This window comes from Hesperophylax consimilis, chromosome 12, assembly GCF_061612785.1.
Source record: "Hesperophylax consimilis isolate HC1 chromosome 12, BYU_Hcon_1.0, whole genome shotgun sequence".
Lineage (NCBI taxonomy): Eukaryota > Metazoa > Arthropoda > Insecta > Trichoptera > Limnephilidae > Hesperophylax > Hesperophylax consimilis.
In genome coordinates, this window is record NC_142847.1 from 11,425,539 (window position 1) to 11,547,397 (window position 121,859).

A 121,859-nucleotide genomic window follows, 5' to 3' on the forward strand; every position below is an offset into this window, starting at 1 on the left:
ATCTCTCCCGAAGTAAATATTTGTTTCTTGTAGTAATTATGTTGAAAAGAAGTAATTTCAACTTTCACGAAGTAGTTTCCATAATATGTAAATATTAAAAGTGCAGCGGCTTTGTATAGTATTTTTACAAAATTAATTAGTTGATTGAAGTAAATAGACTTATAAAATAGACGATTAAATAGAATGAACACTCGTTGTTTTTACACTTTTTATTGAGAATATTTGGACATTTGATTAATTTTAACAAAATCAAAAAACACACCTATTTTTACAAAATTACTACAAGCGTGCATAAAACCGTAATAACTCTTTGAAAGTTTATGATTTCAATGTACCACTGTGACTATTAAAATTTAAAGTACGTCCCACAAAACATTGAGAAATTTATTAAATTTATGTTAAAAATATTGTCATTTTGGAACAGAAAGCTTGGGAAATAAAATAGTTCCTATCTGAAAATACGTTACGGTAATGGCAACACTGGGAAAACAGCTTCATCATCTGAAACTTCAGTGCGGTAGAAATTTTCAATTGCGATCGTTCTAGAAGTGTTCTGTGCGTGTGAAAATTTGTGATTTACTGTGCAGTTGTCAAAAATATTGTTTCTTTTCGTGCTATTTGAGATACAATAAGGAATAGGAGTCCACCCAGTTTGTGTAACACATATTATGCCATTTAGGAGAACCGTAAGTATTGTTTGCTGTGTACAGTTGATCCATATTTCCTTAACTATTTTTATTTTTCGCTTATCAGTTTCTGAATTAACCCGTTTCTAACATTTGCCCATATTTAACCTTAACAACATAAGTAAATCCGCCTGACTATCGGTAATTAGTTAAATCTACGCTTCCGCTTGCGGGGAAAATGTGTATCTTTCACTTATTGTCGAAAATGTGCTCATAAATGTGTCTAATAATGTAATATCTACATGTTTCATAATGTCAAGATTTTCTTTTTAAATCTCATTGATCACCCGAGCCTCGAAGCTCTCCAAATAAAAAAGAGTTGCACATAAGCTGGAATTGGCAATGTTCCAATTTTTTAGAAATTCATCTCGCATCAGATTAATCTCTGTAAATGTTTCAAATGTGTTTGAATATGGACCGGAAGACTTCACATTATAAAGAATTGTCCATTTTCTCTCGAATGTATTTGAAAATTCCACCAGCTTTGCATTGTAAAATAATACTCCATTTTACCTGAATTTCCAACATTCATTGTACATTACTTATCATTGAAATAATGATTTGTTTCATCTGAACAACATTGTATTTGAAAGTGGAATTTTTTTTCAGTTCATTATACAATTATGTATTGAAAATATCTTTACTCCTGATGAATTGTTTATTTCATTAGAATGTCCCATGTATTGGATTGTAGAAGAGCATCCCCGACACTGTTCACATTTTAAGACTTGTCCATCTTTCGCAGGAAAGAGTGGGAAAGTACTTAACAGCGGAAACTTACCAATTCTGTTGAGTGCGTTTTTGAGTGTTGCCTGTTGTAACTGCCTGTCTGCAAGGTTAGTGTTATTTGTTTACAACCCGTATTGCACCGTTATCCACATTCATACATACATTACACATTATTATTTTTATTTATACCACATGTGTTTTTGACTGCCAACATTGTACCATTCCTTACATTATGAAATTGTACACATTCTATATTAGTTGCAGTATTTGTATCAGTATATTTATAATATACATTTCTCAAAGCAGAGAAAGGCCTAGAAAATTATATTTTAAGATCAGTTATGTAAAATATACTAGATAGTGCACTCTTGCCTTTGAGAAGTCTTTCAAATTTTGACCTCTGATGTAATTTTTGACAATATGAATGTAATCCTGTATCATAGTTGCCGTTTTGATGTCAATATAAATAAAATATAACAACTCACACAATAATAATAATATTCATAGTTTTACATCAGAACTGTACATTTTGTTCAGAGCGAATGAAATAGCCATTACAATTATTTGTTTGGATTTGTGTAATATGACTGGAAATTTTCTAGAACTCTAGGCTTTTCTATGTTTTTGTATTATGATATTATACTTGTATCTACACAACTTTTGATGTATGTTTTGATGCTGGTTGATCCTAGAGTTAATTAACCATAATACCATAAACCCTAATATAACTTGTGCCGGATCTACTTGTTACCAACCAACAAAGTTGTATTAACTTATCAATAGCATATGATTCTTGGAAGCAACTGAAATAGTACAATACTACTTGGGGTTACATTTTCTAAATGACCGTCTACACTCTACATAGTCAATCTTACTTGCACAAAGTCTAAATTGCAAAAGTAAGCATGTACGTTAAGATGGCAAAACGGTATGCTGCGCACATGTATATACTAACTAATTACTTGTTAATTTTGTTTGCAATCAATTTTGCACAATTTTTTTGTGAATGCAAGTCGCTGCGCGTAGACAGTCCTTAATTTACCTATGAACGAAATGTTCATGTAAAACTGGACTAATCTTTTTTTTTAAATAAGCACCATCTGTCTTACACTCTTATTTAATTCAATTCTTAACCTATATAAAAGGAAATATAGATTTACAAACGTATCTGTACAGTCAGGGACATGGCTGCTTTGAATATAAAAACATTAATTATATGAACGAAAAATAATGATATGGTTCTTTTGACTGCCTACAGATAATTTTGTTTTTGTATTGAATTTTTGTGTATATTTTTATCCCATAAAATATATTTATGTTATAATGCTGCTTACTATTACAGATTTGATGTGTTAATTTAGAAATAATAGCTTAAATTAGAACTAACCAATAGTAATGTAGATGGTTTGGTTCTGTAGTTTTAATAGAAAATGTGTATATATTTGGATGGGTGCTATTTTGCTTTTTCGATTAATTAATTATGTCTAAGGGTGTTTGTATTTCTTACATGTCGTTAAATACTGTTCCTACAGGAGAAGAAATTGGTTTTTACAGTTTTCTTATTTTTAACTAGCTGTACCCCGCAGATAGAGAAACAATTTTTGCTTGTTTCTCTATCTTCGTGTTGGTTTTACGTCAAACAGATGGCGCTGTTTTTAAAGTAAAGCATGTTTTTACCTGTCACAGGCGACATCTATATAATAAAGGTATATAAAACACGCACATTTTTGTTTATAGGTACCATTATAGATAATTAATCCACTGAGCAAAAAGATTTGAAAGAAAATTGATTTTGCCAGTTTGCAAAAAGCCTTTCAACTCCTATGACCCAAATAGGCTAATGAAACTGATTATCTGTTCAATAAAGTAATTGAAATTATGTCACACACTGTGATGGTGTATTGACATAATAATATGCAGTTTTCGTCTGTGAGATTCATTCATCTCCGTAGATACTCAGTCTTGATAGTGTTAATCACGATTATTTATCTTCATTGGTATAAAACGACTTGACCCTGACTCTAACCACTGGAAGTTCGATTATAATTTTACCTTCGTCTTCCCTATCTCCTCTTCCTCACCTCTCACTTCTGCCACACGACGTACATCAATTATTGTGGATCTCTTAGTCCCACTGGGTCTGGGCAGTTGAATCTTTTGGGGAGTATTAATATAAAAACCTATCATTATGTGCATCTGTGAGAAAAGAGTAAATGGAGATTACAACGGATCTATCAGCTGTATGCTTTGAATATAACCTTGCGAAACTGTTGCCTCGTTCAAGTTCCAAAGGTGTAAATACATTTGTATTAATATACGTTTATTATAAAATTCATGAAATCCAAATACTAAAGAAATAAACCAGAAGTATGTTGTGGGTAGTTCAGTTCACCCGAAGTAAGGGCGATTTTTCCTTAATTATCAAACAAATTTAAATTTATCAAACATTTTCAAGTATTGAAATTCTTGAACAAATAAACAATTTATTTTTATTTTACATTAACTCCACCCAGTAGGCCCCGAGGAAAGTAATTTCCCCCGGGACATAAGTCATCTTGGGGGATGCTGTGTTGAAAGGAAGGAATGAACCTGGGTTTTGAAGAGACCCATGTTGTAGAGGAAACACAGTCCTGGAGCACAGATTTAATGTAAATCGGTGACAGTTCAGTATAATAGATTACACTATCAGTACGGGTTGTTTCACAGAATTTGAACAATTTGTCAAATTTCAAAGTTGATTTTCAAGTTCTGTCACGATTTCAGTTTTGTGAAGCAACTGGCCAATAGTCATATAATAATAGAACTTGAATAAAACTTTCACAGAACTTATAAATCAACTTTGAAATTTGATGAATTTTTCAAATTCTGTGAAACAACCCGTCCTTAGAAATGATCTATTCACTGTTAATTTTTAAGTTTTTACAACTTCTATAGATGAGAGTTCTTCTGGTCTGCCAAGCACAGTCCATGTGGAAATAAAATAACTTCTATAGATGAGAGTGATTCTGGTCTGCCAAGCACAATCTATAAGGAAATGAAATAACTTCTACAGATGAGAGTGATTCTGGTCTGCCAAGCACAGTCTATATGGAAATATAATAACTTATATAGATGAGAGTTCTTCTGGTCTGCCAAGCACAGTCCATCCGGAAATAAAATAACTTTTATAGATGAGAGTGATTGTGGTCTGCCAAGCACAGTGTATATGGAAATAAAATAACTTCTATAGATGAGAGTGATTCTGGTCTGCAAAGCACAGTCTATATGGAAATAAAATAAACTTCTATAGATGAGAGTGATTCTGGTCTGCCAAGCACAGTCCATATGGAAAGAAAATAAAATATTGATTTTCTCTGTTATAAAACAGCATAATTCACAACATTTTCTAATTCGCTGCCAAATTATCCTTGGAACCAATTATTACCAACAAACAATATTAATTCAGTGAAACAATTCCTACGCTAAGAGTATTATTCTTGGAAGATATAAAACCTGGCGGTAGTTTCACAATCTGCAAACTTGTATTCTAGCTGCACTGCCGCTGAACTATTTATATAACACTGCACACTGCATTTTACACTGGACAGAATGACTGGACGTTAAAATGTTATTATTGTTGTGGTTCCTTGTTTATCCACAATGGATGTATTGCAGTGGGATATGGAACTGGCAGAGGAAATATGAAAGTAGATTGAAAGCTGTAGCTGTGAGATCCCTGAGACGTATGTGGTAAAACCGAAATTCAAAGAGTGCAAGGCTGATGTCTGTGTAATGAATAATATTAAGAAAGGGGCGCTTGAACGAAGACATGAGCGCCAGGAGAATAATATACCTTGGCAAATATTTTTCAAATGATAAATGTTGTTTCATGGAATTATTTAAAAATTTTCGGGAGTAATTTTTTTAATGCAAACTGAAAGCGCGGAATTCTTTCCTTCTAACACTGTTTAAATAAAATTTCTCACCTTAAGAGGAAGCTACAAGCCAAACATGTGTATATTCTTGTAATACCTTATATTGTAGGTAATAAATAGGCATTAAAATCGCTTGACAAACGGAGTCTACAAACGTTCGATTTCAAGCACAAAACTGGTTTTTATTTATTTGGTAATTTATTTTATAAGAAAGCAAAAAAGTTAATCAAGTGAAACTGTCACAGATAATCTTAGCTACAGTACTGTATTTTTTAAAAGTTGCTGTTTTACGCGTTCATACATTTCTATTGAAAAAATATTTTTTTTTTGTATTTTACATTTATACTTTTTATTGAGAAATTTTTTTATTTTCTAAAATTGTATTCATAATGTAGACCAATTTGTTGTAAAGATTAATCAAAATAGTGATATTGCATTAAGCTTCGCCTTAATACAAATGGAGATAGCATAACTTTTATGAGATCTTGTCAGTCAATATATCTCCTAAAACACTCTACGGTTGTTTGTGTTCTGAAAAAAATATCTCCCAAAATTGCCCAAGAGCTTAAAATAATAACACGACCTCTGTTGTTTTGTATTTGTGAAAATGCATTATAATAGTATATTGCGGTGCATCGGGTGTTTCGTGCAAATAGTTTGGCTAAGAACTCTAGTAGTTGGGCCGTAATTTACGGCCTGTCTGTGTTTACAGCGTTTTGAAATAAACCCACGTGTGAAAGTGTAGCCCTCGCTGGCCGATATTATATTAGCAATTCTCGGGAAACGCGACCATCAATTACTGGAAAATCGCGCCAGTGCTATTGCCGACTTGTGAATGTGCTAACTATTTCAAAGAATATTATTCTGATAATAGTGATTTAATAAATTACAAACAGACAATCGCACTTGTACTATTAACGGCCAAATTCGTATTTTTCTTCTTCTTTCGTATGGTGGGGGGAACATCTATGCCCCAAATTCGTATGAATATCGCATAAGAGTCCCAAGGGCTTCCTGCTAACTAACCGGTCCCACTGAGATTGTGGCATCCACAAATGTCGTGTGGCTGAATGGTGTTGGGAGGGGAAATAGATGCGGGAGAGGAAGATAGAGAAGTACCTACATGGCTAATCAGATCTGGTCACTAAACGCGGTTACAGCCATTTCAAGCAATAACTATCACGTACATGCATATTAGAACGTCAATGTTAATCGAAAAACGTACTTTCAACTAACTAAAAGGTAGGCAAACAAAATGAACCGCCACATAGCTCTTGTCTTGGCCTGCACTCCTCGCTTTATCCACATTCACACATCATCTCGTACAGACATGACCCAAGTTGAAAAAAAAGTTTTTACAGGAGGCACTGAAGGGAAAAAAAAATCCCCCAGGACCAGACTGTGTGAAGGGTCTTTTGAAGAGATGTGATGAACATAGTGGTAGATACTCTCAGTATCGCACTGGTGAATGACCGCTATTCACAACCGAAATGCTGCTTGTAATGGCTTTAGCCGTGTTTAGTTATCAGATCTGATTAGCCATGTAGGTACTTCCCTGCCTTCGTCTTCCAAATATTTAGTGAACCTGTTTCTTGAACAGACCCTTGCCAAGAAGGAGGGAGGAAACATTGTAACATGTTTCCACTCTCCTACTATAGGTTCATTCTTTCCTATCCTTAAATAGGTCGTCCACACACGGAGAAAACTGATCTTGTTAAAAAAAGTGATAGAATGCCAATTTACTGATAAAATATTAGTCATTCACAATATATATATAGAGAACATGTGTTCTATTCCTAATAAAGATGACGGAATGCGACAATATCAGTATGTCAATATCAATATTGGTATGAATGGTTCCGCCGTCCTCATAAAACATTCGCTTTTAACTGACACTTTGTTAGGAACTCTGTCAATTCATTCGTTGGCCTGAGGTCCTGTTTTTAACACTTTCAATACCAGAGTTCCTCCTGTGGAACATGAAGAAAAAAATAATATCTCTTGATTTTATGAAACAAATCGCCGCGTATTTTACGAATCGCTTGTGAAGGATATTCTGCATGGCATCTATTTTTCTGCTAGATTGTAACCTTTATTCCAGCGACAAATATTGTAAATTTAATGACAGATTCCGGTTTGGCTGTTTGGCTCGGACTGTGATCCATTATTATTTTGATGTTATCTTCATATTTATGCATTTTACACTGTAAATTAATATTTATTAAAATTAAACAAATTTGTAATTCAAATCAAAATGCGAATGGTGCAGAAGTCGGGGACACCCGAGGAAGACACGGCACGATCAAGTGAATCAGATAGTTGAGTCGGGCCATGTCAAGAGTCCGAATAATGGAAGAGTATGTATGAGACAATGTATGAATGTGAATGAGTCCGTCCTCTCTGCCTACCCCTGCGGAGAAACGGCGTGATGGTTAGTTGAACTTTTTTTCTTACTAGTAAAAAAATAACCCTTTGAGGCGTAAACATAATAAAATTCAAAATTAGTAAGCTAAAAAATATTTGGAAACAAAAGTGTGGTGCTGAAAGGGTTAACAGGAAAACGAATAATTTGATTTTTTAATAAATTAACGGTATTTTATATCAGTAAGTTTTCTCCGTACACAACTTACCCAAAGGTGATATAGATTTACTATCATCAATAATGGACGGGCTAGCTCCCATTTTGGCATCAATTTTAATACGTAGAGCTGGGTCCAGACATGTTCTTTTGTCCGTACCGTACCTCCGTTTCGTACCAGCGTCGCGATCCAAAAACTCTGGACGCATCATCTTTTGTCCGTACCGTACCTCCGTTTCGTATCCGCGTCGCGATCAAGAGCCCGTATCTCCGTAACGTCGCTGCGATCATCGCGTGTCCATTTCCTCCCACCATGTCGTCGACTGCGGAAGTGTTTGAGAATTTGACGATTGCTTGCGCGTCCTTCATTGTTATTCACAATAATATAACGAAAAAAAAAACAAAAAAGGCGACGTTGGTGGGAGTTAGAATTGTTCAAAAACAGAGAAAGATGTAAGACGCCGCGAACACGTCCAGACTGGCGCAGACCCGTACCGTATCGCCTTTGAACGGGCCGAAAAACCGACTCGCGATGGATCGGAGCGTACCTCTATCCGTATCGAGATGCCGTACCACCGTACCGTACCGAACGGGCGTCCAAACTAGCGTTCTTGATCGCGACGCTGGTACGAAACGGAGGTACGGTACGGACAAAAGAACATGTCTGGACCGAGCTTAGTGTGTGCGTGTTTTGTTGCAGCCAGTGGCCCGGGGTGTTATGCACTTTTTGTTCCACTAGCTTACGCCAATATTACGCTTATTTCTGCACGTATCTCGATCTTAAAATCAGTCATGGGCATGATCGTAACTTCTCGATCTTTCAAATCAGAAACATAATGATCATGTTATCAATTCAACACAGATACAACAAAAATATTTAGTTTTCCTTTGTTTTCGAGTTTAATGATTTTTATTATTATTTAAATGACTTTGCTAGTTGTTGATTTTTTTTTTAAATGTAAAATAATAATATAATGTTATATTGCGGATGTTTTGTTTTATTTTTATTTTTTAACGTTTGGTGATTATTTCTAAGTTCCAAATCATACGATGAAAATTACGTTGTGAGGTTTCAATAGTTTCGTGAACCTTAAAATTCTAGGCTGACAAAGCTGTACAAATTTCACGACGCCAAAGCTCACCTTTCTAGTTTTTGCTGCTTTATAGTTGAGATTTCATTCAAAATGAACCGGTTTACTTATTAAACACACTAATTTCTGCTGTCGGTGCATAGTGCTAAAAATTATCCAAGTTCAATGAATTTTTATTTTTCAAAATTGGAAAGTATAAATCGTCAGACGAGCAATAAAGTGGGTACAATATTTATTTATTAATCATTCTTTATTTGATATGTGTGTTTATTGTGTTTAAATGTTTGACAGATGCTTAGAGGAATTAATAGTAGGATACGTTACAGAGATAACGCGCATGGTTTCACTGAACTTGGTCCAGTGGAGATACTTTAGCGGCCCGTTCATAATAAGTGCTGTCAAATGTCATATAGGGTTTCCGGGGGTAAAATCCACTAACTTCGTGAGGGTGATTCGAGGTTTCAATAACTTTTATTTTATTCGCAAAGGATCTGATAATTTAATGTATCTAGCAGTGTTTATCTTTAACAAAACTGGTTAATGTAGTGTGTCTTTATCTATGTGCATTTATTAAGACTTATCTGAAAGAACATCTTTATTAAGTGCGCGTTTTCTCCAAAGACTTTCTTTTAACATCGCGTTTATATGTGAGTAATTTTAATTACTGTGACAATGTCTGGCTTAACAACGAAGAATGGGCAAGACATTCATTATGTTTACGGGCTACATGATGTAAATACACATGGAAAGTAGACATTTTGAAAATTCGTTTAATTAGTCAAAAGCAGTGGCATTAGTAAGTGATTAATAGTGAAATAATTTTATCGTTCAAAGTGTTACTACACCTTGTTAATTTTAGTACAGTTCTCCTTTGAATTTGGTTTAAAACATACGAATTGTAGCATAATTGTAAATTTAAAACACTGCCTAAAGTCATTGTTTACTTGCGGTTTCAATGGATACGGGCCGATCACAACGTTTCCACCTAGTTCTTGGCAAGCTCATAGCGAATTTATCTGGTAAGTTTGTCCTCACACTAAGGAATTTTAGTAGTATGTCTTTTTGTATGGGAAAAAAAGTTGAAATTTCGGTTAAAAAGTTATTTATCTATTTTATTCCTACCATCATGTAGAATCACCTCCCAAAGTTAGTGTACTTTACCCCCGGACACAATAGGTAAATTTCTTCTTTTGAAAGACTGGTGATCCCGAGGCAAATATTTGTTTATAAATACTTTCAGCTTTACAAATTCTACAATTATGTTATCCCGCGATTTTTCACGGGTTAGCGCTAGTACAATATAATATTATTGCTTTTGAAATTATCTAGTTTTAATATAATATATGGTATGCTTCATGACCCACCTCCTTTGTTTCAATTATCTATGGTCAGAATAATGTCGTGCTAACCTCAGCATCTCCAAGAACACAACTGAACCGTAACTACCAGCACCTTCAGACTTCTCTGCTTTGATTCATGTCATTGCTAAATGTTCCTTATAAGCAGCTTATTATTGCGGGGCAGTTGGACCTTATCCAACCCTTTGGAGTCATCAGAAGTCGCCACACGAAACTGCGCTCCTTCTGTGAAACATCTCTTGGCATCCGACTTTATGATTCATTGTTATCATCTCTAATGGACCTGTTAAATTTAAATGATGTTGCTATTTTAATTTGTCACGCTTTATCGGAACTGCGATTATTTGTTTCATCTCGTTGGTTATATTGAATTTGCTTCTGGTTAAACGTAAGGTCCGGTATAATCTACGCGTTCATAGATGGCGTTAATTTGATTATTTAATTAAAATACACTTTTTCAAGTTATGCTTTACAATATTAATGACATATTTGTGTGCGCCCCGCAACTTACTTACATATCACAAGAATAGATATATTTTTGGGCATAGAATAAAGAAGAAAACTAGAAATGCCTTCCATACACATTTGAACGTAAAGAAAAGTACCACTGACTTAGTACCTACATTTTGGTTCTAGAGCATTTTGCAAGCGATCTGTCTCTCTTACACTTGCCTTAAGGCGATGCCATACGTAGTAATGCAAAATCATGTGTTTTTGGTTTGAAAATTTGGTCGCCTAGAAATGTTTCAGATGCTTTAATTAAATACTGCGAGTAGAATACATCTTGGCCTTTGAAACAATTGAGTATTTTTTAGATAAGTCTTTTTATAAGCCCAGAAAAAAATAATGCAAAGGCCTATGAAAACTGCTTTAAAGTTCAAAATCTCCACTTACGAACCCATTTTCGGTTATGATTTTATTGTGTAATGTGGCAAATTAAGTTATTTATAAAATGATCGAAAAAAAATTCAATATTTATGCCTGAACATCCACAAAATAAAATAAAAGGCACTTTTTGGCCATGTTTTTTTCTTGCATAAATCAAAACAGGCGGATGGTGTTAAGCGGGAATTTAAACCTTATCGCCATCTACGTAAGGGTTGTTATTGATAGCGGCTCAATTTAAAATATTACACGTCGTAGTGCATCCCCTTAACAGTGTCGCAAGGTAGGGAACAGTCTTTGTTTTTGGTCGAACTGTAGTCGTTGGCTGACTGGTTGGTTGTGTTTCTTAGTTCGGGCAACTATTAATAGATGTCGGCACCTGTCGTGACCGACGCGGGTATTCCCCCTTAGTCTCATTGCCTCTGTCACACTCGCTGCAGTCAGGAAATAACAGAGATGCCATCACATCTAGATTTGCTAATTCAGAGATGAAGCTGTTCATTTGTTTCACTGGTTCCATGGCAACTCAGGACAATGACAATTCAACACAATTTTGAAGAGTCATGCAAACGGCATGTAAATCTAACGTAATCTATTTAAAGTTAAGTGCAACGTACGTTATAGTCTACGCGTTCGTATGTGGCGTTAATTGAATTATTTTATTGAAATAGACTTTTTTCAAGTTATTCTTTAAAATATTACCTACTTTATATTTTAAATAGTTAAAAGGCATACAAATACAATATAGTATCGGTGATTTAATCCAATATTGTATTTGTATGTCTCTCTTGAAAGAATAGAGTTTTTCTGTAAAGATTTTAAATACTATACCATTTTTGGTTTTTTTCTCAAAAACATTTTCCGTGATAGCTGTATTACCAGCCAATAACGTTTTCTACACCATAATGACGTTCGCCAGTTCGAACCGTTTCGGAATTTACTCTATACAGTTATTTTTATAATCAATGATTATGAATGAAAACACATTTTTATTAGAATTACCCACATATTGTTTTGCAATGATCGGAAAAATAAATTTGTGATTTTCCAAAATTTTTGTCGGTTAACAATAAGATGATCGAGCTCGGTTCGGTATGAAAACAAAAAACCCTATTTAAATATTAAGCACGATTTAAAAAAAAAACATGAAATCTTTTTAAATAATTTGTAAACCGCATTAATGACCCCTATGCGAGTATACGCTGTTGATTTATATGACTTAAACCATAATATTTTTCACTCAACTTCCTTGTCGTCTCTCAGTGTATGATGTAATTGTTTCATCTTCATTAATACGACGCTCCTTCATCGCCAGTATGTAGTAAATGCAAGTTAGTCTCTTGGTGTTGAGACCGAGATGAGTGCAGCGCGTTGCAGCCAGGAAGTGCACTTTAAACCCGGGTTCAATCGGTCGCAGTCGCCTGGAGATGCAAATAATAACACCGCATGACATAATATCCACCAGATGACCGCACCGCTGCGTTTGTTCAATGGATGCTGTGCCACCACTGAAGAAACGAATCCCTAGAAGTGTGCTATGGGCTTGTGTGTATGTCCAAATTAATTTAATTTTTTTATTACTTTCAATGAAATCGACCAAATAATTCTTGAGCAGATTTTTTTTAACATTTTCCACAACTTAACCGAGGAAAATAATTTCCCTTGTGGTCTATGTTATTATATGCAGTGAATGTGACAATGTAATTTAGTTAATTTTATTTTTTGGGGATGCTGTAATCGCTTGTGCGTCAGCCTTGCCTGTCGGCAAGGTAAAACCATGCTTTCTTTTGCGGTATTATTTACTTTAAAAAATGCTCTTAGCGTACTTGAAAAATCGTATTCGATTGTCAACAAAATAATCTTCCACGCTTCCTGGCGTTGCAAGTATTAAATCGTAAGTTGCAGTACTAATAATATTCGATTTTTTGTTGATTTTATCGAAACAAATACTTGACAAAACTTTTAACATTGGCGACCATAAACTAAATACGAATAATACGTCAATGTTGGCGACACAAAAAATGATCAAAAATACACGTTCACTTTTGTAAAAACAATGCAAGTTGCGAATTTATCATTTAGACAAACTATGCAGTCTACAAATAAAAGTCATGCAGCTACTAATCGTAATAGACAATTTAATTACTAACGGAGCGTTCCCTCATCGTCGATTCTATGATCTATGGCCCGGTATATCAGTTAGTCCGTATCCTCAGTACGACATTCCTCGCTCAAATTTAAGCGAGCTTAGTCTGCGACTCAAGCCTTGGTAAGCGGCAGAATAGTTTAATTTTTTAGACGCCGAGGAGCTAGCAGTCACATATCAAACTTGACGTTTACCCAAATAATTTCATACTCCCATCTCACCGAAATCTACGCAAATTGTCTAATTTTATCAGTATGGACTATTACATTCATCGAGAAATATCGATGTTATCTCAAATCTCTAAATCTTATAAAATAAAGTCGCTATCCGCGTCTGTCTGTTTGTTCGCTTAGTTCTTCTAAACTACGCAACGGATTTTGATAGTTTTTTTTTCACTATCATATTATATTTATAGAAAGTAGAGGAAAGTCGATGTTTTGTAATCAAGTCGTAAATAAAAAAAAATCGGGTGCTTCATTGCTAACGCTGGATAAACCTTATGAGATGTATCAAAATAATATACTACGGAATTGTGTATCTTAGAAAGGCCTACAGAAAAGTCCGCAATGACATATGTCTATCTCCTAAGAATAACTATCAGCAACGCTGGGTACACGTCAGATGGTTAATTGATAATCAATTAAAAATATAATAAAAACACATAAATTTGTTTTTGACCACTATTGTTTTATTTTCACTCTACCGGTTTCGGAAGAACCCTTCCTTCGTCAGGAGAATATTAGTCCTCCTCACTAGAGGGTCCTGTGCCGAGGCGGACTAAAATTATTTAAATATGGTTTATTTGTCTTCTATGTCGTTTTTAGTGTCTTCTATGTCGTTTTTAGTGTCTTCTATATCGTTTTTAGTGTTTTCATTAGGGTTTTTTCATTGACCTCTTTCAGCCATATTTTTATTAATGATTTGTATTCATTAGGATTTTTTTATTAGTTTTATGTCTTGGGGAAGGATGTTATGGAGTTTTGTTGCAAAGTGTATCCACATATCCATGTGTTTGGTCATTATGTAAGGTAACTCCACAATTCAATCAGTCAACCTGCTGTCCACTGCAGCGGAGCATTGTGTGATGAGTGTGAAGCAATTAACTCGCTCTTGAGTTACGTTCATCAGTCAAATACTTTTAATGCTATTTACATCATTATCCATAATGTTACATCTCGATATTATTTGTACAAGGTAAAACTGGACGTACCCGACAGACACCAGTTATTCCTGAGCTTATTTGGAGTAAAACATGTAAATGTCATTCTAGTCTCCAATGAAATTTATTTCTTTCACATGTCGCCACTGGTTACAACTGTAAAGCAGTCTAGTAAAGATCCGCCCCGACTTATTTTTTTCATGCCAATTACCATGTGTACTCGTATTATGGAAACTTTATCGGGACCCATATATCGTCGCTGTTAAATCAAACCGGCATATGTGCAAAAATGGAGCTTTTGAGTTATTGGTGTCAAAAAATTTTTTTTTTCCCTTCTATACTTATGTCGAACCGGCATGTCGTATAGTTGAATAAAAATCTGTCGGATGGCGTTGGGCCGGTATGCATTTACGCGGGAATCGCCACTTTTTTTAGCAGAAGACAGACCTATTCCGCAATACGCCAGTTGCTTCAAAACTTTCAAGGGGGAAATGCGTCCATCATGTAAGTAAAGTGAATTATCTCACAATAGTACATTTTTATTATTACCCAGATATGACTTATTGGCAGATAATCCGGTTTGCACTTAACAAAAGCGTTTATAGCAGCCTCAACTAAAACAAACCGGCATATATGCCAAAATGTCTGACCCGGGTAAAATTTCTCCCGGTTAAAAAAATAAATTAAAATAGGCAAATTTAATTAAAAAAACTTGAGCAAACTGAAAAATGCGAAACTGCGGTGAGGAATACGAGTCTAAAACCCGTGGAAGAGTGAACCAACACAGAGCTGACTGTCCAATAGACGTTGTCTTTTACAACTATAATTGTTGTGGACAACAAAAAAAATAACTTTATGATGGCAATGTACAAATATGCTGTTACAACATTAAAAAACATAAAATATATCACTCACAATTTTTTAGTAAAGGGCCACAACCAAAACAAGGTGGATTCGGCTCACTCAACCATTGAAAAATAAGTTAAAAGAGCACTCCGAAGCGGACCGATATACTTACCTTCCCAATACGCTATGGCCATGAAAACGGCAAAGAAAAGTGGCAAGCCTTACCTGGTTCATGAGTTGAGTCATGAGGACTTTTTGATATAAAAGCTCTGAAGGACCCCCAGGTAATTTTACCCATTTTGGACATTCGAATGTTTAAATTAATTAAAGACGACGGCAACTTTTACTTCAAAACATCCTACGGATCACATGCCTGGGAGGAGGCGAAGAAAAGGAATAAACGGGGCAATGGGAGCGTGAATCCTGTTCTGATGCAAGCTTATTCCAAGAGACCATTGATGAGAAGAAGAAAAATGGTATCCTAAAGTTAGTTACCGCCGGGATAATACCGTCAATTTATTCAGATTTCCATAAACGATTGGGAAACTTTGAATTTACCAGCAAAGGGAAGAGCAGTTTTATGTTAATTGTTTATAAAAAAATTGTGAAGTAATAAATTATTTATTCATTGACAATATTATCTTTTTTTTATACCTAAAACAGGTTCCTAAAGAAGAAGCCACTATGACACAAAAGCAAATATTACACTGATTTTAAAGCCATACTGGCATATCTGCATTTTACTCTTAATTTAAGCAATTTTCGATTTATTTTCAACCACTACTTCAATAAGCAGTATTCGTCTAAATTTTATTCATTCATAAGGTGGCTTTGAGGTGAACCAAACGGACGTTAAAAGGAAAATATCATATGCGAAATCTTTAAAGCGCTCTGGTTAAAAACTAGCATTTTGCAGATATGCCGGTTTGAGTTCACAGCGACGATATTATGAAATATCTTTGCTTTACATAATCATTATTTTCACACTTACGGTTTCATACAGATAGTTAGTTGCCATTACGTCGCTCTAGTTCGTTTTTGTCCCACAGACCAAAACGTAAATCGGGAGAAATAGGGCTTCAAAGTTTTTTTTACGAAAAACGCATATACAATGAAATTAGCTCATTCTAAGCTCACTAAAATAATTTAAAGTAATATAAATGATTGTTTTTGATTAAAATTCGTTCCAATTGTTTAAATTTACGCAGAAAACACGTTTTTAATTTGGATGTAGGACAAAGTGTCGGATGAACACGCTAGGAATGTTGTTTAATTTTGGTGGAATTAAGACAAACAGCGTCTTGAAAACACATTAAAAATATGTTTTAATTTTTTTTTCATTTGTATCGTAACAACTGCATACTTAACTCAATTTCTCCAAAAATGGTCTGTTGGACAAAAACGAACTAGAGCGACGATTAGAGAAGAACTAATATTTTGGGAAGGTACTAAGTCGTCAAAAACCTTGAACATGAACCATTGTCCACGTGAAAGCTTCTGGCATTTGCCGTCGCCGTTGCTTTCAGCAAAAATCTTCAGAATTTCACAAAAACAGACAATGCAACGGTAAGGTGTGACAAGATACCGCTTGGTACAAGCGTTCTTGACAGTGGTGAAACGCAAAAGACATATGTTTTGTTGAAATTGTCAACAACATTTTTTAGAAATCGTTGGCTGGTCTGTCGAGTACATCCTGTCCTGTCACGGCACTTGATTTTAGGATCTACCGCGCGCCTCAAGCATCTCATTTCTATCGTATTCAGTTTGTTTTCGTCTATCCACCACTTTCATGGTTTTCTGTCATGCATTAGTATTATACCTCCATTGTGAACTACTAGTCTTGCAGCGTGCATTCCTGCATTGTTTGTATTATCGGCATCCATCGTTCAGCCATCATGCGCAACTGAGAAGCTTATCAGGGCGGCAGCGTCACTAGGGTCAGTCAAACTATATCCTAATCGTAATTATTCATAGCTGAATTTGGGTGTAAGTCAGAAGAATTCTGAATTGGGCCGACTAGTTATCGGTACAGATCATTTTGTTCCTAGCTTGCCAATCGCATTGTTCCATTGATCGATTACCATGTTAACACGTTATTTATTGATTACTCTGGCCTTTCTAACCACTCCGGCTGTACCCACGCCAGTTTAGATCTCGAAGCCGTTACTTGACCGTTTCAACGATTTCTAAAAGTCAACAACGTTTGGATCATTGTCACTGCGAAACTAAATCCGACAACTTATCTCAGAACAATTTAAACAATTACCGAGCACTCAATTTAAATCGGTCATTACTTTCGATTTGTTCCTGAAGTCCCGGGAAGACCGGAAAACGCAATTAATTTAAGTAATTATTTTTATACTGAAATACCGGTTAGAGGATTGATATCGCCTCAACATTCATAAACACACTTCTGTACAAACTACACATCTGCTTTGATGATGTATACGGTAATAACGCTGACTCCATAAGGAGGAAGCGCATCGCGGCATAATAACCCGAAAAATAATCACAATATGTTAATTAGCTTTTTATTTAGAGAATACCATACCATAGTTGAAATGGTCTAAAATCTCTAATTTCTTTCCGGCTTCTGGTACAAGAAGTGACAGTTTTCTTACCAATTACCTAAAAAATAATAGTGTGTTTTCTAATTTTAATTTTATCCTTATCTTATAAGGTTTAGCCAGCGTTAGCAATGTAAGCGCCCGAAAATATTTTTTTACAAATTGATTACAAAAAAACGACTTTTCTCCTACTTTATACAAATATAATGTGCTTGCATTATATGTATAAACCTTCCGGGAGAAATTCTTTAAATGATGATGAAAACCCTATCAAAATCCGTTGCTTAGTTTAGAAGAACTAAGCGCACAAACGGACAGACGCGGATAGCGACGTTATTTTATACTATTTAGAGATGTAGCACATTTAAAATACCTCGGAAGCATTACGAAATTCCATGCTATATTCAACGCGTCATCGGGACTTGTAGGCAAATATTTAAATGCCTAAGGGTTAAAAGTGATTCACTCTCCGTGACTCAGTCTCATAGCCCTTCTCACGCAATTCATCATACCTCCCGCATTCCCTAGTCTGAGGTCTGAACCTCCTCAAGCTGGACTCGGGACCATCGACAACTGGATATTTACGAGCTCGGATTGCGGTCCCCTCGCCCTGCTCGGCTCTAACCAATTCGCCCTGCATTGTAGATTGCATTCGTCATCACGTCATCAGTTAACACCTAGGCATTTAATTTATGAAATACCAGGTCGTAAAGATAATAGATTCATTCCCATGAACGCGTTCAATTGATAACTGACATTTGATTTTGATTTAGTCCTGAAATTTGTGTTTGTATATATGTATGTATGTTCTCGTAAATTATCGAGGTACCCACCCCAAAAGATTTTTCTTCAATTTTCATCTTTTACCATCTGATGTTCAAAGTCGCTGAAGAGTTATACCTATAGAACCATATTACGGGCGTGTCCGTGTGCCTGAAGTGAGCTCAATATGTTAATTTTATTATGAAATTTATTTCATCCTTGGAGGGTTGTGTGGAGGGTTTTTTGAGGTGAGAAAGGAGTGAACATGGGTTTTGAAGAGACTTATGCTATAGGAGGGAGAAAACGACAGATGCTGCCAAATAGTTCCGCAGCCGAGCTGTTGAATCCGTGAAAGAATCGTGTAAAAAAGACTCTCATGTGACAAATGTCAACCGTATACAATTGTATTGGCACGCGTTTGGCGTATATCCCGACTATGCACCGGTGTTGAAGGGATCAATGACGCTAGTTTTTCGAAGCATCATCCATTGAAATACCGGTAGAACAAGAATGAATGCTGTGCCCTAAAGATTGCAATTCGATTGTTAAGATTGTTAGGCCTTCTAGGGATTTTCGTTTCAATATTTAAAGTATTTATTTATCTTGGTAAAGATATCCCCCAGCGAAAGAGACAATTTTTTGAGTTGTGCACGAATTGGTCGGTTTTATTATGTATTTATTTCAAACCTCTGCCAAAATATGTATAAAAAAATAGAATTGCGTGAAATTCCAACGTCGTCGTTATTTTAGATTTGTTTACAAAACATGTTATTCAGTGTTACCTTTGTACAATTCACGTGCAACGATTTTGCAATGTAACGATGGAAATTTTAGTGTTTTTTCATTCTTACACGTTTTCGCTGCTGTCGAGACCGTAATAAATGAAGCCAATGAAAGTCATACTTTTTCATTTATGAGTTAACTGTGCAATCTGTAAGTCATAGTTTTATTGTGCATTTACAAACTGGGCGAAAACGATGCGATGTAACTATTACTCTGAGAGGGATACGATTTAGCTGGTCGGATGTTGCCATATGTGGCACGAAGCCATTACTATGAGAAGGATACGATTTAGCTGGTCAAGAAGGATACTGCTACATGTGACACGTAGCTATTGCTATGAGAGGGATACGATTTAACTGATCAAGAAGGATACTGCTACATGTGACACGTAGCTATTGCTATGAGAGGGATACGATTTAACTGATCAAGAAGGATACTGCTACATGTGGCACGTAGCTATTGCTATGAGAGGGATACGATTTAACTGATCAAGAAGGATACTGCTACATGTGACACGTAGCTATTGCTATGAGAGGGATACGATTTAACTGATCAAGAAGGATACTGCTACATGTGGCACGTAGCTATTGCTATGAGAGGGATACGATTTAGCTGATCAAGAAGGATACTGCTACATGTGACACGTAGCTATTGCTATGAGAGGGATACGATTTAACTGATCAAGAAGGATACTGCTACATGTGGCACGTAGTTATTGCTATGAGAGGGATACGATTTAGCTGATCAAGAAGGATACTGCTACATGTGGCACGTAGCTATTGCTATGAGAGGGATACGATTTAACTGATCAAGAAGGATACTGCTACATGTGACACGTAGCTATTGCTATGAGAGGGATACGATTTAACTGATCAAGAAGGATACTGCTACATGTGGCACGTAGCTATTGCTATGAGAGGGATACGATTTAACTGACAAAAAATACTGCTGCACGTGGCATGAAGCTATTGCTCTGATATAAAATTTATTTTTAAATGTGTTAAGAAATAAGGCCGTTCCAATTTATATGGCTAAATACAATTTTGCTGCAATACCTCCTGAGAATACCACCCTGAGTAACCTCGTCTATCACATCCTGTGATCTAGGAGGTTTTGATACCACCATTTTTTTCTAGCCTAACCCCATGGTTCGCAAATTCTCACTACGGCGAGTAAGCGTTTAAAATTGAAAACGAAATATTTTGAACTTACATTTTCAATCAATGTATCTATTTTTTAATTCTAAAAATAATCTTCACATCCCAATCGAATCCTATGTGACCATTGTTTTCCCAGAATATACTGCAGAAAAAGCTTAAGAGACATTATATTATGTTACATAGGATAGTTCTGAATTTAAAAGCACTGGCTCAATACTATCCTAATTCCACAAAATCAGGTTAAAATAAATATATATTTTTTTTTAAATAACCACATACATAAATAAATAGTCCTTCAAACATTACGAATCCAAATTTTCAAAAGAAAACATTACTAAATAATTGAGAAAATCCAATTTCAAAACTTTAAATGCTTCCCCTGTAAAGCTTGCTTAAATGCTGTTAAGATAGTTTTGCATAAATTCAAAAAAATATTTATTGCACAAAAAGATAGATGAGGATAATATGGTACATGAACCGCGGATAAGTTCCATGCCGCTTATAGAAGATATACCCGATTATTTTCTGGATTGGTTCCAGCGTACATATAAATACGAATTTGCTTGGTGCGGAGTCCATACAGCACTAACGTACCCAAGCTTGCTTCTAATAATGCCATCTAACATGGCTATCATCGAATCGGGGACATTAAACTGGTCAGACGTTCTGATGATAAACCCCAAGATTTTGTAGCAAGCTGAACTGAGCCGTGATATGTGGTTTGAGGATGTAAATTTGGGATCAGAGACGTTACCAAGATCTTTAATGTTATTGACTCGGTATAATGTTTGCAGTCTTGGGGAACCTAAGAATCCTACGATTTTCAGGTTCATGGTTCATTTCAATTATGCAGGTATTCTTATTCTCATGTCTATCCTTATGTCGGTTTGTGGCATGTACCAAGGATGTAAACATCACTAATTGCATCCCGCACTGTTGCATTTGTTACTTCAGTGCAGTTAGTAATTATAATGATTGCTGTTTGTCTAAACAAGCATTGTCTGTCTGTCTCAGTAGAGCTGCAGACACTGCATGCTCCGCTGGGCAGTATCCACAGCTGTGTATATTGTATAGCACGTACATCCACCTCAATGATTGTTAATATTGTTACACGGTCCTCTGTATACAAAACGTGACAATGATTACATTTGAGTAATTATTATTTGTTATTGTACCTGCACATGTTACGCATTACTTTGAATTTCATTGTAGTACATGTCAGTTTATGTATTGTGTTTTTAATGCATTTTATGTCCCATTTTCTATGTAATTCCGCACAAGAATGCAAGTGTCTGGCGTCATGACATTCCCATTTGGGGAATGTTGCGAGTCTGGTGAAAGTGGGAAGGGTTTTGAAATCACGGTAATCCGGACTTATTTCTTTTGGTAAATGAACCAGCGAGTACTGCTGTGCTGGCAGTCTTGAACACTTGACCTTTGAATTGGCGCCGGTAAACTTGGCATTGCCCACGGGGACACTGCGACAGCATCTCTGATATCTCTCTTGTAACCAATAACCGCACTAGTGTCAGTCTGTAGATACTACGTGTGTTGTATCTGGCAGGGTCCGGCCAACAAACTAGTGTTTACACTGAACATCAAATTATCAATAACAATATGATTATTGTAGGGTTCACGCAACCGAAATGCCGTTAACCCTTTTCATAATGATCTAGTGTTTTAGGAATGGAAATGATTTGTAGTTAAAATATTACGGATTTCTAAATTAGTCGAATTAGTTAGTGATCGGTGTTTCCACGTCATTCTCCCAACTCCCCGATATATTTTCCCGATCCTCTCAACCTCGAAACTCTTAAACAACTTTCCACGCCCCCCAACGTCTTTCCGCGACCCCACCAACGACTTTCCACGACCCTCCCAACGACCTTCCACGATCCCCCTTTCCACGACGCCCTTACCTACTCCCCCCCAACAACCTTTCACGACCGCCCCAACGTCTTTAAACGACTTTCCAAGCCCCCAACGACTTTCCTCGACCCCACAAACGACTTTCCACGACCCCCCCAACGGCCTTCCACGATCACCCTTTCAACAACGCCCTAACGACTTCCCCCCCCAGCAACCTTTCACGACCTAACGTCTTTTAACGTCTTTCCACGACTTTCCGCGACCCCACTAACAAATTTCCACGACCCCCCCCCCAACTACCTTCCACGATCCACCTAACGACTTTCCACGCCCCGGAATAGATAATATAGGAATAATAGATAATAATAGGAATAGATAATAATAGCTTGTAATTATAAGAAGAAACTTGAGTGAAAAATATTATGGTTAAAAACATATATTCTTATAGATTAACAAACGCTGACTCTCTAAATATAAAAGTGTTATTATATATTAATTGTCTCCTATGTGGGGATATTATTTAAAAAAACAACGCGAAATTAATAATACATTTGACTTCAATTCAATTGCAATTCCTATTTCTCATTATTTGATCAGCGATAGTTGCGTCTATAATTTTGTGAAAAATATTTGAGTAATTTGGTAGATAGAATCCGACAGCAGTTACATCAGAATGATTACTCGATGGCATTATTACCGGTGGCTCGCTTCAACCCATTGCCTTCTATCCTCAGGCCTATTATCCCATCACCTGGGATTGAAATGGATTTACTAATTGAAATATGTAGTTGAAGTCTACCAGTGGCGTGTGGCGGTTGTAACTTTTACCGACCTCGGGCAGGCTTTTTATGACCTTGACCCAATTTGAAATGTGCAGGTGGGGAGTGATCTTTTCACTTATTATGTCATTATTTTTGTTGTTTTGATGCATCAATTTAAATTTCATTATTGCCTGTGACAGACGATTCTATATCTTCAAGGCATATTTCAGCATATCGTTGGCCCGCGCTCGCCAACATTCCCAATGGGAATGGCTAGCGATATGCTGAAATGGGCCAGGTAAATAACGCGAGTGCGTAAGCACCATTATTATTTTAGGGATTTATAGTTTAGAATTAGAAAATAGTTTCCATCAGGGCCTGTGCTATTTTTGGGGATGCTGTGTGCGGGGGATCTTCCTGCGGAAAGAAAATAATGAATCTGCGTTTTGAAGATACTCATGTTGTAGGAGCAGGAAACACACACCTAGCTATTCTGATCTGGTCACCAAACGCGGTTAGTGCAATTTCAAGCTATATTTCCATTCTGAATGGTCGGTTCATCAGGGCGACGCTGTGGGCATCTGTCACTTAGGGTTATGTTTTTTTAAGATATTACTTGATTTTTTTAATGTTTAGCTAATAAAAAAAACTTGAATATTTTTTATTTTTTATTTATTTATAAATTCACGCCCGGCTGGCCTTTATATGTTATTTTCTTATTTTTTTACAAAAAACATCTAAATAAACAACAAAATCAAAAAAAAACAAAATCAAAGTAAAATCAAAAAACAAAATCAAAAAGAAAATATGGTACATGTTAGATATAAAGTTGCTTTTTAATGTACATAATATAATAGTAAAGAGAGAAAAAAAATCAGAAATAATAGTATAGGTTCGTAATACATAATTATTTACAAGTGAACAGTGATAAGAATGTAAAAATACATGCAATCGCGCCTATGCGATAATAATATTACTGTCTGAGGTGTACCCGGCGTCCCTCGTATCTACGTTCTATAAATAATCTTTATAGAACGCTTTATCTATCCCTTTATCTACGTTCTATAAATATAATATGCATGTATTATAAATACAAACCTTCCGGAAAAAATTCTCTAAATGATAGTGAAAATCCTATCAAAATCCGTTGCGTAATTTATAAGAACTAAGCGCACAAACAGACAGACGCGGGCGGCGACTTTATTTTAGTAGTAGCTGAACTCCCAGGCGTTGCTCGGGCTTCTCACAGAGTTTTTCATAATTAGACTTAGACAGTGACCGTCCTCTTGTTTTGAAGGTCAAGTGTGAAAATTTTCATCAACTTTGGAATAAAACTGTAGATTTGTATACAAATCAAATCCAGGCCGCCCGTCCGCCGGCCGACCGTCCGCCACAAACGAACAATCAACTTTATATAATAGATAATAGAGAAGGAACATAAAAATATCATTCAGGTATTTCTTAAATACTACTAAAGTTATATTAAATGTAGGTATAAAGTATAATATAAGTATAAATTCAATACGTCCTAATACGCCGATATTTGTGGTGAATTTGTTTCCAAGTGTATAAAAGCCAGAAACAGGTGCATGTAAGTGGTAGTTAGTCCCGGAATTATTGTTGTAGAATAATATATTTTGTCTGGTTGCTCGATTTGGTATTTTAAATTCGAAGAGATGCATGAGTTAACAATAATTATTCGGAGTGAATAATTTCTTATATTAACTTATTTTATTTTATTAATACAAGACTTAGAGGGTACATATGGTTTTTGTGATATTTCACCCTCCATGCTAGGGATGACCCTGTATTATGGCGGGTGAATTTTACAGTTTGAACAGAATCTATACATTACTATGATATGAAAAAGAAAAATAGGAAAAATGATGAATAACTTAAGTAATATTCATTTTCTGATCATTTCATTTCATCATTTCTAAGTCAGCGTGTTCTATAATTTAAGTGTTTTTAGTGTTAATTTAAGGCGACGTCTAATTATAATGATTTGTTTTAAGAGCACTAGCAATGTTTATAAATTGCGTAATGATAGTCGTGGGGCAATATGCCAATCTATTTTACAACAGTATATGGCGTGCGGTACTGAAACTAGAATTATTTTATTATTTATGGTACGACCTAGCGATATGTATCCATAATCGACGTGTCCATTTCGAAATAATCGATCCATATTATTCATTCGAATGATTTTGCAGTCTTATAATAATATAAGTGTGATCTATATATCTATTTCAAAGAAACTGATGTTAAGATTCTTCGACTCCTAGGCCCCACACGAGTAGTTAGATTAATTCGGGCATACGGACACGCCCACAACACGCTTCTACCTGCCTATCTATTCGGTGATAATAATACAAACGAATGGATGATTAGAAAAAAAAATTGTTCGTTTAAATCTACTGGCTTTTTTCTTCAGTTTTCCTTGCGATACTGTTAAATCAGACGCATTGACTGCTGAGTGGCCGAGAGATCCAAAGCGCCGGGTTCGCATCCTAACGTCAAGGGTTCAATCCTCTGTTAGCAAAGTTTTCCATAATCGCGCAAGCATCGTTTTCTGCTTTTGATGATGGGGACACTATTGTCAGCTTGTTCGTAAAATATGTCTTCCTAAAAAAAAATGTCTTGTTAATGTGATTTTTTGACCTTACAAAGGATGGTCTGAAAAGTTTCCGACCTAACAATGTTCTTTCACGTTCTTTGGACATTTTCATAACCTCTGCTATCTCTCTCACTTTAATTCGGCGGTCGTCTAACACTATTTGGTGAAGTTTAGCAATGTTATCGTCAGTAGTTGCAGTTTTTGGACGTCCCGAACGTTCATCGTCTCCCAAGCTCTTACGGGCACGTTTTAATTCAGCTGCCCAAAATTACACTGTGGTAAAAAAACGGTGTGAGTCCCCATACACAGAGTCCAATTCATCTTTGATTTGCGTAGGCGTATTGCCTTTCAAAAACAAAAATTTAATAACAGCTCGATACTCATTTTTTTTCCATTTTCACAAAAACACACACATCGACTCACTCAAACGACTGTCAACTAAAAACTTTAGTGAGTAACTGTCAAAAGATGCACAACTACATTCACTAGCTTTTATTGACGAGTACCGCCATCTTTGCGTTGAGGTCCGAAACTTTTCAGACCACCATCGCATATACATAAATATTTATCGTGATTGTGGGATACTGCGATCATATTTCATACTTTTATTTATTTTATCATAATATGATGTCTGAAGTTTTTTCGTTCCTTGAGCCTTTTTTTGCCCACGTTTATTATTTTCTTTTTGTGTCGATAGTTAACGATACTACTAGAGCGATTGCAAATTATTTTTTTATATATATACCAAATAGGATGCATGCTGCGTATGTTACCGGAGTGGCAACTGACAAAATTGAATCAATCAAACGCGTCGTCTGTACGAAACACTCGTTGGTTCTTTCCTTTTCCGTAATTCGTGGTTCGATCGCGGTTTTTTTTTCTCCTGTTTGTACGCAGCCTAACTTGCGCAATGCGTGCGTTGCATTATTACAAATATTCTCATGATTCATAATGCATATTATGACCTTTAAATGCATCGTAAAATATTGTAATCTCAACAGTCGGAAGGGTTTTTCCTCCATTCGACAAATCATCACTTTCTCGTGGTACATAATACCTGTGAGTAATTATTTCATAATTTTTTGCGTACTCTGAATTTTTTATATTAAGGCGATGCACTACGCCGTGTAATATTTTAAATTGAGCCGCTATCAATAACAACCCTTACGTAGATGGCGATAAGGTTTAAATTCCCGCTTAACACCATCCGCCTGTTTTGATTTATGCAAGAAAAAAACATGGCCAAAAAGTGCCTTTTATTTTATTTTGTGGATGTTCAGGCATAAATATTTAATTTTTTTTCGATCATTTTATAAAAAACTTAATTTGTCACATTATACAATAAAATCATAACCGAAAATGGGTTCGTAAGTAGGAGATTTTGAACTTTAAAGCAGTTTTAGGCCTTACATTATTTTTTTCTGGGCTTATAAAAAGACTTATCTAAAAAATACTCGATCATTTCAAAGGCCAAGATGTATTCTACTCGCAGTATTTAATTAAAGCATCTGAAACATTTTTAGGCGACAAAATTTTCAAACCAAAAACACATGATTTTGCATTACTACGTATGGCATCGCCTTAATGATTTATTCTGTGATACATAATCCGTGACCCTAATTTTTAAGTTTTCCGAATTATGTTTTTTTATTTTATTTGTCGACAAAATTGTAGTTTGAATCTACCATTACTTTTATTTATTTATTATCTGGCTTCTGGCATATTAACCGTTATATTTCTTACAAACGCTGTCTGAAAGTCAAGGAATTCGCGTGTATTTCTGATACGCAGTAAAATCCAAATAAGTAGAATGTTGAATGTCTGAATTTATCCGAAAACTAAAAACTATTTTTATAAACATATAATATTTGAAGTATTAAAACTGAAATTACAAATAGCGAAAAAACACATATTTTACTAGACAAATGTATTATAAACATTATTGCAACCTTTTTTGTCGTTTCGTATAAAGTTAAATTAATAAAAAAATATAATTTTTTTTTCCTCAAATTGCGGTCTATGAAACCAAAGGTTTCCCTTGGGTTCCATAGAGGTATACTTTTTTTAATTCTTCTGTCATTAACTCCTGGATTTGAATATAAAGAGTTGTGTTTTCTCTTTCTAACACCGGTTAGTTCATATTTCTCACCATGACAGTAGGAGATGCAACGATTTGTATGAGCTGTTCCCAAAAGCGAACAAATTGATTCTGAGGGTAATAATAGCTGTTTGTTCGCAAAACCGAACCAATTTACTGTGCGGGTAATAATAGCTTTTTGATCGCAAAACCGAACAAATTGGCTCTGCGTGTACTAATAGCTGTTTGTTCGCAAAACCGAACAAATTGACTCTGCGTGTACTAATAGCTGTTTGTTCGCAAAACCGAACAAATTGACTCTGCGTGTAATAATAGCCGTTTGTTCGCAAAACCAAACCAATTTACTATGCGTGTAATAATTAAATAGCTGTTTGTTCGCAAAACCGAACAAATTGACTCTGCGTGTACTAATAGCTGTTTGTTCGCAAAACCGAACAAATTGACTGCTTGTAATAATAGTTGTTTGTTCGCAAAACCGAACAAACAGCTATTATTTTTTTATTAATATTTAACAAATTGCCTGAGGGGTTGAGGTTACGCTTGTCAATTGTTATCAGCAGCGTTTACAAAACATTTGGAAGGAAGAGATGCGTTTATATGATATATTTATTAACCGTATCACCCTGGTGCACGACCACTATTCAAAATCGAGACGTTTCTTGAAATAACAATAGTCACAATTGATGAACAGAACTGAATAGCTAGGTATTTTCCAACCTTTCTCACTCCCTTCTCCCTCACAACATACCCCAAATAATTGGGGATTCCATATTAATTTTTTTTAAATATTTTTCCGACTTCTGTTAAATCTTCTCCACAGGAAAAACTAAACCCGTCCACACACTTTTCCACAAATTATCATCTAGTCAATCCACATTATGTAAGTGTATTAAATAAGCATAATAAATACAAAACAATAAATGAAATAAAAGCCGAAGTTGAAGAAATTATTATCACAAATGCCAATTGTTTAAAAATTAAAATCAGTAAAGAAAAAGCTATATTAGCAATCTATCGATCGCCCTCAACAAGAAACATCGACCCATTCCTTAAATCCGTAGACGAGGAACTCTGCCTTCTTAAAGAAACGAAAAACATATTTATTATTGGAGATGTAAATATAAATATTTTAGAAAATGGACACCCTAAGCGAATTCAATATCTGCAGATGCTAGCATCCCATGGACTGGAAAGCTTAATAAATGTTCCTACTCGAAAAGTGGACAACAGTGAAAGTTGCATAGACCATATAATGAGTAAAACAAAAGACATTACTCAAACTGTTGTATTTAATTCAACTATAACCGATCATTATACAACTATGCTTTCAATAAAAATAAACAAGTCAAATAAAATGAAGAAAAAACCATTAACAACAGAAATCAACTGGAATATCATTAAACATAATCTACAATGTACCGATTGGAAAAAACTGCAAAGTATGAACAATACAAATGATGCATGGAATTATTTCATAGAACTTCTTCAGAATAATATACTATCTAATACCACAAAAATTACTAAGAAAATCTCACACAAAAATGTACATATTAAACCATGGATTACACAGAATGTTATAAACTGCATAAGAAAAAGAGACGAGTTACACAAGAAACTTAAAAAAATTCCATACGATATACAGATGTTAAGATACTACAAAAGATACAGAAACATTTGCAAAAAAGTTATTATGTATACAAAAGAAACCTACTATAAGAAAAAAATTGTAGATTGTAAACAAAATCCCAGGAAAATGTGGCAAATAATAAATGAAATAACCAGTTCTAAATCTGCCAACGTTACATCAATTGACGTGCTGAATATAAACAATGTTCCCAGGACATACGCTGATAATCCTGACCAAATACTTGAATACGTCAATAATTTTTTCATAAATATAGGATCAAATCTAGCAAAGCAAGTTACAAAATGTAACGAAGATGTACAAATAAACGAACCACCTGAGCAAGGAAATCAGCTCAATTTTAAACAAATTACAGCTGACGATATCAAAAACACAATTTCTTCTTTAAAATCAAATATTTCTTCGGGGGAGGACACAATCTCAACCAACGCAATAAAATATCTCTGTAAAGAACTTATCGAACCACTTACATACTTAGTCAACATGTCTATAACGAATAGCATATTCCCTACAGCCCTCAAAAAAGCGATTGTTATACCAATATTTAAACAAGGATGTAAAAATGACATAAACAATTACCGACCAATAAGCCTACTAAATGCATTTTCAAAAATATTGGAAAGAATACTAAAAAAACAACTCTTATCCTACTTAGAAGACAATAAAAAATTATCAAAAACTCAGTATGGATTTAGGGAGAACTTAAGTACTAGTGACGCCATAGAAAAAATTACCGATATGATCACTAAAAGTTTAGACAGTGGAGAAAAAACTTTGGCAATCTTCATAGACTTACAAAAGGCTTTTGACACAATAGATCACAAAATACTTTTTTCAAAACTTTCAAAAATTGGTATGTCATGTACAACACTAAACTTACTAAAAAGCTATATGACGGAGCGTACACAGAGCGTCCAAATTAACAAGAGAAAAAGCAAACCTCTCCTAATCAACCATGGAGTACCACAAGGAAGCGTACTAGGTCCGATATTATTTTTAATATACATTAATGATATCTGTAACCTAGAAACAAGAGGAAAAATCATTAGTTTTGCTGATGACACAGTAATTTTATTTAAAGAAAAAGATTGGACAAATACCTACAAAGAAGCTGAACACGGACTTGGTCTCCTGCAAAACTGGCTTAAAAGAAACTCCCTGACGCTTAATGTCAATAAAACAAAATATCTGACATTTTCTAAAACAGCCAGAGGGCAGCCGCCAGAGGACCTTAATCTCAAATTACATTCATGCCAAGGAATTTATCAAAAAAATCAAGGCTTATCATGCCTCTGTCCCACTATAGCACACTCCAAAAGCATCAAATATCTTGGAATTGAAATTGATGATAATCTCCGTTGGAACTCACATATAGATGTAATTACAAAAAAACTAACCAGGTACATATACTTCTTTAGAAACATTCGCAATATCCTCAATATAAACGATATTAAAAAAGTATACTATGCTTTGTGTCAATCACAAATAGAGTACGGAATAACTGGATGGGGGTCTGCCTTGAGCACTCACACAGAGCGGCTCAATATAGCACAAAAAGGAGTATTAAAGACTATACTGAAAGTTCCGCTTAGAACTCCGACAGAAGAAATATTCAAAAACTTCAATGTTTACAATGTACAGAAACTATATTCAAAAAATATTTTATTTAAACTGAAAAAAAACATATCCGAATACTCCACTGCCCAACATAAATACACAACCAGGGCAAAAAGCGAAAATATCCTGATTACTCCCAGTTTAAACACATCCTTTGGACAGAGAAATAATAAATTCCATGCTATAAAATTGTTCAATGCTCTACCAAATGAAACCAAAAAAATAAACGAAATGAGTATATTTAAAACAAAAGTCAAAACATGGCTTAGAGATCAAAGTAACAATCAACTTACAAACATTATGAAGACAATGTAAAGACAATTCAAAACTAAATACAAAAATTTAAGAAAAACTACAGGCCGCCTCAGAACAGGAAACCCTAGTGAGGAGGACTGTGAAAAAAATACAAAAAATATACTTATATTATACTTTAAACCTACATAATGTACAAATTTTGCTATTGATATTAATAAAAAAAAAAATAAAAATAAAAAATACAAGAACAACACGTCAACTCACCAGATATCAAATGGGAAAATAATTCACCGACTCCAAATATTTTCATATCAGAGGGTTCGGCTCGGTAGAACTTCCAACTGGACCTATAAATCCTACTGATCCCTCAATATAAATATTTAAAAAAATCTTTCGTAATCCCACATGTATTTAAACTGACTGATTTTTGCATTTTTATACATAAATTCTTTGACAGATCTAACACTCCTAAATTTTGAATGAGAGAGCTAGGTATAATGTCAGTAACCGAAATAACAAATGGTAATATTTTTATAGTCTGAGAATGCCAAATTCTATTAATCTCATTTCCTAAATCTGTGTATTTTGTTATTTTTTCAGAAACAGATTTTTGAATAGTAGAGTAATTTGGAATAGCTTCATCAATGATATAAGTTATTTTTTTAAATGTTGTTATATATATAAAACATAATATGGGGTACTATATTACGGCAGTCAATCAAGTTATGTTTAATTATTCAAACTTTGGTGAATCATTTTTAAACTTGATTGTGCCTAAATGTATACTCGGACGGCGTTAATATATGTTTAACATGAACATGATTGTGCCATTGTGTGTAAGTTCTTACTTCAACCCATCGATAATTAAAATATGTGCGTTTTAATAATAAATAATGCTTCATAAAACCGTAGTAGTGAAGTAAAGTTGTTTATTGTTGGTTGAATCATAACACCTCGCTTGTATGTAACGTGACACGTTCACAGTTCGGTATGTCGCGTGTATGCTTTACTTTTAGCTTAGAGTTACGTATCGCAATACATCTGTCAGTCAGGCATTCTGTTCCGAACACAATTAATACGTCATCACTGGTTTCACTGAACATAAAATCTCTAGAAGTGTGATGAAATGTTTGATTCGAAATAAAACTGATCTTGCCAGTTTTCATAAGATCTCTCGACGCCAAGACTCTCCGGATAGGCCAGTGATATTGATAAATCTATTCAAGTAATAATTTCGATATTTCAGTATGTTTGATCAATCTCAAGAAAGGAGAAATCGAGCTTTGTTCGGGCACACGGACACGACCACACTACAATTCTATCGGCTTATCTCTTCAGTAGCTGATTTTCTGTATTTTGTGGTAAATCCATCGACTAACAAAGGTAAATCATACTATTGCCACAGGAAGGTGTTTACAAACCTTTTTGAATTATGAACTTATGACGATATTACTAAAACTATGTGTGGATGTTATTTTCCCGTTGGAGTTAAATTGGAGTTAGAAACTACAGTTAAGGCATGCCGCTGATAGCGCCGTTGTAACCCCTCCCTCTTATAAATGAATATTTTAAAAGATATAGCAGAATCGTGTTGATAGACAAAAAATCAAGAGTGCAATTAATGCCTTTAATTATCCTGTACGCGTACACAAACCAATAATACCTAACGCTGAAAATACCTAACACAGCGCCCTTCAGATTTTTGCTAGCGCCAGGGCCCTCCCTTCATACGTGCATCGTCTCATACATAAGTACTCTTCTGTTATTCCGACTCTTGATACGACATTTCTCAAGTGTTTGATTCACTCAGTCGTGCCATGTCTTCCAAAAATATTGCTAAATCTATTTTTAACAACTAATTATTAAAATTAGTTTCTGAATGCTGGACTCTCACCTAGGTTATGCCGAGAGTATCTACACGAAGAAAAATTACTGATAAAAAATATTTATTATCCGTAACAGTGCATTGAAGGCCCTTAACGAATTCGGTTTCCTGATAAACTTTCAGTAAAATATCAATGTGTCGTCACGAAGTCGGAACACGTGTTCATAAAAAATCGTATTTCGTCACTATACAGGGTGTCGGGGGGTAAAGTGCGCTAACGTCGGGAGATGATTCTACATTATGGTAGAATTAAAAAAGGAATCCTGTCCCGCAGATTTGAAACTATCCAGAGATTTAATTTTAGTTATTCCTACATCAAAGAGACATAAACTGTAAGATATAAAGAGTTTCATCCAGAGTTGTTCTTGGTATAGGAGCATTATCATTATCAAGACAAACGCAGGTGTATGAACACGTGTTCCGATATTATTACGAATTTACTAAAATTTTATCAGGAAACGACCTGCAATCCTGTTATTAACCGGATTACCAATAATTTGAAGAGATTCTTAATAAATTGGCAATACTCATTTTCTCCGTGTAGGTATCACTTTTTTTTACTACACTCCCTGCTTTTCGTAAATGCACACGGCTAACCGGATAATAGAACTAAAAAATATATTTTTTAAAAGCTTTTCTTTGATAATATTACTTTTCAATGTTTAAAAAAAACAGTTTATTTATAAACAAGTTCTGCTGTGTAATTATTATTACGCGTGACAGCTGTTTCGCCTTCTGAAGGCGTTTCACAAATCATACTGAATCGGTTAGGTTGTTTACATTAAGCGGAAGCTACAAGCCAAAATGTGTATATTCTTGGTATACCTTATAACGTAGGTATTGAGGCATTAAAATCGCTTGACAAACGGAGTCTAGAAACGTCCGATTTCAAGCAAAAAACTGGTTTTTATTTATTTTGTAAATAATTTTATAAGAAAGCAAAAAAGTTAATCAAGTGAAACTGTCACAGATAATCTTAGCTATAAAACTGTATTTTTTATAGTTGTTTCCTTGATGGGTTCTAACATTTCTATTGAAAAAATATATTTTGTAGTAGTTGCATTTATATTTTTTTATTGAGTAATTTATTTTTTATATTAACTTTGAAATTTGATAAATAATTGTTGAAAATTCTGTGAAACACGAGCCAAAAATGTGTATATTCTTGGTATACCTTATATCGTAGGTAATAGGCATTAAAATCGCTTGACAAACGGAGTCTAGAAACGTCCGATTTCAGGCGAAAAACTGGTTTATACTTATTTTGTAAATAATTTTATAAGAAAGCAAAAAAGTTAATCAAGTAAAACTGTCATAGATAATCTTAGCTATAAAACTGTATTTTTTTAAAGTTGTTTCCTTAATGCGTTCTCACATTTCTATTGAAAAAATATTTTTTGTAGTAGTTTGCATTTATATTTTTTTATTGAGTAATTTATTTTTTTATTTGTATTCTACTCAAGCGAAGCGATAGGAAAACCTTCAATTTAACTAAAGCATATTTTTGGTTTTCATAATGTACAATGTACACCAATTCGTTATAAAGATTCATCAAAATAGTGATTTGGCATTAAGTATCGCCTTAAGGTTTAGTTAGTTTAGTTAACATTAGGTTGGTTTTTTGTTTGTTCTTTTTCTTCACTTTTGTTCTTTCATGTTTTGTTTTGGATTCATGAATATGAAGTATAGTAGGTTAGAGTAGCCGCTCGGTAGTGCCGACACTGCCGTCTGTAGTAGTTTGCGACACTAGAGGCCTTCGCTCGAGTCCCGGCGCGACCCGGCCTCTCCTTATACGGAATCCTCAACTGATATTGTCGGTGTGTTACGCTCCTTATCTCGTCAATAGGGTCGAGGACGCCGGCTGCGGCCGTATAACTTTGCAACTCGCGACTGCCGAGTGCTCGAGCCGTTTCATTACGGCCGTCGCACACACGAGTAACTCTATGAAGAAAGTTGGCCATAATTCGAAAACGTTTACTTTGTTAAAAACTTTAAAAAATTGTATATTCTGTAAGCTGCAGTTATCACATCACGTGGTGGCCATTTTAATAATTCCATCTCCCCTCCCTGACATACAAACGTACCGGCAAACGATCTCATCGCAGTCGTGTGAATCACATCGATTTGTTTTCGTCGCTTGTTATTTTTATTCATTAATTTTTGACAATGCTATCATTAGAGTTACAAAAAATCGTTTTTGGATATATATGTAGAAGGTATGCACTTTATTTAAGAATATTTATTTTTAATATTTTAAACTTAACACGTAAATGCATATGCTTTTACGTGTTAAAAAAAATAATTTGCGTAAGCATATCATTACATGCATTTAAATTTAAGTATGTAGGTTTCGTCGAGTTGGTTATTCCCGATAAGATAAAAAGTATTCTGCGCTTATTTATGCCATTTTGTTCAAAAAAGGATTTTATGAAAATCACGTGTATAATTTTTTAATGATTTTGAGAATCCGGAGATTGTACAGTTTTCTTGAAAGTTCATTTACGAATCTAATTACTAACACTGTTAGTGTCTGTCTAGTGGTATGTCTTTGGAATAGTGGTGCATTCAGTTTTTTTTCATAAATTCATCAAAAAATTGTTTTTTTCTTGAATTTTATGTGTGATTAGTAAAAAAATATAAAATCATGCCTCTAAAATATCTCTCATTGTGGATCATCTAAAAAAAACTCACTACATAGTTTTGGTCAACTTTCGAGGTAAAATACTCCACTGTGCGTCGTCTACTGTCCATCCATAACGGTGTTTGGGTACCAACATTCCATGGTGTACAAGGCTCCTCCACTCCTGCGCTGCAAGGAGAGCTGCGGACGCCTATGATATTATCCAAAGCCTTCCACTTAGCCAGCACCATGAATTTCTCCAGGTTTGAGTTTTCAATTTAGTGAGCAACGTGTCAAGAGTGTACTTAGTGTAGATATAATATCAGTGACATCCAATATTAAAACCTGGATATTTTCAGTGCCGTATTTTTCACTTCCATCAGTTTATTATTCAGTACTTCCAATTCACACAGTCATGGGATATACCGATGCTAGTGTTGTGGGCGTGTTCGTGTGCCCGAATAAATAAAAAGTTTTCCTTACTTTTAGCGGAATTATCTTCTATTATCCCGGCTTACCCTAATCTCAAAAATCGATGCAATTATTTTGTTTATAAACAAACAGACGAAAGGTCATATAAATTCACTTGCCCGAAGCGAAGGGAGTCACGATTCGGAAATACGAAAATTCAACCTGATTGGGAAACAACCTGGTTGTATTTAAAGGGCATGTAAACAAAAAGGTAGTTGTTGACGTGGCTAACATGGACCAGCTACTATAGTTACTAGGCAGGTTTTATCCCTTCATCGCCGGCTAAAGTCAGTGGTCTGTAGGGCTTATAAGGCGGTCCAAGGTCATTTTGTACACAGAAATTATGGCAAATGCACACAGAAATTATCTGATTTAAGTATTATTGTTAGTAAATAATTAGTCGCCTGAAATATCAATACAAATTGAACATATCTCCCGAGTAAAAATAAATGCCTCCAACGGGAATTGAACCCGTACCTTCTGATGTCCGGTCAGGTGCTCTGAACCACTGAGCTATGTCGGCTTATAATTATTTTAACCCGCCAAATAATTCAATATAAACTAGTACTTCAATCAACAATTACTGCTTATTATATTTTTTTCACCTGTACATTATATTATTGCAATTATTATACTATTGCCATAACCGAACTTGAATATTAACTTTGAAATTTGATAAATAATTGTTGTAAATTCTGTGAAACATCAAACAGACCGTCTATCTCTTCAGGCCTCAGATATATTCTGTCAGAAGGATGGAATATTTCTGAACGTATCCGAAAACTGAAAACTGTGTTTGAAAGGTGATAAAATACTCTTTCAAATTTAAAAAAAAATAAATAAAAAAAAAATTGTATAATAAACATTAGAATGCAAACATGAAAAATTATTAAAAATTTGCTCACTTTCCGTTTTCTGTAACTGAAATTACCGATAACGAAAAAATATATAAAAAAATTTATTATACAAATATATTTTAAACGTTCACCTCACTTTTTTTGTTGTTTCATATGAAAATAATTAATAAAAAAATCATAAGCTTTCTTTCAAAATTGCGGTCGAAACCTTTGGTTTAAAGATGCACATTTTAGTTCTACTGTGCTTAACTTCTAGATTTTAATATAACGCGTGGTGTTTTCTCTTTCTAACACCGTTTAGATCACATTTCTCACTACAACAGCAAGGGAGACAACGATTTTTTGAGACCATACGAATTATTCCCAAAAGCGGACAAATTATCCTGATTGTTGAAATTAGAATTTGGATTTGTTTTTTTTCCTTTTTATAATGTTATTTTGAAACATTTGCGTTTCGCTGGTACAATAACGCAAGTGCCATCACTGACACCTGTCACCAGGCGTGTTGAGTACTTTATTCGCCGGCCTATAAAAATGTCACCGGTGGTGGTGCTGTGATGACGTGAATTGAATAAAGAAATCTGGAAAATTGTCAATTCATCGCGTAACAAGTAATAAGTCAGCCTAGTCATGATCTTGGAAACTGTGCCAATATAATAAATCTCAACATTTTAAAGCAGGTATGTTTGTGATAAAGAAGGGAGTACAGTGAGCTCTGACGCCGTGAATCTTGCACAGCTTTTCTGTGTACACTTTCTAAACTGACATCACGAGCTGTTGAGCTTTGAAGTATGCTTGTAACTATAAAAGAGTGATGTCATCTTCGCTTCTTAGCTGTTCGTAGTTTTTCATTTGCAAATAGTCTTGTCACATTGCTTGAAGTGTCTTTTTCCGTGTTAGATGACCAGATAGGTACTTCCCAGCCTTTTTCTTCCTCATCTCCTTACCTTCCCCACTTGGTCATGGTCCCAAGTGGGGAAGACACTGGGAAGAAGTTGAGACTATTCTCGTGAAAGAATACTTCCATATTTTCCTACTCGCACGTCTTGCATGATAACGATAGAGGCAGAAGATACCGGAATGTCGAATATTTCCCATCAAATACACATAGAAACGGGAGGACGTACTTTCTCTGAATAGTACCGCCAAATATTGTGTTAAAATCAATACTTAAAACAGTTGAATTTATGAATGATCACTGAGGCATAGTTGTTAAACCAATCAAACTGCGACAAAGAATGCGCAAGCGATAGCTTTCGTCGACGGATCTGTCACGAGTTACTAGGTGGGTATATAAATATTCCGAACTATCCTGGTATACCCCTCCTCTGCGACAAGGCCGTTGATAACTTGTTTAATCTCTCTACCGCGTCATAATAATAATATATTATTTATTAATATAAGTTCCTACGACACTTTCTCTCTCGGTGGGCAGTTTGCATTCTGTCTGTAGTAGTGTATGTTACAGTATTGTGAAGTGGTGATTGCAATCTGTCTGTATAATAATAATAATAATAATTGAATGACTTGTTTAACGCCGTTTTTGTGCAAAATCACCTCTAGGGCGCTGTACAAATTTATAATACATTTCTACAGTGATCTATGTTATTACTAACTATTTATGGAGATAATATATTACAGTACAATACTTACCTGGTAGGTCACTTGAGATTTACACTTAATTAACATTATCTAATTGTTTATTAGCGAAATTTAGATACAGGATTTAGGACATTGGAAATTTGGATATAACTGGACTTTCTCTCTGGAATGGTATAATTAATTTAAGGGTGTGACAGCTTAAAAAAATAAGTTTTTAGTTTAGACCTGAATTCTGTTGGACTTGTTATGAATCTTAGTTTCGGAGGGAGTTTATTCCAAGCCTTCGGCCCAGATACTCCGAAAGCGCGATCACCAAACTTAGTATTTGGCTTGCGCTTAGGTTCGATCGGTCTGCTTACAGCTGATGATGTTGCTGATCTAAGAGTTGACTGCATCAGACCAGTGTTTTCCGGGACGCATAGTTCAGAGATGTAGGGTGGGGCCATTTCATTGATGGAATTAAACACCATCCAGCACAATTTGTACTGGATTCGTTCAGGGCACTTGAGCCAGTGAAGGCTACGAAGGTGTTATGAAATGTGCGAATATTTTGAAACCGTGCTGCTGCATTAAACACTGATTTAAGTTTGTCAATTTGATATTTTGGAAGGCTGGCATAAATGCCGTTGCAGTGTATGTTGCAGTATTGTAGAGTGGTGATTGCAATCTCTCTGTAGTAGTGTTATATTGCAGTATTGTGGAGTGGTGATTGCAACCTGTCTCAAATTGCGTTCCTCGAAATTTTAAATTATTGGCGACAATTTTTTGCTAGAAAAAGGTATTTTGTGTAAAATTACTATGCATGTACCATATGCGGTCATGCAGAATATTTTGAACCCTATCCCTATATACCATATGTGGGAATGCAGAATATTCTAAACCCTATTCCTATATACCATATGTGGTCATGCAGTCACATTTTGAACAGTATCTTGATGAAATATATCTAAAAATGAATATTAAATGTATCTTGTATCAAATTGTCAGACAGAAGAATTTTCACTGACTTGGTATTTCTATATAAAATTTTAAAGATTTAGTTGATAGTCCGGTATTGATATGCTTTCGGATTCCACAACGTAATACTAGAAGTCAGGATTTATTTCAGTGCAGAAATTCTGGGACTAACCACCATATGTATTCCTCTTTGCCCAGAATACTAATGAAGGGAAACAATTATACCAAGTCAGTGATTGGAAATCTTCAATTTATGTTTAAACAAATATAAAATGTTGTTAATGAAGCAATTCAGTTATGTACAATAAATAATGTAAATTTCCTAATATTCTCATGTAAAACCCCCGAAAAATGGCGTTAATAAATAAATAAATAATATTTTTCTCCGTAATTTGCACCAAATTATTCACAACGCGAGAAACACCGGGTACACGTCCGCTAGTATTTTATCATTATTAACAAACATGAAAAAGCTCGGTGCATTTTTGATAAAATAAAAATAAAATCGTTCAGGTAAAATCATAAGGTACTGACATATACAGTTTGGATCATCTTAAATAATATCTTTAGGTATATGGCGTTATATTTTACGTAGGTACTCACCGTAAGTTGCCGAGATAAATTTGGAACGCGTCTGCACTCTGTCGGTTTATTTGCTTCTAGCTCTGTTGGTCGCTTGATTGACAGTTTATGTCAAAATTTTGTCCGCGTCCTCTTCTGTCTGGTTAGTACGTTAAACATGCCAACACAATCATAATTGGCTGTTATTTTTAAATTAAGGTTAACCCCGCTGTTGCACGTTTTTAATTGCATATTTGGTAGTTCGAAGATTCTTCTCGTGTATTCTGTTGATAATTTTTTTTGGTAAAAATGTCCGGAAAACCCTGAAAATTATGTCAGGAATGAATTTATACCTTTCATATAATAATAATTGCATAATTTGTATAGCACCACAAGAGCGCTGTACGAGTATGACTTCCTGTGCTCTATCTAATTAAAATAATTATAATAAAATAACTGTCTAATTATGCACAGACAGATACAGAAAACATAGTTACACACTTCAGATAAACTGAATTTTAGGAGAGGGAGAGTGGGTGAGGGTTTTTTTAAAATATGAATACCACACAAGAGTCCCAACTACTCCAAACCGTCTGGAGCCAATGAGACTACTCCCCAATTGGATAGTGTTGAGTACCGCATACAAAATTTACATTTAATGCCCCATACGAAAACATCAATTTTTCGTCACCTCACAAAATATATTTGTCCCAACTGTTTTTCTTAAAACATAAATTTTTCGCCACCTCACAAAATATATTTGTCCCAACTGTTTTTCTTTGTCTTAATTACTACAAAAAGTGCCCCATACGAAAACATCAATTTTTCGCCACCTCACAAAATATATTTGTCCCAACTGTTTTTCTTTGTCCTAATTACTACAAATATTTTGTAGGTAATAAATGTGAGATGTTTTTTGGCACTACATTTCGTGTATGCTACATTTTATGCCGCCTCTCACCCCCAGGATACGAAAATATTCCCCTTTTGTCTCTTTTAACTCATTTGAGGTGGGCACCTCATTTCAGTATTTGAGTACCTCATACATCTAATTCTGAGATTGTGTCCTACCCAACACTAGTACGAAAGCAAAAACTGCTTGGAAAACCTGTAATATTCCAGAAACATCTGTTTTCTGTGGCTACTCTCTTATTTGCATTGATAATATACAGGTAGTACTATCGCCCGCGCGTGTGTGTTCATTTCGCAATGTTCAATTTTATTCATTTGTATTATTATTAAAACCTGGAAATGTATACTAGGGCCTCGATTCTCGACGAAGTCATTCCACTCGAACAACGAGTAGTTCGACCCACTCGCTGTTTTAGTGCAATGATTTTTGACGTTTGGCGTATGCAAGTATGTACCTTCGAAGAGAGTCAAGAATAAAAACGTCGACCAATCTATGTACTTTCGGCGGAGATTGCGAGCGGCCTGGATTGGAGAATTGATACCCAGGAAGAATAGTTGTTTATGGCAAGGTTTTTCAAACATCGGTGGGCGATGCATTCCCATATTCAGTTTAATCCGACGCGGAAGAATTGCATATTTTAATTTATTTATTACATTATTTCCCACTCTTTTAATAATTGCACCGTTTGTCGCGTTTTTGTTCTCCTTATTATTTTATGTGAATATATTTAATATTATATAATTTGTTTCTGCGCATGATTCACATTTTTTTAAAAGAAAGATAAACATTCCCGGGTTTCGAAAAACCTGACAATATTTGAAAATCTACTACCACCACAGTATGCAGAATGTTTTGCTTGTGTTGTGATAGAGGACTTAGGTAGCCGAGGAATTGAACGCACGACGTCTGGGTGGGACCTAGACGCGATGCCAACTCAGCCACTGACCGGTCATATCATTTGTACACGAAAGGTCACGCAGTAAGTCACAATCGGTAGTACCGGTCGGAGTTCAGATAATTATTGCAGATTTGCTTTATTCATCCTTCACCTGTTATAATATATGATTTTTACATTAGCGCAGATCCGTGAAAAATTACGGGATATTATAAATGACACTTGTTAAATTCAAACCAAATTTGAGTTCATTGATCGTGAAAAACATAACGAACATCACAGACAACCAACAAATCTACGATGAATTTCAAGCTCAATTTTTCCTCACTTTCAAATAATACCGAAATTCTTTCTTGAACAGATGATCAACTTTATTGAGCTGTCTGGGACCTAGGAGCTCTTATGTATGTTGGCCATGTTTGTGCTGCTTTTTTGGACATAATATATTTATTGGTATGCCAAGTACTCTCTTGGTTATTTTATTTGGTCACTGAATGAGACCATCTACTGACAGTAGATTGTCCTTAGACCGTCGTCCCACGGGGTCGGTAAGCAATCAAATGGTGGAAGGGTCTTACAGCACTCGGTTTTTTCGATTGTTTCCTGCTTTCGTGTAGGTACCTAAAAGCCTTTTGAAAAATTGTATTTATTGAAATAATAAATGATTTTCGTGTATTTACGAATGGAAAGAAACTCCATGAGATTTATTATTTGCTCGTGAATGATTTTTGCACTTCTCGAAAGCACAGAAAGGCATTTTTTTCACAAAAAGATAAGACGGCATAATACCCCAAAAACAAATCGCTATAAAACTTTTGGCTGGGCCCATATCTCAAATCATACCAGTAAATCACAAGTTTGACCTTTTTCAATTCATCTAAGACTGGATACCGAAAATTAGCCTTCCGGTTGATGCTAGAAAAATATGTTAAGAGACAAATCGCGCTATCTACTGATCTGCTTCATTAAGAGACAAATCGCGATATCTACTGATCTGATTCATTAAGAGACAAGTCGCGCTATCTACTGATCTGATTCATTAAGAGACAAGTCGTGCTATCTACTGATCTGATTCATTAAGAGACAAGTCGCTATCTACTGATCTGATTCATTAAGAGACAAGTCGCTATCTACTGATCTGATTCATTAAGAGACAAGTCGCGCTATCTACTGATCTGATTCATTAAGAGACAAGTCGCGCTATCTACTGATCTGATTCATTAAGAGACAAGTCGCGCTATCTACTGATCTAATTCATCAGTAATCAGTATATTGTGATATGATGCTGGCAGCTTACACCAATTGTTGCGACGTGCTGATATATTATTATCCACGGAGTCAGAGTCAAGGCATGGAGAGTAACCTATGACTAACCACGTGTGCACGTGTACTCTTCACAGTACCAACCTTCGGTCCTGTGCCTATATTATCTTGGTCGACTCGGTGTGATGTTGTTTTGCGTGGGGAGCACTCTGAATTAACTGCGTATCTATTATTCTTGTCATCATTACGGTTCTCGGACCAACTGGCAAACGATGAGTGCAGTGACCACCATTATTAGATAGTGATCATTATCTTCCCCATTTGCAATGGATGCAATCAGGAATAAAGAAGAACACAAGAAATGGTGTATTAAATTTGGGAGGCGGGCACTGGTATTCATTAGATAACCAATACCTCTGCCATAGATCACCCCAAGTTGTATGCTACATTTGGTGACTTAGCAAGGGTGCCCGGGTTCATTGGGTCGACTGGCCCCCAGATTCATAAAACATCATCCCATAAAACATTTTTTCTCTCCTTCCTTTCCTTGACATAGTTGCCGCACTTCATTACATAACATAAGCCCTGATGGATATTTTTTTATTACTTGCTGAAGTTCTCGGGAATAACAAAAAGGTATTGCAGAATATAACGAATATTTGCTTTTGCTTAGTGGCCGATTGGCCAAAAGCGTCTAATTCCCATCAGATTCAATCCTCCGCCATAATTGTACAAAAAAACAAAAAATATTATAAAGTGGCAATCTGTTCTCGTCACTTCGTTAAAATATAGGTATATTTGATTTCACCATTAAGGTATATAGATAGAGCTTACATTGGCCACTAGCCATAGCTTGTATGGACCTCAAACATCGGTCAATTGTCCGCTGTGAGATACCACGGGCTTCAGTCTGTTACCATAACTTTAAAATGGCGACATGCACGCTGAGATATTGTGCCCCCGTAAAGGATTAAGTCACCGGCGCACAGTGGACGGAATGAAGAAAAAACACGAATTAATTGTTTGATGGCTAAATATTAGTGCAATATTTTTTTTAATCTTATTAATGAATTATAACTATTTTTAAGTAAAAATATTAATTTATTATTATAAATGGCTTTTTCTCCATTTCGTCATTAATTGTAGTGAAAAATTCTTAATGTTTTTGTAAAATGTAGGGCTCAAAATGTTAGAACCTGCCGCTATGTGGTATTTTTGTGTTACGTAATTAATTAAAAACTATTTTAATTTCGCAGAAGTGGCATTTAATATACCCCGTTTTTTTAAGCGCTTGTTATATGATAGCGAAATTTCGCAAACTGTCAAAATGTCTTCATTTTTTTGTCACTAGAGGGCGGTAGTTGTACATTAATTAACATGTTAAAATGTAACATCACATGTGCGTTTGTCGCAAAGCAATGATCGTATAATATGAATGTGAAATATTAAGTAAAACAAACAACTTAGTAAAAAGGTATGACTTATTTGCATAACCTACTATTTTGGTAAAGCATTTAATTTGAAATTTTTTATAAATGTTTCATCATTCACTTGCTGTTGTCATTAGTGTTGAGGAACATTTCCGATACATATAGTTTGTTTTACACGGTGTTCGGAAACTCGTGGTATAAACGGTAAAACCCTTTATAGGTCATAAGGTTTATATTTCTTTATGTTTCCAAGTTATAAGCCCTTGGGTTGTAATCATTCTGAGGTAACGCACAGAGGTCTTGAATCGAACCAACCGCCCGAAGTTCGCACATGTTGAGTAAATTTACGAAAATCGCGTCCTGGTCAGTTTCTCTATAACATTATCAAAGCAGTTATTCCCCTGTAACGCAAATAAATAAAAGTACATTTTCCTTACCAACCTGTCGTTTTGTAATGAAAACAATAATTTTATATCATTTTTTTTAAATGGACACCGGTCAGAAAAAAAACCGCTGGAAAATCGAAAATTTCAAAAAAGCTAAGCAAAAAAAAGTTTTTTTCTGTTCATCAAAATGAATATAGAATACATAAATAAAACCATTAAGGGCGTATCGTTTAAAAAAAGTTGTCCTATAAAGGGATAACTTGTGAATAACCTTTCATTTATTGACAATTTTGGGTTATGACTTTTTTTATTTGAGCTTTCGTTTTCGAGAAAATCGAAGGTGGATTTATTTGGTGAATTTCTTAATTTTATATTTGATAGAATATCTATACATATTAATAACATCATTAATAAATTGACCTCGAGAAATAAAAGAAATTTTATTTTTTTATTTATATATTTGTTAAATTATTCTGTGTTATTTAGTACAACTAAACAATAATCTTTTTTCATTTATTCGTTACTTGAAGCATACCTTGTTTGGAGTATTTTTTCCGGCTGCCATGGATAAATCATAATATTGATCTACAAAGAGAAAAATAATATTGGAAATTTTTGGTTCAATTACCAAACGTGCCCTATGATAAAACGTTCACTCTCCCACTTGGTCAGAGCGCGTAAAGCAATTAATTCTCTCACACACACTTGCATAAAGATGCCGCCAGTAAACAACATGACGTTAGTGCTAACCGTTAGGAAAAGGTAACGCATATTAAATGTTGGATTTTAAAATATGACACTTGAAAAAATACAATACGTCAAATTTACATGAAAAAAGAGAATTTGTGAGTAATTACTGTTTTTGTAGCTTCATTAGATTATTGCAATGCTTCAAGTGAGTCGGTATTCTAGTTTTAGACCCATTAATGAAACATTTTGATGGCATTTTCGAAATATATACGCCGTGAAACAGGGAGCGATAGCTTCAGTACCGTTCACGGGGGCTTCTCACCCGTAATAAGTAAAATACTGTGAAATGTCTTGAAAATTTGGTGCAAGATGAAGTATTTATTTAATTGTTAATATCCACAGATATCATAACGATAATAAGAGGCCGTACTTCTACAGATGTGTGTATTATATACATATTTTAAATTAAAAATATTGTGTAAAAGCGTTTTTAATGCGATAATCATGGATCGAAGTTTTAAAAGTGGGTTGTATGGTGTATCAATGTTTTTATTTTTTATAGTCGAATGCCTACAACAACTACAAAAAAAAATAGGCAGACTGAAAAATAATAGTCCATTAATTGGTATAAAAAAATATGAAGTCTGAGAATGACATACGAAAGGTAGTATTAAGCCGTTTTAGGGAGCTGTTTTCCAGCAAATCACCATTATGCCCTATAACCCACTCTTAATGCCTCGAATAATTCTCTCCGGAGAATGCATATAGGCCTTCCTGAAAATAACAAAATTGTTCAAGGAAGGACAAAAGATGATCACAATTTATATATGACATTAAAGGTGAGACTTCAGTCTACAATACTTATATATTCATAAATGGGAACAAACGATGTTTTGTTTCTAAATGCTAATTGAAATATGCATTTTAACAGCAAAAAAATTCAAAAATAGTGTAAAATTAGATGTTAGTTCAAATCTCACACACATGATATATTGATATATAGTTTTGTAAATTAAATTAAGAATACCTTGAGGAATGTCAGCCATAAGAAACTTTTGTAAATATATCCAAAAGTCACTTATTACACAACCGTCTCTGCTCACGCGTAGGAATGAACTGAAAAACGCGATGCCGAACATTCAACTTACGACACACTTTGCAGCGTTGCCAAACTTCCATCAAGCCCTATTGACATATTTAAATTAACACATAAAATGCAGAAACTATTGTACTACACTAAAAAATATATAAATATTAAAAAAATTAACGTATGCAAAAACCACTTAATTCGCGTTTTTTTTTCCATTCCGTCCAAAGTGCGGCGGCTCCGTTCGTTGAGTTCGTTCGCGGTCGGTGGGTTTAGGGCGACATCGACAGCCGCCACACCCCCTTCCTGCTTCCCGCACGGAAACAATATTTTACACTGATTTTTCAAGGAATGTAGTCTCTATTTATATATAACTCAATGGATTTCGCATCACTTTCGTGAATACTTCCTTACAAAGCAGTACAGTAAAAAAGCGAGAAGTTGTGTCATTACATTAAATTAGCATATTACGTTATTATTTTTAATAATAATGTGTGGTGTTTCAGGCGCTCGTGTTTGTTTGTTTGTTGTTATAGCTGACCTTGTCCCTAGAAGGACGCTATTCCCAGGCCGCCCACGACCTACGAAACGCCACTGGATTATTCACAGCTTGCGGCTTGACGATCCTATTATGTGCATATTCGTATCAGGACTTTTTTTATGTATAAATTAGGATAAACTGCTCATCTCTGAATAGGGTTGGCCGAGCAGGAGGGCCGCGGTATCTTTAAGGCGATGCACTACGTCGTGTAATATTTTGAATCGAGCCGCTATCAATAACACACCTTACGTAGATGGCGACAAGTCTTAAATTCCCGCTTAACACCATCCACCTGTATTGATTAATGTAAGAAAAAAACATGGCCAAAATGTGAATTTATTTTATTTTGAGGATGTTCAGGCACAAATATTTAAATGTTTTCCGATCATTTTATAAATAACTAATTAATTAATTTGCCACATTATAAAATAAAACCATAACCGAAAATGGGTTCGTAAGAAGGAGATTTTGAACTTTAAAGCATTTTTCATAGGCCCATACATTATTTTTTTCTGGGCTTATAAAAAGACTTATCTAAAAAATACTCGATTATTTCAAAGGCCAAGATGTATTCAACTCGCAGTATTTAATTAAAGCATCTGAAACATTTCTAGGCGACCAAATTCAAACCAAAAACACATGATTTCAAATTACTACGTAGTGCATCGCCCCCGTATCTCATTCCTGTCCCCAATTTATTTTCTTTCATTCAAACCACTCTCTAAACACTCCTGGCACTAATAAGAACAAACTTTGAAATTATCGGGGATTTCGGTCAGCTACTTTTAGAGTTTTGCGAACACCAATATAAGCAGGCAGAATTTTTATTTATTACTAGCTGATGTGTTTAGTCGTGTTTGGTGACTAGAATAGCCGGATACTTCCTCTTGTCTTCCTCAAACGTCCTCTTCTTCTTCTTCTCATTCCCTTCCCCACACAATATATCTACCCCAATTGGGAATGCCATAGTCCCACTGACTCCGAACATTTGGGACTCTCGTGATGTATTCACATAAAAAGAAAAAAAAATCATCCCCCAAAAAACAAGGTTTTTTCCTATAATATATCTATTTTTATCAATAGCTGAGTATACATCTATTATACATGTAACGTTTAATCCTATTAATAAAAGTAGAACATTATTTTTAAAATGAGCCATGAAAACAATTTTTCTGCTTTATACCCACGATAGATCCTTATTATGAAAATACACTAGCCGCCAATATGGAGTTATGAATTATTAATAGTCATCACGTTATTTATGTACTTGCGAAAATGATTATGTTTCAGTTCGGTTTTACTTATGACTTGGTCAACTGGAGGTAAATATTGTGAAGCCATTCACGTGGTTAGCGCGCTGATTGAACCGTAGATAATAGAAACAAGGAGGATGGGTCATCTTATATTATCCCTTCGGCGACCGATGTACAGTTGGAAGACGTTTATACACGAAAGCGTCTTGTTCCTCTGCCAAACAGCTCGACTGTGGAAAGATTTGCTGGCTTTTGTTTATCATCCTTTCTAGTCTCTTTAAAACCCCGATTCCCTCATTCCTTTAAAAGTTCCTCCACAAAGCATTTCTAAAACATAACCGTGTGGAGTTGTGCGTGTTATTATTAAAAAAAACAATAGATTAATAAATTGACTGATTGTAGCAGTTTTAAATCGATCTTTGATATTTCACCTGTCTGTGAATTTGTTTCAGAGTTCTGTTTCCGTTTTCGAAAATCTGCCTTACTTTGAGTAGATGGATAACTTTGACTACAGTTCAGCAAAGATTTCTTTTTTCAGATGTGAAATCGCCGTGTTTATTTACATTTTTTTATTCGTATTTTTTCAATATGGAATCGCCGTGTTTATTTACATTTTTTTATTCGCATTTTTTCAATATTTATTTATCGTTTCTTTACATTGTATCTTTTTTTTAAAGTTAGAATTTTTAACCTCACTAGGACAAGCCTGTGTTGCCGTGTTTATTTAGATTTTTTATTCGAATTTTTTGATATGGAATCGCCGTGTTTATTCAAATTTTTTATTTTGGAATTTTTTAATATGGAATCGCTTTGTTTATAATACGTTTAGAATACGTTTATTTTTTCATCCTTTTCTTTTTATAATGTAAATTATTTTTTTCTCTCTTTCTTTCTTCTCTGTTTTTAAAAATAATAGTTTGTTACATTTTTCTTGCAATTAAATATCATGGTCACCCTACATGTTTACAACATTTTACTGTAATGAATTGTCTGATAGGTACCATGTAGGTATCCAATTCGTAGAAACGTCAATGTAACAATATTGTTATCTTAATATACAATAATCTTTGTGCTATTAATTTTTTTTATTTATTTTTTTTAATTTTAAATTAAAAAGAAAGACAAACATTCCCGGGTTACGAATAACCCAACAATGTTTGAAAATCTCCTACTACCACCACAGAAAGCCGAAAATGTTGCTTGTGTTGTGATGGAGGACCTCGGAGCCAGCCGAGGAATCGAACACGCGACGCTCGGGTGAGACCCAAGCGCTATGCCCACTCAACCACTGACCGGTTATTTTTACCGACTATTTTTTTTTTATATTTTGTAAAATTATTAATATCAACACAGGCTTGTCCTAGTGAGGTTAAAAATTCTAACTTAAAAAAAAGATACAATGTAAAGCAACGATAAATAAATAAAATTTCGATTTTTTATTCGTATTTTTTCAATATGGAATCGCCGTGTTTATTTAGATTTTTTTATTCGCATTATTTCAACATTAAAATTTCACATTGAAAAAGGGAATCTTTTTTAAACCGTAGTCAAAATTAGTACCTACCTGCCTGAACAAAGTTTGAAAGAATTGTCATTGAGATAGTGACGTTTCGTTGGACAAATTGTATAATGTCTTGTTTGAAATTTTTTAAAATCTTACATTAAATATACGGTTTATAATTAAATACTTGGGTATTTAAGTATATACTTACAAATCTTACAGTTTGATAGTAAATTTTGGTTTTAATTTTTTAAATAAGAAAATTAGTAGCATACCTTTTTAGACGTGAGTTCTGCTACTGTTCACGGAACGTACCAATGTTATGACTAGATACGTCTTTTCCTAGAACCAGAAACATTCGCAATTAGCTCACGTGATTTGTTGTTGTTTCGATGACAATAATGATTTAGTTTGTTTCGCGGAAGTGTCTCTCGTGTCGGAAATCGGAAGACCAGTCTAATGGATCTCTCGAAAGCAGTGACAATCTGCTCTCCAACAATCCAATCAACCTCATGGCACTGGGCTTTAGACATTGGGCGGTTGAAAGTTAAATGTTGAAAGTTGGATGGGTGCCAAACGGTGCCAAAACCAGCCAAGCCGAGCAACAAACACAACAATCTAAAGATCTACTTCTTTGTCATATGTTTCATCATCATGATTTGATAACTCCCTTTGTTTTGTTTTGATTCTGACGTTTTTATTTATTTTGGCGTTGTTTTTTTCTTCTTTCGATTTCGAAATCTGCGCGTCACGGTCGTGCATGTGTTTGTTTGTTGATTATATGACGTCGCAATCGAGCGTTCGCTCTACCTTCTACCCCCGCTGGCTTTGTATTCCTTATGCGGAAAATCGGCCACTCTAGACTCCACCTAGAAATATATTGCACGGTACAACCCACTCGGTGTAGCGTTTCTAGACTCGGGTAGAAGCTTCTAGAACGTTCCATGATGCTCTGTACGGAGCTGTGCGCGTCATCGAGAATTTTCCGCGGCGTTCCAGAGAGCGGAGGCAGCAGCAGGCGGCGCGGCGACCCACGCGGCCGGAGATATTTATAAAAGTAATGGCGAACGCGTTTTGGCAGCTAGTCGACTGTCGAGACTCAACTTGTGGTCGCTGACGTCTCCCGCTTATAATCCGAGCTTTATCCCACCGTGGATTCGAAAGTGTAAACACAGCAGCGTGTTCGCATCATCGCTCGGTACCTCCTACCTGTACCTGCCTATATCTTGCTCCGCGCGCAGGTGTGCCGGCCACCTATATATGGACATTTTGCCCAAAGTTTTTACCAGATAAGGATAAGTGATTGTGTTGTGAGCTTCTCAATTATAGCGAGACTGACTTCAAAATAATAATATGACAATGGAATCTCCAGTAACGGTAGCACCGAATGTGCCCAATTTCGTGTTGTGTGATAATGTGAACGTGGAACCAGACGTAAGACTCTTATTTCTCTTTATTTAATTGAGGAGGGGTATTTTGTTTTAGTTGTCCTTATGCTGTCAAAGACCCGTGCCAAGTGTTTGGAATTTATTTGTCTTCGTTTGATTGCTTCTGTTTGTTGTTGGAAATGTAAACACCTGAGCCTGAGAGGAGCTGACGGACTGCGTTCGCCGTCACTTTTCCGCTGACTGTGTGTTTTGACAGCTGGCTGTTGCGTGTTGCGGTCGCATCCAACGTTTTCCTAATTAAATTGTTGTTGAGACTGGAGGAGGTGATGCTTGGAAAAGTCCTCATGGCTCCCGCAAACTTGCGGCTTTTCGATATTATTGGACAAATCTGAATTTACGAGGAGCATCGTTATTTTGTTTCTTTATCTTATTCGAGTCGAATAACTAGATCAATATAATATATTATAATTTGTTTAATTATATCGTGGCATCTAAAGCTAAGCAGCATTAATTACCATCGCTTCATTTATTTAATGAAGAATAAATAATTATTTTGAGCAACTTTTTCAAATAATGAGAAAATACGTCTTCTTTGATTTTTTTAATGCAATTAAACTAATGTTATTAAGAAATATTAAATTATAGATAGACAATATTATAAAATATTTATTGTTTCATAAAAATTATTGTCCTCGCTGTTATCATTTTTGAAATTGTTTTCGTTTTATATTGGTTATAATTTTATTTTCGATACGTTTAGATTTTTGATGGTGAAAAAATTAATAGTGAAAATAGTAACTTTAAAAAATATATCTTCTAGCAATACATCGATAAAAATGACATCGTCGTATCATTTTCAATAATAAAATGATAATGGATTGTTTTCGTTTCCAGTTAGCATGTATGACAGAATCAGTTGATAGTTTACGACTAATTTCGTTTGATTCTGTTATATTCTCTTTGCGAGGGATTTCCAGGAAAGTCCGCGACTATCATCCATATTATATCGCCTATTGACAGTGATGAGAATAGATATAATAATATGACGTTTATTTGCTCTGGTTCTCGTGTGGACAGGAGATGAGATCACCTTCAGTTGATAATTAACAACAAGCAGTGACTAGAAATTCGCAATACAGGTGGGAAAATGGAAGTGCATCCATATTTGGAGTTTTTGTAGTTATTTTTTTTTAATTCATTTAAAATTTCCTTTACAATAATTTTATGTTTTCTCGGTCACCGAACTAGGCACAGACAGCCCTTAAAGCTTTTATATGTATTTTTTAATTCTTTGAAACACACAAAAGGTTATTTTCATTATTTTGTTTATTATTCTTGAAAAAAATTACGATAATGGAGGACTTATGTTTTATTTTTATGTTGACGAATAAATTTTCTGTAACAATTTAAAATGTGCCATTTTCGATTTGCCGCCAAAACGACGTTCGTTTTTCTTCGTGAATTCGGGACCAACTGTTTAGGAATGTGCAATTTTAGATAATTTTTAAAATAATATACCTTCCACACACTTTGAACGTTATTAATAGTTAATGAAAATGTCCCTCATACACATTGTGTTATAGATTTATTATTACAATATTGAATTGCCGTTCTTTGCAAACTTGCAGTGCACACCGTCGAAGGAGATATTATGTAGAAAAATGCTATTTTATTTGCGCAGCATTATTTTTCTGATTTTTTTAATTTGAGGGTTAGAATGATAATAAATTATTTTTAGTGAGATTTAAAGTCAGTTAAAATATAATGAAAATATTGTAAATACTCCTAGTTTTTTTTAATCGTGAATATCGCACAAGAGTTCCAACTGCCCGGAATCTATGACTACGGCATCCTAGTTTGGGGTTTATCGCGAGGCTGTGGGGGTAGGGAGGGGAAGGAGATGGGAAAGAGGAAGGTTTGGAAGTAAGTACTTTGCTGAATATTCAGACTTGGTCACCAAATGCATCCGTTTCAAACAATGATTCGTTTCGGTATGGTGGTCTTTCTGCCGACCAAGTATTGATTATTGATTTCCAGTTCGCCGCTTATATCGCGAATTAGAGACACAATAGCGCGTGTTGCTTTTACGTCTAACAGATGGCGCTGTTTAAAAATACATGTTTTGCCTGTCACAGGTGACATCTATATTTTATTATATATTACTAAAAATATTAAAATATATTTTATATGTATATGTAATATATCATTATATTTTATATACACGGTGTCCGGAAACTCGCAGTACAAGCGGGAAACTGGAGAATCTACACCACATGGGGAACCCAAAAAAACATAAAGTTTTTTGATTTGAGTATTTTCAAAAAAAAAAAAAAACAAAAAAAAATATTTTTCGGCTATTTTAGGGTTAAAGTTTTTTCTGGTGTTTAGGGTTGAATAACAGATGTTTTAACCCTGCAGAACAGAAATATTTTATGATTACACCGGGTTAAATGAAGGGTGATTTCAAAATAATGCTTCAAATCCGAGTTTCTTCATTTGTTTTAATTTCAAATAGTTTTAATTAGTTGGGTACTTTGATCTTCAGTAATAATTTATAAGAATTTGATTAAAAAAAAAAAAAAAAAAAAATCAACTTCAAACTCGATTTACTCGATAACGAAAGCTCAAATAAAAAAAAAATATACTACAAAATCGACTCCAAATGTGATGTAGATTCACCAGTTTCCCGCTTGTACTACGAGTTTCCGGACACCCTGTATAATGTATAAATCAAGAACTTTCGGAGATTTAAGATATTGAACAAAAGAATGTTTACATTTTTATTTACATTTCATATTCGCATTTTGGCTCGCTCCTCTCAACAACTGTTTCCCAGAACATTGCCTTTTAAGTGGAGGCAATCCATAATCCATCTTTCGTCCGCCCAATAAGTCCTCACCTACTTAAATCGACGATACTTTCTCATAGAGAATGTTTATGGTCACATCATTCTTTTTTCAGCAATTGACGTTTGGTGATTTAAAAAAAATAGTTATTATTTGTTTTATCTTTGCAAATGATGACATTTCAGTCACACATATTTTATAGATTTACTATGGCTGAACAGTTAAAAACCCTTTTAAAGTAGTTATTTTCCGACATTATGTCCGGGTTAAATCTTCCCTACAGGAAAAACTAAACCCTTCCACAAACTTTTCCACAAATGATCATCTAGTCAATCCACATTATGCAAGTGCATTATATAAGCATAATAAATACAAAATAATACAAGAACAGCACGTCAAATCACCAGAGATCAAATGGGAAAATAATTCACCGACTCCAGATATTTTCATACTCTAAATAATATTTGTCTTAACTCTAACATTGACATTTTTTCGGATTCACTGCCCAAATTCAAATGTGACATCATGTCAATAATTTAAACTATTCAATGTGCATACATATAGACACACATACAAACATTACACACATCACACACACACCTATAAACTACACACGTCAACTGGTAATTAAGGAATAAACATACCACTTAGCAAACATTACAAGGAAACATATCATTGGTACCCAACATGAAATATCTTATTCCTGTATATTGTTTCATCTCTGTAAATCATGTACTGTTTGTTTCTATTATATAAAAAAATATATATAATAATATCGGAGGGTTCGGCTCGGTAGAACTTCAAACTAGACCTATAAATCCTACTGATCCCTCAATATAAATATTTAAAAAATCTTTCGTAATTTAAAATTTTTTTTTTTTTATGGGATTTTCATTGCAAATGGTGACATTTGAAATATACATATTTTATAGATTTACTATGGCTGAACAGTTAAAAGCCCTTTGAAGATGTTTGAAAGTTCTTTACATTCATTTCGATATTTAAAAAAGTTTGGACACAGGACACGCCCATTGCCCACAGCACACGAATGTCGATTTATCGTTTCGGCGATTGAATGTTAATTATTATGAAGTAAATATAAAAGTAAATTAGGTCATTAATTATAGTTTATCGTAACTCAAACGACTTTTTTTAAAAATATCTTCTTACTTATTTCAATTATTAACGATGATACTTTCGTTCTTTCGGCGCATTTGTTAGAATAAGTAAATTCAGGAAAATTACTTTACAACAGTTTAACACTTTCTCTCGTCTTTTACAACATTTAAGTAATTTTTACTATTAGCATTATTGTGGTAGTATTTATGCAACGAATATGTCGAAATATTACAATTTCAATACATACTACTTATTACACAACTCTTAATTCATTTTACATATTAAATTGTGTTTTTGTTTAACTGTATTAGTTATCTTGCCTATCCACTCCATTCAGTGGGATAATCTAAAAGGATACAAATGGTTTAGCAAGTTCGTTCCCTAACTCTGGAACAGCAATGTTTAATATTACCATAATACTTTGTTTGATTAAGGTTGCATAGCATTGTAATTAATGTGTGTGCCCCTACATTCAGTTGGTTAATACACATTATTTAATGTTCTTAGAAAAATGGTTCCTTAGCATTGCTTTGTGTGTGTTGCCCCCACGTTGGGTGCCAATTTTCCCATACAAATGTAATATTATATTTGATAGAAGTTGCTTAGCATTGTACTTTGTGTATGTAACGTCACGTTGGGTGCCAGCAGTCCATACAATTAGCAGTTTCTTATCAGTAATTGTAATGTTTCAGGGCAGGTTCCGTGGCTCCCCGGAGCCGGACGAGGACGCCGAGCTGCAGGGCACCTGGGAGCAGTTGGCGGCGCGACACCCCGAGCTAGCAGGGCTCGCAGCAGGGCGCGGGGGCACCTGGGGCGCGCAGAGGAAGCGCAGGGGCTCCACTGACAGACCTAACACAGGTACACATGCCTTTTTTAATACTGTACCCGAGCTACACCACTGGAAGCACCCATCATATAAAATGCTCCAGATGTAATCATTGATTCTGTGTCTTTTCTTTCCATTTATCCCTTTCTATGTGCTTTGTGTCTCGAGAAAATACAATATTTTAAAGTCTGCTGAATATTTGAACCTGAATAAATTTAATTAACAATTCCATAAAAGTTTATTGTTGTTAACCAAAATAATATCTTCATTTGTTTATCCCTACATAAAAAAATATAATTTTTCTTAAATTCTTTTCAGAGTTTGCACGTGAACCCCGTGGCAGAGACGTTCCCTTCAGAGATCTGTTCTTCGACGTGCCGCCAGAGTTTAGAGAGCAAATCCCCTCCCGGTGGAACCACCACTTCGATCCTGAGGGTGATTTCCCAGAGTCCCACTCCCCTCCCCGACCCGCCCCCCCGCAGTGCGCTAGCCACAGTGCGCACCCTCCACACCCTCCATCCCCCCCACAGCCTGCCACTGTCGATACAGCCACCCAGACCTTCCTTCCAGAGTCCTCTGCGGCACCACCCCAGGAAAAGAACCCCAACCTACCGCAGTACGGCCTTAGGAACACCGTAGACCTTGGTCAGAAGACAGCTGCAGAGGGAGAGGAGGCCGAGCGAGGCCAGAGGTCCATGTCGGCCCCCCCGGAGAGCCGCTTCCCCCCGCGGCAGGGGAACCCCTTCCCCCCGCGGCAGGGGAACCCCCCGCAGCCACCCCCACCCCCCCAGCAGCCCTCCCAGCAGCCCGCCAGCCAGCCCACCGTCAGACACATCCCCATCTTCGTGGAGGGACGGGATGAGCCTGTCATTAATATAAACAAGGACACTTCGGCCAACTTTGCCGAGACCAGAGCCACCCCTCCCAAAGAGGAGTTCTACCAAAACCAAGAAATGCCCCAACCTTTTCACCCCACCCCTCATTTCAACCGCGCTTTTGGTTCTCCATTCAAAGGCTTTGGAGGGAGGCCCAATGCCAGCGCTTTCACCCCCAACAAGGCCTTCACCCAGGCCAGGGAGCCGCCACCACAGCACACCTTCAAGCCGTGCGCCCCCCAGACGCAGCAGGACCACCACCAGCAGCAGGCCCCCCCTCAGCAGCAGCAGGCCACCCCTCAGCAGCAGGGGCCCCCTCCGCAGCAGGCGCCCCCGGCCCCGGAGCCGCAGCGTCCCCTCCCCCAGCAGCCCTGTCCGAACGATCCCATCCTCAAAATACAGCTCATCCAAAAAGATGTCTTGGAACTCATGACATCCGTGGAAAACTTTACGGGGCAGTCCAAGAAAGACAAAGAATACATTTACCTAGACGAAATGCTGACAAGAAACCTCATCAAGCTGGACGACATCGAGACAGAGGGCAAAGAGAACATCCGCCTGGCGAGGAAGGAAGCTATCAAGTGCATACAGAAGTGCATCGCCGTGCTGGAGGCCACAGCTGAGAGCAACGCCGAGAAGGAAGCCGCCAAAGCCAAGATGGATCTCGATCCGGCGCCTCCTCTGGCCAACGGTGACTCGAAGAGCTCTGCCAGCTGCGAGGAGGGGGAGAAGGTGGCTGTAGACGACCAGAACGCGGAAGTGTCTCGCGACAAGAGCAAAGAGAAGTCCCCAGGGGCCGGGGCACCCAAGGGAGCTGAAGCTGCCCCCATGGAGGTGGAGCCTTCGTAGTGGCCCCAGCTACAACCGACCGACCAACCACCTCCGTTAGCTTTAAGTATTATGTTTGTACAGAGTTTGATGTATGTTCTCTTTCTTCTCTTATAAAAATGCAAATACATGCCTTGTTTCATTAGAGCAATACTTATTATTTCATTGCCACAGAAAGTGGAAAGGTCTACCAGAAGCATCTAGATATAATGATGAAGTGTTAACTGCGTGTTGACCATAGATCTTCCCTTGCACAGTGACAGTAACAGTGGATAGTAGTTGTACATTGTCTTGTGTAGAAATTGCACAAAATTAAATGGTTAACTTCCTTCCTACCGCATGGAATGAAAATATAGCTGTTTGTTGGGTGCGGTACACAGTGGAATATGTTCCATGTTAGTAAATGAATGTAATTACTGATGATTGCCTTAGGACTTTTTGTCCATTCACTGATTTATTATACCTTGGGTCAATTCCAATTGACTAATTTTTAAAATACTGTACTTTTTAATAATAGCGGTGATATATGTATAATGTACAGATGGGTCCTTGCAGTGGTGGGCGCTGATCCATATAATATTTCACCATGTCGTAATATATTAAAATTAGTTATCGACGTGCCCACAAAAATGCCCTGTAGTGGGAGAGACTATCTAGCGTATATGTACCAACGCATAATACAGATTGACTTTATTGTCCATCAGCCTATTTCATGAAACTATTACTAAGGTAGGTAGTTTAAACCTTTTTTTAAATGTACAAAAAAAAAAAATGGTGCTAGGATCACTTACTCCACGAATGTGTGAACACATTAAAATTGGAGTTTAATTTTGAAAATTCATTAGATGAATTACTTGTAAATTCATAAAAAATCGCAAATAGTTTATAGTACCACTGTGTGTAGGTACATATCACCGCATTGTACTTGGCACAGTTGAAATTAGTTCAATTATCGCTACGGTAATTAGTGTCACAATTGCATACTTTTCGATAAAATGCTAATTTATTTATTTTTAATGTAAAAGTTGTTATTGGTGTAAACTTTGAGATTTAATGCCCAACAGATATAAATTCATTTAGTTACCAATCCATCCAATTGAAACTAGAAAAGTTTTTGTACAAAACTGTTGCCATATGTATTGACAAATATGCTTTGTGGTTGATTGATAAAAATTATTAATTTACTGTAAAAAAAAATAGTATGTAACTATTTAAACATTTCAAATCAAACGTTTGAGATTACATATCTCATCTTTTCCCTCCTCTTGCCTGTTCTATAACCCTTATAATGTCAAGCTTTGATGGTGACTTTTCCCAAAAATTCAACTATTTAAATAGTTATCCGTGTGTATGTAGAAGAAAATATTATGTAAAAGAGTTCAGAGTTTCGGAATCAGTTTGAATTTCAAAATATTATGTAAAAGAGTTAAGAGTTTCGGAATCAAGTTGAATTTCAAAATATTATGTAAAAGAGTTCAGAGTTTCGGAATCAGTTTGAATTTCAAAATATGTATTATGTAAAAGAGTGAGTTTCGGAATCAGGTTGAATTTCAAAATATTACGTAAAAGAGTTCAGAGTCTCGGAATCAGGTTGAATTTCAAAATATTATGTAAAAGAGTTCAGAGTCTCGGAATCAGGTTGAATTTTAATCATTTTTCTACCCGATTCACCAACATGTATTAATTACCACAGAGTATGCAATGTACAATGCAAGTTGCATGGCAAACCAGATATTATAATCTTAACTATAAATCACAATAAAATGAAGCAGAAAATAAAACAACAAACTGTGAGCTCTTGCATCATGAAATTTTCAAATCAAAATAAAATCAGCTTTGTGGGTCTCAAAAATTTCTAGATAAATGCAACATTATAGTCACGAGATATCTATTAAACTGTAAAAAAATATAAAAGTGTCAACAGGATAGGGATTTTGACATTCATTCTCTCTGCCTACAATATGTTTACTTGTTAACTCAAATAATATCATTGATATTTGTCTTCTCGCAAATTTGATTGCTCATTCCTTGGCATTCTAGGGTTAAATATTAAAGACAGTCAGTTTACAAATATGTATGTAAATCCATCACACAATCGCTACAGAGCAGCGTGATTCAGCCGCCACGTACAATTATCGGTCTGTGACTTTTCAATGAGCCAGACACGTAAGATTGAACATTGCATTACGTACAACATCTTTTTAACTTTTTTCCACGATTCTTTCGGTTTGGGAAGCGCAGCATCCGATGTTGAAATTTTGTAGAAAAAAAAAAATATATATATATATTTTCAGTTAATACAACATCTATGTTGTATTTTTCAATCTTACCTCTCTAGCTCACTGAAAAGTCACAGACCTACACTGCCACGTGCACCTTTTTGCACGTAAATCGATTACGCGGCTAAGACGCTAATGTCTATACACCTGCGATTTATTTACACACAAAACGATGTACGCTGCTGAAACAGGTATAGCTGAGTAATTAGAATTCTAATTATTTCATCAAATAGCGAAATGCTAATTTTTAAAAGATGCCATTTGTTTCAACTTAAATATTGTCATTCCAAGTGAAATCCACCAAGTACATTTTTTATGGAATTGTTGCATTCATTGTAGATATTAGCTAAAAGTTTCTGATAAAATACACAAAATAATGGTTTTTTAGAATTACCTCTACGTTTAGTACAGGGTTTTCCAATAAGAGGTGTTATTTTGATATTCAATCCTAAAAGATCAATGGTTTCGTTGATTGTGTGGCACGTAGCGCCGTTTTGTTGAAAGTAAACGTTGTCCAGATCAATGTCATCCAATTCCGGCCATAAAAAATCATTAATCATCTCTCGATAGCGCAATCCATTCACCGTAACTGTTGCTCCAGCCTCATTTTCGAAAAAGTAAGGTTCAATGACTCCGCCGGACCATAAACCGCACCAAACAGTCACACGTTGAGGCTTTTCAATAATAACTCTTGGGTTTTCCGAGCCCCAGATGCGACAATTTTGCTTGTTGACGAAGCCACCGAGGTGGAAATGGGCCTCATCACTCAAGATGATTTTTCGATGGAATTCTAATAATTAATAATAGTGAATTTTAATAATTTCAATGCGTTGTTGAAGCGTGTATCGTTCCATTTTTATTAATGGCGTAGTTTCTACTTGTCAAATGTTAAAAAATGACAGCTTCAAAAGTAACATCTACCGAAATAGCGGGCTATTCAACATAACACCTCTTATTGGAAAACCCTGTATTATTTTCTTTGCTTGGTGGTTTAAGCATTCACTAATTTCGAGTCAAAACTGTACTTAGTGGATTTTAGTTTGTGATCTGACAAAAAAATCACCAACTTCTCTAGAATGTAAATAATATATTTCTTGTTGTCTTTGGAGGTTTCATATAAATAATTACTGGAAATATCTGTGAATTCTGTGCATGAAAGTCTATAGAGTGATATAGTTTTAAAACACACTTATATATCCTTACATGCGTGTTTCTTTTATGCACTTAAGTATTCTTATGTTGCGTGTGTTTCTTTTACGCACTTAAATATTCTTATGTGCATGTTACTTTTACACACTTAAGTATTCTTATGTGCGTGTTTTTTTTTTACACGCTTAGCTTTGTAAACTTGCCAACCAACGTCCAACAGCCATAACTAAGCCATGAAATGTAATTCAAACGTTCTTATTTCAATTATTGATATAATATAATACCAGGATAAAAATCTTATATAATTAAAAAATAATTTTTTTGAAGAAATATGAAATATTTAAAAAATTTATTGCTGGAATGAAATTTTTTTGTACGTTATACCAATTTATCAGACTACTTTTTTGATATTTTCAAGACTTCTCCAAACAAAAGATATGTATTTCTTCTTTCTATGTTTCTTATAGAAGCTCTGCATTATTTCAGCAGCTGTTGAAATGAAGTTATTTATTTATTTTCAATTGATGTTTATTATATTATTATTTTTATTTGTCAATTTGAACTTATTGAAATAAAAAAAAAGAAAATTTAAATATCTTTGTTTTATTATTTTTGTACAATTAATTAATACAGGGTGTCCGGGGTAAAGTGCACAGACTTCGGTAGGTGATTTTACATGATAGTAGAAGTAAAAAAGATAATAATGATTTTTTTCTGGTTGCAAACGAATAATTCATTTTAATATTTTAAGGCATAACTTGCAAAAAGGGTATTTTCATACAATAATTACATTAACACCATCTATGAATAAACATATAAATTTATCCTTAAGGTTAAACGTCTCATTCATTATTATCTACATGTTCATAGATGGCGTTAAATAAATTATTTTATTAAAATATGCTTTTTGCAAGTTATGCTTTACAATATTAAGACAAATTATTTGTTTTCGCCGCCCGTATATACGCAATATGAATACATATAATAGTTTTGTTTGCTTAAAAACTCTATTCTTTCACGAAAGGCATACAAACACAATACTGTATTGGTGATTCAATCCAATTTTGTATTTGTATGCCTTTCGTGGAAGAATTAGTTTTTATATGGACAAAAATATTTATTCATATTGCATATGTACGGGCGTAAATAAATAATTTGTCTTAGCATAACTTACAAAAATTGGATTGTAATGAAATAATTAAATTAATGCCATCTGGTAATGCGTAGATTATAACGTATGTTGCGTTTACCCGAGAAAACACTATAGAAATCTTTTTAGCAATTCCAGTGGAGAAAACTTGTACTTTAGTGGAGAAAACATACCTTTAAAAAAGTTTTCAATTAGGCTTTAAAAGTTTGCCTTCTAAAATACTTCACCCAACTCTCTCAAGCTTTAGATTATTCTATCAAGATTATTACATTTTATTTATCCAGTAAATTATTAGATATATCAGGGGTCTCCAAACTACGGCCCGCGGGCCGCATCCGGCCCGCCAGTGTCTTCCATCCGGCCCGCGACATCTTATGACCAGTGTCATCAAGGACCCGCGACAGCTAATGGCTAAGACCTTGCTCAGAAGGGGCGAAAACTCCGCGATTTTTTTCGTGCGAATAAATAAATATGCTCGTTGGCGAGGTACCTACTTGGCACCAATATCGCGCGAATATGTCGAGAGGATTTTTTTTTGAAAAATCTTTATTTGATTCGCAATGATATCTATCAATGATGTCTGAGAAACGAGTATCAAAAATTATCTTCAAAGCTACGTTATCTAAATCTATATTTTCATCCCTGAAAATTCTATTGTCTACCCCCCCCCCCTCTCCCTCCCTAGGACAGAAAATATGGGTGTCTAGAAATTAAAACGGTTTTGGCCCTTTGAACTCACTGGAGTAGTCAATGTGGCCCTCCGGCTGAAAAGTTTGGAGACCCCTGAGATATATGAAACAAGAAATTTATAAAATGAACCTTAATGCACCAGGAATATAAAAATACATAAATTGTTGATTTTCAGAATGAGATTTCAAATAATATTTAACTACCTATTTTACACTCAAATAACGGAGGGCAATTGGTTGCCTCTGACTCAAGATGCACCTAGCTCTTCATTTAGCTCATCAGACAAATGAAATAACAAATAAATATGTAATTATCTTTTATTTACCTTTTAATTTCTGTGCCATAAACCAATGCCCCCTAGATACAAGGCCGGGACACTAAATCGAATCAGCCTCCTTACTTGGAGGAGAACCTCAAAAAAATGTTGTTTTTTTTAATTAACTAAATATTTAAAAATGTTTTAATAAATAAGAATAGACTAGAATTTTATTTTTTGTAGAATCTCACAAGTTATGCTTTGAATGAGTGATCTAGGAGGTTTTGCATAAACTGACACAAGACGTTGGATTACATTTTTTTATTTACTGATTAATTTGATTATAATACGACATAAAGGCAAACTCCACTGCTTTCAAATACATATGTAATAGACTAGCTTCTCTTTTGATACATCTTTTGGTTGGGGTGTTTAAAACTCCATCAATTCAACGATCTGAGCCATTTTTCATTTTTCGTATGTCAAACACTGATTCGTTCGGCCTGTTTTAGCCCTTAATCACACTGTTTGTTATCAGCTGTCAATCAAAACAATCATGTTGTTATTCTTCAAAGCAAAAACAGGCTGAGAATCGGCATTTAATGGGATTTTCAAAGTTCAAAATGGCACAGATTGTCAATTTAAATGTGATATAGTTTGAGACAATCATTTGAGATAAGTCTTTGGATGTGACGCTATCAAAAGAAATAATTTTGTGACACATGTTAACAGGAAAGGTATAAAAACATAATGAACGTTGTGTCATGTTTGATTCCCGAGTAATGGGTGTCTGACGATGTTGATTTGTGTAGAATACCAAGGTAGGATCATGGATCTATTCCCATTCTTTCATGACCCTATCCCAGTCTTCATCAGGGATGAAGGGAGTATCGATGGCCTGAATCATATGCTCCCCGCAGTACAGACACTCCGAAGCCAGGATGCTGTCGATCTCTCCGCGGATGTGCTCTGTGGAACTGACGCTGCCGGAGAAGCCGCTGCTGGGTTCCGATGAACGGTGCACAGAACTGAGCTGGCGCTGCAGGTCGGCCAGCTTGTTCTTCTTCGCGGGTCCTAGTAACAATAATAATTATTAATCTATGAAAATTGCAATTCTGTTCAGCAACAATATTCCATTTCCCAAGCATAAAATTAATTAATTTGACACTTATTTTAGAAGCGTCTTTAAAAAGAAGTGAATCATTTCTGAGTGTTAGCAGGAATTATACAGATATAAATCCGCAATGATCAAAGTCGCCCCATATTACGGTACCAAGCTGAGCTACACCGAAGCACACCGACCATCAAGCGGTGGAGCGAACGTAAGCTATACTTTTATAGCCATCAGAAATATAGAGACAACCTCAGTGCAGTCTGAACTAGTCGATGGCGGCACACCCAACTTTCGAGCCGCATGGGGTGAAATGGGAGCATCCTCAGCAGGAAGTTAGTTGCACAAGAGGGTTTGGTGGTTGCGGAACACCTGTGCTGGATCTTTGCACATTACACTGTATGCATGTATGTGAGTATATTACCCAAAAGTGGCTGCAGCTCTGCCAGCAGGCAGTCGCTGTGGAACTTGTGTCCGCAGGGGAAGAGGTAAAAGGGGCGCAGCAGTAGCGTGATGTCGCACAGTACGCACGCTTCCGCCATGCTGATCACCGTGCAGCGGTTGCGGAAAGTCTGGATCTCTCCTCGGACCTACGCAATACAATCATTAATCATCATCGTGAGAATCTCGAGCATGGTGTAAGAACGGGGCTTCGTCAACAGGCTTTGGGTTGTATGCAGTGGCGGCTTGTACTTCCTATGTCAGGTCAGGTAAACCTTCGGCGGTGAAAGATACTAGCAATTAGCAATTTTGAAACATATACTGACCTACTGGAATGATCGGTATGTAAACTGTAAACTTTATGTGAACGTGTATAGATAATTGATGTTCCTGGGTGACGTTTCTCGATGAGCGATTTGGAATTCGCTCGCACCATGATATTTATGACGGTGACCGGATAAATCATCAAAATGATATTTCATCACATCTTTAAAAAGTTATATTAAGTCATGGAAAGTGATGAAACAAAAACTTTATTAACTGGGAGTAGGTTAGGTTAGGTTAAAATTTATTTGTTTTCATCTTTTCTAATGACTTTATATCACTTTTTAAAGGTGTGTTGAATTGTCGATGTGTTGATTTATCATGGAAACATTTATGACATGTGATGCAAAGAACGAATATTTGAGCGGGTTGAATTTTACTTAAATCTTTTACTTTTATTTTCGATGATATTATCGGTTGATAATTATTATTTTTAGATTGACTGAAATTTTGGAAGTGCGTTGATCCAACGCTCCTTAGAGCTAGCCACCACTAGTTGTATGTATCATTTAGGGTCGTGAAATGAGCTGTGAGGACCTTCACACCATATTATGATTACAAGATATCATATCTCGGTAATGAAAACAATGTATTTATTTATTTTAAGCAGTTAAAACAGTATGAAAACAATAATTACACAATCACAACAAATTAAGTCAATTTCAGCTTCTAAAGCAAAGGACCAGACAAGACCTGACTTCACCCAATATGTTTTCACGGCGATTGACTATGACACTTGCGAATGACAAAAAGGGTTCAAATACAACATTTAAATGTTCGATTATAGAGTTATTGTGAAATAATCACTTTTCTGCATAAACCTAAGTATACAATATTTATTATGTATTTTTAAAACAAACTTTTGAAAATATTAATTGCATAAGCGGGGTAAATTATAAAACAAAAATACACAAGAACTTACTTGATCAGCGGATTTTGTGGCATCTTCCATTTCTTCCCTCAAATCCTGAATCTGTTGATTGTACTCCTAGAACACAAAAACAATAAAAGTCAAAAAATTTTTTTTTTATATATTCGAGGCTAATCTTCACTTTTCCTCAATGTTCTGTTTTGCAATGGAACCGTCATAAATAGTAGACTCAGTAGTGTCCAGTGTGTACCAGTTTCAATTCTACCCCAGGAATTTAAGGTTGACTCTTCAGTAGTAGGAACTATAGACCGCCTAGCCTTCGGTTGTATAGCCGCTCATTTTGGGAGGGAAGCAAACAGCGCGATTCGCGGTGAACGAGCGAACGTGTACTCAACGGGAAGCGGTCGGAAGCTTTTTGGAAGAATTTTGGAACGTGTTAGCTAGCTATATGTTTCTGGACATCGTGTTCTAATCATTATTAAATTTTGTGAGATCAAATTCCTTGTCTCACATGGTGGCCTACAATATGTAACAAGGTCAGTTATGTAATGCTTCACGTAAGTTCCAATCTACAAGTGCTTCCTCTGGAACCTTGCACGCGCTCTGAGATATTATACAGTCTTAATTATAGAGTCTCTTATTCTCATTATGTACAACATAATTAATATCTTAATTCTCGTAAATTTGTACACTTGCAAATAAATGTTTGATTGTGACATCATATATTTTATTTTGAATCCTACCCCATACATTAGTATTTAAACTATAGATGGATTTGGTATTAATGTTACAATATCACACAACGTGGATGATATAATTAGTTACAAGTGGCGCGTGCTACCGCCGCTCCAAAGTGTATGTTTGGCAGAGCCTGTTTTCAGATATTGATTGTCCTAAAAAGAGAAAGTCTTCCTAACTGAACAGTCAAAATTTTTCTTTAAAATGATGATGTTTTCTGTATTAAATAAATATAATGCTCACCTGAAGTGAGTTGCAAATAGGTTCCCGGAAGTGGTCGATGGTGACAAAGTCGGAGAAGAAGGGGAGGATGTCCTCGATCCTGATGAGGTCGCACTGTTGCAGGAACTGCATGGCCTGCTGGATCTCCTCCTTGCCACTTATCACAAATTGTGCTGAAAAAAATAACACGCACCGTTGCATTTCTAATTGAGATTATGTTTGGTTCTACCTTCATTTCATCTACACAGTACCTACCTTTCTTAACCATCACTAGATAGGTACTTAGTTAGAAATATTTGAAAAAAATTGAACATGTACTTGAAAGTGAAAAATCGAGTTCTTTTGTTTTTGTACTTTGAGCGGGAAGAAATAAAATGGTTGTCTTTGAAGCTGGTTTGTGTTGTTTGTTGTGAAGAAAATATTATTTTTTCGATTCGTCTCCTTCATTTAAATGATTTGGTTATCCTTTTCTTCCGATTTTTGTTTGTATCCGAAATTCATTTGCACCCAGTTCCATATAACATCATTGTGGATAATTATTATTTACTGCTCATTAAAAGTTAATCTGAAGCTCGTGCAGTTTCAGATGTAACAATAAATTGTTAAATATATTACACAGGGGCAAACATTTTGTCCCAAATAACTGCCGAAGTTTACAGGAGATCATTTTTTTCTTTTTCAATAAATTTATGAACTTCTTTGTATATAGATATTACATTTGTTCGATATTTCTCAAATGTGTTTTTAAACATTATTAAATTTAAAAAAATATTTAATTACATAAAATTATTTATGTAGTAAATATAGGTACATATGAATATGAAAAAAAAATCAATGACAGGTACAAATAAAATAGATGATCAAACAATATTACATATTTTATTATAATAACAGTAACCCAAAAAAATGATTTCCTACATGCGTGGCAGTGTACTCAAATTGAACAACTTTACGTTGACGAATGTCGGTGGACGGAGAATAGCCAGTTTGGGCTAAGTCTACAAAATTACAGCCTAATGAACTCGGAACTCTCGTAGTGTCGTGCAATCCCCTCACCTCCCCTCAACCGGGCTGCATACCGCACTTCTTAACTAAAATTCGTTTACTGAGTCACTATTTGCATTGACTTGAGATCGGAATTTGTCCCAATTAAATGGAACGGTGTCAGATAACGGAAATAAATTGGTATTAAGGTACGCATACACTACGACACTAGACACTGAGTGTGTACACTCGACTGCTATCCGTTCTAGCTGTAGAGTATCAGGACACCAATATCAGTGTTAGACGGATGCCATGTATCGACTTTTGAAAAGCAAGACACTTTTAGCTAGACTTGCTAGATCACGTTGCGTTCGTGGAGCAAAGATGATACTTAAAAATTAATTGAAAATGTGGAGAAAATATTAAATCCCGTCAATAAAAAAACTCTAAATTAAATAGCTTATTATGGAAAAAAAAAAATGTGGACAAGGAACAAGCGCCTTTGAGGTGAATTGTCATGAAAACGGCGCTATATAAATTAGCCAAATATTATTATTATTATAAGTGACAATTATAATTTGCCTGTGGGAATTGTTTGGAAGACTGAAATTTACGATACCATCTGCGAAATCCAATGAAATAGGAAGCTTGTTAAGTTAGTTATTCTTAATTTATATTATATTATAATCATCTCTGTTTTACAAAAGGCAACTAACAAAATTGAATATTTTTGTTTTGCCTATCGTTCAGTTAGAAGTTTATTGAGTTTTTCTTTTCTTTTTATACAATCCTTGATCTAAATATTCCTATTTTTACGTCGTCATTGCTTAATAAGAATAACAATTGCAATAACTGCTGCGACACGATGTCTGTCAATAACTGACTTATTCGGACAACAATAGTGAATGTACGCAAGTGTAGTATAGACACCCCGGACAAAATAACACTAGACTATTGTTAGCATGTGGACAGCTCGTACATTAATGTCGGTTTCTGTTCCTTGGGTGTACCAACTAAGCAGAATTGACAGAACATTGTTAATTCGAAATCCACGGGACATCAAAAATCAAATTTCGAATTAACAAACTCCCACGTAATTCGAAATTTTATAAAAAAAAAACAAAAAAAAAGACCCCGAAAATCGAGTTCCTCGACAGCCCCTTCAAATTCGGGTAGTATCTTTGGAGTAAATTCAAAATAATACAAATTATTCCCGTGTAAATCGAATTTTCGCAAAGGCCGCGGTCGGCCCTTCAAGTACAGTTGTTCAAAGTAAATTCCCAAAAATACCACATATTTCTGCGTTAATCAAATTTTCGCAGCCGATTACCGTCGCGGCCGGCCCTTTAAATTCGGATAATTGACGTCAATTTGTAAAAATACGGTATATTTCCGCATAAATCGAGATTTCATTGCCGATTTCGGTCGCAGCTAGCCTTTCAAATATGTAATTATTACAATATATTTGGTGTAAAATCGTAAAACATCGACATTTTCACCTAAAACGAATTTTCTCGGCCCTTCCAACTCAGATATTCGAAATAATACATAACATTCCAGTGTAAAACGATTCAGATTAACAAAATAATAATACTAATTAGGACGATGTATAACCACGTAAAAATACATTTTTGGGCGTTTCTGCCATGTCTGCCTTTTTGATTCAGATTTACATAATTTTATGATATATTTTCGAATTACACAAAATAAATTTTTGTGCGCATACAAAAATATATTTCGAATTATAGAGGTGCGCATTATCAGAGTTCGAATTATCGGGGTTCGAATTAACGGGGTTCTACTGTATATATATTTAGTATACCTATGATAAACTACATTTTGAATTGCAATTACGTCTAATACACATTCCTCAGACGCCATTATTCTACACTATCAATCCCTAAAGATATTTACCGATCTTGAGCCAGAGCTTCTTCCGGAGTTGTTGGTCTTCGGGCATGTCGGCGATCTGCTTTGCCAGCTCCAAGCTGAGGGTAAGAGCCAGCTCCACCGCCGATTCCCAGAGGCCCAACAGCGAGGACAGCTGTACGCACGCCTCCGTCAGCTTCTTCTCCCGGCACAATCTGCAAACAGAGTTATCCGTATCACAACCCTGCCAGTGGCTGAAGCTCCTCTGCCGATTCTCATAGGCCCAGCAGCCATTAAATCCTGAAAACAGATTTGTAAAATTACCTCAGCGCATAGTGGATGTCGTAGTTGACCATGGAGGCGGTCTGTCCCTGGGAAGTGAGGAAGGACATAAGCGCGGCGGGATCGTGGCTCGTGTAGAGGGACAGCAGGTAGTTGTGTATGGCGGGCTCCGTGCAGCCGAGCTTTTGCACGCAGAACTCTAGGTAGCGGATCATCTCCTTGACGTGGGCCTCGTCCGGGTCGCATGAGATGAGCGCCGGCAATAAACGCGCCGGACTCAGGCTCTTGCCTTGTTCCATAAGGGCCGTCACCGTCTGCCGCGGGATCTCTTGAATCAATATCGGGGTGAACTGATAAAACAGCTCCCTCTTTCCCTGCGTTTTTAGCACGTTCAGCGCTTCCGCGTACGCTTTCATGTAAATGTTTTGCCGCACCACATTCTCAAAATCTTTGTTGATAACTGTCAGCTTTATCAGATTTTCTTTGTCTCCGTGGGACGCCATCAGATCGTAAATGACGGCTTTGTTCCTTTTGATGCATTCTGTCACCTTGGGCGTCGCGAGAAACAGCTCGAATTCGGTCTGTAAGTGAGTGTACTTGGAAGACTCCAGCTTATTGCTGTTTATACTTAAGTGGCTAATTTGAGACAGATACAACTCCACGATCCAGACAACCAGCATAGTTGTTTGAATTTTATCGTGACCTTTTAGCGTGTCCAGTTTCATTTTCAAAAATAGCATTAACGCTTCTATCTTCTGGGCTTGCAGGAATTTTAAACAGATGGCCTCGAAGCTGGTTTGGGTGTTTGCGTAAACCTCGGCACTCCTCTCATACTCTCCCTTATTGAAGAGTAGTTCGGCGTGCTTGACATTGATCTTGTCCACGTACAGAGGATTATTGTCGCAGTATTTCTTGGCGAGGTCGAACTGATCTTTATCAGCGTAGATTTGCCAGACATTTCTCTCTTCCCTAAAGACTTTGTATCGGAAGACAGCCTTGGTGGTGATGGCCCAGATGGTCTTCTTAATGGGATCTTTGACAATGTTGAGGAGTTTTCCGAAGGATTCGGAGAAGTAATCTTCGTAGACTAGCTCCTGGTTGAGCAGGCAGACGGCCTTGCAGTGGTTCTCGTAAAGGAGGATGGCGTGAAACTCCGTGAGCACAAAGGAGAGCGGGGCGTCGGTCTTACGAGGGGAAGCGGGCTCCTTGGAGAAGGGGGGATACACCAGAAGTTCTCCGTGTGTTACGGAAGAGTTGCTGTTTTCTTGGGAAAGGGAGTCCAACTGCAAGGCAACAAAGACTTATTAGAAATGGACACTCTCAGCAGAGGTAGGAAGAGAGAAGAACTAACAATACTTTTTGTTTTGTTTTATTCCTTTTCATTTTTCTGTTTCATTAAGTTCACTTCCTGTAGTACCATTTTCTTTTCTTTTCTTTTCACTACATTGTGTCTATATAATATTTTGGTGTAATTTAACTGATACTAACCTAATATACAATACTATGCCACAATGGATGGAAACACAGTGTCCCCCTTGAATCTCAATGAGGGTACTGTGTTTTTTCTTATGATGGAAGAATAACTATCAAAATAACGCAAACACCTGAGCACATGAACTCCTAGTGAGAAGTTCAGATTTTCTCAAAATGCTACTACTAATCTATATCTATATAAACTGTAATCATCTGTAAAATGTGTGTACGAAAATAGAAATATTTAAATAAACAAAATAACAGTTTTGTTTACCTGTCCATGGAATATGCCGGGTTCCGTGAGCCAGGCAAACAGCGTGGGAGTGTTGGTAGCTGATGTTGGAGAGTGATAGAACTGCAGACGGGAGTAGGACAGGGAGGAGGGGATCTCTTGGAAGCCGGTCTCTGGCACGTTGAGGTACGAGTTGAAGATGGGCTGCAGCAGCGGCCGCTCATCGGCACCGGAGTGGCCCATGAACTGGTACAGTCGCTTGGGAGTCGTCACGAAAATCACATACTTGCTGGAGTGACCGATCCGGTGGAACTCCAGCCCCGTGATGGGAGTCTGGGTGCCTTTTCCAATATCAAAAACCTGCAATCAAGACAATTTTTTTTACATTAACCCCACATGGGAGGCCCTGAGAAAAATAATTTCCCTCAGGGCCTGTGTCATCTTTGGAAATGCTGTGTGGAGGGGTCTTTTTAAGGAGAGGAAGGAAAGAAAATTCTGGAAAGGAAAAAGGAATGAGGGGTGGGTAGGAATCCCTCCCCTTGGTGATCAGAGGCCAGTTGGAGAGGTCAAAGGATCCCCCCAAACCAGCCTCTCCCGATCTGGCACGCCACGCAACTGATGGGCAGGCGCATTCTGAACACACCTCACCTGATGAACCCGGGCACCCCTGCTAAATCACCAAAAGAAGCTAACCATTTGAGGTGACTTAATTGAAATAATAAATACAAGTATAATTTAAATTTAAAAGGGTAACACATAATTGAGAGTATTTTAGGCACTATATACAGATAAACTGATTTTCGGGTTATTCGCAACTTTGGATGAATTTCATCAAACTTTTTCAAATATCCACTCGAGCAATTTTTGACTTATTATGGCAAATTGACAAAAAAATGTTTTGAGCGATCACTGTACGGGATGAACGGCGAAATTTAGGTGGATGCATTGGCTTTAAACCTCATTAAGCAGTTTCATATGTTTCCATATTAATATTTTGAGGAATGATATTAATTAAATAATATGATAAATATTTATTTATATACAACCAATCGCTCGAGTGGACATAGAGAAATACTTACTTGAACAGACGATCAATTTCATCGATGTGTCTGGGACCAAGGAGTTGATAGGTCGTATGTAAATTGGCGACATTAGTTTTCTTTCAGATCAGTATAGATTGCACTTTTGGTTTGATTACTAAAGGGTATTTTTTGGGGTATGGCTAGAGATGGCAAAATTTCGTTTTAACTAAAAACGCGAAAAAATATTTATGTTTCGAAAATAGGGCATTTATAAGTTTTCTTTGCGTTTCAAGGCATTTGAAAGTGTTTCCAGTGATTTCTATTTCGCGAATTAACGCGAAAAACGTGATTTTGGCCGTATTTCAGCTAAATTATTCTATTTAGCGAAATAGGCCCGAATTTCCCGAAAATACCGGGTATTAAAATAATATGTAAGAATTTCAAAAAATCGATATTTACATTACGATTTTTTAAAATTTTGTTACTATTTTATGTGTAAATATTTAATATTTTTGTACTGTAGGCTAAAATTGCTTTTTGACATTACACAAATTGTGCGAAATAAATTACGCCTATTGATGTCAATCGCAATCTGCATTTGTTGTATTTTTGTTCGACCCGTACTTAGAGTTTCCTTCGTTATTAATTTAATATTAAAATTAATTATTTATAATCTTTCACATGGAAATACTTGCAAATGAAGGTTAAACATATATTTTACCAAAAATACTTAAAATATGCGTTTAAAACATTCAGGAAATACATTTTTTTCTATTTTGCTACAAAACGCTAAATTATGCCTTAAAATGCTATAAAACGCGAAATTTCCAATTATTAATGCTAAAAAATCTGAAAATTAATGCTAAATTTTGCCATCTCTAGGTATGGCTAATTTAAGAAGGTATTTAAAATTAGCTGCACAGGCCTTTTCATACAAAACTCAAATTTGAATTTGAGGCCAAAATACCCAAACAAACTGAATAATATATTGTATACACCAAGGCTGCCCAACCTTTTTAACAGTTGGGCCAAATTGACGATTTTGAATCACTGGCGGGCCACTGAATACCTGACGGTTCCTATTTCCATGGGGGAGGGGGGGGTTGTTAGAGAATTTCTATAAAACATAATTCCCCACAAAAAAAATTCTAAATGAGTGCTCCCCACAAAATATTTGAAATCCATGGGGGGGGGGGTTGTTACGGAACTTCGCTGAGAAAAAAATCCGCGCAACCAAAAACATAATATGTAATTCCCCACAACAATTTTTCGAATTTCATGGGGGGGGGGTGGCTACAAGATTCTATTTCGGACGCAAAAAATATTATATCAAAAACCGGTGTATTTTTATTTAAAAAGTAAGACACTGGTGACCGCGCGCAAGCTGCATTGTTTGTTTTACCGCGGGCCCGCGACACTTTTTCAAATTTTTGGTTTTTTGAAAATGGTTCACGCGGGCCACTTATAATTCGTTCGCGGGCCACATTGTGGCCCGCGGGCCTGGGGTTGGCCAGCCTTGGTATACACGGTGTCCGGAAACTCGTCGTACAAGCGGGAAACTGGAGAATCTACACCACATTGGGAACCCAAAAAAACATAAAGTTTTTTGTTTTGAGCATTTTCACAAAAAAAAAAAAAAAACCAAAAAAAAATATTTTTCGGCTATTTTAGGGTTAAAGTTTTTTCTGGTGTTTAGGGTTGAACAACAGATGTTTTAACCCTGCAGAGCAGAAATATTTTATGATTACACCGGGTTAAATGAAGGGTGATTTCAAAATAATGCTTCAAATCCGAGTTTCTTCATTTGTTTTACTTTCAAATAGTTTTAATTAGTTGGGTACTTTGATCTTCAGTAATAATTTATAAGAATTTGATTAAAAAAAAAAAAAAAAAAAAAAAATCAACTTCTAACTCGATTTACTCGATAACGAAAGCTCAAATAAAAAAAAAATTTACTACAAAATCGACTCCAAATGTGATGTAGATTCACCAGTTTCCCGCTTGTACTACGAGTTTCCGGACACCCTGTATAAGAGTTTATTCCAAGTCTTCGGCCCAGATGCTCCGAAAGCGCGATCACCAAACTTAATATTTGGCTTGCGCTTAGGTTCCATCAGTCTGCCTACAGCCAATGTAAATTGGATGTTTGCAATTTAAATTTACGTCCATCAAAATGCTTTTTTTAAATCAGTTTTATTTTAAAATTTTATGTTTCATTTTATTTTCGTAGTAAATAAAGCAAAATAATTTTTTTCAAATAATTATCGTTAACTCACAAATAATTGCCAAATAGAATTCTTAATGAATGAAACTAATTAATTAGTGACCTAATTTTTTTCCATCATCAAAGATAGACCCTGCAATTTTTGGGCAGAGTATTAGCACATTGCTAGTCAATCCAACGGGCCTGATATGCCTCAATACAAAGGACTATCCAACCAAATCTGTGGTTTCAAAAATTCTCTCATTTATCCAAAAAATGAATATCCTCACTTATTCGAACGAGAATAGCACATTGTTCCGTTCCTTCTCACCATATTAAAATTCACATGCTTGACTCCCCAGATTGTACATTCTATGATCTAGAAGTTCGATTTTTAGACCACATATTTTTTGGTTGTCCCTCTCTAAACAAATATCCTCTCTTTTGACAAGCATTATCTAAAATTGCCTCCCCTCCATTCAACATCTCATCTCTTCTAAGTCTGAACTCGACTCCAATTTTCCATATAATTTTCAAATATGCCTATTTAAACAAAATTAATATATAAATTCACATAATCTCTCTCCATAATTTGAAATGATGGCCTAGAAAACCCTTAAAGGGTAAAAGCCAGAAACAATTGAAAAGAAAAAGTATCACATATTTACAAGTGATTTTCTATAATATTTATTTAAAAAAATATATTATTCAGATTGTTTGGAATTTTGGCATAAAATCTAAATTTAAGTTTTGTATGAAAACGGGCACACTGCCGTTCCTCCTCAGAGGACATTACAATCATTAATCAGAGAATTGTTTCTTTAAGAGGGCATAGCATTTATAATTCGCATAGCAAACCCTTCCACAGCATAAACACTCTATATTCCCTTTACACCTCATATATTCGTCCGCACCTGGAACACTGTACACCGATCAGACTGAGCCACAGCAACACGTGGCGGGGTACAGCTAGTAATAATATAAAAACAATAGGTAGTGTGTAACAAAGAGAAAAGTCGAGGTTTCTCATAACCTGCCTCACTAGGCTAGCCTGTGTTGAGGCAGTAATTTAATCCAGCAATTAACAGTTAGGAAATAGGAAGCTTATATCCGACAGTCAACAGTTAGAAATTAGGAAGCTCATATCCAACAATCGACAGTTAGGATTTAGGAAGCTAAAATCCAACAATGAACCGTTAGAAGTTAGGAATCTCGTATCCAACAATGGACAGTTAGGATTTAGGAAGCTTATTCCCAACAATGGACAGTTAAAAGTTAGGAATCTCGTATCCAACAATGGACAGTTAGGATTTAGGAAGCTTATTCCCAACAATGGACAGTTAAAAGTTAGGAAGCTCATATCTAACAAAGGACAGTTAATAATTAGGAAGCTTATATTCAAGAATGGACAAATAAAAGTTGGGACGCTCATATCTAACAATGAACAGTTAGAAGGGAGGAAGTTTATACCCAACAATGAACATTAAAAGTTAGGAAGTTCAGTTAGGATTTAGGAAGCTTATATCCTTTAATGGACAGTTAGAAGTTAGGAAGCCCGTATCTAATAACGGACAGTTAATAATTTTATAAACACATAAATTATAAACTAAACTTACACTTCTCAAATTATAACGCATCCATTAAATTTCATAATTTTAACTCCCTCCAAACACGACGTCTAATTTTTGATCAAATCTTATTGTTTAAAATTCTAAATAATGGTCTGGACTCACCAGAACTTACCAATTTAATAAATCTTCATATTCCGTCTAGATCAACCCGACAATCTGATTTATTTTATTTACCCTCATGTAGAACGAACATTCGAAAAAATTCCCCAATTCCTCGTATATGTGCACAATATAATACAAAATTTTACAGCATTGACATTTTTGATAATAACCTAAAGAAATATCGATATGAAGTAATGAGTACGATCGATTATTAATATGAGAGTATGGAATGTATCGGGAGCATCTCCTATCCTCTTCCTATTTTCCTCTTCCTCTCCCCTTCCTTTAACACCAAATTAATTTTAAGATATTAAAACTTCATTTCCAATGAACTTTAGCATAAGAAACTTCTGTGGCTTGACTTCAGTTAACTTGTATATTTATATCTATCATTGTATATTATGTAAAAGCTGTTTGTTTCTTACAAAATAAATAAATAATAATTAATAAAAGCTTGATAAAGGTTATTCTGCCGGACTTACCAATCCATCCACGTCTCTATTCCCATAGAGAGGCAAATAGTTGGGCAGCTTGAGGGACAAATAACACAGGGTAATTTAACTACAAGCAGTCTATTAACAGGAATGCAACTTTATAAATACTGGACAGATCAATTACTGGGGACAAAATGACCATGAAAACTTCTTATAAGGGTTTCACTACACGTATGTAATTAAGCATATTTGACTGAGCATAATGAAGTTTTGTTTTAACTCAACCGTTTGGCATTTTGTCTGTCTGTAAATTTGTTTGTGTGTTCTGTTTCCACTTCAAGTTGGTGGCCGTGTTTGATACTACCTTTTTATCCCGCCATAGTTCGCATGAGCTTGGACCATACTACGAACTGTCAAATCGGAATAATCAATACATATTATGGTACCTACCTTCCTGAAGATTACTTGAACAAATTATTATTATCGAGATAGTGACGTTTCTTTGGTTAAACTGAACAACTCCTTATTTGAAATAAAAAAATGTTTCATAAAATATTACATGGTTATAAGTAGGTAATAATTAAGTAGGTAGGTATCTAAGTACCTACTTACAAATCTTAACACATTGTAGTCGGGAGCTTCAAACAATAGACTCTAGCCTATAGCGGGTGTTTTTCGCGATTAGCGCAAAAATATATCGCTTTCTTAAAATTGACACAATTTCTAAACCAAATAATTTATTCGATAAAAATTTTCAAAGAAATCAGATATGACATTTGATCATCAAAAATAAATTATAATTGCTTTGACTACATCATAATTTCACCACATTTCAAAGCTGAATATAAAAACCTGATATTAATTTAGTAAATAGCATTCAATATTCAATAATTGAGAATTCCATGTAAAAGATAACATGTTTATTCATATCATATAGTTATAAAATAAATATATTTATTGGTTGTGTGAAATCTGAACACGTGAATGGACTCAAACTAAACTGGAGATTGATATCGCATAAAAGCTCTAGATTTGTGGCGACAAGCGGCACACTAGCCAATCCGGACAAGGCATCTCAAATAACGTGGACAGTCTGTCGCCTAGCACCCAGGTAGCAAATTACCCTTCAAGGCGTTTTATTTCACGCTGATAACAAACCCGTATAATGCCGTTTGCCGCCAAAAACCGACAGTCGAAAAAAACGGCATTTGCCGTGTCCCGCAGTTGACCGACAGTCCGCGAAAAACGGCAAATGCCGTGTCTCGACGGCAATGTGTTAAGATTTCAGAAGAAATTTTGGTTTCGATTTATTAAATAAGAGAAAATTAGAAACATTAATTTTTTGACGAATCACAGAACTACTAGTTGAGATATGTAGTAACGGTTAGTTTTACAAATTATTATAAGCAATAATTAGTTGCCTGAAATATGCATACAAAGGTGCGGGTTCAATTGCCGTCGGCGGCATTTATTTTTACTTGGGAGATATTTTAAATTTATATGGAAAATTTATATTATTCTGTGATTTGTTATCCTTTTTACTATTCATAAAAAACCTTGTCTTATAACCATTAGTTTATCATTATAAAAAAATAATAAGGTTAGTTTTACATTGAAAACCGATAAAATCAGTAAATAATGACCTGTTTCCAATATTGCTCTATACCGGATTGGAACATTTTGTCCCCATCGGGGCCGATCTCCGTCTCCAGGATGAGCCCCTTAGAAGTCCCCAGCAGTATGGCTCCACTGGAGGACTCCGACTTGTTCTCAAAGTTCCAGGCGACCTCTGTGACCTCGTAAGTCTTGGATTTGTTGACGGACTTGAGCTTGGCGGACTTGCGGTGCACGTAGAGCAGCTCGGGATATGCGTCCGACCCCTTGGCCGCAAAGGACAAGAGCAGGTGACACCCCAGAGGGTCTAGGAATATTCCACTCAACTTTGTGTTGGCTTGGATGTATTTTGTGATGGAGATTTCTGGAAACATGTTTAATGTTTAATAGTTGGGTCCACAAGAAGGTGCTTTTATTGAATAAGTTTTACAGATTGAGACCAACTTGTAATTGATATCTTCTAGAAAACATTAATGTCTAATCTAAAACTACCGCTACTTCTACCCGGAGAATGATTAATAATATTCTTATTCTTTTTAAATTACTGAATAACTTCGTAGACTGCCCTCAAATGGTAAGTATTATAAAGTGTTAAATCTAATCGACTCCACCTACTTTTCCACTGTGACAACCGGTTCCATGATAACTCAGCACAGTGATTATTCAACACACATTTAAAAAGTGATATAAATTCATTAAAAACGATGAAATTTTTTATTTTTTTAACCTAACCTAACCTAACCTACTTAACCCAGTTAAAAAAGTTTTTGTTTTATCACTTTCCATGACTTTATATAACTTTTTAAAAATGTGATGAATTATCATTTTGATGATTTATCCGGTCACCGTGACAACCATAGCACTAACTATTCATACCACTCCCCACTAGCGCGTTTTCAAGCTATTGCCAATACATAATATACATACCTTTTCAATACATTTAAAATCTCTTCATACTACATCAAAGCAAAAATAATTAGTTGTGAATATAACTGATACGTTTCTGTATAATACTTGTAAAATAATAAGTACATATTTATTGTATATTCTAACATGTATTATATGAATGTAATGAAATGTTATTTCTCCATATTGTTTGTAAAAGTTTATATATGTGTGAGAACAATCCAATTATGAAAATTCAAATAACACTGTTAATTTTAATATAATTTTCTGTTTTTGTTTCTTGTGTTTGTATGACTTGTTGCATAGCTTTTATCAAATGTAATTTTATTCTTATTTTTTATGTTTGAAAGTATTTGTCAAATTAAAATTATACTACCAACCATGTAAAAGCCCTCTTGGCGTTAAATAAATAAAATTTTTTTTTTTTTAAATAACACGGTTCAAAAAATGTAATGGTGTGTGTATCCGCATTTAGAATTGAGTTAGAAATGAATTGAGATAAAATTTGATTTTATACTAAACATGCAAACACGGGTACGTTTATTATCTAACAGCGACGTTTATCTTTTACAGCTTGAATTGTAAAGATATATTTTAACATGTGAAAAACAATGGATACAATCTTCCTAGTTTCTATACATAATGTACTATCTCATTTTACACGGTGTTTTGTTGGAATGTACCCACTGTCTAAAAACAGAATTAAGTGCAATACAAAGTGAACAAAGAAAAAAGACGTTGTGAAACAGAAAATGTGTAAAATAATGGTAGAAATAAAGCAAATCTTTTAATGTGAATATGTAAATCACACGAGAGTTCCAACTGCTCCCAATTGTCCAGAGCAAGGTTTTTTATAAACGTACCTTCGACGAGACTCAAGAACAAAAATGTCGACCAATGTATGTACTTTCGACAGCGATAGCAAGCAGCCTGGATTGGATAATCGAGCCCCTTTAACTTTATGGGAAATCTCGGTAATGTATTGGTTTTTTATGGAGACTATGAAAAATAAATAAATGTATTAATAGCTCACCCTCGTGCTTGTCGGGGTTCTTCAGGTGGATACGGAACACCTTGCTGTTGGCCATGGCTAGCACCAGGTAGTCGCTGGCTACGGCGATGTGGGTGATGACATCGGAGGGGCTGAAGTTCATCTTCTGCTTGCTGAAGATGGGCGTGTCAGTGACGTCGGGGGCCAGGGACACATAGCCCGAGGAGGAGGTGGTGAGTGGGGCGCGCAACCCCCCTACCTTCATCCCCGCACCCCGCAGAGAGGCCTGCTCGTGTTGGTCCAACATGGACGTCATGGCTGGAATTCGTAACAGCGAAAATAATAGCATTTTCATTTTATTTTTTTGTTATGAATATTTTCTATAACATTTAAAATGTGATATTTTTGTTTATGTTCATGCAGAGGACGTTAGTGACGTCACTACATGGCTAGAACCAGGTAGTCACTGGCTACGGCGATGTGCATCATAACATCGGAGGGGCTGAAGTTCAGGCTCACGATGACAGCTGTCTTAGCAGCTAGTAGCTTTGTCTACATCATAATGTCGTAGCCAGTTAGAACAACCGTTTGGAAATTTGCAGTTTTAGATCATTTTCAATAGCAATCAATTGTTTACAATGGAATCTCCATCGAACATTTTCCAAAGCAATCCATCGTTTACAATAGAATCTCCATCGATTATTTTCAAAAGCAATTCATTGATTACAATGGAATCTCCATCGAACATTTTCAAAAGCAATCCATCGTTTACAATAGAATCTCCATCGATAATTTTTAAAATTAATCTCCATCGATCATTTTCCGCGTATGTGGACTATTTCTTCCAGTCCCGAATAAATTTCATACAAAACTCGCAAAAGTAGTTCCTCTATGCATCGTTTCAGCGAATGAATTGTTTATTTTACTCGATCTATTGCTGCTGGCAGCCGCTTCTGACATGTTTTATTTTGTTAGTATAATTTGTTAGAATCAAAGTGTTATTTCACAAAATCTTTGTATTAAGCCTGGCCAGCAAAAGTTTACCATAAATTTCATATGTTGGTCTTTTTAAGTTGATGATTATCAGTTTGGTAATGTTTAAATTGAATGTATTTATTCAGTGAATTAGTCACACTCAGAAATATGTCAAAATCTGGTGAGATAAGAAGCATAATAGGATTGGTTAGTTAGTGATGAAAAAGAAGAATACAAGTATACAAGCAAACAATATAATAATTAACTCACCTGATTAAGATGACCAAATTTATATCAAAACAAAATCTCACAATACAATAATAGTGTGTACGCCCACTAGGAGTTCATGGAGGTGAGGAAAAGTTATTTCTCGTTACACAAATCGCACATAAATAACGGAATATTAAATAACATTATTCATAACAAAAACATTAACGGATAATAAAATCACGAAATTTTATGATTTCCTCAACTGACATTTGACCATCATTTGACAGTTCACTTGATAAATAAACCACTCACTGACAGCTTGCCATATTGCTGTTTCTATTTTCTATTGTGATCTATGGTAAAAAAAAAAACAAGAAGGGCATAGATAATAGATAACATAGATGGTGAAAACTGAACCTTCATCAAAGCAAGAATAATGAGGTAGGCACTTCTGAATCATTTTAATTTAATGTTTTTGTTATTTTATAATTTGTAGTTAGATAAGTATATAAAAAATTTAACACGCTTTCATAGTAATGAATATTTTTTTATTAATATCAATATTGAGTCAGTTAATGTTACATTTTATAAATAAACTATTAAACAAAGGTGTATATGTACACGTACAGTGTACATAGTTACATTTCATTGTTTATAACATTATGTTTTTACAGTAAGCACAACAATATTTTTTTAAATATACCAATTCATTCTGCACATTTTTAGGCATCCAATCTAACATTTATTTCTAGTTCTCTCACAGCAGTCTGTGACTGGTTTTTTTCACAATATGTGCAATCTACTTAAGTAATTTTTTTATTAAAACAATTCATCATACAAAAATTGACAAACAATCCATAAAACATTCTGGCATTTTTGGTTGTTCATAATTTTATGTACAAAAATAAACACAATTTATATTTTGGCAGTTTCTTTTTAATTAAAATCCAATTTAGCTCTTCTGTTTCTTACTTCTTTCCTTAGAAAACATCTTGTAGTTCTGTTTTGAATAATTTCTAGTTTGCCTAGGTTTCATTCTTTGGCCAAATATAATATTGTAGAACGGTAATCTAAATGTTGAGCAACTATAAGTTTAAAAATGAGGTCTGTAGTGTTTATTTCTTATTCTTCCAAGAAAATTTATAACTTCAGGACACACCAATAATAATAAACTTATATAATAAGAAAAGACAGACCTAATGCAGCATAGAGTCTTTTCACATAAAACATAAAATTAAAAAACATACTTTGCAATACACCACTTTCATTGGATTAATTAATGAAAGACAACTAGGTTTGCTTATCTCAAGCCTCATCCGGATTTATATATTAACTAATGCTCTCAGGCCAAGCCCTGGGCCAAACGGCGCCTGGCAAGAGTACAATTTTGGAAAACATTTAATCTCTTGAACGCGAGCGCTCCTTTAGGGATATGTCAAAAAAATCATTTCTCTGAATATAACTACATATGGTAGATTATTGTGTTATTTTCTATAAAGATAAATTAGAATTTAACTCAACCATTTGGAATGCATTTTATAATATAAAACATTGTCCAGTCACAGACCACCTTCTATGTAGGGAAATTAAAAAGTGTGGTTATGAATTTTTGAAATTTTTTGTTTTAGATCTCGATCGATCGGGTCCAAAACTTTCATGCTGGAACCAACTATACACATGCATACAATTTCATTGAAATCAGTTGGGCAGTTTTGAAGATTAGCGTGTACGAACACAGTGACACATGATTTTGATAAACACATTATCTAGTACAATTTCCAAAAACATAATTTTGCAAAATCAAAATAGAATCATATGGCGCAGGGAGAAAATTTAGCATTGACACACCAAGACATACAAACATCAGGTGTAGCCATAATGTTTTATTGCTATCCACGGCCAATGGAAAACGTTTGTTTTGTATTATTAGCTGACGTGTACCAGGTGTTGCTCGACCTTTTTCTACTTTCAATAAATATAATATCCATGTATTATATGTATAAACATTCCCGAAGAAATTCTCTAAATGATAGTGAAAACCCTATCAAACTCCGTTACATACTTTAGAACAGAGGTTCCCAAAGTGGTCTATATGGACCCCCAGGGGTCGATATCGGCTTGCTGGGGGTCCATGTCAGCGAGAAAAAAATTTGGAGGTCCACGAGATTCAAATAGGGGTACATACGAGCGGACCCCCATTTACCTCAAGTCAACATTTAGGAGTTCCGTAAATGACACAATAGACCTGACACAAATATAAGACTGAGAAATTACTTATTTGAAATTAGTATTTTTATATTTTGTTAAGTTGTTAATTGAGGTATATAAATAGAGTCTACGTTCCTTTTCTCGTCAGAATTAATATATTCAATCAAAACATTGCACATTGGATGCCGCGAATTTTCCTAGTTCCCCAACTTGTTTTTGAAAAACGTCCAGGGTAATAATGACGTTCAACATTTAAATGCACTTCACACAGACTTCAAAACTAAGTTTGAGGACATTTTGACAATGGAAATGGAACGTTGAAGAATCGGATATCATGTGACAAGAAGAACTGACCGGAATAAGCACTGACAAAGAACTTAAGGGGCAGTTCTGTAGGGCCAGCTACAGAAAGAAATTCCCGTTGCTTATCCTGCTTCATTTTCATTTGGTGTAATACCTCACAAGGGCGCCCCTGTCTGCACAGTGTAAAGACAGAGGAACTCTACCGCCACCCGGTTGTTGGACAGGCAAGGGAAGGGAATCTTTTTACGAAAAAAATAAATGATTATCACATGGGACGTTAATAGTTTTAGGAAAATTCAATATTCGGTAGGCAGGGGATCTATGGAAAAAAAAAATTTTGGCAAGTGGTCTTCGGGGCTAAAAAGTTTGGGAACCTCTGGTTTAGAAGAACTAAGTGCACAAATAGACAGACGCGGATAGTGACTTTTTTTATACTATTTAGAAATACCAATGAATTGTCACGATTACTAAAAGTTTATCAGGAAACAGCCTGTAATCCCGTTTTTAGTTCATTAAGATCTGGGATGTTCCAGACTATTCCCGAACATTTCAGAATGTTCTAGAAATTTCTGGGGGGTGAAACTTCCAGCCCTTAATTCTTCAAAAGCACGCCCTTCAGGTAAAAACGAGAACCTTCATTATGGATGGGGGATAGAGGGCTACCACACCATATAACTTCCTTGATCATACCGGGACTCGTTTCGGAGTTTTAGATGCACTCACATTGTACACTTACTTTTATAATATATTGATTATGAACGTTGAAGTTGGGTAGGACAGCAGATAAAAAATTTAAAAAAATATATTGTGTTCTTAGAAATAAAAATATAAGCTTTATTCAAATTTTTTCTAAATCTTGTGTTCAAATAAAAAAGGAACAACATTTTTTGACGATTTTGTTTGTCAAATTGAATTATTTTTGTGTTAAATTTATTGTCAATTATTTTTCTTATTTTTAATACTTATAAGGTTTTATGAAATTCTTTAGTGAAAATGTCAACCCAATCGTCGCAACAATCCCAGCATTCAAACCAATCACAGAATACAAACCAATCCAAACTGATAGAGGGGTTAAATGTCCCAGAACCACCTGTATGCGTTCATATCTGTCAGCTTATTGACTTGGCCATTGGAACTCCCGAAGTATGTAAAATGTTAACTTTTTTGCGTGTAGATTAAAAATTCATCCCCTGTTACATGAATCAATTTGAGAGGGGGTATGGGTACACTGCCCAACCATTCACACCTCGGTCATAGGTCACCCCAAGTGCTACATTTAGCGACTAAAGCAGGGGTGCCCGGGATCATGGGTTAAGGTTTGTCCAGGTCTTGGTGGCGGGCTGGATCAGGAGAGGCCGGTTGAAGTAGAACCTTTTACTTCTCCATCCGGTATCTCTCAAACCAACTATTTGAGGAACGATAAAGATATAAATTGATTAAATATATTAACTAAAATGCAGAGATGTGCTTTATTTCAAATAAATCCATTTCAAATGGAAATGCAAAATGGGTATTTTCCATTTTGCATTTTAAATGCTTTTCTAAAAACCATTTTGCATTTTGCATTTTAAATGCTTTTCTCAATGCATTTTCCATTTTAAATGCTTTTTTGCAACATTCTTCCTACTATCTCACCTCATCTTTTTTTCATAAGCCCCAAATATCAGTCGGTCCTCAACCTCGCTATGAGAGATAATTTCCATTTGTCAAGTTGCTCCCTGGTAGGAGCCCTGGCAATTGAGTGATACCATTACAAAAAATACTGATTCAAATACTGAAAATGGGGCCATGACGCTGTAATATGAAATGTTAGATAGCAGTGTCTATGTTTTTACGTTGGCAACATTAGTCCCGCGCTAATATTTTGTGGTTTCATAATCTGTAGTCGTGGTATTTTTGGATTTACCATCATGTAATATGTTTGTTCTACATTGATGTCCATTATTAAATGGCAAAATTGTTTAAAAATTCTATAATTATTTTGATTGTTTGACCCGAGAAACCATTTTGCATTTTCAATGCATTTTTAAAATAGGTATTTTGCATTTTGCATTTGAAATGCTTTTCTAAAAACCATTTCGCATTTTGCATTTTCAAATGGAAAAGTTTTGACCCATTTCCATTCTGCATTTCAAATGGTTTTGGGTACCCATTTTGCACATCTCTGCTAAAATGCAATGACTGTTCCTAATTTTATATTGGGAAAACAGCTTGTAATTTCGAGATTAGAATCAAATAACATTTAAGGTGCCTTAGTAATAATAATTTTTCCGTTTCGCTAACCATGTCATTGCAAATAATCATAGTTTTGAAATAATAATTATTCACATTAAAATTTTCGTCAAACAAATGGTTGAGTATTGGAGAGTTGAGCGCAGAAATAGAAGGATTTATGCTTGCCATTCAGGATAGTCATTAATACTAAAAATTATAGGAATCAAAGATACAAATCAAATTGATGATTTATGTAAAAAATGTATGGCTTTTCCGGAAACTATAGAACATATTATATCGGGATGTTCTGTATTAGCACCGTCCGAGTATACATTTAGGCACAATGCACAATCAAGTTTTAAAAATAATTCACCAAAGTTTGGTAATTAAACATAACTTAATTGACTGCCGTAATATAATACCATATTATGAATACGAACCAAATTCATTTTTAGAAAATGTATTTTATAAAATATATTGTGATAAACCTATACTAACAGACCGAACGATTAGTCATAATAGATCCGATATAGTTTTACATGACAAAATTAAAAAAATAACTTATATCGTTGATGTCGCTATTCCAAACTCCTGTAATATTCAAAAATCTGTTTCTGAAAAAATTAGAAAATACACAGATTTAGGAAATGAGATAAAAAGAATTTGGCATTCTTAGACTATAAAAATATTACCATTTGTTATTTCGGCTACTGGCATTATACCTAGCTTTCTCATTGAAAATTTAGGCGTATTATATCTTTCAAAAAATTTATATATAAAAATGCAAAAATCAGTCATTTTAAATACATGCAGGATTACGAAAGATTTTTTAAATATTTATGTTGAGGGATCAGTAGGATTTATAGGCCCTATTAAGAGTTCTACCGAGCCGAACCCTCTGATATGAAAATATCTGGAGTCAGTTAATTATTTTCCCATTTGATCTCCGGTGAGTTGACGTGTTGTTCTTGTATTGTTTTGTATTTATTTTGCTTATATAATGCACTTGCATAATGTGGATTGACTAGATGATCATATGTGGAAAAGTGTGTGGAAGGGTTTAGTTTTTCCTATGAGGAAGATTTAACCCGGAAATAAAGTCGAAAAATATAAAGGAAAACGATTAGATAACTTAGAAATCCCTTAATAATAATAACGAGTCCATTATCAATAAACAAAAAATATTATCTTACGGTCCCATCTTATACATGTTCCCTTTCATCATTGTCCCGTCTCTTCCCCCCCAACTTCACAAATCCCTAGTCACGCCTCCACCCCCACTTTAACACTTAGTAATATATTATGTTCACCCATTGTTTTTTAATGTTAAGTTAGGACGGAACGGTTGTTCCAAAACCAGTCGGTGCGTATAAAAAAAATATAGTCATTCAAACAAAGTAACATTGTTTCATTTATTTATAATGTATAATCACAAAGTTATAGCAAAATTAAAAAGTATATTATAATCATCAATGGACGAATTATGCTTTCTCTCATTTTTTTCATTATTCCTTTAATGGTAGTCGTTCCTTCAATTAGTTGTCATCGGGCATTTGGCGACGACTCCTCAGCTATTTGATCCATCTTCTCACCAAAGCAGGACAGTTGCACCACAGGTGGATGGTTGTTTCCTCATTCTTTTCACATTTCCTACTAGTGTTGGTGCATTTCATCCAGTAACTGGGTTTTCTGTTCTGTCTGTCACTAATCCTACAAACTCCCTCGGTGAGTTTATTTCTAATATAATGCTCATAACTAGTTATAACCCAGGAATATTCCCCAACCTAAAATAAATTCCCCAAAGTCGGGAATTTGTTCGGGAGTTTGTCTCAGTGTTATTTTTATTTCAATGATAATGTATTATATTTAAAGAGTTGATAACGACAGTAAAAAAATAGATTTTCGATATCTCCAAAACTTTCAAAGTTATGAGCTTTCAAAGCGGATTATTGGGTAAAACTTGTACAATCATGTCTTTAGACGACATTTCATCACACGACACACAATTCATAATTCGAATGGCAGTACTACTGCGCCAGTTATCGTATGTACTTTAATCATACCCTTTTCGGCTGGCCGCAAATATTAACGTTTTGACGGCATATATTATTTTCGGTAGTTTTGGTATTTTCTAAAAATTCTAAAAGTTCTGTCCTTAGCGTGCTCTGCTTTAGAGCAGTGCTCCGCAACCGGTGTGCCGTGGCACACTGGTGTGCCGTGAGCCGGACACAGGTGTGCCGCGGTCAAATTCAATGTATTTGACATTTTACAATATTTCATTATGTATTTAATACACAATGACAAAATATTTTTCATAATATTGTCTATTTTTCATTGTCTGCAGATACTGTTAAAAGACGTATTCACAATATATTAGAAACACTGATTAGAAAACTGTTATTGGCTGATAAATTTGCACTTCAGATCAACAAAACAACCGATATTAAAAATGAATCATAGTTGATAGCTATTGTACTTTTCGTTGACGAGGACTTTATTGAAGAACATTATTTATTTTGTAAGGAGGTTCCAGAGTGAACTACCGGTGAAGAATTTTTTCAAGTAACCGATGATTTCAAGTAAACGATGATTTCAAGTAACCGATGATTTGAGCAATTACATTGCTGTTTGCACGGATGGCGCTGCGACAATGACGGGTAATAAAAAGGGTTTTGTCTCTTGTGTAAAACAAAAAAATCCAACGTTACAATTTACACACTACTGCATACATCGAGAAGCATTGATTGTCAAAAATTTACCGGAGGAACTTTTGAACACGATGAATGAATGCATTAAAATCGTAAACAATTAAATCAAGAGCCCTAAACTCGCGAATCTTTGGAATACTCTGTGCAGAAATGGGAGCCGAATATGAATCCTTATTGTTTCATACTGAAATTCGTTGGCTATCCCGAGGCAAAGTTTTGGCCAGATTGTTTGAGCTTCGTCACGAGGTGTGAGTTTCTTTTTAATCAAAATATGCCCAAACTATATCAGCACCTCGAGATATAACGAGATCCTTGTTGTTCAAAACTCCCATGGAAAAATGGTTTGGCCTGAAACCAAATGTGAATCATATGCGTATATTTGGATGTGAGGCAATAGTTCACCTGCCTAAAGAAAAGCGCAAGAAATGGGATCCAAAAGCACAAAAGATGATCTTAATCAGATACTGTGACCACACAAAACGTTATAGATTCATACTGCCGAATTCCAGAAAAGTAATAAAAAGTAGAGATGCTACATTTCTTGAATCTTCTGTGAAAAGAGACTTTTTTCCTTTAGAATTATCCATGATAAAATTGAAACAGAAGAGGAAAGTTCAAAAGATGAAGATTGTGCCTCAGAAAGTTCAAATGAATCTGTAAAAGAAAACAAATCCACTTCTGACAGTGAATACATACCAGACACCAGTATTGAATCACCTAAAGTAAGTAGTGTGAAGTTGAGACCTAGAAACAAAAACAAAAACTTGCCTGAAGAAAGTACTTACCTATGTTCATTTATTCCTGATGTTCCGGAAACATATGAAGAAGCAATTAGTTCAGAAAATAAAGAAAAATGGATAAAATCAATCGATGAAGAACTAGATGCATATAAGAAGAATTAAACCTGGATATTGATAGAAAAACCTCCAAATGCCAAAGTGATAGGATGCAAATGGGTGTTCCGAATAAAGGAGGAGTCAACGGGTCCACGGTTCAAGGTACGACTTTGTGCAAAAGGATTTGCACAAACAGCAGGTATCGACTACACCGAAACCTTTGCACCAACTGTAAGGTATGATTCGATACGTTTATTATTATCCATGGCTATCCAGTATAACCTTAAAATCATCCAACTTGACATCAAAACCGCATTCTTATACGGTGAGCTTGAAGAGACTATATTAATGACTCCACCTGAAGGTCTGCCTAGTGAAGGCAATATGGTATGTAAGCTCAACAAGTCTCTGTATGGCTTGAAGCAATCTCCCCGTTGCTGGAATAAGAAGTTTGACTCGATTTTAAAGAAATTTGGTTTCGTCAACAGCAAAGCTGATCAATGTGTTTATTTTGGTCAAGTCAACAATAAGAAATTCTACCTTTGCCTGTATGTTGATGACGGCTTGTTATTTTCTAAAGATGAATCAGTACTAAAAGAAATAACTAATGACTTAAAAATTGTATTTGATGTAAAAATAGTGAATTCAGTGAGTAACTTTGTAGGCATGCAAATTGAGATATGTACTCAGCAATGGTATATTCATACATCAAACTAAATATGTGGATAAAACAGTTTTCAGTGATATTGAGGAATATAAACAAGATACAATGTGCTTACATTTAGACAATCAAAGTGCAATCAGTTTTATCAAAAATGTAAACTTCCATAAAAGCTGTAAACATATCGACATCAAGTACCACTGTGTTAAAGAAAAATATTATCAAAAAATTATTGATCTAAAATTTGTAAGTAGTGATAATCAATATGCAGATATATTTACCAAAGCATTCTGGAATAAACAATTCATTATTATTATTTATAATTATTATTATTGCCAAAGGATAAATTTCAATTTTTAAGATTTAAACTTGGAATGCACAATTAAAAACTATACAAATAATATTATGTAAGAATATTTTGAAAGTTGTATAATATCTTGTTTCAAAGGTTAATTAATATCCAGTTATTTTTGTTTTTTTTTAATATTATAAGGCTTGAATTTAGAGGGAGTGATGGATTTAAATTTCCCGCCCTTTTGTAGTAACTCTAACTTGACCTTGTTGTAGGTAGAATATATGTACTCCTCTTCTCTTTTGTGACATTGCAAAGCGAGTGTATAACAAATGTACTTCTTATCAGTTAATAAAAGCAAATCATACAAAATAAGAGTTTATTTCTGTTTAAATCATTATTTTACAACGCTTGTATTAATTAAAAATGATAAGCGGTCATGCTTAAAAGGTCTTGACCAATATCTATATATTTTAGCTTTTGGTGTGCCGCGGAATTCTAAGAAGAAATTTGGTGTGTCGTAGGTGAGAAAAGGTTGCGGAGCACTGCTTTAGAGGGCACAATTTTGCAATTTCATACAAAAGTGGAAAATATACTAACCAGCAACTTATTTATTATGCATTTGTAAATAACATGAAGTCTTGTTGAAGGATAAACCTCATTTGTTAGTCAAATTTCCACAATATTCCCCATCACTCACAACGCTGTTTAAAATTAGATTATTTGAGATTTTCACAGCCAATAGATAATTCCTTCTTGTTGAGCCAACGTTTTGGACAGCGTCACAAAGATGGCTGTAGTTCCGCGGAGAGAATGGAGCCATGATGAAGAGTACTGATACTGTTATTGTGTTTGCAGGCAGGCACCATCAATCTGACGCTGCTGCACTCCCTCCTGCATGTGATCTGCAGGCAGGTGAAGATAGACCGTGCCAAGGTGGAGTTCCGCGGAGAAGATGGAGCCATGGTTAGGACTATGATGGGGTGCTTCCAGGGGTCGCTTGTCACACTCTCAGAGTATACTGTCGAAAAGGTATGCATTATCATTCTTTGAGCAAGTACTTACATTAGTCTCAGAAATAATATAGGTAGCGCCGAATTCAGTTGACGTGTTGTGTTATTATAAAATAAAGTGATGTAAGGTGTACAGAAAGTTTCATGTAAGAATGTTATTATTTTGTTATAGGGATCAATGCTGCTTGAGGGGAAGTTGGAAGGAGAAGCGGCTTCCAAACATTCTGGGGTAAGTTCATTTATTATTTTTTCAAATGAAGCAGATACTTTGTGATGTGACATTAATATTTAATTTTTATTTTTATTATTTATAATAATTAGGTACCTAATTTATTTGTTAATGATGCGTTGGGTTGGGGTATTTCAAAATATACCTATGTTATTTTATATAAAATTGAGGTTGATATAAAACTAAGAACCTATGAATGAAACTAATAAATCAGAAAATTGAAATCCATTTCAAATGGAAATGCAAAATGGGTATTTTCCATTTTGCATTTTAAATGCTTTTCTCAATGTATTTTCCATTTTAAATGCTTTTTTGCAACATTCTTCCTACTATCTCCACTCATCTTTTTTTCATAAGCCCCAAATATCAGTCGGTCCTCAACCTCGCTATGAGAGATAATTTACATTTGTCAAGTTGCTCCCTGGTAGAAGCCCTGGCAATTGAGTGATACCATTACAAAAAATACTGATTCAAATACTGAACATGGGGCCATGATGCTGTAATATTAAATGTTAGATAGCAGTTTCTATGTTTTTACGTTGGCAACATTTGCTCCGCGCAAATTTTTTGTGGTTCATAATCCGTAGTCGTGGCATTTTTTGATTTACCATCATGTAATATGTTTGTTCTACATTGATGTCCATTATTAAATGACAAAACTGTTTAAAAATTCTATAATTATTTTAATTGTTTGACCTGAGAAACCATTTTGCATTTTCAATGCATTTTGAAAATAGGTATTTTGCATTTTGCATTTGAAATGCTATTCTAAAAACCATTTTGCATTTTGCATTTTCAAATGGAAAAGTTTTAACCCATTTCCATTTTGCATTTCAAATGGTTTTGGGTACCCATTTTGCACATCTCTGTACCCATGCACATTGCACAGGCACATGCTTTATCTTTATCATATTACCAAATACCCATGCACATTGCACAGGCGCATGCTTTACCTTTATTATATTACCATTATACCCATGCACATTGCACAGCCACATGTTTTACCTTTATTATATTACCATTATACCCATGCACATTGCACAGGCACATGCTATACCTTTATTATATTACCATTATACCCATGCACATTGCAAAGGCACATGCTTTACCTTTATTATATTACCATTATACCCATGCACATTGCACAGGCTTTACCTTTATTATATTACCATTATACCCATGCACATTGCACAGGCACATGCTTTACCTTTATTATATTACCATTATACCCATGCACATTGCACAGGCACATGCTATACCTTTATTATATTACCATTATACCCATGCACATTGCACAGGCACATGCTTTACCTTTATTATATTACCATTATACCCATGCACATTGCACAGGCTTTACCTTTATTATATTACCATTATACCCATGCACATTGCACAGGCTTTACCTTTATTATATTACCATTATACCCATGCACATTGCACAGGCACATGCTTTACCTTTATTATATTACCATTATACCCATGCACATTGCACAGGCACATGCTTTACCTTTATTATATTACCATTATACCCATGCACATTGCACAGGCTTTACCTTTATTATATTACCATTATACCCATGCACATTGCACAGGCTTTACCTTTATTATATTACCATTATACCCATGCACATTGCACAGGCACATGCTTTACCTTTATTATATTACCATTATACCCATGCACATTGCACAGGCACATGCTTTACCTTTATTATAATACCATTATACCCTTCCACATTGCACAGGCATATGCTTTACCTTTGTGGAATTTTTTGTTTACATACTACCTTGTATTTTTATTTTTATAATAACTGTTTCATCCACCTATTCACTCAGCATTCATTCATCTACATTCATTCAGCATAATACACATAACTTTTAATTAAACCCGAAATGATAATGTTACTTGCATGCCTGTGCATAAGGATGTCCCAAAAGACCGTAAATTTAGAATCCAGAAATAATGGAGAAAAAAAAGTTGAATGCAAGTGTGGCATCTTTTTTTAGCTGTCTATCTTGTTATAACAAATGTTATACCATTTTAAAAACTACACTAAATAAGAATTTTTTTATAGATAACATTGACTTTTGGGACATCCTGTATATTACTGGCTGTGGGCTAGAGGATACTCTGCACTACAACTTCTTTGAATGTCCTATTAACCTTTTCTATGCGTCATTAATTTGTATCACTTCGTTCACACGCGGGGCTATTTATTATCAATCTAATTTATGACTTTAAACAATAATCACGCATGGATTTTAAAATTTGTTTTAAAAAATACGTCGCTTATGTCTTGAATTATCTTTTCAAGTATAAATAAACAATCCGAACATCAATGGGGCTTGATAAAAATTCGAAGTATATATTCATAATGTAACTGATATGGTATGCCCGGGCGGCCATGTAGTCCAGTCAGTGGGGAGTTTTACCTTGCAAAAGGTTAGGTAGTAGCGATTTTGATATATGTTGTTAAGATTGGGACTCTAAAGAAAAAAAAAAGTTTTCGACCTTGGGAGGGTCGAGCTCGATCCGCCATCTTGGATTGAAGGTGCCAAAATTTGTTTTTTTTTAAATAATTGTGAAGTGGTCGTTTTTACAACCAAATTGTCAAACGCAAACTTAAAGACAACTAAATTACCTACATTTTTTGTGGAAAGTTTTTTTTTGTAAGTCTAATAGGTAACGAGTTACAGTGGCGGAAATGTGAATATTTTTCAAAAAAGTGATGAAATTCCCAACTTTGTAATTTTTGCGGGTTATTCATTACATAATTATAATAATTTTGTTAACTCATTTCCACACCACCATGAGGTAGAGAACATTGCGCATTTTTTTTATTGTGGTATCCCCAGTAGGTCAACTCCACAGATATACCTGCGTTATGCTACAGTAAATTATGTTACATTACTGTGAATTATGTTACATTACTGTGAATTATGTTACTATAAATTATGTTACTTAATAACAGTCTTCGTCATCAATGTCATCATCTAACTCATTGCCTGTGATATTTGGGCTTCCATTGACAAAAGCTCTTCTTCTTCGTCCTCGACATCGATGTGAACCTCTGGTGAATTTCGGCATGTTTGACCATTACAGCACCCACATACAATAGAACACTTCAATCCAGCTTTCCTGCAGCCACATGCAACGCCGCATCCTTTTTTACAATTGCATGAAATAAATTTTAATAAAGTCTCGGGTGCTGGTTTCTTTGTCATTCTTACTGGAACAAGCCCGTTGATGTCACGTTTCCAGGCCCAGTTTTCTGGATTTTTTTGGATTCCATACCATTTTTGGACTTGATGGTACGTTCTAAATGCATGGTACCGTGTAGCGTCGTTCGTTAGTGGCAAAGAGGCAAGATTGAATTTGCTTTTTGTTGTCGACTTTGCGAAACGTTTGTAGAGGACTTCTTCCAAGGTTTCCTTATCCATGTCACCCCCGTATAAAGCAACAAGAAAGCGTGTTCCTGCAACTGCTATGTCTTCTGGTGTTGCATCATGTTGTTTGAAGATTCTTATCATGGCATTGAGTCTTGTGTCGTTTTGCACAAGCGAACAAAATTTATTTTTTCCTTGGTTGAAGGACGATGTTGTATCGCAGCCGCTAAAGGCATGAAGAAACAGAATATTCTCAGCCGCCTCTTTGTATTTCACACTATTCGCGGAATACAATCTTTCAAAAGTTTTGCCTCTACCGGGTTTGCGAAGATATATACTATTTTTTTGTGGTGCTAATGCTGTCATGCTGTCAGCAGAACTAGGAGATCAACGTCTTCGCCAATAATGAAAACAGCGTCATATGATGAACACAAGGAAATCGCAGTATTGACAATCAACTCATCAGCATCTTCTTCAGCCTGCTTAACTGTAAAATCATCCTGTATAAATTGCTTTGTAAGCATCGAAATCAGACGGACTTTGTTATTTTCATTGGCTAAAAATCGTTCTTGTGAAACTTGAACTGGCATTGTTTCATCGAAAAGAACATCTGCAGACATGTGCTTCTTCGATCGGCGAAGTCTTTCTGCGGTTTTCGTATTTTTTTCACCATCATCAAGCGGATATCCATCGAAAACAATGACTGCATATGATCCATAGTGATTTCTTACATAGTGAACGTACTTCTCGCAAATTGACCCAAAATAATCATTCCGATTCCATACAACTTTATGTAAAAGATATCCTCCATCTACAACATTAATTTTGCTACCTTCAAGTTGCACGCCTTCTGGAAGTTGTTCGAAAACACCATAAAATGATGATTTCGTACCTTTGCGCACGAGCACACTGAGTGACCGAGCATCCAGGCAACGTCCTGTAACCACCCCGACTCAATCAGTGTTGCCAAGTCAGCTGTAGACTAGGATCCCACTATAACAAATCAACGTCATCGAGCACACGGATGATGCTATATAAGTATATTGTAACGTAGAAATACGTTAAAATGATATTGTGTAATATGTTCGTACAAAATTTATCAAGAAAACTGGAGTTTTACAATTTTTTGTCAAAATTTTCTTCTTTCAACCGCTGTAACTCGTTACCTATTAGACTTACAAAAAAAAACTTTCTACAAAAAATGTAGGTAATTTAGTTGTCTTTAAGTTTGCGTTCAACAATTTGGTTGTAAAAACGACCACTTCACAATTATTTTGAAAAAAACTAATTTTGGCACCTTCAATCCAAGATGGCGGATCGAGCTCGACCCTCCCAAGGTCGAAAACTTTTTTTTTTCTTTAGAGTCCCAATCTTAACAACATATGTGAAAATCGCTACTACCTAACCTTTTGCAAGGTGGAGCCCTTTTTTATCCCCCACTGACTGGACTAATGTTTATTTCAAGGTTAACGATACACATGATTATAAACATGCCGGAGTAGAGCTCTTCAACTGTGGTGCGATGTAAGTGGTTGATTTATGGGTGCGATGTCGCGTTTGACTGGATACATGAAATATTGACACACTTAAAAAGGTTCATATAATAAAAAATAACTACACTTAAATTTACAAAAATAATGAAATAATTTTTCTGTTATTATGTCACCGTAAATATGTATCACTCAATATATTTTTTTATCGTGATTTTGAAACAGTTCTCAACGCATAACGGCAGAATCATGGCTTTCATGTATTTCAGCAGCTTCGCAATTATTATCGACGTCACTGTCACTAATTTCAAAATCTGAATCTATTTCTAAAGTAGCACCAAATATTTCTTCGTCATTAAGACCACGACCCGACATTTTGTATTTTGGCAATAAAAATACTTTCAAGAATTGATAAAAAGTCAAACTTGTACAACTTTACACTTGATTTTTCACTATAAAAAAGTTTTAACCACGTATCTTTATTTGAAAATAATCTAACACTGACGAAATTTTATATTTCTTCAATAGTTTGAATGAATGTATGTAACTGAACTTATTTTAAAATATGATAAATCAGATTTAATGTACACTGTAATTAAAATAGTTCATATCCACGAAAAAGCAAACAATAATTCGATAAAACAATGTAATCTACACGGCGAGCGTCTCTGTTTGAGAATCTTATAAAATGCGCCTGCGCAATAACGTGTGTAAAGACGCGGGAAGAATTCAAACTGATTCATTTTTCGCTCTGAGTTGGAAGATCCCTTCAAATCTTTGTATCGATGATAAGGATACGTATTATGGATAAATATCGTAAGATGTCAGTAGTGTAAAGATGTGAGATTTTTTAAGAGTATAAGTTTTACCGTGCTCAAGCATGTTTCATACCCATAACGCCGAAGAAACTTTGCGTCGCACAGATGTGCCACCCGCGTACAGGGCATGTACAGTGCGTCGCAGGCGTGCGTCTCCCGCAGAGAAAAGGTTAACAGAATGTTTGCGGGGGTTTTTTTAATCAATCTACGCCGTAAAGCGGGCAATTTTTATCACGTTCGCGTGTAAAATTACGTTTCATGTAAAATAGCTATAACTTCTGAACTATTGATCAAATTTAAATAAAATTTTCTGTATTTTACCTTATTCGAAATCTTTCATTATGATCTGGTCACAAATTTTTATATTTTTGAAGAAACAATTATGATATTTAAGATTAAATTCAAAAATTTTGAAACAACTCCACTTTTGTCGTATTGTCGATTTAGTCATTTTATGCACATTCAACATAGTATATATATTTTGTAAAATACACACCACTAAACACTAATATTGTTTGAAAGTATGAAATCGTTGGAAACAATTCCCTTTATGTAAGGGTACATCATAGAATTTACACATGTACCGGGTTTCGCTACGTATTTTGTGTACCGCGCACACACGACATCGCCTTCGTAGATTCTTATTTTTACCAGGGCCTTCAATCTTTTCCAATATATGCTTTCTCATATCCATCGATAGTCTTCCTGGAGGATCAGATTTCGAAGATTTTTTTCGGATACCAGATGTTGATGGTGTTGGTTCCGGGTCTTGACTATTATCTGACGAAATGTGATCAGCCACCTAGTGCTCTGCGATTTCCTTAAAAAATTGTTTATATTTTATTTTCCTTTCTTTTACGGAGTTGTACACAACAAATGAGTTGAATACTGCAAAATTTATTATGTACATCGCCTAGCCTTTTTGTCCATTTAGTGGTTTTTCGTAAAATAGAATAATACGAAAGATATTGGTCTGCTCGGTCAACGCCTTTCATATATTTATTGAAATCGATTATCATTACAGTAGTCCATTTTTATGGGGTATTTTTTATGAAAAAATATCCCTTTATTATGTAACAAATAACTAACAAATATGTAATAAATAACTTTTCGAGCACAGCACACAAATACTTTGTACGAAATTTTTAAAGCGGAATGTAGGCAGAAAAGAAAATAGAGAACGTCTTGAACGAAACAATATCACTTTAACAATGAAGAAATGTTAAGATTTAAAAAAACGAAACATTTATCTTACAGTTATTTTATTTCAAGTGCATGTTTTATGACCACAGTCGGCCGGTCACCCGACCCTAATTCCACGAATTGTCAGGTACCCAGTACCCGTGTCACGAGAGCTGACGCATAATTTATACTTCACAGTAACCAACATCATACGTTACTCGTAATATATTGTTACTCTAAGTGTACAACGCATTTTGGCGTCTCCCGCGCTTTACCAATAGTGTACAAATACGAAAAACGCTTTTAAGCGTCTCCCGCTCTCTACCAACAGTACGCAAAAGACGCGTTTAAGCGTCTCCCGCAAACAATGTGTTAATGACCAATTTCCAAACATCTCCTATGAATTTTTGGCCTCCCAAGTTTCAACATTACTATTTATAAATATAACATAAAAATTTAATAATAAGACATTTTTTGTTTTTTAATATTTATTTATGTGTGAAAAAATTTTATAAATCTAGTAGGAAAATATATAAAATACAAGTAAAAAAATTAAAAAATACAGTAAAAACAAAATACATTTAAAGAATTACAGTTACATTGGTTTACAAAATGAGTTAAAAAATAAAATAAATACCTTTGAATAATCATAAACTTTTTCTTACATATATAGTACATACCTTACGAAATGTGGTAAGACTTGTGGCTTCCTTTACGGCTTTAGGTAGGTTATTATAAAGTTTTTGTCTTTTATAAAATAAGCTGTTTTGTATGCACATAAGTTTAGTTTTGGGAAGCCTAAAATGTCGGCAACTTCTCGTAGGGTAATTGTTAACATTTTCATATCTAAAACTGTCATTAAAATTGTACCACCTACATGTAATAGCCCTCTGGGCGTTAAATAAATAAACAGTATAAATAAAGTCGCTATCCCTGTCTGTCTGTTTGTGCGCTTAGTTCTTCTAAACTACGCAACGGATTTTGAAAGGGTTTTCACTATCATTTAGAAAATTTCTTCCGGAAGGTTTACTTATATGATACACGCATATTATATTTATAGAAAGTAGAAAAAAGTCAACCTTCCATAAAAGTCCGCGGTGGCATATGTCTGTCACCTAAGGATAACCCCCAGCAACACCAGCGTTGTACCCGGGTACATGTCAGCCAGTTGTACATAATTTTATTTTGAAGATAATTATAGAGCATGTTATTCTTAAGCTTGTACATCAATGTTAAAGTTTATAAAATATATGTTGTTTAGTTGACATCATATTTAAATTTTGTAACATAATTTAAACTTTTGTAAATATATTGCATTTCAAAATCATCCTCATCCCCCTATATCACCCTCATCCCCCTATATCATCCTCATCCCCCTATATCATCCTCATCCCCCTATATCATCCTCATCTCCCTATATCATCTTCACCCCCCTATATCATCCTCACCCCCCTATATCATTCTCATCCTCCTATTTTGCATAACCTGTAGTTTATTCTTTTGGGCTTTGTTACAGAAGAATAACAGAACAGTAGAACAATAATTTAAATGAGTTGTGAGTTTTAATGTTACAATAGAATTGTATACAAGGTACATTGTCTTGATATCCAAGTTATTTCCGTTCCTTTTTATATGATATAAAATAGATTCTCTTTGAAAAGTAATTGCAAAATACTTCGCCCAGCAAGCAGTTTTAATGGGTAAGTTTAAAAAATTACGTACATGTTGAAATTACATGAAAAATTCAAATATGTTGCAATTTTTAAAATTTGTATTTCAGGACTTGTTTCGAATTGCAAACTTCTGTAAATGCCAACATCTCTGATAAGTAAGGTATTTTGTGCAAAGATTGAATTGTGACAGGTTCTCGAGTGGTCAATATTATATCGCCAGTTAATTGATCAACTGCCAAAGCAGTCAACTTTGTACACTTGCCTAAATCCACTTTCTCTGCAACTACTTCTTTAGTTCCCTTGCCAATATCAGCTGCATATAAAGAAGTATTGTTAGGACTGTTGGGATTGATTTCTTTTCCTAAAAAAAAAAACTTTTTGGTAAAATGTTCAGCTACCATGAAGCTACAATATGGTACTTCAGTTCTGATAACCGTTTCCCCCAGGGTCAAGAACTGGGGCTCCGGGTAGGATAGTGTTACGGTTTCAAGGAATTGTTCGTAAAATTCGGCAGGTGTTATACTTTGACCATGATCATTCATTTTTAAAATGGCAGGTTCGTCGCTCATCTGATAGAAAATGTTTCCATTTTTGACTACCACCTTCTCAATATATGATTTCTGTTGTTTTAAATCACATATCCACAAAACCTTCCGGCGGTATGCTTCCCCCAGTATTATCCGAGATTGGCTTGCCACTTTCTGCAGTGCCAATTTTGCTCTAGCTTTATAAGCGTCCACATAAAGGTCCATCTGTAAAAATTAATTATTTGTTTTGTAAATAGCTCTGAACAGATAATCCTTAGAAGTGTGATCTGTGTCTACCAGTGATGGTTTTCTCTAATATGCGAATGTGGAGTGAACCCTCATTCGTAATGTTTGAAAAGTTTAGTTTCGGAGTCCAACATCGCTATTGTGGTGTACACGAATAACGAATTTTGCCTACCTATACCTACTAGCACTGTTGGAAAAAACCTTATACATAAATATTGTATAAAACACAACATAGGTTTTTTTGGCTTCCTTGTTGTATTCTGGAATCTGTGCTGGGCTGGAATCCCATTGGTAATTTTTTTACTATGGAGTAGTGGCGCGGTGTTCAAACTTTAGTGATATTATAATCCAAGTGAGTCTTGTTCACCGTAGTAATTCTTTGAGGGTTCACTGCATATTAGAGAAAACCATCACTGGTAGACACAGATCAAACTTTACAAACATTAAATGCATTCTGGTGACATAATATCTGCTCTGAAACTGTGGGCTCAAACCAAGGCACTTATATTCATGTTTTATTTAATTATTTCTACACGTCAACAATTATTTGGTGTTTGACAGTAATTACCAATCTACTAGAATGCACCGATTTTAAATTTATGGTTCATCAAAAAAATCACTGATTTTGTGCATTATTCAGTTATACTGTCTTTTTTGCTTATTTGTGCAAGTCACATATCCACAAAATCGTTCACGCGGTATACCGTTTAGTCGTCTCAATGTACATGCTTACTTGTGCAAATTACACTTCGTGCAAGTAAGATTGAAAGTGCAGACGGACTTTTAAGATTTTCATCACATCACTGCACCAAATGGCGACGCGCCGAGCCAAAAAGAGTTAGGAAACTCTGGGGGTAATGACTGGGTGTGGTTCGGCAGCCTCCGCTTGATATTCAACAAGTCCAAAATCCACCGAGCCGAACCAAAAAGCTGTACCTCGGCTCGGCCGTACATTTCAAATTCCGCACCGAAGATTTGCCAGCTCTGCCGTGTGTGTGAAATCCCAGAGCCAAAATCTGTTCAGTTTGAATTCAGACCTCGAGTCTTAAATACGCCCTCTTCAAGTGGAAGTGATTTTGTTCTGGATGATAAAATAAACCTCTGTCGAACATTCGTGAAAAAATAAACTATTTTATGTACCCGTATATGATTTTAGTTCACAAGTAAGCGTTGTTAACTCGATGGTGACGTAGATCAAAATTGCCAGGCACGGCATAGCTCGGCTCGGTCGTGAGAGTTCCACTAATTTGGGCCGTGTCCAAATAGATTCAGCCAAATGACTACACCGTGTTTAGCTTTAGAACAAGGCTGCCCAACCCCAGGCCCGAACGAATTATAAGTGGCTCGCGTAAACCATTTTAAAAAAACCCGCCAATTTGAAAAAGTGTCGCGGGCTCGCGGTAAAACAAACAATGCAGCTTGCGCGCGGTCACCAGTATTGCCAACGAAGGCGCTATTTAGGCTACTCAGAACGAGAATCAGCGACGAAAAAATCAAACCTCTTGAACTTACTTTTTAAACAAAAATACACTGGTTTTTGATATTTTTTGCGTCCGAAATGGAATCTTGTAGCCACCCCCCCCCCCCCCCCATGGAATTCAAATATTTTGTGGGGAGCACTCATTTTGAATTTTTTTTGTGGGGAATTATGTATTATAGAAATTCTCTAACAACCCCCCCCCCCCCATGGAAATAGGAACCTTCAGTAGTATTCAGTGATTTTTAAATCGTCAATTTGGCCCAAATGTTAAAAAGGTTGGGCAGCCTTGCTTTAGAAGGTAGCATAGCTGCATTTGAGTATTTTTGGCGACTCATTGCTTTAAATGCTTTGATTGAACCAGCTTTTGTGCAAAACTTTTAAGTAAATTTGGCCGGCGGTATGGAGGGTTTGATGAAAATAAGAGTACTTGTGGCCATGTTTAAAATGTCGAAGGAAAAACTTTCAGACACACCCTAATAGATCAGTTTTAGCTTACCTTCAAACATTTATCTCTCCACCAAGTGCTGTTTATGTTATAAGGTGCTGAGTTGGTTGGATTGCTAAATTGATTCCATTCTTTTATAACATAGAAATAACTTTTGGCTTCTTTTACGCAAACGACTAAAAATTTACTTTCCACAATGTATAGATAGATAGAATCACAAATAAACTACTCACGATAGAATGTGACTTCTTCTTGTCTTTCGTATGGTTCTTGCCTTCTTTATAATAATGATAATGAATATAATAAAAAAATATTGATAATCTTTATCATAAAAACAAAAACTCAATCTTGATCTTTCTAGAGAATAATTCCCAAATTGCCAATAACCGAAATTTCAATATAATATAATCCAGAGACAACTTGACTTCTATGGTCTGTGGGAAATAAACAATCGACTTATATGCCACCCCCACACTCTCAACCAATCAATTTTATTTAAATATTGTGAAATGTTCTCTTGGTTTGTTTCTGAAACAACAATATTTTTTAATTTTATTATTATTTTTTTTTATTAACATTCAAACCTGCTCAACTACTTATGTAGTTTGTCAGCAGGTACATAATGACAACATATTTGCAATAACATGGTACAATGGTAAACAGTATGTAGGTATGTATAATGTTGATGATAAATTAACAATAAATGATAAGTTGGTTAAATTACAGAATTGTATAAATATAAATATGTAAGAAGCGGTATAAGCCTCATATAACAAAAGAAGCACAAATGAATTTAATATGAACAAATGAATATAATCAACAAGTACTTCTATGGTTTTAATATACGAGGCATATCCAGAAAGTAAGTGTACTGAGGCTCTCACGACCGAATGAATTTTATCTTCGATATGTTGGCTACACTTCCGTATAGCCTGACTCTTCCCCTCCGCAACGAGACCTGTTCAAGGTCAGTACGTTGAGAAGTGTCAACGCGACAACAAGTTTCGTGAAAAAAGTCAATCCAATCTCCCGCCAAATGCGAAATACCCGGCGTCATCCGTTATCTCGTTTGGAAGGAAAAACCTTCGTTTGAGGTTTATAATGAGGTTAAAACTGCATATGGTGATAAATCTATGAATTGTACGAGTGTGTACAAGTGGTATCGCGAGTTTAAAAACGGTTCTCACCTCTTCACCCTCCACCAAAAAGTTCAAAACCACAATTTCAGCCAAGAAAATCGTGGCATCCGTGTTTTGGGACTGTCAAGGCATAATTTTGATTGAATATCTGCCTCAAGTGGAGACCATCAACTCTGCAAGATACTGTGAGACCCTAAAAAATTGCGGAAGGCGATTCATAATAAGAGGAGAGGCATGCTGACAAAGGGAGTCAGCCTGCTGCACGACAATGCCAGACCACACACGGCCAACGCCACGAAGGAACTGCTTGCTTCGTTTAAATGGGATATCCTGAACCACCCCGCGCATTCCCTTAACCTACCACCTTCAGATTATTATCTCTTTACCTCCCTGAAGCTGTAAATGGGTAGAAAAAGGTTTTTAACCGACGAGGAGGTAAAGAAGGAGGTGGAAAAGTGGACGAAGGTGTTGGCGGGAAACTACTTCGAGGAAGGCATCAAAAAGTTGATCCCCCGCTTCACCACCTGCATTGAGAGGAATGGCGACTATGTCGAAAAATAGCTTACATATGTACTACGGTAACCATGTAATTTTTTTGTTTCAATAAAGAGATTTGTATACTACAAAAATTCAGTACACTTACTTTCTGGATACGCCTCGTACATAAGGTAATACAAATTTATATCGATTTTCCATTTCCCTAGAATGTGAATTCCAATTGTTTCATGATTCGAATTCCATTATTCAAGATCCCGATAATGCAGAAATCTGGAGAAAGCAATAGTTGCAAATAGTTCTGTTGCTGACTGATTTCGAATAAAACCTTAAATTTTCCATTTTAAAATGAATTAATTCCTGTTAATAAATCACATTTTTTGAAAACACGTGTTAAAATGCAAGAAATAAGAGAAAAGATTTGAATAAATGAAGACGGCTGTTTTATTTATAATTTAAGCTTTCTTTGTTGCTAAACAATGTTTTCTATTATTGTGATTAGTTTTTGTATAACGCCAGTTGCTGCATTGCCTCCTTCTTTACTTAGCTTTAATCCGAGTACCGACGCTCGTTCTTGCTCGATGGTTTTACGCTCATTCGAATATGTCTCAATCAGAGGCGGCTCTTGAATAAAATTGAGAGCAGTGCATTTCCCGTAATGTACTAAGTATCTAATATAGGTGTAAACATTAACTAATGGGGGTGCTGCAATTCATTCACTCCACTAGGTTACATTCGTAAAATAATTGAATAAATAATACCGCTCCGTCTCGATAGTAAGATACACGTAATTCAACGTTTTAATAAATAAAAATATACCGCGCACGAGTGCCAATGTGTGAATGTTGTAGCGCTAACATTATGAATTAGTATTCCTAAAAGAAACCACGCCATTTTCCATGATCAGCTTCCTGCAAAATTCACTTACCCTCAAGGTGCTTCACGCATCGTCGGTAGTGCACTGAACGAAATCTGCCATATCCTCTGCTTTAACACGTTACCTTTATGAGTGTCACCGTTCTGGCAGGCCAAGCCGTATCGACATCGCCCGATGCTGTTCTCCGTAGTTGTTTGGTAAAACAAATTTAAAAATGTAAAACAGGTCTAGTAAGAGTATCACAGTGGCTAGAATGCAACCTGTTGATATTAAATGCAAAAAATCCAATTCAATGTTTTTTTTCTGTAAACAAAAGAGGTAAGCCTAACAGTGACATGAAAATAAAAGTCCATGTAAATAACACTTGTACCCCAGGAGTACAAATACTTAGCCCATGCGCATGCCGAACCTTGAAAGGGGAATTATTAATTATTAAGGGACAAATATCTGGGATTTTTTCATAGATGGTTCTTAAACCTGGAGAGCGCGCATTGAAAATACGTCCAAACGACTAACCAACCACCCAAATCCGTTATTTTTGTTTTTTTTTCATGTTAATTTTGTTTTCATTTTTTTAAATGTGTTCTTATAAATATGTTCTTTTTTACCTAAATGAAACGGCATATGCCCAGTTTGGGGTATCTAAAAAATAATCTGAATTATAAAAGTAGTAATTTTATTCACTGGAAACGTACATTTTCCTAACTATCCATATAGAATGAACAGGTGCTTAAATTATTTGGAGTATTGTTTGTATTAGAAATTGTGTATTTTTGAGTGGTGACGCTAAGCATAAGCTTATTTAAAACATTATTTATTTATTATTTTTTCGGAATAACTTATTGAGTAAAACCTCAAATTATAATATTTAAATATTGAAGACAATATTAGTGATTTTTAAACGCAAATCTGAAACAGAAAAATCAGAAAAGGAAACGGTCACATCTGGGACTCGAACCCAGGACCCTTGTCTTTCCGGGACAATGCTCTACCAACTGCGCTAATGGGACCCTATCCTCATCGGTCACTTTTAACTGTATCATACTTCGAATAAGAACTACCAACGTTGTCTTCATTTTTTTTCTCTTTTTTTTTTCCACCGCACATTTTTATTGGCAATTTTAACTGTATCATACTTCGAATAAGAACTACCAACGTTGTCTTAATTTTTTTTCCACCGCACATTTTTATTGCCAATAAAAATGTGCGGTGGAAAAAAAAATGAAGACAACGTTGGTAGTTCTTATTCGAAGTATGATACAGTTAAAAGTGACCGATGAGGATAGGGTCCCATTAGCGCAGTTGGTAGAGCATTGTCCCGGAAAGACAAGGGTCCTGGGTTCGAGTCCCAGATGTGACCGTTTCCTTTTCTGATTTTTCTGTTTCAGATTTGCGTTTAAAAATCACTAATATTGTCTTCGATATTTAAACATTATTTATTTGATGTGGTATTTATTATTTCTGTAATTTACTGGTGTAAAAATAATATTTGACTTTTTAAAATTCTTTATACCAAATTTTGAATGCACAAAGGTTATTCGTGTTGATCAAAAACAAATAATATCTCTAATAAATATAACCAATTCCCCACATCACCCCTACCCGCTAAGTATTTTGGCAGGTTCACTGAAACTTTCTACCGTGAGTGTAGGACAGGCATTATACAGTTAACTTACCGATTAGTACGTAGGTACTTCGTGTCTCAAAGAAAATATATAAAATTTGAATAATTCTGATAAAACTCTTCCTTGCATAGTAAAATGTTTTGTTTAAAATTAAACATATTTAGAAACGACGCCAGTACGTTTTATTCAGAATCGTATATATTTAGCGTTGTGTAAGGTCCCTGAATCCGGGAACCCCGCTTCAGCACTCATGTTTGTGGGCGTAATGCATAGTACCTTTTCATACCACATACATCCACCGCCGGGAACATTATCAAAAGGACGTGTTCTATTTTGGTAGTTGGCACGTGAGTGGTTTATTTATGTGTGTTGGTATCACCGATATTCGTACATTTTAAGATGGCGGGGATTATTTGACGTTTACCAACTGTCACTGTTTTACGTAATTATATTAGTGAAAATGTTGCATATTTATTCAGTTTTATATTTAAAATATTAGTAAAAAGACTACAAACTACAACATGTATTACTGACTGAATGGGATTGTGAATTTCGCGTGTATGTTTGACATTTTGTTTCTGCCAACTCTCATTAGTTTACCTAACTATATTACCTGAAAATGTTGCATTTTATATTAAAAAATATTTAAAGTTTAAGTATTAACTACAATTTGCATTTATTACTGATTGTGAATTGGTACTACTGTTAAATATTGTAAATTTCGGGTGTATGTTTGATCCGACATTTTATTCTGAGGAAATAAGACACAAGAACTTTACATACGTATAAAATAAAGAATATGCTTGTTAACTGATATTATAATTTTGGCAAGGCACTTATACACACACCGAACTGGCAATTATTTATGGGTTAATTAATGGTAATAAATTATTTCGCTCTACCTACTATGTTAACATGATGAATTAATAAATATAAAAAAAATAACTACACAAATTAACAAAAACTTTTTTTTCATTTTATTTTAAAATTAAAATTAAATCAGTAGTAAAAAATCAATACAGTAGTAGTAGTATAAGATTAAGTTTTTTTTAAATAATTACTATTAACACACTTTGAACGGGTTATTTTTTCGCCGGCAGACCGCTGAAAACGGGCGAAAATAAAGGTCCCGCGCGAATTTCTTTAATTTGTTTTAAATCGCTATATCTTCGAAAATAATGGAAATATTTTAATAAAATTTTCTAGATACTAACTCAGCATACCCAAGCTATAAATTTCTAGATACTAACTCAGCATACCCAAGCTATAAATTTCTAGCCAAAAACCAAGTATTATTTCTAATGCAACTTAATAAATCGAAAACAAAGTCATTGTTGGGTCATTAGGGTTCAATTTTTTAAATATAAACTATCTTTCAATTTTATAAAATTACAAATTATTATATTTTCGTCAATCCCAAATCATTATAAAAACAAAAACAATTGCCACATCTCTAGTATCGTCAGAGTAACACATTATTACCCATTCAAATACCACGTGTGCAATTGCCCCTCGCACGGTACAGCGGACCAAAACCATCGGAACGTGATAATAATATTGGTTATTTTTTAAAATGAAATTTAAAATAATCTCTTAGCGTAGAATGCTTCTCGTATTGCTCACGTAATATTCTTTATTGTTTTTCACCATACACTATTAGGTTTAAGTTTCTAATCACCTTTATATAATCAGTTACAGTTCACGTCTAAAAATTGTTCATCTAATATTTCATTGTTCTTCCTCCATATCACTTTCTTCAGAATCACTGAAGTGTAATGGCATCACTGACATTTTTCTCCTACAAGGAATTTCTTCACTTCCACTAGATTCTTCACTTTCACTATGGAATTCAGGCAAATAATTACTAGAACAGGCAGATAAATTATCTGCGACGATTTCGTCATCACTTTCGTAATTTTCAGAATCCATTTAGAAAGTTTTGAAAAATCATATATAAATATTATCTCCTCGGAACATAACCGTAGGACAATTTACTTTTTAAAAACTGGCATGCACTTGTATATATTTATTATGGTCCGCCTAACTGCTTTTGCCGATACCTGCTTTGTTATATGGGCTCGACACTCTCCGCTCGCTCGCACCTAGGAGTTGAGTGGGTGCGGAACAGAGATAGAGAGATTTGTTTCTGGTTTCATGGTCATAAAAACCCTCATTCCAGGAATTGAATTATTAGAATAACAGAATATGTTTTCTAAATTACTTATTTCGTTGATCTTCAAACGTAAGTTTCAGATGTTCAATAATATAGGTTATTTTAGTTGAAATATCGATGTACACAAAAGACTCCAAGATAAATACAAAAAAAAGACTTGCATTGCAATTTGATAATTATGTACATATAGTTGGGACTAGGGAATGCAATCCCGCAAGAAAATGTCAATCCAGGTATTTGCGGGATGAACAATCTTAGTCCCGCTGGATCCAGGTATTTGCGGGATCCAGCAGAGTGGACTCAGATATCTAATCAATCGTATAATAAAGACCTCGATCTACCAACCTTGTTTTTAGACTTTTAAATTTATACCTATAATAAAACAAGTTCTTTCGGACATTTTAAATTTTTTTTTAATAGGTATACCTTTAGTTAGACATAGGTAAAGTTTAAGTCATAAATTGGCAAAGAATAAGATAAGACATAAATTTACATAACATACTCGCCTCGAAACAGACTTTGTCTAGTGAGGTGGGTAAAAGAAATCTATGTACACAAATGAAAATAAAATAAACGCGGGGATTGCCGGCACTGAAACTGAAACTGAACTGAAACTTAAATTTAAATAATAACGTTCACACGATAAACAATATTCTTGTACAATGAGCATCATAAGTGTAATTAAACATTATTTTGGAAATAGCTTCGTAAAAAAGTTAAAGTATTAATTGTGTCATCTGATAAACGGCTTCTGATATTGGACACAAGGTAGCCAGCGGCTGAAAAAGCTCGTTCAGCTTCCACGCTGGAGAGTAACACGTATGAGCTGCGCTTCTCTGTAATCCCGCCAGTCCAGCGGGATCCCGCAAAATTTTCGACTGGGATTAGTCCCGCAAAATGTCTGCGGGATCTCGGTATTTCGGGATCCCGGTATACCGGGATTGCATTCCCTAGTTGGGACCTTTACAAAGAGATTGGTATATAATATTCATATAAAAACATCGGATAATTTCTTCTTTTCTGCCATTGAAATGAGGCGGGCGCAGAAGGTAGAAATACCCTTCCCGACGTTAAGCATCAATCGACCAAACGGGTAGAACTACCCTTCCCTATTAAAGTGTGTTAATACAACTATTTAATAGGTGCTATTAAAAATATCCGAAGTTACATCTAAATTCACTTAAAATCAAATTCTTTAATGTTGAGTATTTTATAATTCAAATACACAAAAAAATAGCTCACTACCGTACTAGATCTTTGCTATGGCTTTTGATTAAAAAGATACTTATTATTCAGTTTGCTTGGGTATTTTGGCCGCAAATCCAAAAGTAAGTTTTGTATCAAAAAGGTGGTGCAGCCGTTCCTCTTAAGTATGAGTAGGTACATTGTTGACACAAAAATGGAAGTCTTATTATTGTTCAATGGGTTACTCGTGTTAATATTCAATGTATTAAAAAAAGCTTAAAAGGCGTCAGCCGTGTAATCTATATTATTTGATTCATGATATGTTCGATCTCAGATGCAGAAATATTATTTCGATTTCAGAGGTAGGCACCTATAATAATATTTACATGCCCTTTACTTATCCATTAGACAGTCAGATTCCCCTTGTCCGTGCCAGTTCTGCGTTGACCATCATCCGGCAGCCGTACAGGTGACAGAGCGTGTGCGAACACGCCGGCACCACACAGCGAGGAAGATCCGAGGAGAGGCCAGAAGGAGATCTGCTGCGGATATAGGTACGAGCCGGCGCGACATCTCCGCATATCCCTCATCTCAATTTTCAAGGTCCGAGGGGCCGATCCGGACAATGCTGCATCGGTGATGCTCTTCGCGTCCCGAGCCCTATCTCCCCGCATTGGAATTCCAGGGCGCTTAAACGCTCAGGCAGGAAAGATAACCCCCTCCGGATCTCCCGTCGGCGTCTTCAGGTCACTTTGGGTTACCCCGACGAACTCTCTTACGAGGGAACGATTTTTGAGATGGTACCGCATCCGGGTTCCGAAACTGCAAGCAGATTCCCTTTCGCCCAACGGGTGTACTTTTAAGAAAACAATCGTAAAATAGTATAACTTCACACCATCATAAACATTGGATTTCTCCTAGGGCTTAGGATCGACTAACTCGCATGCAACGGCTGTTAACGCGAAACCCTTCTCCACATCAGCCAAAAAGGACCTTGAGGCTCTAGGCGGGCTCAGCCCGGACCTTCTGTTATGCCGCCGTGGCCATCCTACTCGTTAAAGCCAGTGAGCCTGACAGAGCCCTGGTCCTTGAGGTGTGCAATTATGTTATTCAAACAGATAACCAGTCAGTGATGCTTTGCCGCGGAAATGAAAATCAGTAGATTGGTGACAAAAATCGGTAATTTCTCAAAATAGATGTTGGATTATGCATTTATATTATGTTGCCCAAAATTAATTTCCCTAGATTTCGAATAGTTGAACCGAACACAGTGGGTACATACTCACACAGATGCATTGCTTGTTTACAACATGTTTGAAACTCAGTATTCAACTTCACAAAAGAAAATGAATCACTAGTGATATTGAAATACAGGTTCATTTCTAACATGTACATATAATAAATTTACTGGATAATAAAAATAACTTGTTCACCCGTCCTTGCTTAAATTAAGAAGCAGCAATAGACAAAAAACTGTTGCTCAGTAACGCTTGACATCACTGTCCAAAGTGAATGAATATATGCACCAATATACACAATCCTAAGTTTATGTTGTTTGGGTCATCCCTAATTGCGCAACCTGTAGGTTCTCTGAGTTTGTATTGAAGCAATGGAGAAATAAATAAAAAAAAAATCCTTTATCATAACTTTTAATTACATCACAAAGGATAATCTTATAACAAAAAACATGTTTAGTAATTTAAAAAAATGTATATTTAGGTGACTTGTTAACTTAGCCACCTCACTCTAACCATATTAGTCATGGCACCTTAATGTGACTGTGGGTCAGAGAATACTCTGGACTCTGGACCTCAACTTCTTTGAGTATTCTGTCAAAAACCGATTTCCAGACAACTTGTACGAATTGGTAAAATGATCTTCCCACCAGTAATGCCCCTAAACCACCTCCCAAGTCTCAATCCTCAAATTATCAATTATTTATAAAAAATTATATTAAAATTAAACAGTAAGTTTTTTGGGTAGATAATTAAAATAAAATAGATCCTTGCAGAAATGCATAAAAAAATAATTCAAATACATATCTATCTTAAAGATGGACATGACCGCCCTTAATGGGTGAAAATAAGACACAACATTGTAAGTATGTAAAATAATTATTTAAAAAAAGAAAATTTACACGCAGCAGGCTACAATTTCCAGAAACTGCAGAATATTACGACAAGTATATTGTATGTTGATAAGAGCCATTCTATCCTATAGATCCGATAATGAGCCAATAAACCACTTCATCAATAAGTGTGGGTTCTCAGTCCCAAGTTTCAGAACTAGAGATAAATCAGATTTTCATCTTTATAAATGTTTATGTTGTTAGAATAATTTGCGATGTGTTTTTGAGCTGCTTTGAAAAATGTATGAAAAACAAAATCAGCATTGCTTGGGCTAATAAAATTTTAGATTCTGCTTTTGATTTTTATGAATTTAAAAAGGCAAATTTTTTTTTTCTGATTTCTGGTCTGGCTTTCAACAGCTTAATAAGAATTTTAATGACATGAACATATTTTCGTGTAATACAAGAACATTTAATAAATATGTGTTGGCTAACATCTGCATAATAAACTGCAAGATATTATGTTGTTGCTATGAATCTGTCTATTGCATGCCATTCATTATAAACATTTGTTCAGTTTAGTTGTAAGTACATATTATTGCTGTTGCAAGGCACAATCACCACCATTAACACTAAATCATAACCTAAATGAAAATGTGTTCAAATCACATGAAAAATAAAAATCACATCTGTTACTAGATGAGGAAAAAAGGAATCTTTATAATTTTTTCAAGATCTTGGAATTTTTTTTATTGTGAATACAATACTACATGGAGTCCCAACTACTTCCCACAACGGCAAATGTTCTCAGACGGATTGTGTTTGCCTATTGTTTAAAAATATTTTTGGAACTAGAAATTCCTGCAAATGTCAACATTTCTGATAAGTAAGGTAATTTTTGAAAAGACCTAACTATTTTAGTATCAGAATTAGTGTGTTGATTTTGGGCCAGTATTATATCACCAGAAAATTGATCAACCGCTAAAGCAGTAACCATTTGATAATGGTTGTCTGTATCTATTTTCACTTCCTCTGCAACCACTTCTTTCGCTCCCTTACCAATATCAGCTGCATATAATTCACCTTTCACAGAATGCCCATATTGAAAGGCAAAAAAATAAATCTTTTTGGTAAAATGTTCCGCTACCATGAAGTTCATGTGTTGTTCTTCAGTTTTGATAACCGTTTCACCCAGTGTCAAGAACTGGGGATTCGGGTAGAATACTGTTATTGTTTCAAAACATGGATCATAAAATTCGGTAGGTGTTATTTTTGGACCGTGAGCATATATTTCTAAAATGGCAGGTTGCCTGTCAATCTTGTAGAAAATGTTTCCCTTTTTGACTACCACCTTCTCAATATGTGATTTTGTATTACCACTCCACAAAACCTTCTGGCGGAATACTTCCCCGAGTATTGTCTGAGATTGGCTTGCTTCATTCTGTAGAGACAATTTCACTCTGGCTTTATACGCATCCAGGTAATGGTCCATCTGTAAAAAAAATCTTTATATATATATAACACTGAACAGTTAATCCCTAGAGGTGTGTTACATACTAAATTGAAATAAAACTGTTGTAGCCAATTTTTTACCAAATATTTTTAGGCCCCATATAGGTCAGTGAAATTGATTATCTGTTGAAGAAAGAATTTCGGTATTTGAAACTAATTGATCAATTTTACCAGAAGTAAGGAAAAGTAATCTTACTTCGTGCACACCGACACTTCAACAAAACACTTCTATCTTTATCTCTTGGGTCATTGAAGAAACTAGTTGTCTTCTTGCAAAACCCAGTCAGGAATCTGTAGATGTCACGAAAAACTGTTTGGAACACTTTGATCATTAAAATAATACCTTTTATGCTAGCATAATTTCGCATTATTCTTTTGATATTTAGCAAAAAAAATTTGTTTTATTTATTTTCAATTTACTTCTTTTTGTGAATATATATTATTAGAACCAGCAGAAATTTCGTGAGCGGGTTTTGCAAGTCGACGACTCAAATAAAGTCTTTTATTTCTTTTAATAATATACATAGGTTTAAAACAAAAAATATATTATAAAGCGCACAAGAGTCCCGATTGCTCCCAACCGTCTGGAGCCAGTGAGACTATGGTATCCCCAATTGGGGTATGTTGTGAATCTGAATATAGTGCGGAGGGGAAGGAGATGGGAAGAGGAAGGTGGGGAAGTATCTGGTTATTCAGATTTGGTCACCAAACACGGCCAAAGCCATTTAAAGCAACGTCTCAATTCTTATTGGTGGTCGTACATTAGGGCGATACTGGAACGTACCAAAAATATACTATATATTATTTTAAATGGGTAATTTGTGAAATTAATCAAATAAAATTTATTTGCGCACACCGGGATTTGAACCGGTGACCTCCCGCTTGCTAGTCGAGAGCCTTACACCTCGACTATGGAAGGCCGTCGATTATACATTATATAATAAATATTTTTAATATAATTAATATAGTAATTTTAAACATATTAACTATCGTTTTCATTGTTGGCAATCCGGGCATTTATTGTATTTCAATTTAAACACTTGTACATGTAGATATGATTTGAGATTTTCATGGGCAAAAGTAATGTAGTGATTTATTCTTGGGGTATAATGCCGTGTCACGCTACCTTCTTCTTAAGCCAACATTCTGATTGGGCCTAACTCGGCTACTCTTACAAATCGTAAATTGCCGAGCGTTTGATTGAAAACGGCCATTACTTTTATTCTTTCCGGAACTCTTGGGAAGACCCACTACACAGAGAGCATACCTTATTACAGAGGCAATTGAAAATCATTAAAATCCCATTCATTTTAATGAAAATGACAGGGCTAAGCTCAATAGTTCTTGGTAAGAATACGATTTTTGGCAGCTACATCTAAACTAAACGCAGAAAACTCTTTTAAATTATATTGTAATATCAGGTCTTAAATGATTGGAGTTGGCAATACGGTATCACATGTACATACATAAGTAGAAGTACACACTTCACTATAATCTTCGATTATAATATTAGTAAAGTATGAACAGCGCGCCACCACTTCATAGTAAAAAAAATCCACCCATGGGAATATCCCATCACAACTCCATGATAAAAAATCTAGCAATGGGAATCCAGCCCAGCGCAGATTCCAGAATGCACAAGGAAGCTAAAAACCTATGGTGTGTTTTATACAATATAAGATTGTTTCCAACATTGCTAGTAGGTATAGGTTGTTTTCAACATTGCTGGTAGGTATAGGTTGTTTTCAACATTGCTAGTAGGTATAGGTTGTTTTCAACATTGCTGGTAGGTATAGGTTGTTTTCAACATTGCTGGTAGGTATAGGTTGTTTTCAACATTGCTAGTAGGTATAGGTTGTTTTCAACATTGCTGGTAGGTATAGGTTGTTTTCAACATTGCTAGTAAGTATAGGTTGTTTTCAACATTGCTGGTAGGTATAGGTTGTTTCCAACATTGCTAGTAAGTATAGGTATGCCAAAATTCGTTATTCTTTTGCACCACGATAGCTTTGTTGGACTCGGAAACTTAACTTTACGCACATTACGGAATGCATTCTGGTGACATAATATCTGCTCTGCGACTGTGGGCTCCGAAGCTAAGCACTACTTGCTTAGTTTTGCAAATTACATTGCACCAGAGATTGGCGTCCAAGCAAGAATGTACAATTCAATGATTCTTTAATCTGTGGCTAAACAATATGATGTCTAATGTGAATATAAGGGAAGGTCCTATAGGTGCTGATATTCATGACGCACCCAGATTTGGGATTCATTTCAGACTCTTGGAGAAGGAGTATCATTGGATATCAGCACGGAATTTGAATGCCCTGTTTAAAGTTTAATAACATTATGATTCACAGCGCAAACCTACTTTAGAGAAAACTGCCACCGATAATAATAATTGTTAACCAATCATTTGGTTCATATTTTCAGTGTCTAGTTTTGCCAGAATTTTGCATGTATTCACTTACTGTACTGCAACTAAGTGGACAACACCTTGCCCCTTAGTCACACTAGCTACGGCACACGGGCAATCTTTGCTAGAATCTCTACCTCCTGCCCCTGGGTGCCGTAACCATGTAAAGCTAGACACACTTGGCAGGGCCAACGAGCCAAATGGCCACGCACCGAGCCAAAACGAGTTAGAAAACTCTGGGGGTAATGACCGGGTGGGGTTCGGCAGCCTCCGCTTGATATTCAGCGAGTCCAAAATCCACCAAGCCGAACCAAAAAGCTGTGCCTCAGCTCGGACGTACATGGCAAATCCCGCACCGAAGGCTTGGCAGCTCTGCCGTGTGTGTGTGATCCCCAAGCCAAAATCTGCTCAGTCTGAATTAAGACCTCGAGTCTTAAGTACGGCCTCTTCAAGAGGACGTGATTTTGTTATAGATCATAGAAAAACACATACCCATTTAATGGATCTGCCGATATTATCTTTTACTAATTAATTTGAAATAAACCTCTGTCGAGCATTTGTGAAAAAAAACCTACTTTTATGTACCCTTATATGATTTTAGTTCACAAGTTCGAGTTGTTAACTCGATTGTGACGTAGTTCAAAATAGCCTGGCACAGCATGGCTCGGCTCAGTCGTGGGTGTCCCACTAATTTGGACCGAGCCCAGATAGATTCAGCCAAATGGTTCGGGGCCAAATATCTCCGCCGTGTTTAGCTTTAGAAGGTAGCATAGCTGCATTTCAGTATTTTCGGCGACTCATTGCTTAAATGCTTCGATTGAACCTTCGTTTGTGCAAAACTTTTAAGTAAATTTGGCCGGTGGTATGGAGGGTCTGATGAAAATAAGAGTACTTGTGGCAATGTGTAAAATGTCGCAGAAAAAAACTTTCAGCCCCACCCTAATAGATCAGTTTTAGCTTACCTTCAAAGATATATGTCTCCACCAAGTGCTGTTTGTGTTATAAGGTGCCGAGATGGTTGGATTGCAAGAGATAGATAGAATGTGACTTCTTCTTGTCTTTCTTAGGCTTCTTGCTGTCTTTATAATAATGATAATGAAAATTTAGATAATCTTGATGAACAACTCAGTCCCGATCTTTCTAGAGAATGCAAGATGATGCAAGAGAATAATGTCAGTATTGCCAATAACTGAAATTCCAATATAATATAACCCACAGACAACTTCTATGCTCTGTGGCATAAATAACTATTCAAGTCTGTGGGAAACAAACAATCGACTCATATGCCGCCCCCACACTCTCAACGAATCAATTTTATTTAAATATTGCATAATGTTTTCTTGTTTCGTTTCTGAAAGGATAATGTGTTTCATGATTCGAATGCCACTATTCAAGATCCAGATAATGCAATCTGGGGATAGTAATTGCTGCAAATAATTCTGTTGCTGCCTGATTTCGAAGTAAATCTCTTCAATTTTCCACTTCCAAGTGCATTAATTCCTGTTTCCCATTCGAAGACACGTGTGAAAATGCGAGAAACAAGAGAAACAACTTCCTCTTCCTCTTGGACGGCTGTAGAGGAAATGTATGAAGACGGCTGTTTTGTTTATAATTTGAGGATTGTTTTTTTGTTAAACAGTGTTACCTTTTATTGTGATTAGTTTTTGTATAACGCCAGTTGCACTGCCTCCTTCTTTACTTTAATCTAGGTACCCACGCTCGTTCTCGCTCGATGGTTTTACGCTCATTCGAACATGTCTCAATCAGAGGCGGCTCTTGACAGCAGTGCATTTCCCGTAATGTACTTAGTATCTAATATAGGTGTAGAAATCAATTAATGGGGGTACTGCAATTCATTAATTCCACTAGGTTACATTTGTAAAACCGCTCTATCAGCGGACGTAACATCATCTCGATAGTAAGATACACGTAATTCATCGTTTCAATACATTTAAATATTCCGATCACGAGTTTAGCTCATGCGTGAATGTTGTAGCGCTAAAAATTAAATATTAGTATTCCTCAAATAAACCACGCCATTTTCCATGATCACCTTTCTGCAAAATTCGCTTACCTTCAAGGTGCTTCACGCATGGTCGATAGTGCGCTGGACGAGATCTGCCATATCCGCTGCTTTAACACGTTACCTTTATGAATGTCACCGTTTTGGCAGGCCCAGCCGTGTCGACACCGCCCGATTCTATTCTCCGTAGTTGTTTGGTAAAACGAATTTCAAAATCTAAAACAGGTCTATTAAGAGTATCAAAGTGGCTAGAATGCAAAGTGTTCATATTAAATGGAAAAAAACCAATTCAATGTTTTTTTCTGTAAACAGAAGAGATAAGCCTAACGGTGACATGAAAATAAAAGTCCATGTAAATAACACTTGTACCCCAGGAGTACAAATACTAAGCCCATGCGCATGCCAAGACCTTGAAAGTGGGAATTATTAATTATTAAGGGGACAAATATCTGGGATTTTTTTATAGATGGTTCTTAAACCTGGAGAGCGCACATTGAAAATACGGCCAAACGAACCACCCAAATCCGTTATTTTTCATTTTTTTTCATATTAATTTTGTTTTCATGTATACATATATTTTTTTAATGTGTTATTATTTGTTCTATGTTACCTCCATGATACGAATTTGCCTAATGTGGGGTAATTAAAAAACAATCTGAATTATAAAATTTATAATTTTATTCACTGGAAACTTACATTTTACTACCCATATAGAATGAACAGGTGCTTAAATTATTTGGAGTATTGCTTGTATTAGAAGTTGGGTATTTTTGAGTGCTGACCATTAACGGTACAATCCATCTGATTGATTATAAGCTTATTGAAAACTTTATTAATTTACAATAAAAAAAAACTTAAATTTGTTTTTGACCACTATAGTTTTATTTTCACTCTAAAAAAATAAAACTATAGTGGTCAAAAACAGATTTAAGTGTTTTTTTATTGTTAATTATGATGAGCCACAAAGTGAATGCTTTTTACAATTTTTTAATTTAATTTGGTATTTATTATTTCTGTAATTTAAAGGTGTAAAAGTAATATTTGACCTTTTAAAATTTTGAATGCACAAAGATTATTTTTGTCGATCAACAACATAGAATATCTCTAATAATTAAAACCAATTCCCCCCATCACCCCTACCCGCTAAGTATCTTGGCAGGTTCACTGAAACTTTCTACTGTGAGTGTAGGACAGGCATTATACAGTTCACTTACCGATTAGTACGTAGGTACTTCGTGTCTCAAAGAAAATATATAAAATTTGAATTATTCTGATAAAAACTCTTCCTTGCATGTTTTGTTTAAAATCAAACATATTTAGGAATGACGCCCGTAGGTTTTATTCAGAATCGTATATATTTAGCGTTGTGTAAGGTCCCTGAATCCGGGAACCCCGCTTCAGCTTTCATGTTTGTGGGCGTAATGGATAGTACCTTTTCATACCACTTTCATCCACCGCCGGGAACATTATCAAAAGGACGTGTTCTATTTTGGTAGGTGGCACGTGAATGGTTTATTTATGTGTGTTGGTATCACAGATTTTCGTACATTTTAAGATGGCGGGGATTATTTGACGTTTACCACCTGTCACTGTTTTATGTAATTATATTACGTGAAAATGTTGCATATTTATTCAGTTTTATATTTAAAATATTAGTAAAAAGACTACAACATGTATTACTGACTGAATGGTATTGTGAATTTCGCGTGTATGTTTGATGATTGACATTTTGTTTCTGCCAACTCTCATTGGTTTACGTAACTATATTACCTGAAAATGTAGCATTTTATATTAAAAAATATTTATAAAAAGTTTAAGTATTAACTACAATTTGTATTTATTACTGATTGTGAATTGGTATTACTGTAAAATATTGTAAATTTCGGGTGTATGTTTGATCCGACATTTTATTTTGAGGAAATAATACACAAGAACTTTACATACGTATAGAATAAAGAATATGCTTGTTAACTGATATTATAATTTTGGCAAGGCACTTACACACACACCGAACTGGCAATTATTTATGGGTTAATTAATGGTAATAAATTATTTCGCTCGTTAACATATTGAAATAATAAATATAAAAAATTTTTAATTACAAAACTTAAAAAGTATTAACTCGTGCAAAAAGTTTATTTTATTCTATTTTTAAAAT

The 121,859-nt window shown here is 35.3% G+C and overlaps 2 protein-coding genes across 3 annotated transcripts; one reads left to right on the forward strand and one right to left on the reverse strand.

Annotated features, from left to right (window-relative positions):
- Positions 1 to 518: 518 nt before the first annotated feature.
- Positions 519 to 62,320, forward strand: LOC149419137 (BAG domain-containing protein Samui-like). Of its 2 annotated transcripts, none has more exons than XM_089638123.1 (3): positions 519 to 686; positions 56,484 to 56,649; positions 56,936 to 62,320. In XM_089638123.1, the coding sequence occupies exons 1-3, from the start codon at positions 669 to 671 to the stop codon at positions 58,339 to 58,341; spliced, it is 1,590 nt and encodes a 529-aa protein (XP_089494249.1). In that variant the 5' UTR covers positions 519 to 668; the 3' UTR covers positions 58,342 to 62,320. The 2 variants fall into 2 exon arrangements, with proteins under 2 accessions (XP_089494249.1, XP_089494248.1); XM_089638122.1 differs by lacking the exon at positions 519 to 686 and adding an exon at positions 51,022 to 51,872.
- A 1,281-nt stretch (positions 62,321 to 63,601) lies between these two features.
- On the reverse strand, positions 63,602 to 82,807 carry dor (vacuolar protein sorting-associated protein 18 dor). Its single transcript, XM_089637695.1, has 10 exons — positions 82,540 to 82,807; positions 81,337 to 81,612; positions 79,427 to 79,761; positions 72,434 to 72,751; positions 70,729 to 71,969; positions 70,450 to 70,619; positions 67,573 to 67,724; positions 66,643 to 66,708; positions 65,380 to 65,545; positions 63,602 to 64,918 (listed from the first exon to the last, which is right to left on the reverse strand). The coding sequence occupies exons 2-10, from the start codon at positions 81,608 to 81,610 to the stop codon at positions 64,680 to 64,682; spliced, it is 2,961 nt and encodes a 986-aa protein (XP_089493821.1). The 5' UTR covers positions 81,611 to 81,612; positions 82,540 to 82,807; the 3' UTR covers positions 63,602 to 64,679.
- Between the last annotated feature and the right edge of the window lie 39,052 nt (positions 82,808 to 121,859).

Excerpts from the sequence above, each read along its gene's own strand:
- LOC149419137 (XM_089638122.1), top strand. The coding sequence starts at position 51,792 with ATGACAATGGAATCTCCAGTAACGGTAGCACCGAATGTGCCCAATTTC. Across the intron at positions 51,873-56,483 it reads ATGTGAACGTGGAACCAGAC|GGCAGGTTCCGTGGCTCCCC; the intron begins GTAAGACTCTTA and ends GTAATGTTTCAG. Across the intron at positions 56,650-56,935 it reads CACTGACAGACCTAACACAG|AGTTTGCACGTGAACCCCGT; the intron begins GTACACATGCCT and ends AATTCTTTTCAG.
- dor (XM_089637695.1), bottom strand. The coding sequence starts at position 81,610 with ATGACGTCCATGTTGGACCAACACGAGCAGGCCTCTCTGCGGGGTGCG. Across the intron at positions 72,752-79,426 it reads TAGAGCAATATTGGAAACAG|GTTTTTGATATTGGAAAAGG; the intron begins GTCATTATTTAC and ends TCTTGATTGCAG. Across the intron at positions 66,709-67,572 it reads CTATTTGCAACTCACTTCAG|GAGTACAATCAACAGATTCA; the intron begins GTGAGCATTATA and ends TTTGTGTTCTAG.